The 144,179-nt window shown below is 42.7% G+C and overlaps 1 protein-coding gene, 1 long non-coding RNA gene and 1 pseudogene across 2 annotated transcripts; 1 reads left to right on the top strand and 2 right to left on the bottom strand.

Moving 5' to 3' along the window:
• LOC108633443 lies at positions 5,598 to 17,570 on the bottom strand. The gene is made up of 3 exons (XR_001917071.1): positions 17,434 to 17,570; positions 15,637 to 15,760; positions 5,598 to 5,702 (listed from the first exon to the last, which is right to left on the bottom strand). It is a non-coding gene; the product is annotated as an uncharacterized LOC108633443 (long non-coding RNA).
• Positions 34,100 to 37,390, top strand: LOC102186812 (annotated as a pseudogene).
• TNFRSF21 (TNF receptor superfamily member 21) lies at positions 63,493 to 127,842 on the bottom strand. The gene is made up of 6 exons (XM_018039101.1): positions 127,324 to 127,842; positions 109,476 to 110,127; positions 107,458 to 107,952; positions 90,329 to 90,594; positions 66,505 to 66,733; positions 63,493 to 64,893 (listed from the first exon to the last, which is right to left on the bottom strand). Exons 1-6 carry the CDS (start codon positions 127,408 to 127,410, stop codon positions 64,664 to 64,666), a joined length of 1,959 nt encoding a protein of 652 aa, XP_017894590.1. The 5' UTR covers positions 127,411 to 127,842; the 3' UTR covers positions 63,493 to 64,663.

The raw sequence follows: 144,179 nt of genomic DNA, 5'->3' as shown, positions 1-144,179 counted from the left end.
TAAAAATGCAAATGCAAGTTTACAAAGCTGTTGGTGGTGGGGAGGGGAACTGAGCCCAGAAGAGTGGGTCCTGAGGTTCAGACTGGTTTTCCCATTCTGTTGGAATCAACAAAAGTGGTTCCGCCTGGGTATCTCAGATTCTTTGCACAGAAAATTGGAGCCTATTCTCTTGAAGTCTATCATGTTAGATTGAAAAGCTTTGTCTTAAATAATTTAAACAAGAAGTTGGGCAATGATTCCTGTGAAGAAATCCAATTCCTGAAACCAAATGGACCAGAAAACGTTTAGAAACTGATAGATGGCTACGTGTCTTGTAAGAGGTACTTTGGAAAGAAATTTATTGGAAACCACGGGAACGAAATAAAGATGACTGGAGTGGATGGTCTCCATTACAGAGGCTGACCTGGATTTTATGGGGTTACCCTGAAGATTTCTACTGTGGGGAAATACCCTGAAAGTGGCTGGGCCAACCTCGTCATCACTGGAGGCACGCAGAAGAAAGGCAGGATTGACTGTATCTCTCTTTGGTGAACACTCTGGAAAGAGAGAGTCACAGAGCTAGGATCAGGCCAGCCTCACGTGCCCTCACTTTGCAGAAACAGGGGGAAAAAAGATGGTAGTTAGGAAGAACAGAGGTGTCCTGAGAACCCAATCGGAGGGGACAAAGGAAGGGGAAGCATAGTTAAGTTTAGCACATCAGTTACGACAGTCCTGCTCTGTGTAAGTCTGAGCTTCAGGGTCTCTCTCAGCCTCCCCAACAAGGGGAATAAACAATTACCCCTTCAGCTTGCCCTGAAATCCCCGTCTATCTCCCTAACAGCAAAAATGCAGATCCTGGTACAAAAGCAAATGAGTAGTTCTTGGGAATGTTGGAATAAATTAAACCTTAATTACTCATAAGTAGTCCTGGAAAAGAGTAGTCCTGGAAAATCTGTATTTACCAGAAGCTATCCTTTTTTGCATGAATTCTGATGAAATAGGTACAGTTATTTCCATAGCAACAGTGGAGAGAATGCGATGGGAAATGCTTGCAAAGGGTGTCATTCATTAATGTAATTAACAAGTGTTTATTGCAGCAACATGGATTGGATGGACCTAGAGAGTGAAGTAAGTCAGTCAAAGACAAATACCATATGAAATCACTTATATGTGGAATCTAAAAAAAAAAAAAAATTGGTACAAATGAACTTATTTACAAAACAGAAACAGATTCACAGACTTAGAAAACAAACTTACGGTTACCAAAAGGGAAGGGGGGGGTAGGAATTAACATATACACAGTGCTATATGTACAATAGCTAGTCAACAAGGACCTACTATATAGCACAAGGAACTCTACTCAACATTCTGTAATAACCTACACGAGAAAAGAATCTGAAAAAAACCAGATGTATGTGTATGTATAACTGAACCACTTTTCTGTGTACCTGAAAGTAGCACAACACTGTAAATCAACTATACTTCAATAAAATAATAAAAATTATTTGCTGCACAGCAGAAACTAACAGAACATTGTAAAGCAACTCTACGCCAATAAAAACTAATTAATAATTTTTAAAAGTTTTTACAAACAAATATTTACTGAGCACCCTCTCTGTGCAAAGTCCTAGACTTGAAGTGGAGACCTTCAAAGAAGCTTAAGACCACATCACTGCCCTCAGGGTCTGATAGCACAACTTGAGATCTAAGTAAGTCCTAACCTGTAGAAAAGAGAATACTTACCAGAAGGCAAGACATGATGCTCAGTGAAAAGTAAAATTGACTCTAAGTGATTCAAGAAGTCAGAGGAGAGAGTAGAGCTTTGAAGAGGCTCAAAGCTACCCCAAGAAGGGTCCTGAATAGGATACTTCAAGAAGCACAAACAATGCAAAAGAGGATGTTGGGACTGGGGCCAGGAAGGAACCCTGAAAGTGGGTAGCTAGAGGATAAAGACACACAACATGGGAAAATGAAACTTGGAGCAAGGAGAAGAGCTCCACAAGAGGGTTCACAGCTGGGAATCAGGCCAGCACAACCCAGCCACCATGCCTAGTGAGGCAGTCTGGTAAAGCAGAAACAGCGGGCTTGTTATCAGGACACCCACGAGTCAGACTAATAGCTGTCTTGTGTTGGGTTCAAGGCAGTGCCATGATGCCCTTGTTTGTAATTTTGGGATAAAACCTCTATCTCATGGGATAAGAGACGTAGCAGTGAGCCTGACTCATGGTAATATCATCACATAAGCTCAGTCCCTTTCCCTGACATTCAGATCCTTGCACATACACACACGCGTGCGCGCGCGCGCGCGCACACACACACACACACACACACACCCTTCCCCAAGAAGCTAGGAAGAGAAAGGACATTCATCATAGGTTCCTGTTTAACTTGATCTATAACTCAGTGCTGTAAACTGTCTTTGGAAGAGTGAAATGAGGAAATGTTGAATGAGTGAAATGTTCTAACCCTAATGTATAGGGTTAGAACATCTTTTAGGTTGTTTAAAGAGAAACCACTATTGGGAGTAACATAGAAAACAGACATTTTATGTGTACCTGGAACGGAGGACATTCTCTATGTCTGAGTTGCTGCTGCTGCTGCTGCTAAGTCGCTCCAGTCATGTCCGGCTCTGTTAGCACTCTACAAATGAGAGTATTGTTAGCAAATTAAGATCTGTGTAGCTGTGGTCTCTGTCTTCCCTCACCCTCAATATTCCATTTAGTCTAATAACTGCAACAGCATTGATTATTTCTTAGAGTTGAGTTCTAGTAATTCCTCCTCCAAGTCTAGCAGTTTCCCCTCATTCTTGATCATTATTACCCAAAAGCAGTGATGCTTTTAAGAGGCATTCTCCTCCATACAGTTAGGGTTCTCAAACAAATCTGCAGTCTTATTTGTTTCCATGGACAGATCCTAAAGCTCAGATGAAAGGGAGATGGTGATGTTGAAGAAGAAGAAAATTTCATGGCTATACACCCATATAAAAGTACTGATCACTATACTTAGGTTTTATGTCTCAGACACAAGATTTGTGGACTAAGAACTGGTTTCTGTCCCCCGAGCTTTTTGGCATCCTCCTTTTATACCATTGGCTTCCCTGGTGGCTCAGACGATAAAGCATCTGCCTGCAAAGTGGCAGACCTGGGTTCGATTCCTGGGTCGGGAAGGTCCCCTGGAGAAGGAAATGGCAGTCCACTCCAGCACTCTTGCCTGGAAAATCCCATGGATGGAGGAGCCTGCTAGTCTACAGTCCATGAGGTCTCAAAGAGTTACCATTTAACTATTCTGGAAAAGATCATTGTCAATAAGAACTAAAATGTTTGACCTCAGGGTTCTAGCACACAACATTTAGAATATGCAATAAGGATTAATTTCAACAGACTTCATGTCACAGGCTCAGGAATGCTAAAGTAGCTCAAAACTTTGCCCCTTTTAGAATTCTGCCTACAGTTTTGATAAACTGCTCTAAGAACTCAGATCGATTATCCAAAAAGCTACATATCCTTTTCATAGGACGATAGCACACATTTTCCTCCACTCTGCTTTTAAATAAAAATAGAACTTAAAAGTTAAATTTTAATAGCATGTCAGAAAAAATGTAGACATCTTGGAAAAGGGAAAAAGATACTAAATATTCTTCCAATGAAATATTTCATAGTGGACCTTTTCGAGTTATTCAATGCCATGGGATCTGTGACTTCCATTGTCTTTGAGCCACTTTACAACTTTATAAATTACAGAAAACTGACAGCAATGCAAGTGAATCTTGTTACTAAAGATGTAAGTGAAAACTGTCCAGTGGAAATTCATTCAGTTTCTCCCCAGTGGAAGACACCGGTTTTGGATTTATTAGAAAATCCACTTCAGTATTACTGATTGCCTATTTAAATGTCTGCTCTATGGAGTTTTCTTTGAACTGGTTGTGACATCTTACTGGTTTACTCATTAATCAATGACTTACATAAAATGTTTGACATGTGTTCACTTTACAGTTTTAGGAGAGTCATAATTTTACCATTTTGAAATGCTTTATCATTGGAAAGGGATAAAAATTATTGATAGCTAGTTCTGTACTTTAAAGAATGAGCAAAAAATTAGAGCGTGACTTCTTTAATACATGTCAGTGGATAGATTTACTGATGATAATTCTTATCAAGTCCTCCCAAAGAACTGTAAAATCCCTCTCTGTCGATTTCCATCTGGTTATTTCCCTCAAAAAAATCTATCAGTTCAATTTTTTCCCTAAAGAAAAAATTCACCTGGGCCATCCTTTCTCCACTTCTACTAACAGTGATTTATTCTACTGTGGTCCTGAGACTTTCCTTTCTATTCCCATATTTCTGGTCCCAAGTTTTCCTCTTACTTTGTTTAACCTCTTATTTTTGAGAGGCATATCCTACAGTATCATTTGAGAAAGAGTTTACAGGGAATAAATTTCTCGACACATTGCTAGCCTTAAAACACAGACGTATTCAACTGTTACCCCTGTTTTGCTAGTTTGACTGGGTATAGAATACAGCTCCCTTGCTATGTACAGAAATAAGTGTAATTATTTCTTTAAAATTGTGAATGTTTTTCCATTGTTGGTTTTTTTTTTTTGCCTCCTATTTGTATACTGAGAAGATAAATACCATTCTTATTCTTCTAGAAATGATCTAGAAGATCATTTTTCCTCCTGTAAACATTTCAGTTGTTTCTCTTTATTCCCATTTATGGATATTTCATAATGAAGCACATTGGTATGAATCACCTTTTTTTCTTTCATTGTACTGGGGCCTTGGTGTATTTTTTCTGTCAAAAAAGCTCAAATTCTACTCTTGTGAAATGTTTACTTGTGTTACTATTACTGATATTTTGATACTCTTCTCCCTGCCCTCAGATTTTTTTAATTTCTATTTCTGGAATTCTTTTTATCTACTAGGTTGATTGCCCAAGATTCTTAATTTTTCTCTGTTTTTCAGGGCTTCTTTTACTCTTTGTTCTACATCCAAGAATGTTTTTTCTAACTTTATTTTCAAACTTTCCTTTATTTTCCTTCTCTCATATTTTAAATTTCTAAAAATTCTTCTCATCTTGAACTGCTCCTTTCACCAGGATGTTGGTCTTTATTGTTGTTTGGTTAAGAGTATTCTACTGTTATAGTTTTCCTATGAGTTTGCATGTTTGTCTGTGTTTCTAAATCAGAACTAATTATTAAACTTTATTAACTGTCTTTAGGCCATGAAGATTTTTTCCTTAGATTGATATTAGTATAGTGCATTATGATAATATATATCAAATACTTAGCTTTCAAGACAAACTTCATTTGCTGTATTTTAATGTCTTGTTGAATTATGTGCTTTTAATATTTAATACAATATTTTTCAGCTTTATTCTTAAGTGAGATTGGATGTTAGGTTTCTTCTTTAGTGCTATCTTTGTAAGATTTTGATACAATGTTTTGGTTTTCTAAAAATAATTTGAAATCTTTGTTTATTTCTCTGTGCTCTGAAACAAGTTAAATAGCACTGGAATTATCTGTTACTTAAAAATTTGAAGCAACTCATCCATGTAGCAATCTAGGCTGTATTTTCAGCAGTGGCCAGTGGGAACAGAAGTCAAGGAGGTGGGTGGTAGATCTTTATTAATCTTTTCCATTTCTTTTGTGGTGGTTGTTCTCTTTCATATCTTTGTATCTTCTGGAATTAATTCTGTTACTTAGAAAATGATCTTCTCATTCAAGTCTGCAAATACATTTAAAGACATATTTAATAGTGCTTTAATATTAAATATTTCAAGAAAAATATCTACTTTTGCTTCAGTGACTACACTAAAGCTCTTGACTGTGTGGATCACAACAAATTGTAGAAAATTCTTGAAGAGATGGGAATTCCAGATCAAGGTCTTTTCCAACGAGTCAGCTCTTTGCATCAAGTAGCCAAAGGTAGGTCAAGAAGCAACAGTTACAACCAGACATGGAACAACAGACTGGTTCAAAATTGGGAAAGGAGTACATCAAGGCTGTATATTGTCACCCTGTTTATTTGACTTATATGCAGAGTGCATCATGTGAAATCGCCATGCTGGATGAAGCACAAGCTGGAATCAAGATTGCCAGGAGAAATATCAATAACCTCAGATACACAGATGACACCACCCTTATGGCAGAAAGCAAAGAGGAATTAAAGAGCCTCTTGATAAAAGTGAAAGAGAAGAGTGAAAAAAGATGACTTAAAACTCAACATTCAAAAGTAAAGGTCATTGCATCCAGTCCCATCACTTCTGGCAAATAGATGAGAAAACAACAGAAAAAGTGACAGACTTTATTTTCTTGGGCTTCAAAATCCCTGCAGATGGTGACTGCAGCCATGAAATTAAAAGACGCTTGCTCCTTTGAAGAAAAGCTATGACAAATCTAGATGGCATATTAAAAAGCAGAGACATCACTTTGCTGACAAAGATCCATATAGTCAAACTATGGTTTTTTCAGTATCATGTATGGAAGTGAGAGTTGGACCACAAGGAAACCTGAGTGCCAAAAAATTGATGTTTTTGAACTGTGGTTTTGAAGGAAACTCTTGAGAGCCCCATGGACTGCAAGGAGATCGAACCAGTCAGTCCTAAAGAAAATCAATCTTAAATGTTCACTGGAAGGACTGATGCTGAGGCTGAAGCTCCAAGACTTTGGCTACTTGATGCAAAGAGCTGACTCACTGCAAAACACCCTGATGCTGGGAAAGACTGAAGGCAAGGAGAAGGGGATGACAGAGGATGAGATGGTTGAATGGCATCACCAGCTCAATGGACATGAGTTTAAACAAGCTTGGGAGATGCTGAAGGGCAGGGAAGCCTGGTCTGCAGTCCATGGGGTCACATACAACTGAGTAACTGAACAAGAACAACAAATATCTTCAGAATGTGTGTTTTTTTCTAATTTCTCTTTTATAATTATATTCATGATTGGTGATGGTTTTTCCTTTTGTCTTCTTCATTAAGCTGGGTTGGGGTTAGCACATGGTTAAGATGAAATGGGCTCCCTTGTAAGAATACCTCGATTCAAATACTGTCTCAATTACTACTTGTCCTTAGCGTCTGCATCTATAAATGAGTGTATCCATTAGAGCAAATTAGGTTATGTCATGGAAACAACCTCACCAACATCTCCCTGACTCGCCCTCCACTGTTCCCCATGTTCACTGCAGGTCATGCTCATCCTTTCATTGTGTCGCATTCTCTGTAGGACCCCAGCTAGCAGAGCTGCCTCTTTTTGGAATCTTGCCTGACTCTTAGCAGAGAAGGGAAAGAAAAGAACACAGAGGCTCAGATGCCGGTTCTTAAAACTTCTGTTCAGAAGTGATATATTACACCACTTCTGCTTAGATTTCACTGGCAAAAGCAAGGCATGGCCAAGCCTGCATCAACGAGGCAGACCAGTTTAATCCTTTCCAAGGAGGGACATCAAATATCTTGAGGGATTCTACAGTCTCCTGGGGTAGATGATATTAATAAATTTGTTGGATCAGTCCACACAACTTCCTATGCAGATGCCTAAGCATAGTAAGGGCTTCTCAGGTGGCACTATCCACCTGCTAATGTGGGAGACCCAGGAGACTTGGGTTTAAACCCTGGGTTGGGAAGATCGCCTGAAGAAAAATAGTGGCAACCCACTCCAGTGTCCTGGCCTGGAAAATCCCACGGACAGAGGAACCTGGTGGCTACAGTCCCAACTGAGCATGCATGCGCATATGCAACCATAGTAAAGACTCACTAAATGTTTCAATTCATCAAATATCACAGAACACCTCTTATAGCCTATGCACGATGCCAGGGATAGACTGTAAGTACAGGGGTTCTCAGTTACAAATTTGTCCTAGCCAATTCAACCTGAAGAATTGAATGATTTATCTGTATTATCTGTTTCTCAGAATCTGCAGGACAGCCAGAGAATTTGACTTTCAGACTGTCAAGGCATGAACAATCCGCGGTCCAAATGCAGACCTACTTCAGGCAGAGCTCACAGCCCCATGATGACATGAGCACAGGCTGGTCCCACATGGCTGAATGTCAGATGCCAGAACCTTCACCACTCTTGTCTTTTAAACACTTGAGACTTTCACCACCATCCTGGCTAAGATGTGCGTTCCTCACGGATCCTGCTTCTTCATACTGGTGCTTCTCAATCAGCTTCAAGCAGGCTAGCGTGAGTGGCAGAGCCTGGACCACTTGCCTGAACTCAAGTTGAAAGGGAAGATATGTGACTTCTGCCTGCTTTCTTCAAGATGTAAGACTCACAATGAAGAAAACTGGCCAAATTTTAAAAGGCAGTTGGAACATACCCAATGACTACACCCATGATAAGCATCTACCTCCTACTGTAAGGGAAAAGGCCCTTACTCTTGTGGAGCTTTGTAGTTCAATAGAGATACTGATATTAATCAGAATTTTATCAGATATGAGTGTAAAGGGACTATACACAGTTCTGTGAGGGCTGAGAAAGTTCAGGCCTAGACCGATGGTCAAATGTTCCCTGAGGAAGTGTTAATTGAGTTGAGTTCTGAAGAACGTGTAGGATGGGGGCATTTATCCAACTCAAAGTGAGAAAATAGCATAAGAGGCAGAGGGGAGGATTTGAGCAAAGGCCCTTCTCAGGAAGGAGCCAGGAACCTCAGGAGGGACTAAAAGAGAAGTCCTCAGGTCAAGTGGGTGGAAATCTTGTGGTAAGAACACTAGAGAAGGGGCTTCCCCGGCAGTCCAGTGGTTAAGACTGCATTGCAGTACGGAGGGTATGGGTAAGAGCTAAGGTCCCACGGGCCACAAGGTAGAGCTTAAAAAAAAAAAAAACAATTTAACTATATCTATCTGTCTGTCTATATAAAGAAGACTGCAGAGGTGGGCAGGACTACCCCCTTCAGACTCCCATGCAGAGCTCTGAGATTCTCTCCTTGTTGGGGGTGGGAGAGGAAGTAGGGGAGACCATGAGGGGGGCGTTATCCCCACCACTTGTGAGTCACTTCGTGAACAGGAGACAGGAGCCTGTATAATTGTAAACTTTCCCCAGGGGCTCTCGTGCACAGTCAGGATTCAGACCCGTCAGTCTGGCCTCATACTTCAAGTGACTTTTCCAAGGGTATCAGTAAGGCCAGTGGGAGAGAAGGATTGTTCTTTAAATACGTATCATTTGCCAAGCGCTGTGCCTCGGCACTACAGAAATGACCTCACAGGTGGGTGTATTTGCATCTAGGAGGGAATTCATTCTCAACATCGTTAAGTAGCTTGCTCAAGGTGGTTCAGGTAATAAGGAACAGGAACAAACTTTGGGGTTTTTTTAGTATAAATTTATTGATTTTAATTGGAGGCTAATTACTTTACAATATTGTATTGGTTTAGGAACAAACTTTGTGCTCACAGCTCTCTGGTTCCAGACCCCACAGTCTTCCCAAGATAGTGTGTAGCCAATGCATGTTGGGGGAATGAGGCTCCAGGCCAGTGATTCCCCAAGTAAGGTCCTCAGACCAGCCATATCAGTGAAGTATATTCAATATCCTGTGATAAACCATAATGGAAAAGAATATGAAAAAGAATGTCTATATATGTATAACTGAATCACTTTGCTGTACAGCAGAAATTCACACATTGTAAATCAATTATACTTCAGCAAAATTTTTTAAAAAGAAACACTATAGCTTCTCAGGCTCCACTCCAGACCTACTGAATCAGATCCTCTGAGGGTGGGCCCAGGGAGTTTACCTGAGTCTTAGTCACTCATTCAGGTGAGTCTGAAATACACCAAAGTTTGAGAACAAGTGCATAAGGCCAGTCATTCTCAAGGATATTTGATGAAGGGCTTCTAAACCTACGTTTACTACTTTTCATGCCTCTCTTCTTCAAACAGGAAAAGCTGTTTTAATGGGGCTTTCTAGAAAGAACTTCCCATTGCTTCCAAGATCCTGCTGTCAGCAGCAGCCCAGTGAGGCCACACCGCTCCATACAGAACTGGTGTTTTCACAGATGCTATTGCTCTGCTCTAAAAATAGTCCAACGGGGCCTGCCTCAAGGGCCTGTGAGTAACAGCATATGCTTTCTCCCCTGCCCTGGAGAAAAAAGAGCAGATGAGGAAAAGAGAGACTTCCTGTCCTTTTGTATTTGTAAAGGGGGTGGGGAGTGGGGTGGGAAGAACTCTCACCTTCTTTCATAAAGGAAATCTGGCAAAAGGGGCTCTAACTAGGCACAGTTACCCCCAAGAAAGCAGGAATCCATCAATGCCTTGTGCAGTTCTTAGGAATATTAGCAGCTGAAACCTTGTTGGAAAGAACATGGTAAAAAGAACCAAATAATGCCATTTGCAAGAGACACAAGAGATGGGTTCAATTTCTGGGTCGGCAAGATCCCCTGGAGTAGGACAACTCCAGTATTCTTGCCTGGAAAATGTCCTGGACAGTGGAGTCTGGCAGGCTACAGTCAGACGCAATTGAGCAGCTGAGCAGATAGGCAATGCTGTTTGCAGCAAGATGGATGGACTGTCATAGAGATTGTCATATTGAGTGAAGTCAGACACAGAAAGACAAATATGGTGTCGCTTATATGTGGAATCTTTTTTAAAAGGGTACAAATGAACTTATTTACAAAACAAAAAAGAATTATTCTTTACTGAAGTACGGTTGATTGACAATGCTGTTAGTTTCTGCTATACAGCAAAGTGACTGTTATACACATATATACATTTTTTTTTATATTCTTGTCCATTATGGTTTATCCTAGGATATTGAATATAGTTCCCTGTGCTCTTAAGCAGGACCTTTTTGTTTATCCATCCTAAATATAACTGTTCACATCTACTAACCTTACACTCCCAGTCCATCCCTCCTCCTCTCCCTTCTCCCTTTGGCAACCACAAGTCTGCCCTCCATGTCTGGGAGTCCATTTCTGTTTTGTAAATGGGTTCATTTGTGCCATATTTTAGATGGGACATGCAATTGATATCATATTGTATTTCTTTTCCTTCTTCTGACTTACTTCACTTAGTATGACATCTCTAGTTGCATCCGCGTTCCTGCAAATGGTATTAGTTCTTTCTTTTTAAGACTGAGTATATCCATACCACTTCTTCTTTACCGAACTTAAAACTTTTGACCCCCAAATTTATACCACAGTAAAATGAAACTTTTGAGCAAGACTTGCCTTCTTGGAGCACACACAATCTAATAAAATGCAGGTGAATGAGAATTTTGTCTTTTAAAGTCCAGAGTGTTTGTTTTTATTTTGGAGCACTTTGAAAAATGTCGATACTAGTTGCTTCTTCCTTAAGGACGCAACCTTCCTTATTTCATGCAGTCACTCACAAAAATTATTTCCTTAGCTGACAAGCCTAGAGATTCAGGCACAGACATATCTCATTCATCTTAATATATCTCACAGTGACATTACTAGCAAAATGCAACAGGAAAATAGCATTCAGTTTTGGATGGCCTTAAAACGTGGAGCAAAATGAAGCTAGCACAATCCTCATACTGTCAGGCCTGTCTTTGAGGCAGATTTTTAGTGGCCTATAAATGAAAAGCCTGCAGCTAGAAAACACAGGGAATTCCAGAGTTCTGCCCCCAAAATTCCAAGTGTTATCCCTATTTGCATAAACCAGGGATTTTTTAAAGCTACCACAACAACCCAATATTATGCACTGAATCTATTTGAAAGGTCTGTGAAGCAAATAGAGAAGGAAGCCTTGCTTTTTCCTTTTTTTTAAAATTGAGTGATTCTAGGAATACGGAACATCATGGGAAATGCTGGGCTGGATGAAGCACAAGCTAGAATCAATATTCCTGGGAGAACCTCATATCAATAACCTCAGATACGTCCATGACACCACCCTTGTGGCAGAAAGTGAGGAAGAACTAAAGAGCCTCTTGATGAAAGTGAAAGAGGAGAGTGAAAAAGTTGGTTTAAAACTCAACATTCAGAAAACTAAGATCATGGCATCCGGTCCCATCACTTCATGGCAAATAGATGAGAAAACAATGGAAATAGCAAGAGACTTTATTTCCTTGGGCTCCAAAATCACTGCAGATGGTAACTGCAACCATGAAATTAAAAGACGCTTGCTTCTTGAAAGAAAAGCTACGACCAACCTAGACAGCATATTAAAAAGCAGAGACATTACTTTGCCAACAAAGGTCTGTCTAGTCAGAGCTATGGTTTTTCCAGTAGTCATGTATGGATGTGAGAGTTGGACTAGAAAGAAAGCTGAGCGCTGAAGAATTGATGCTTTTGAACTGTGGTGTTGGAGAAGACTCTTGAGAATCCCTTGGACTGAAAGGAGATCCAACCTGTCTATCCTAAAGGAAATCAGTCCTGAATATTCCTTGGAAGGACTGATGTTGAAGCTGAAACTCCAATACTTTGTCCACATGATGCAAACAGCTGACTCATTTGAAAAGACCCCGATGCTGGGAAAGATTGAAGGTGGGAGGAGAAGGGGACGACAGAGGATGAGATGGTTGGATGGCTTCAGTGACTCGATGGACATGAGTTTGAGTGAGCTCTGGGAGTTGGTGATGGACAGGGAAGTCTGGTGTGCTACCATCCGTGAGCTTTCAAAAAGTCAGACATGACTGAGTGACTGAACTGAGGAATATGGAAGATGTTTCTGTTAAACAAACAAAAATACTAATGCTGATTCACCGCAGACCTAGAAAAGCAAAAAAGCAATTTTATATTCCTGGTGATGAAATTCAGAGGGAGATAGAAAGAGACAGAGAAGTATGCCACCTTTGGGATTATTGTGTTGTTTTTTCCCCCTTCATCTTTCTCGCCTAGTCTTCAGTATGACAGATTCTTGGCAAACTATAGTGAAAACTGCTCTGCTACTGTATTTAGAAATTTGGGGCTATAAACTACCTGCTAGGTGGGTTTGAGGTCAACTGATGGGCAAAGGTGCTTCTTCTAAGTCCTTAGTAGCATGCCAAATGCTATAGAAAACTGAGATGTTTAAAAACTGGTCTGAGGACTTCCCTGGTGATCCAGTGGTTAAGAAACACCTTGCAATGCAGGGAGCAAAAGTTTGATCCCTGGTCAGGAAATGAAGATTCCTCAAGCCACAGAGCATTATTTGTACACCACAACTGATGAGCCCATGTACCACAACTAGAGTCTGTGCATCTCAAGGAGAGATCCTGCATGCTGCAACTAAGACCCAATGTAGCCAAATAAATATTTTTTTAATGGTCCCTATGCTGAAAGAGTTCCTATACTTTTACGGAAAAAGATGATCACAAATGAAGCAAGAGTGAGCCAATTAAGCATTAAATTCTTACACTTTCTGGCATGTAGTGCAAGTGCTTTAAGATTTCATAGAGAAGGAGAATTCATCAAATTCCTTAACCTGAATCTACCCCTTCCGCAAGGCCAACTCCAAGCCTTGAGGCTTTCATGCCAGGCCAGTTGGCACTTTGCTTTGGTATTAACCATAAAGACTTCAGACATTCATCACTTACTAGCTTCCAGTCCAAATAAACAGACATGTATTAATAAACGACCACGTGCAAAGTACTTCCTGTCTTTTGAGGACACCGCAGTCACTGAGAAACCATTAGCGAAGAAAGCATTGAAGAAATCATTCTTGAACGACACTTGCTTTCAGTCTTTGGATGCGGGCTGCTGCAGGAAGGAGCCGTGTGGCTTTGAGCAAAGCAATTCTCTTTAGCCAAGGTAAATATTCCAGAGCACTGACAGCTGAGGGCATCCGCGTGCAGCACTCCCAGCAGGTAGAAGAAGCAGACCTTCAGTGCTGACAGGGAAACGAGGCAGGGTGTCCCTGCATACACTAGTCTTTCCTTTATACCACTAAGTCCATGCCTTTCAGTTCTGGAAGCATCTCCTCTAGAATTCCAGGGAGGGTGGTGAGGGATGGAAAGATTCTTTCGAGGGAAACTTAGAAGAGGAATGTTAGCCCTGGGCACTGCAGCTGGTTTCAGGGTCAAAACTGAGGGTCGTGATCTCCTTTCTCTTCAGCCATTGTTCTACTTCCTGGTCAGCACTTCTGGGGTCATGGCATCACCCACGTCCTCACCCCTGAGGAATCTCAGCTCTAATCATCCCTCCTTTATCAGATTGTGGCTTCTGCACTCTTTCATCATCAAACAAGGGAAGTTTGAGAGGTGCCTAGGTGAATTACTTAGGTTTCTCCATTGTATAATAGAGGGGCTTCCCAGGTGGCTCAGTGGTAAAGAATCCACCTGCCAACCCAGGAGATGCAAGAGACACAGGCTCCATCTCTGGGTCAGGAAGATCCCCTGGAGTAGGAAATGGCAACCGACTCCAGTGTTCTTGCTTGGAAAATTCCTGGCAGGCTACCGTCCATGGCTTCCCTGGTGGCTCAGATGGTAAAGCGTCTGCCTGCAATGCAGGAGACCTGGGTTCAACTCCTGGGTCAGGAAGATCCCCTGGAGAAGGAAATGGCAATCCACTCCAGCACTCTTGCCTGGAAAATCCCATGGACGGAGGAGCCTGATAGGCTACAGTCCATGAGGTCGCAAAGAGTCAGACACGACTGAGCGACTTCACTCACAGTCCATGGGGTCACAGAGAGTTAGACATAACTGAGCACACACACGCATTGTATAGCAGAAGCCCTATTTGATCCTAATATGAGGGTTAATTACCCCTTTGGGACTGTAACATGACCTAGCATATACAGCCACTGACCCTTGAATCACGCTCAGGTTTCTCCCTCATTCATCAGACGGTTGTTAGGGATTCTCTGCATGGTCATCTGTGAGAGCTAAGAGAGAGGTCCTGTTGCAACAGTACGCCTCATCTCTTCTACCCGTGCTACTTGCTGAGAAATCTTGCTTGTCAAGAAATCTTGACTATTTTGATTACTCAGAAAAATTGTTATTTTTCTATAGCACTGGCCTTGCTCATGCTCCATCCTTCTCTTATCTTACAATCAATGGTTATTGGACCTATCCAGCTTTGTGACTCGGTGGGTCTAACGAAACTCTGACCATGATGGACAGTTCTGACTCCACGATCTTTGGTGTCTCCTGATCAGTCATTCCATCACTGCCGCACAGCACAGTCAAAAAAAAATTTTTTTTAATTAAAAAATTATTTTTAAAAAGGAGATAGAAAGGGAAGGAATTTCAAGGATAACACTCATTTCCTTTGTTCCCCCAGAACATAATATTCTTTTTCTCTTACTACCCCGCTAGGGGAGCTGCAGTCCACAGGGTCGCAAAAAGTCGGACACGACTGATTGACTGAGCTTAACTGAACTGAGGGGAACAAGGTGATATTTCAGAGGCTTCCTTCCATCCAGTCTTCCCCATTACACTAGGCCAAGAACCAATGTCGAGCAATGTCAACCTATTACCAAATGTATCTTCAATTATACACTAGAGACTGGAAGAAAGACTCCAGACTGAGTCCACACGGTGGACATTGAGTGAACATTGTGCTTACCAAGAACTACCCAATTTCACTATCTTCAGAGTTATAAGAAATTTCCCATATTTCCACATATGGCACCTGTGAGAATATTCTCTCCCACAAGAATACCTGCCAGCTCGCCTCTGGTCTAAATATTGATAAATGCACTGCTGTTTTGTGCCGGACACTGTCTAGTGGTCAGGGCAAATCCCCATTGCCAACTGAGTGGCAAGTGACCCAGATCCAAACTCTCACCTTAGATTTTGCTTCTCAAACCACTCTCAGCACCAACTGTCATGGGCGGAGTTCCCAGGAAGCAGATGGGAGACAGAGAGTAGAATGCAGGAAATCTATTCCAGATTGTTCCTGAGCATGACACCTGTGGAAGAAAAGAGTTCAGAAGCAAGACTGTGCAGAAGGAGAAGCTGGGCTAGAAGGCAGTTTGGACAAAGCATCTGTTGACCCACTGGGCAGCTCAGAATCTGAGATGACCTGGAAGGCTGTGCAGAGTCGGGGTGAGGGGTCAGGCATTGCATCCACATCAACTAGACATTGGATACAGGCTGACTCAGGAAGAAGGTCTTCAATTTGAGCAAGGTAACCCTTCTTAAAAAAACTGAGGGCTCTGTGGACATTGCTCCCTGAAGCTTGAGGAAGAGGGTCCTTTAGTGTTAACAAGGGACCTAGATGACACATTGCAGCATTCACACCAGCCACTTTCTTCATTGTGTAAGGAGATGGGGTAACTAATGAGGTCCAAAAAGCTTTAGAGGACCAACTTTGAACAGTGGCACTAGAAGGCCATGTGCCCAGAAAAGTACTGTTGGGTTAAAAAAAAAAATGTGCAGATTAAATTGAAGAAAGCTTGCTGAGTCAGCAAGGTAAGCTGTAGGAAATGCACCATATGAAGATTCAGGAGACAAAGATTTTGACCTTCTCTTCCTCAGCTACTAAGTGATGGGTAAAGTCACTCTCTTTCTCTGTCCCTCAATTTCCTTATCAGAAAATGAAAGATATACCTAGAAGATAACACAGGAAAAAACCTAAATGACCTTGGGTATGGCGATGACTTTTTAGATACAACACCAAAGGCATAATCCAATGAGATACAATGGCACAATTATTAAAATGATGTGAATTCAAACCGCTGACAACACCAAATGCTGCTTTGGAGAACATGGAGCAACGGGAACTCATTCGTGGTTGGTGGGAATGCAAAATGATACAGCCACTGTGTACGATAATTCGATGGTTTCCTACAAAAGTAAACACACTCCTACTATACAATCTAGTAATTGTGCTCCCTGGTAATTTACCAAGATGAGACCAAACAAGAACAAGAATTACTTAAAGCGAAATAGCCTGGAGTCTTGAGAGGGACAATGTAGAGCAGGTATAATGTGCAAGGGCCCAAATTTAGGTTGGAGGGGCATACAGAAGCTGGATCATATTAAGCTTCCAAGGCCCTGTTGAGAACTTTAGCTCAGAGCAATGGGAGGACATGGAGGAATTTTGAGCAGAGTACGGGGTGATTGCAGCTGCATGAGAAATTTTAGCTATTTTAAGTTTGCGATTACAGTAGTAATTCAGCACTGGAATAAATTATCAACAGAGCTTGGGGGAACATTCTCCCAGAATAAATTAAGTAGACAGTTAAGGAAGATAAATAACTTCACATGGGAAAGTTGCAGAAGAGAGCACCAGGGGGCTACAAATGAGGTCAGAGTTGGGGGTGGGGGCAGGGCAGTTTAAACAAAGCAAAGATTTCAGGCTCTTGCCCCTGAGATTGAAGTCTTCAAAGCGGGAAAGGAAGGATAGACACTTTGGTTCTTTTGTCACAAGCCTAAGGTCCATTTTGAAGGAATATAGGAGCATTTTCCTGTTGTATCTTAGGCTCACTAAGACGCAGGTTCAGTTCAGTTCAGTCACTTAGTCGTGTCCGACTCTGCGACCCCATGAATCACAGCACACCAGGCCTCCTTGTCCATCACCAGGGTAATAAGACAATATTTCAACAGGGTAGAAATGATTATGATAGTCAAAAGAACTCACCCTGACATCCACCAAGACTTTTTTCAGAGACTCCTCCATCCACATCAATGAATGATCATTCCCCTGGAGCACCTTCTGTGCCCAAGGTGGGCAACTCATGAGAAAGAGAAATAGGAAAGAAGATAGTTTTCAACATATTCTCAGGGAACTCTTTCTTTTTCTATCCAGTCTCCCTAATCTCAAACTAAACTCTGTGTGACTCCTTTTCTTTTATTTCACAATTTCGGCCACTTCAGGACAAATAGTTTCACAGCTGGAGTGGGGAAGCTTGTAAAATTCTTGGTAACAGTGGTCCATGATAATCATTTATAAGTACTTCCTAATTCCATTTGTGAAGTGAAGTCACTCAGTCATGTCCGACTCTTTGCAACCCCATGGACTACATATAGCCTACCAGGCTCCTTTGTCCATGGGATTTTCCAGGCAATAGTACTGGAGTGGATTGCCGTTTCCATTTGTATTTAGTAATAACATGAATGTCTACTGATGGCATATTAAGTGCCTTGCTACTATAAATTTTATGTTTTATACACACAGCTTTTAGGAAAGTATTGTCAGAAATAGTTACTGAATGAGAGACTGAGCAATAACTGGCAGTCATCATTAGGCAACCAGAAACTGACAAATCATGTGAATGGCTCAATTAGAGAATCAGTGAAAGAGAGTCCTACTAAGTTAAGGAAAAAAAAAAAAAAAAAAACCCTGATTGTACACTTTTATCAGAGAATAAATCTGGCTGAAAAAAAGGGCAATCCTCTAATAACCTGTATTGAGAGATCTCTAAATTGGTTTGACACCTTGAAAATGCAAGTATATTCTGACTTTTCCATAATCATGGATTTTTTTAATCCCTGGACCACCGTTTTCCTCTCTGCCTCATATCTTGAAATAGTGTAGGTTAACTTCAATTCCCAAGTGGATGACCCATCCAAAACAGTAATCTTCCCTTTACATGGCATCAGTTATGAGGACTGAATAAGCTTAAGTCCAAAGAGCTTAGAACAGTACCTAGAACAAGAGGAAGTGTTACATAAAATTCCTTATTGTTGTATTTCTTTCAGTGCTCTTATAGAAAAATATGACTCTGGTCTAGAACATAATTCAGGTGTTCTTGGTTCCTTCGGCAAATATACTTATACACCCACTTCCATTTCATTTTTATTTGGGGCCAAAATATTTGTTTTCCTATCATACTTTTCCAGATTTTCCAGTGGAAGTCCCCCATAGTGGAAGATTTAACTTCCATGAGTTCTGGGTCTACCGAAATCATCCATTATTGAAATAAGTCACACCTCCTTTCCCATTCCTTTGGAAGGATGGTTCTACTCAATTGTTACCTGCTCATGATCACTACAACATCTTGTGAAAATCTGGACTTCACGTCTTGGAGCCAGGCCTGTACCTCATTTAGTGAACTTCATTTTCCCTGGAGTTCTGACTTTATAAATTGTCCAGTTGTGTTAGTCATTTCTACCTCCTCCCCTTCGATCACACTGCCATCTTGAAATCTGCCAATACTCAGGAGAGCTTACTCTGATCTTATTTAAGAAAATTGCTGGAAACTGTCCTTCTTTGTCAGGGTCAAATACGTGTTAGGCATTACTACTTGGGAATTAAAAGCATGTGTGACGGGCCTTGGAGTTTACCAACTAGAATTCCCTCCAAGCCAGGAGGGACTTGGAAAGGATAGCAGAGATTTAGATGAAATGACTTCTGCACTGATTATGCGAGCCACCAAGCACCATCTTTCATTTTTAATCTCCACCAGGCAGAAGTCATCAAAACAAGTCAACTTACAGGGCCTATGAGAAGATTGTGTCTCAAGCAGCCTGGATATATGGTTTATAGGCTTATTTGGAATGGGATATGGAGGTCTTACAACAGTGCCAAGAGACTTCCCTGGTGGTCCAGTGGCTAAGATTCACACTCCCAAGGCAGGGGCCCAGGTTCCACCCCTGGTTAGGGAACTAGATCCCACATGCTGCAACTAAGACCCAATGCAGGTAAATAAATAAGGCCAGAAGACAGCTTGCTCAGTCAGGAACTATAGCAGGTACTGGCATGGGTCAAAAACAGAACAGAAAGAAAGGTGGATGAGTAAGAAGAGTGGGAAACAAGAATCAGATAACAAGGGTTGGAGAGGGGTCACACACTGGACCGTGCATGCCTTAGAATCATTGAATTTCAGAACTGAAAGTGACCTTAGAACCTGTCTAATTTAACCAGCTCACTTTACAGTTAGGAAAATTTAGCTCACAGGGGTGAATGGATTTGTCCAAGGTCTTAGAGCTGTCAGCTGATGGAAAATCCACTTAAGGGAAATCAAATTTTTTGTTTATATCAAGAAGTTTATGATAACATGAAAAAATGTTTGCTATATTGAAAGTTAAAATAGCATGATAATGTACTGTGATAAGATCATAATAAAATAAAATTAACTGAGAGTCAGTGTTGTTCCCCTGGTCAAGATACTTTTATTACTATATGTAGGCTTTTAATCAGTAATGGCAGTTTTCTCTGGTACAAGGAATTAAAGGTGTTTTTTTTTCTTCTGCTCTTCTGTGTTTTCATTATAATCACTTATTTCTTTCACAATGATAAAAAAAATGGTTTACCCATTTGATTTACAGTTATTGGTCCCTGCTGAGTTTTTCAGAGGGTAACAGTAAATTAGATAGTCTCAAATCTCATTTTGCAACGTGGAAAACTTGGCAAACTTCTTTTGGTTGCTATTCTTAGGGAAGGACCATTTTAACATTATGTTTCACAAAGATTCTCAGATACCTTTTCCGCTCTCCAGTTTCCAAAGCACTAATACACAGTGATCAATGAGACAGAACAAATTCCTATGAGAAACGTGTCCTTTCTATGTCAGTCATATTACAAACACAAACTTGGAGGGCAGGGATAAATTGAGGATTTGGGATTAACAGATACACACGGCTGCGGCTGCTGCTTGGTCACTTCAATCGTGTCTGACTCTGTATGACCCCATGGACTGCAGCCCACCAGGCTCCTCTGTCCATGGGATTCTCTAGGCAAGAATATTGGAGTGCATTGCCATTCCCTTCTCCAGAGGATCTTCCCAACCCAGGAATCAAACCCGGGTCTCCTGCATTGTAGGCAAATTCTTTACCACTGAGGCACCAGGGAAGCCCCACTGTATATAAAATAGATAAGCAATAAGGACCTTCTGCATAGTACAGGGAATTATTGGAGGAGGAAATGGCAACACACTCCAGGATTCTTGCCTGGGAAATCCCATGGACAGAAGAGCCTGGCTACAGTCCATGGGGTTGCGAAAGACTCAGACACAATTTAGCAGCTAAACAACACAGGGAACTATACGCAATATCTTGTAATAAGCTATAATTGAAAATAATATGAAAAAGAGTATATATATATATATATATCTTAATCACTTTGCTGTACACCTGAAACTAACACAACATTGAAATCAGCTATACTTCAAACTAAAGATATATTTTTTAAAACCACAAACCTCAGAGGATTCTGGGCTTCCCTGGTGGCTCAGATGGTAAAGAATCCACCTGCGATGTGGGAGACCTGGGTTCGATCCCTGGGTTGGGAAGAGCCCCTGGAGGAGTTCATGGCAACCCACTCCAGTATTCTTGCCTGGAGAATCCCCATAGACAGAGGAGTCTGGTGGGCTACAGTCCATGGGGTCACAAAGAGTCAAACATGACTGAGCGACTAAGCACAGCATAGTACAGGAAGATTCTAGAAAGACAGTGTGTTCGGTTCCAGACCACCATCATAGAATGAGTTACATGGATGTTTTTGGTCTCCCAGAGCATATACAAAAATTGCTTTTACACTACACTGTAGTCTTTTGAGTGTACAATAATATTATGTCTAAAAAAAGTACATAGCTTAATTTTAAAATGTTATTACTAAAAAAATACCAATCATCATGTGAGCATTCAAGTTGCAATCTTTTTGCAAATGTAACATCAGAGATGACTGATCACAGATTGCCATTACAAATATAATAATAAAGAAAAAGTCTGAAATGTTGAGACAATTACCAAAATGTGACACAGACAAGACATGAGCAAATGCTATAGGAAAAACACCATCAGTAAACTGACTTGATGGAGAGTTGCCACAAATGTTCGGTTTGTAAAAAAAAAAAAAAAAAAAAATCTGTGAAGCACAATAAAGCAAAGTGCAGAAAAATGAGGTATGCTTGTAACAAAATATATATACTCTCTATATATTATGTAGTATATAATGCATATTATAATATAGCATAGTATATATAGTATAGTATGGAGCTTCCCAGATGGGACAGTGGTAAAGAATCTGCCTATTAATGCAAGAGACACAAGAGACTTGGATTTGATCCCTAGGTCAGGGAGATCCCCTAGAGCAGGAAATGGCAACCCACTCCAGTATTCTTGCCTGGAAAATTCCATGGACAGAGGAGCCAGGTGGGCTACAGTCCATGGGTTGCAAAGAGTCAAACGTGACTGAGCGACTGAGTGCAACATACAGAATACAGTATAATATAAAACAATCTGTATTATATAGTATATAATACAAGAACTGTATATATTTTTTCTTGTTTTACTGAGATGTTGACCTGTAACTACTTTCAATTACGCAGCACAATATTGTCATCTGTAGTTACTCTGTTGTATATAACATCTCCAGGATTTACCTTGGAACTGGAACTTCGTAACTTCTGACCACCTTCATTCATTTCTCCCACCCCTCACCCCCCGAGGCTGGCAACCAACAACCAGTCCTCTGTTTCCATGAGTTTGGTTTTTTTCAGATTCCACATACAAGCAAGATCATACGATAGTGATCTTCCTCTGTCTGACTTATTTCACTTAGCATAGTGCCCTCAAAGGCAACAACCATCACAGTGCTCTTCCTCTCCCTTCCTTCTACCTGTTGCTAGAATTCTCATTGTCCTTTTGAGCCATCCAGTTGAAGGTGAGATCTAACTCCAGCTTTCGAGACAATCACGAAGCCTGTGAAAGGAGTCTGTCTACCCACACTGACCCCTCCTTTACCCAGGAGGTGTCATGGTGATCCACCCTCTCTTCTCCGACAGAACCTTCCTCCTGTGCTGCCCATCAACTTCTCCAGCATCAGGGTCTGACTCTCTTAACATCCCTAAAACCAAGGGTTTCATACATCACAGCAGACCATTCTGTATCTCTCCACTCCAACCCATGAACATTTCCATGGCAAGGTCCTGATAACAATTTTTGTTGTTGTCATTTCATCGTTTGTTACACTGAGGCTGCTATTAACATGTCAGACAAAAAGAGCCATCATATGTCATTGGGGACATTTAGGGGCAAATTACTTGGTTTTAGGTTTCCCGGGTGGCACCAATGGTAAAGAACCTGCCTACCATTGCCAGAGATGCAAGAGCTGTGGGTTCAGTCCCTGGGTTGGGAAGATCCCCTGGAGAAGGAAATGGCAGACCGCTCCAGTATTCTTGTCTGGAAAATCCTATAGACAGAGAAGCCTGCTGAGTTACAGTCCATGCGGTCACAAAGAGTCGGACATGACTGAACTGCACACACATATACTCTGTTTAGCAGAGTTACCCTGGATGTCAAAACAGGGAGTAGGTGTTAGGGCAGCAGGACTTAACTTTCTGTTTTTCTTCAGGTTCTTGCTGGTGACGTGTGATTATTCCTTTCATGTGGCTCTTGGCTATACCTGCTTGGTAGGGAAGAAAGAGTTGAGTTTGGAGACAGAACTGAATTCATTGCTAACTCACTTTGTGGCCCTTGTTCTTAATGTTTCTCAATGGGCCTCAGTTTTCTTATTTGAAAAATGGGAAAGGCAATATCTACTCTCTGAAATTGTAGCTTAAAGCACCTGGCATATAATAGAGGCTCAGAACATGATGACTCCTTGTTCTAAGACTCCATCCTTGCTGCCTCCTTCTGAAGCACAAGGGAGGCATGAGCACACAGGTTTGGGGGACCTTGGACCAACCAGGCATGGTGTCCACATTCAGAGGAACACCCTAGGGCGTGGTGACCCTCTTGTTTTCCTTTCCCCTAATCACTTCCCTCTCCAGCTTCCTGCCACTCACTCCACCCCGAGGTCACCACACAGCTTCCTGCCAGCATCCTCACCCCTCCCTGAGTCCTCTCAGGGCAAAAGTGTCAGCACTCCGTGTTGAGAAACAGAATTTTGAAGTCCATCGGGTGCAGCCAATAGCCATAAAAAGCACTTGGTCTGGATCCATGTGTGGCAAACAAGGGGCACCAGTGGGTATGCGGGCAAAGAAACCTCCATTCCCCCTTTCCTTTTTAATGTGTTCTATTTGCAGAATGCCATCCATAATTGCCTAATAGTTATATTCATGGACCAATCTCTTCCTGCCCCAGACTTCCTCACACTCAGGCTTTCAACTCTTGAGACTCCAGAACAATGAAGATTGATGTCCCCGGTTGCCGGGAGCCAGCGTGAGGAATTCCACCCGTGACAAGGTCATGCGGCAGAGCTCTGATGGCAAGGCTAATCAGACCTCAGGTTTTCCCCCTGGAATTTCCTGAGCATCCACCCCCTAAAAATAAGAATCTGCCTGCTTTTCCACTCTTCTAATATTCTCTGGAAAAAGTCAAATCAGGGCTTTAGTCTTCTGCATTTGAAAGGGATGTTTCAGTTAAAACCCCTCTGATAGCTCTCTAGCTTGCCTAACAGGTTCCCCCGGACCTCTTACAGCTTGTGAATTGCTTACAGCCCCCCAACCACAAGAGACACAAAGCTTAAAGCATCTTAAAGATACAGAGCCTTTTCTAAAGAGTTAAAAATCATATTGGTAGAGGGTTTTCACTGTTGACTCAATGATTGCTGCCAGGCCTCCATATTCTTTATCTTTTAGGCACCTGGGAGGATATTAATCAATGTAAATGGGATATGGAAAAAGATATATAGTAGTTTTGATGTTAGCAACACTAGACTTTTGAGTTAATTACTTTTCTTTTGTTATAAATCACTGTACTCCTTTCACTTGTTATAAACTGCAGTATCTTTGCTATGTAAGAATGTAACTTTATTTAGTACTTTCTGAGACTGGCACCAGACTTTGGGAAGATCAACACAAATAAGTCTTCTGGTTGACAAACCCTTATCAGAAAAAAGGCTGTAAAATGTTAATTGGCCCTTTTGGCCGGAAGATGATGTGAATTACCTAAGGCTTGTGTATAAAATTAGGTATGCAGAGAGAAAAACCTGGTTTTGATAAGAGTCTGGGCTGCTTACGCTGCATAACTTTGTGTTACCCATTGATCTCCATGTTTTATCAAAAGTATAAAAGGCCTTCTGAACAATAGAGGACGGGGCCCCGTGTCTCCTCTTTACTCTAATTTCAGGCTGAATTCCCATCTGGAGCGGGGCGGCTCACCATGTCTACTTACTTGTCCCGGCTTTTAAGATCCACGTAATGGGGAGCCCAAGGCAGGGCACCCCCTGATATTCAAGTGGGTGCTGGTGGCCCAACATAGATGGTGCAAGTTCCTTGTCTGGAACTTTATTGGCCTTCCCCGTAAGCCAAGTTATTCAGCCTTCTTTCTCCACTTAATTTTCCTGCCACACTATTTCTTTCTAATCTAATCTTACATTAATAAGATAATATAGTTCTGCCTGGGTGATACTTAGCTGACCCCTCAGGCTGACTGAGGGCCTCATGCAAATGCCTCTACTGTGGAGGTCAGCACCATTTTTTTGTAAAGGCCCAGTTAGTGAATACCTTAGGCTTTGTGGACCAAGAGACAAAAATCAAAGAAATCATGTAGGTACTTATGCAGCCCTTTCAAAGGCAACTATATTTTACTTTTATTAATTTCAGTTTTTGTTTCTGAAAGTCCTATTTGGGTGTCCAAGTGGCCTAGTCAGTTTCCATACTCTCTTATTCTTTTGTTTGTTGGAGTATATAGTCGCTTCACAACGTTGTGTTAGTTTCTGCTGTTCAATGAAATGAATCAGCTGTATGTATGCCTATACCCTCTCCTTTTTGAGCTTCCCTCCTACCCTCTTTGCCCACAACAATCTCTTTACTCATCTATTTGACTGCATCTTTTCTTTGGTAAGCATACTAAACATACTTCAATTTATTCCCTAATCAATAACCAAATAGTCAAAGTGGATGTCGGCCCCTGTCTGTTGTCTGTTTTTTCTGCTTGTCTCATGGGGACTTGTTTCCTCAAGTGCCCTGTGATTCTTCTTAATTGTGAATTCCAGTTCCATGGAATTTTAGATCTGGGCATCGGAAAGGTCTGTGATAAAGGTGATTCCTTCAATGAGGATTTGATTTATTTTTAGACTGAAAACCTTGGCTCACATTAACACTATAAACGGGGGTTTTTCAAACCACAGGGAAAGTGTGAATTTGGCTGCAAGCCTGCATAAAGGTTAACTGGTTATAAATTCTCAGCTTTTTCCTCCTGTTATCCAGCAGCTGTTGGAGCAAGCAAGTTTCTTTTCTATCCTCTTCAGTGGGGAAATGGAGTTGCAGAAATTCCAGGTTTCAGCTGTCACTGAGGAGATATCCTTTGAGGACAAGATACTTTATAAGAGGGTCTGTGATCTGACTTCTCAGAGTCCCTGGTCTTTGTCTCACGTAAGGCTGTGCAGATATTAAAACCAATTAAAACCAACTCTCTGGGTCACTTGAAGATAGAAAGATGCCCCAGGGGAGCTTTCAGCTTAACCACTCCTCTCTCTGCTTCCTCATTTATTTGTTCATTTTGCCTCTTACTTTCCAATCAGCATACGATGACTTTTGAAATATTTTTAAAAATATTTATTCAGAAATTATAGGTATTTTAAATAAGAAATATTTTTCGATATCCAGGGCCCCTATGACCTCTGGTACATATCTTGAAAACTCTGTGTTGTGCTGTGTTTAGTTGTTTAATCATGTCTGGCTCTTTGCAACCCTATGGACTGTAGCCCGCCAGGCTCCTCTATCCATGGGGATTCTCCAGGCAAGAATGCTGGAGCAGGTAGCCTATCCCTTCTCCAGAAGGTCTTCCCGACCCAGGAATCAAACTAGCATCTCCTGTATTGCAGGTGGATTCTATACCAGCTGAGCTACCAGGGAACCCCCTTTGAAAGCTCTAATCTCCCCAAAATATTATTTCAGTGGTACCAGCATTTCAGATGGTCCCTAGTGATGCCACCTGCTGGTATAATTCCCTTCCATGATGGTCTGCATTACCAGCAAAAAACTGCAGAGGTGATGCTTTCAGAAACTCAGTCATAAAAAGCACCAAGCTTCCTATTCACGCCTTCTTTCTTCCATCACTTATTACAAGGGAAATAAGCTGCCTTGTTGTGAAAACATGTGGAGAGATCCTCAAAGGAGGGCTCTTGGCAACAGCCACTTGAGTGAGCTTAGAATCAGACCATTCAGCCCCAGTCAAGGCTTCAGATGACAGTATCTGGCCAATATCTTGATTACAAACTCATTCCATTGGTTCATGGCAAATAGATGGGGAAACAATGGAAACAGTGACAGATTTTATTTTCTTGGGCCCCAAAATCACTGCAGGTGGTGACTGTAGCCATGAAATTAAAAGATGCTTGTTCCTTGGAAGGAAAGCTATGACCAACCAGACAGCATATTAAAAAGTAGAAACATCACTTTGCCAACAAAGGACTGTCTAGTCAAAGCTATGGTTTTTTCAGTAGTCATATATGGATGTGAGAGTTGGACTAGAAAGAAAGCTGAATGCCAAAGAATTGATGCTTTTGAATTGTCGTGATAGAGAAGACTCTTGAGAGTCCCTTGGACTGTAAGGAAACCAAATGAGTCAATCCTAAAGGAAATCAGTCTTGAATATTCATTGGAAGGACTGATGCTAAAATGGAAGCTCCAATACTTCAGCTACCTGATGTGAAGAGCCAACTCATTGGAAAAGACTGTGATGCTGGGAAAGGCTGAAGTCAAAAGGAAAAGAGAACGGCAGTGGATGAGATGGTTAGATGGCATCACTGACTCAATGGACATGAATTTGAGCAAACTCAGGGAGATACTGGAGGACAGAGGAGCCTGGCATGCTGTAGTCCAGGGGTTGCAAAGAGTTGGACACAACTTCGTGGCTGAACAACAACAACAGCAACAAAAAGTCTCCAGCCAAACCTACCCAGCAAAAGCAGCCCCTGAATTCCTGACCCTGAGGAACTATGTGAGATACAAGTTTGTTGCTTAAAGAGCAAAGTTTGAGGCGAATTTACTGCATAGTAATAAACACCATGAGTTCTGTCCTACTTGTAATTCCAAAAGTTTAGAAATATTTTATAGCAATATGTCCAGAAATTCTTCATTTCAATGTACCTCAGTTATGTGGGTGGGTTCATATAGTAATGGGCTTCCCTTGGGCCTCAGCTGGTAAAGAATCCACCTGCAATGCGGGAGACCTGGGTTCAATCTCTGGGTTGGGAAGATCCCCTGGAGAAAGGAAAGGCTACTCACTCCAGTATTCTAGCCTGGAGAATTCCATGGACTGTATAGTTCATGGGGTCACAAAGAGTCAGACATGCCTGAGAGACTTTCACTTTCACTGCATTTTCATATAGTAATACCTAACCCCAGATTCTCTTATGTGGCTAACTAGTGCCCACTGGACGCGACACACATGAGACGCAGGATGGGGAAGTTCTGCGGAAGGAAGCCTTGTGCTCTGGAATGAAGACTCTGCTTCAGAAGGGCTCATTGTCTTTGGGTGCCATGCAGGGGTGATGCTATGCAGTGACTGGGGTCGCTGAGGTGCAGCCTCTCCGCACACCGTCGCTCACATTATATTCTCTGCTTGCAATCCTGCCTGGTCTTCTCTGGTTTCCCCAGCCCTACCCAATCTTCACTCAACTCAAGTCTTATATGGTATAATCTTCTGTAGCTGTACCAGAAAAGGGTGATTGTCCACTCTCTCGGGAGCTCCTCTTGCTCTCACAGTCTACAGCACTCGGATAGAACAGAGCTTGCACTGCCTACCTTCAAAGCTATATTCAAAATGTGCAACCATTTACGTAGCCCATATCCTAGGACCCGGCAGAGTAATCTGCACATAGTAGGTGCTCTATACAATGAGGCTGATGAAGGCCCACTTGGGAATGGTGTACCTCCCCAAAAAGGTCTATGACTATTGAGTTGGTCAATGCATGTTTTATTCTCAGATTTCCCTTGTGGCCCAGTAGTTAGAGTCTGCCTGCCAGGCCAGGGGACCCAGGTTTGATCCCTGGTCCAGGAAGATTCCACTTGCCGCAGGGCAACAGAATCCATGAATCTCAGCTACTGAGCCTGTACGCTAGGGCCCATGCTCCAGAACAAGAGAAACCACTGCAGTGAGAAGGGCAAGCACTAGAGAGTAGCCCCCATCACCGAATCTAGAGAAAGCTTACAGGCAGCAATGAAGACCGAACATAACCAAAAACAAATAAATAAAGATTTTAGTCTCCTAGCTTCCTCGCTGGTGAAAGGGGGACACACTTATAGAAAAGTAAAGAACTTTTCAAAGCCACAGTGAACAGTTACAGAGTGTGCCATGCCCAGTTGCTAAGTCCTGTCTGACTCCTTGCAACCCCATGGACTATAGCCCACCAGGCTCCTCTGTCCATAGATTTTTCCAGCCAAGAATATTGGAGTGAGTTGCCATTTCCTATTCTGGGAGATCTTCCCAGTCCCGGGATGGAACCCTCATCCCCTGCATCTCCAGCATTGGCAGACAGATTCTTTACCACTGAGTCTGGTAAAGAGTGTGGTAATGTAAGCCTATTACAAGATGTAGGGTCCCTCTACAAAGGGACCCAGCTGAGGGGGACCTGGGGGCTTAAATCTAGCAAACAGTCCTCTCCCCAAACCTTGTGCAGCCCAGAGGAAGAGTCACATTTTTGTAATTCATCCACCTACAAGTTTCCTTTTGTAACTGTACACAGGGTGGTCACTGCATAGCAGGGCCCTGAGCACTCCACTGTATAGAGTGGCATGGTCTTGCCAATCGTATCCTGCCCTGAAGTATAAACCAGTGGGCTCTACTCTTAGAAATCCCAGGATCAGCAAAGTGAAAGGGAAATCACTCAGTTGTGTCCAACTCTGCGATCCCATGGACTGTAGCCTACCAGGCTCCTCTGTCCATGGGATTTTCCAGGTAAGAGTACTGGAGTGGGTTGCCATTTCCTTCTCCAGGATCGGCAAGGAGGCATCAAAGAACCAATCCAGGCAGGAAGCTGGTTCTGTTCCTTGCACAAATGGTAAAGAAGTGAGTGTTATTTGCTCTCTTCCCATTGTGACTAGCAACTAATATTTGGCTCAGATGGTAAAGAATCTGCCTGCAATGCCAGAGACCTGGGTTTGATCCCAGGGTCGGGAAGATTCCCTGGAGAAGGAAATGGCAACCTGCTCCAGTATTCTTGCCTGGGAAATCCCATGAACAGAGGAGCCTCGCAGGCAACAGTCCATAGGGTCGAAAAGAGCCGACATGACTTAGCGAGTAACATTGTGACTGACCGTGCCTGGCTATGACCTTGATTTGGGTGCTTTTCCCCTGGCCAGCACCCTTGAAAGATGTCACATTACTCTCTCATGACTCCTGTGTAGTCTCTCTTTTTTGTTTGTTTTTACTCCTCATTTGTTTCCCCGTTAAACCAGTTTTGAGTGTTGATATTTAATACATCTGCTCTTAATAAACCCTACGGGGTGTTTCTATTTGTACCAACAGAAGAAAGTCAAATAAATGGACCTTACAACTGCTACTTGAGTGAGCTGCTGATGATCCCAGGGGCCTCTGGTTCTATAGCACGGGTGCTCCTTTCCACCCTCTTTTAAAAATCTTCCTGAATCCTGGTACTTCCCTGATGGTCCAATGGCTAGGATTCACACTCCCAGTGCAGGGGGCTGGGGTTCAATCCTCAGTCAGGGAATTAGATTTCACAAGCTGCAATGAAGACCCAGCAAAACCAAATAAATAATTAAATATTTTTGAAAGTCTTCCTGCATCCCATCAGCAGCCTCCTATGGCCAAGAGAAGATACTTGTTGTTGTTCAGTCACTGTTGTACCCAACTGTTTTGTGATTCCATGGACAGTATCTCACCAGGCTTCTCTGTCCACGGGATTCTCCCGGCAAGAATACTGGAGTGGGTTGCCATTTCCTTCTCCAGGGGATCTTCCCAACCAGGAATCGAACCTGCATCTCCTGCATTGGCAGGTGGATTCTTTACCACTGAGCCACCTGGGAAGCCCTGAGAAGATACTCATATTCCCTTAAATTACCAGAGTATGCTCTTGATTATTGGCATGTAAATGAAGTGACTCAACTTGTTCTCAACTTGTTTGTTTTCTTCTTGAGCAAAAACTCATTACAGGATGAAAATATTATATATATGAAAAGGAAAGTGGACAAACTTCTGTTTCATTTATCTCATTGGAGCTAAATAGCTATTCTTTTTTGAAGGATAGCTCTTAAATTTTGGACTATATTTCCACTTCTCAGCAATATTATTGTGAAAATCAATATTTATCGACAACCCCAACATCCTCATTAGCAAATGCAAGGAAATTCTATGTACCAGGCACTGAAATGATTTCTGTATATGCATATATCTTCCAGTCTTTACAACCACCATATGAGGTTTATTGCTACTGTTACAATTACTACTAGTACTGTTCTGTGCTTAGTCCCTCAGTCATGTCTGACTCTCTGTGACCTCTTGGACTGCAGCCTGTCAGGCTCCTCTGTCCATGGGAATTCTCCAGGCAAGATTATTATTATTTTACAAATGTAGAAATGAAGGTTCAGAGAAGTTAACTTGCTCAAGGTCACAAACACACAGCTTGTAAGTGGTACAGCGGGCACTCAGAACCCTGCAAGCCAACTCAATAGCCAACATTCCAGCAACATTTACTGAACACCTACTAAACCCACCACAATTCTAGGCACCAGGTACACAGTGGTGATCAAAACAGGCTTGGTGCCTAGAAGAACTTACAGTTGAGTGGAGGAGATATATTAAACAAATAAACATGCCGATTATGCTTAGGAGAATGAATTTTCATGGAAATCATGAGTGCGAGATTGTGTTACACCTCATTTAGCAATCTAAAAAGCCCTGAAATTCTCCAAAATGAAACTGGCTAAAGATCACAGTCCAAATAAGTAGGCCAATGGTACTGAAAGAAAGATCAGCTTCCAACTGTGGATCGTTAATGGCACATGACAATTTTCTTGGCAGGGAAGACTTCCTAAGGTGACCTGAAGTCGAGAGAAAAGGGAGAAGTGAATATAACCAGAGAAATCCTTAGACTAAAATGGAAACAAAAAGAAGACAATTCTATTGGGCACAAGAAATGAATTGTACAGCCTCAGGCAGCTCCCATTCTGGCCTGGAGAAAGATGGAGTGAAAGAGTGAAGCTCACAGAGAAGAAACAAGTCTTTGAAAATGGGGTAACTTGCTGCGGAAGATTCAAAAAGAAAGCAGTGTAAAGTGAACTTAAGAAGTCGGGGGAAAATCACCAAAATACCTTTTCAAGAACTCTTCACACAGCAGGAGAGCAGGACATGCTGTTTCTTCCACCTCGGCACTTCTGAGCAGTTGTGTCCACATTTCCATAGTTCCACAGAACGTACTTATAGCTAGGATTGATCCCAGCAACGTGACAAATAATCCTTGACTACAAATCATAGAAAATGGGCTTCCCTGGTGCTTCAGTGGTAAAGAATCTACTTGCCAACGCAGGAGACACAGGTTCGATCCTTGGCCCAGGAAGATTCCACGTGCCAAGTGGCAAGTCAGCCTGTGTGCCACAAATACTGAGCCCATAAGCCCTAGAGTCTGTGTTCCACAAGAAGAGAAACCACTCCAGTGAGAATCCCAGGCACTGCAACTAGAGAGTAGCCCCCGTTTATCACAACTAGAGAAAGCCTGTGTAGTGACAAAGATCTTAGCACAGCCAAAAATAAAGAAATAAAGAAACACTTTTTAATGTGCAAAATTTCAAGGCACAAAATACAAAATATTTCTAAAAATCATTAAAAAGTTTAAGGGCCCAAGTTCCACCAGTGGGGACAACGGGAGGGGGAGGTCAAATTAGGCTATGTTTGATCCTTCTGTCTTATGACCTGATAAACAGGCCGAGAGGAGAGTAGTACAAGTGCAACGGCTGTCAAAAGCAATTAAATCAGAATCTCTGGGAATGGGGTCCAGCCGTCAGTCCATTGGACATATGGGTTGATTTAAAATGTGCAGCCAGGGTGAAGAACCACTGGCTTTGGAGAAAAGAGCCTGAGGGGTGGAGTCAGGAAAATGGGTTTGAATTGCAGCTAGGAGTTACCAGCCTTGAGGCCTTAGAGTGAGTTACTAACCTCTTTCATTCTGTTTCCTCATCCACAAATTTGAGATAAGCACATAAACCTATGAGCACTTGTGAATATTCAATGGGACACTCTAAGCCAAGCATCTCAGGGTGCCTGGTAGAGGGGCCATTAAAGACAGGGAGAGTGGGTTTGCACTTAGCCTGGTAGAGTTAAATACCTGTCAGACTTGAGTGATTTTGCTAATAGCCACTCATCCAACTGTGCCTGGGTAATCAGGAGAAGCCAGAATGACTTATTTCTTCTCGCATCATATACACATACACACACACAGCACATTACACACAGTTAACACTTCACACACACACAAAAGGCAATAGTATCTAAGCAAAGCGGCAAAAGATTTCTAGCTAGGGAACAAAGCACCCAGGATCTAGGGAAAGTGAGAAGAAGGATGTAAAATATGGTCATAAGGGCTGGATAAGAGCCTATACCATCTCGGGGAGCTATAGAGGAGTCTTAGAAATAGAGACAAAGAACTGACATCTTAAAAAGCCAGATAAGGACATTAGCCCAAGAGAAGGACATACCTTTGACTTGAGATATTGGAAAGAAAAGCCAAATAAGATGCTTCTTCAAAGGAAGACTGGGATCCCTTCTGCATTTTTCTGTTTGCAACCAACATGTGTGTGCTAAGTCGTTTCAGTCGTGTCCAACTCATGGTGACGTACATTCAGAGCATAGAAGGTAGGTAGTACCTAAATAAAAGGTATCCTGTCTTCTTCCCATTTCACAGTCATGAGTGGGTAGCTTGCTAAGGCATACGTAGTAAGTCTAGTGATAGGAACACAACACATTCTGGCCCTCTGATTCCAAAACTAAGGCTCTTAAGAACTGTGCTCATAACCGCTGGTGTGACAGTCCCTTTACTCACCAACAAGACTTCACCAAGCAACTCCTTGGAGGAAGAAATAAGAGGATGCAAAGATGAATCCTTGCAGACAAGCTTGCTACCGTCACATCTTGTGCCATTCAATGAAGGATCCAGAAAAGTCTACAACTGTTAAAAAGAGTCAGGTGTGAGGGGCTTCCAGATATACACACACAATACAGAGTGCTCAGTTAAATTTTAATTTCAGATAAATGACAGAAAAAAATTAATGTAAGCTTTCCCCCTTATAATATTTGGGCCATATTTATACTGAACGAATGTACTCTTTGTTTATCTGAAATTCAATCTTCGCTGAGCGTCCTGTATTTTATCTGGCAACCCTGCTGTGTAATAAGTTTAATGGCAGAGATTCAAAGCAGAAACGCAGGAAAGAAAGAGCTCTGGGAACAATTAAAGCCAAGATATGGAAATTGACAAAGAGATGGGACACAGAGATAACTCCGAAGATCACACCTCGTTGTGCGGGTAAGAAGAGCTCACAGTGGTATTTGCACTTGACCTTAGAGGCAACCTTAGAGCCTGTCTTCCCTGGCGGTTCAGTCCATAAAGAGTCTGCCTGCAATGCGGGAGACCTGGGTTCAATCCCTGGGTTGGGAAGATCCCCTGGAGAAGGAAATGGCAACCCACTCCAGTATTCTTGCCTGGAGAATCCCATGGACAGAGGAGCCTGGTGGACTCCAGTCCACGGGGTCAGAAGAAGTCAGACACTACTGAGTGACTAACACTTGTACTTTCACTCAGAGCTGAATAGGGTTTGCCTGTATGTGAAGAAGCAGAGATACGATTTCAGGCCAAGATAATGGTATGAGCAAGGGTGGGGAGGTGGGAAAGGTCAAGTTACAGCCCCATCTAGTTCAGAATGATGGATTGAGCTGGATCAGAAGCCAGGTTTTTCTGTTTCCAGAGCCCATGCCTAGAACATTCTACCAAGTAAGAAAAGGCACAGGTCTCACGGGGCAGAAGCCAGTGACAACAGTTGGCTGGGAACAGACTGTCCAGGGACTAGACTGCCAAGCTGAGTCCTATAGGCTTAATTAAGAATAACTCAGTATGAGGAAAGATGCAACCATCCAAGGACACTACGTGCCCAAGCCCTAGCAAACAGACAGACGCCAGGACCTTTGGGACTAGGGGCCAGGAGAGAGGCAGGGCCACAAAGCTGGTAGTTGGCCGGAAGCTGTCTGTCCCCATCACTCCAAACTCATATGCTGTGTGGACATCTGCAGGACCTGTAACGTAGTGTGACTGGGGACCCCAAGCAGGCCCATGCCATTTTATTGGCCAAAAATACTTTTGGCTCCAGATAAATATCAGTATTCCAGGTACTGCATTCATTTAGCACTTATTTTCCAAAAAAAAAAAAAAAGCTGCCACAGTGGCCTCTCTGTTGTAAATCAAACAAAAAGACAAGAGCAGTTTAACAAGCTCATCCATGATTGCGCAGCCTTTGCAAATGCTTTTCTGATGAGTAACAGGTCAAGAAGCAACAGTTAGAACTGGACATGGAACAACGGACTGGTTCCAAATAGGGAAAGGAGTCCGTCAAGGCTATATATTGTCACCCTGCTTATTTAACTTATATGCAGAGTACATCATGAGAAACGCTGGGCTGGAAGAAGCACAAGCTGGAATCAAGATTGCCGGGAGAAATCTCAATAACCTCAGATATGCAGATGACACCACCCTTATGGCAGAAAGTGAAGAAGAACTAAAGAGCCTCTTGATTGAAAGTGAAAGAGGAGAGTGCAAAAGTTGGTTTAAAACTCAACATTCAGAAAAACTAAGATCATGGCATCCAGTCCCATCACTTCATGGCAAATAGATGAGAAAACAATGGAAACAGTGAGAGACTTTTTATTTCTTTGGGCTCCAAAATCACTGCAGATAGTGACTGCAGCCATGAAATTAAAAGACACTTGGTCCTTGGAAGAAAAGTTATGACCAACCTAGACAGCATTTTAAAAAACAGAGACATTACTTTGCCAACAAAGATCTGTCTAGTCAGAGCTATGGTTTTTCCTGTGGTCATGTATGGATGTGAGAGTTGGACTAGAAAGAAAGCTGAGCGCTGAAGAATTGATGCTTTTGAACTTGGTGTTGGAGAAGACTCTTGAGAGTCCCTTGGACTGCAAAGAGATCCAACCTGTCCATCCTAAAGGAAATCAGTCCTGAATATTCACTGAAAGGACTGATGTTGAAGCTGAAACTGCAATACTTTGGCCACCTGATTCGAAGAACTGACTCACTAGAAAAGACACTGATACTGGGAAAGATTGAAGGTGGGAGGAGAAGGGGAAGACAGAGGATGAGATCATTGGATGGCATCACCGACTCAATGGACATGAGTTTGAGCAGCTCCGGGAGTTGGTGATGGACAGGGAGGCCTGGCGTGCTACAGTCCATGGGGTTGCAAAGAGTCGGACACCACTGAGCGACTGAACTGAACTGAAGCTGGGTCATGGTGACAGTCATTCTAACCTTATCTTGGCCACCAAAAAAAAATGCATCTTTTCAACCAGTTGTTCTACCTGCGGGGGGTGGGGAAGGCCAGCAAGGGCAGGGGAGATTTTGGAGAGGGGGTGGAAGGGGCCCGGGGAAGGAAACGTGGACAGCTGTGCCTTGTGTTTCGTCTACTCATTACCAATGACTCATTTGAGAGCACCTGATCTTTGGGGCCTGCATGCTTACCAGGTTTCTCATCCTAAAGAACAAACTCACTGACCACACAGACATTCATAGGCTACTCATGCCTCTGAAGCTCTGGAAAGTTAGGGAATTTGCCCGTAATAATCATACCCACGATCTCAATGTTGAGGAGCTTTGTGCACTTTTGCATAAAGTGCCTGGGGAATGGGGAGGTGAGGGGAGGGGCACGGTGAAAGGAAAAGGGAGGGAGGGATGAGGGACAGAGGGTCCTTAAAGAAATCAGATTTTGCAGACAGGGATGTTAAACTTTTCCTGGCCAGAGAAAGGACAGCTTTGACCACCAGTGCGACCTAGCCATTGCTGTTTGACGGTATTTGCTTGGTGTCAGGTACAGCCTGCTCTTTGAATAATGGACAAATTTCTTCTTTAATTCTGATGTTAAACTCACTTCAAATGTTTTCACCCTGACCACTGTGGAGCTCAAAGACACCTGTTTAGCAAAACTTACGGGTACAGCCTTGTAGACGGCGCCACCCCGGAGCCTTCAGCCACGGTCAAGCCCACCCTGTTCTTTGACATTGCCGACAATGGCAAGCCCTTGGGCCCCATCTCCTCTGAGCTTTTGTAGACAAACTTCCAAAGACAGCAGAAATTCTTCACGCTCTGAGCACTGGGAAGAAAAGATTTGGTATAAAGCTTCCTGCTTTCATAAAATAATTCCAGGATTTTTGTGTCAAGGGTGGTGACTTTGCCACCGTAATGGCACCAGTGGCAAGTCCATCTATGGCGAGAGATTTGATGAGAATTTCACTCTGAAGCATGCAGGCTCTGGCATCTTGTCCATGGCAAAGGCTGGCCCCAACACAAACGGTTGCCAGTTTTCCATCTGCATTGCCAAGACTGAACGGTTGGACGGCAAGCACATGGTCTTTGACAGGGTGAAGGGGGGCATGAATATCGTGGAAATCATGGATAGCTTTGGGTTCAGGAATGGCAAGACCAGCAAGAAGATCACCATTGGTGACCGTGGACAAATCTAATAAATTTGACTTATGTTTTACTTTAAAACAAACAAACTTATGGGCACAGAAACCAGAGAGTACAGCATATCTAAGGACGGAGCCTCTGGGGACTGAATTTAGAATTTTAAGAGCCCTCCTAGGCCCAATCTTCCCCAAACCAAACATTCTTAATTTTCCTTTCCAGCATCCCTGGGAGACTCGGGTGGTTGAGGTACAGTGACCTAAAGTCCCTGAGAGCTGGGTTTTCTAAGTGTGGGAAGAGATATTACAGAGGACTTGCCAAGACACATAGAGACATATCTTCCATCCACTCTTGAGCCATTCATCAGTCTGATTAACCCCTTTCCTTTCTGGGTCTTTAGCCTCCAGCCTCATGACTCATCCATCAACCCCTACTCTCTTCTCTACAGATACCAGCACCTCTTTAAGTTATGAAACAGTGGGTAAATAAGGAAAATGACTAAGATATTAGAGCACCATAAGGACATCTGTACTACTCAAACTGATTAGAAAGTGATGGCCTTGGGGATTCACTGAAAGACAGAGTAGAACCCTTGCCTGCTCCTCGTGCTCTATGGCAAGAGATGGCAGATGCTGAATTAGGAAGACAGTGTTCTCATTCACACTCCTCTTCCAATTCATCACGCGACCTTGGGCGAGTCACTTCTGGTGGGCTTCCATTTCTTCATCTAGGCTGATGTACAAGGCACCTCACTCTGTGAAGTTGTAATAGCACCCGAGAGAGCCAGATGTAGCATCACACAGCCTGAATGCATCACCCTGGTTCCACCACTTATTAGGTAGATGAGTCTGGGTAAAATACTTAGCTTCTCTGGGTCTCATTGTTCTTATAACTAAAATAAGGATGCTAATAATGTCACCATCCGTAGACTTAATGCAATGATTAAATGACCTAATATGAATTATACCTTTAGCACAGTGCCTGCCACATAATTAGCCCTTAATGAATATTAGTTATTGTTGTGGCAGGTTAGTGATTCTCAAAGTGTGGTCCCTGGACCAGCAACATCAGCCTCACGTGGGAACTTGTTAGAAATGCCAATGCTCAAGGCTTCCCTGGTGGTCTTCTGGCTAAGAATCCACCTGCCCATGCAGGGCACACTGGTGGATCCCTTATCCGGGAAGATCCCACATACCCAGGAGCAACTAAGCCCATGTGCCGCAGCGCCTGAAGCCCCGTTGCCTAGTGCGCATGCTCCACAGCAAGAGACGCCGCCGCAATGAGAAGCCCTCACGCCAGAACTGGAGAGTATCCCCCCACTCACCACAACCAGAGAGAGCCCGAGCGCAGCAAGGAAGAGCCAGCACAGCCAAAACACGAATGATAAATAAGTAAGTCTTTTTAAAAGAGAAATGACAAGACTCAAGCCCATCCCAGACTTTGTGTACCAAGAACTCTGGGGGTCTGGAACACAGCGACCTGTGCTTTAACAAACTCTCCAGAGGATTCTGATGCCATACGTTAATGTTTGAAGAACCGTGGGTATAGACGGTTCCAAGATCTCTTCCAGTTCTAGAATTCCATTATTTCCTTCAAGTGTATAAACATTTATCCAGGGCCTAAGGAAATTATTATTATTCACCCACGTTGTTCCGCATTTGTTGAATCTCTCTTTAAACTGGGGCCTGGGGGTGAAAGAAAAAATGAGACATAGCCTAAACCCTAAAGTCATTTATAGTTAATCTCGTGACGTTTAATTTATAACTTTATACTTTACAGATTTATTTGTGAATCTCCCTTCATTTCTTCGTGGATACCTGAGTTTCGCTATATGAAGATATATAGTGTCATTTTTTCATTAACAGTCTTTCATCATTATCCTCAATTTACAAATGAGGCAGAGAAGTTGTAATTATCTAAAAATTATAGGGTCAGAAATTTATAGAATAAACAAGGGACTGTGGTACAGAGCAAATAATGCATTCTTCAGGATTAAGAGCTTAACTTGAAACTATGCCAGTAACTAGCTCTGCAGGCTTATACAAACAATATATTTTAAAAAATGATTTTCTTGTGGTTATCATTTGAGGAAGATGTTAGCTAAGTGACCTTGAATCTCTTGAATTTCTTCATTCTAGAACAAGATTAACAATATGTTAATAATATTAATAATGACAGAATTAATAATTAACTTCTCATGAAGATTAATGTGATTACATGTGATGAAATGTTTGAAATGGCCTATAGATGTCCAGTAAATAGATCTCAATTTGCATCTAGTTCATAATTATCATTGATGAGCACAGATTTGCCTTTGTGGTGTTCAGTTCAGTTCAGTCACTCAGTTGTGTCCGACTCTTTGAGACCCCATGAACTGCAGCACGCCAGGCCTCCCTGTCCATCACCGACTCCAGGAGTTTACCCAAACTCATGTCCAGTGAGTCAGTGATGCCATCCAACCATCATCCTCTGTCATCCCCTTCTCCTCCTGCCCTCAATCTTTCCCAGCATCAGGGTCTTTTCAAATAAGTCAGCCCTTCGCATCAGGTGGACAAAGTACTGGAGTTTCAGCTTCAACATCAGTCCTTCCAATGAACACTCAGGACTGATCTTTAGGATGGACTGGTTGGATCTCCTTGCAGTCCAGGGGACTCTCAAGAGTTTTCTCCAACATCACAATTCAAAAGCATCAATTCTTCGGCACTCAGCTTTCTTTGTGGTCCAACTTTCACGTCCATAAGTGACCACTGGAAAAACCATAGCCTTGACTAGATGGACCTTTTTGACAAAGTAATGTCTCTGCTTTTTGATTTGCTGTCTAGGTTGGTCATAACTTTCTTCCAAGGAGCAAGCATCTTTTAATTTCATGGCTGCAATCTGATACACAAAATAAATGGCAAATCAGTAATTCCAGAAAGCTATAAAGAGTGTTGTCACTTCCGCTTTCTCTTTTCTAGAATTCAAGTGATCAAGATACTCAGAAGGCACTTCGTACTTCAGAGATAAGTCAGAAGTAACTGGTGTTTATCCAAAAGGTCTTCTGATTAACCAGACAGACTACAGATTCCAGAGAAGATTCACCCCTTTTGTTTAAAATCCAGAACCTTCCCTCAGCTTAAATTGAAAATGAGATTCCTTGCAGTTTCCCAAATTCAGTTCAGCAGATATCAAAGACCATGATGGACTGCCTTTGAAGTTCAGAGCTTCTTCAATGAAGAGGGCTCTCTTGGAGCCTAGAAACGTTCTACATCTGGGAAGAAAGATAGCAACAATCAGTTCGTTGATATGTACCATTGTGTCTGCTTTTTGTTTATCCACTGGAGCTACTAAAGAGTTTTTCTTGAATCTCTCCAGGTTGAGATTTCAAATGTGAACCAAAATTTCAGTGCTCCGGTAAGTCCCAAGCAGGGAGGAGAGGATTGCTAAAAGTCTAGTCTGTCATCCTACGTCTTATCGACAGATGGGGACATTCCTTTTGCTTACTGAATCATACTTCTCCAGGCACCAACTCTGTCCTGTTCCTTATCCTTTCCCAGCCCAAATCTAAGTGACTTCTCTGTTGTCCCTGAATCAGGTAAGCCTTGGAGTTCCAACAAAGCAGTATTGTCCCTGGTCTTATGAAATGAGATAGCAAATCAAAGTAAGAATGCTGTGAGCACTTTGGTGTTGAAAATGTCAGCTAAAGGAAAATGCACAACCTAAAAGTTGCAAGTGAAGTTTTATTTGGTGACCTTATTGAGGACTCAGCCCAGGACTCAGCCTCTCAGTAACTGGCATATGGTAAGTGCCCCATAATTTTCCTGGAATGAAGACTGAAGGTAGTACATGACAGGTGACAAGTAGGTTGTTCAGAAAATAAGACAAGAAGAGTTTAGAGTTTGAGAGAAGAAGGCAATCATAGTGGACCAGAGCTTCCGATAACATCCTCAGTTTATGTAAGAGAAAACCAAGGCCCAGAGAGGTTAAGTATGTTGCCCAAGGTCACACAGCTAGTAAGTGGTAGAGATAAGATGTGAATTAAATTGTCAGGTACCAGACCCCAGGCTCTACCTGTATATACATTTTGTATTTTAACTGTTACATATTTAATTTACAGAACATAAAAATACAAATATGAACCAGTGATTTCATTGATATTGTTGTTTGCTGCTACTGCTGCTAAGGCGCTTCAGTCGTGTCCGACTCTGTGCGACCCCATAGACGGCAGCCCACCAGGCTCCCCCGTCCCTGGGATTCTCCAGGCAAGAACACTGGAGTGGGTTGCCATTTCCTTCTCCAATGCATGAAAGTGAAAAGTGAAAATTGAAAGTGAAGTCGCTCAGTTGTGTCCAAATCTTAGCGACCCCATGGACTGTAGCCTGCCAGGCTCCTCCGTCCATGGGACTTTCTAGGCAAGAGTACTGGAGTGGGGTGCCATTGCCTTTTCCGGATATTGTTGTTTAGAATGAGGATAAGAAAGCAATTAGTCCATTTAAGGCAAAAGATTGAAATACATTTCTCTAAAGAAGACATAGGCTAATAAATCCATGAAAAAATGCTCACCATCACTTATTATTAGAGAAATGCATATCAAAACTACAATGAAGTATCATCTTTTACCGATCAGAATGGCCACCAACCAAAAAAATCTGCAAACAATGAGTGCTGGAGAGAGTGTGGAGAAAAGGGAACCCCCTTGCACAGTTGGCGGGAATGTAAATTGCTACACTCACTATCGAAAGCAGTATGGCGATTTCTTTAAAAACTAGGAATAAAACTACCATATGAACCAGCAATCCCACTACTGGACATATAGCCTGAGAAAATCACAATTCTAAAAGATACATGTACCCCAGTGTTCATTGCAGCACCATTTACAACAGCTAGGACGTGGAAGCCACCTAGATGTCCATCGACGATGAATGGATAAAGCTGTGAGGTGTATATATATATATATATATATATATATATATATATATATGTATATATACATGTATACATATATATACATATATACATACATGATGTAATATTCAGTTCAGTTCAGTTGCTCAGTCGTGTCCGACTCTTTGTGACCCCATGAATCGCAGCACGCCAGGCCTCCCGGTCCATCACCATCTCCCGGAGTTCACTCAGACTCTCGTCCATCGAGTCGGTGATGCCATCCAGCCATCTCATCCTCTGTCATCCCCTCTTCCTCCTGCCTCCAATCCCTCCCAGCATCAGAGTCTTTTCCAATGAGTCAACTCTTCGCATGAGGTGACCAAAGGACTGGAGTTTCAGCTTTAGCATCAGTCCTTCCAAAGAACACCCAGGGCTGATCTCCTTTAGAATGGACTGGTTGGATCTCCTTGATGTAATATTACTTATCATAAAAAAGAACAAATTTGAGTCAGTTCTATTGAGATGGATGAACCTAGAGTCTTTTATACAGAATGAATAAATCAGAAAAAAGAAAAATAAATATCATATATTACTACATATATATGGAATCTAGAAAAATGGTACTGATGAACTTATTTGCAGAATGGCAATAGAGACACAGCATAGAGAAGAGGCCTGTGGACACAGCAGGGGCAGGAGAGGGTGGGATGAATTGAGAGACTAGCATTGAAATATATACCATATGTAAAAATAGATAGCCAATGGGAATTTGCTGTATGACACAGGGAGCTCAAGTCGGTGCTCGGTGATGACCTAGAGTGGTGGGTGGGGTAGGGTGGGGATGGGATGGTGTGGGAGGGAAGGCCAAGAGGGAGGGGACATATGCATACCTATGGCTGATTCATGCTGATATATGGCAGAATTAATGTATGTATAGCAGATGCATGTATGTAACGTATGTATGGCAGAATTAATGATGTATGGCAGATAAAAAGCAATTATCTTCCAACTAAAAATAAATAAAATTGAAAAAAAGAAAGCATGAGTCCATTTAAAGAAAATAATAGGAGGAGGGTAGTTGTCTGAAAGATCAAAAATCAGCAAGGGGGAATGCTAATGATTAATTAATGATTATTTTTATGTACATATCTGGACAGATAGTTGATGAGATGCTCTATATATCTTCACGTTGACCTGACTCGGTGAAATGTATTGACTGGGTAAACCTTGTTCAATTCAGTTCAGTCGCTCAGTTGTGTCCAACTCTTTGTGACCCCATGAATTGCAGCATGCCAGGCCTCCCTGTCCATCACCAACTCCCGGAGTTCACTCAAACTCACGACCGGTGATGCCATCCAGCCATCTCATCCTCGGTTGTCCCCTTCTCCTCCTACCCCCAGTTCCTCCCAGCATTAGAGTCTTTTCCAATGAGTCAACTCTTTGCATGAGGTGGCCAAAGTACTGGACCTTGTTACTGTAATCTTAAAACCTCTCATTCCACTGTCAATGAATTCATTTACACTTTGGACCTTGGGCTTAAACACTCACCTTTTTCTTTCCTTTTCATTTCTTTGCACTGCTGAGCACTTAACTTTCTCTTTAACCTAGTTTTTTACCCTCTCAAGTGTAATTTGAGATTATACCTAATTTCTCCTACATCTCAATCAAGAAAGCTCACATTCTCATTACCTTCCACTCCACTGTTGCTTCTGGATCATCTTTGCAAAAAACTTTCTACCTTCTGAGCTCAACAAACTCTTCTCCCTTGAAATCCATGTCAGATTATCACTTTCTCTCCATCTTTGTCCTGCTATCTACCAACTTTCAGGTTGTTTTCCCACATTCTGAAGACTATAACCACAGCAATATTTGAGTGTGACTGCCTTTTCCTTCTGGAAAAATCTCTTCATCTGCTCTTTGCTGACTTTATGTTCCTGCACTGAAAAGGGGAGATTTCTTCAAGGTCCTTCTCTCTTTGCTTTCTCTTCTCTCCCTGGGGACTTTCACATCTTCAGCTATTACCTCTTTTCAAATGTCTCTCAACTCCATATTTCTTTTCAAACCTTCTCTGAGCTACAGGCTGGAATTTCCAACTGTCTCTTAGCAATGCCTCCAAAGTATCCTTCCTATCAACTCAAACCATATAGAAAATGATCTCACTCTTCTAATCTTTTTCTTCTTTGTCTAATCACATTTCTTCTAATCCTGGCTCTCTCTCTGCACTCCTTGTCCCCGTGAATGGTAGTGACAAGAGAATGAATCCTCTCTTTGATCGTCCCTTAGCATACTTTGATAACTATGCATCTTAAGTGGATGATCACTTGCTATCCTTAGAGTTGCTCAACCAGACTATCCTGTGTGTCATTTCTCCAGCCACACTACACCCATTGATAGGACAGACTAGTAGACTAATTGGAGAAGGCGATGGCACCCCACTCCAGTACTCTTGCCTGGAGAACCCCATGGACAGAGGAGCCTGGAAGGCTGCAGTCCATGGGGTCACTGCAGGTCAGACATGACTGAGCGACTTCACTTTCACTTTTCACTTTCATGCATTGGAGGAGAAGGAACTGGCAACCCACTCCAGTGTTCCTGCCTTGAGAATCCCAGGGACGGGGGAGCCTGGTGGGCTGCCATCTATGGGGTCGCACAGAATCGGACATGGCTGAAGCGACTTAGCAGCAGCAGCAGCAGTAGACTAATGCTAGAACATGGCATTCTCTAGCCCAGGTGTTTTTCAAGGGTCAGTTTTGTCTATAGAGTGGAGTTAAAACTTTTTTCTTTGAAAGCCAAGAATCTCCCCCAATCTATTTTTCCCCCATCTCTTTCTGTATGCACCCTATTTTAACTAATGCAGATTGTTTTATGTCACCTGAATAAACCATCCATTCATTCACTTAAGAAGCATTTATTCAGAGCTTGGTATTAGTCCACCACTCTCCTAAGTGTTAGGAATATGATGGTGAACATGACTTCTGTATTTAGATTTAGATGATACAAGTGTTGAAAATACAGCGTTGCCAATACTTATCTAGGAAGATATCTGAGTACTATGGGTGTTCATCTAGAGGCTGCTAACTATACAGGGACAAGATTTGGGGAGGAGTAGAGTAGGGAAGACTTCCTAAAGGAAGTAATAATTGAGCTGAGGGACTTCCCTGGTGGTCCAGTGGCTAAGACTCCAAGTTTCCAACACAGGGGACTTGAGTTCTATTCCTGGTTGAGGAACTAGATCCCACATATGGCGACTAAGAGTTCACAGGTCACAACTAAAGACCCCTGAGGTGTCAATGAATGTTGAAGATCCCAAGTGCACCAACTAAGACCCAGTGCAGCCAAATAAATAAAAAATATTTTTTAAAAATAATGAGCTGAGATCTGAAAAGTAAATAAGAACTACTTGGGGGACTTCTTTGGTGATCCAATGGCTAAGAATCTGCCTTCCAATGCAGGGAACTCAGGTTAGATCCTTGGCTGAGAGATTAAGACCCCTCATGCCACAGGGCAACTAAACCCACGTGCCACAAGTAGAGAGAAGCCTGAACACCGCAACTAAGACCCAACACAGCCAAAAATAAATAAGTGAATATTTTAAGAAAGAATGATTTGGATATAATATGAGAAGGGAGCATCTATTCCAAGAGAAGAAAATGTATGTATAAAGAATTGAGGCGAGAAGGAATGGCCAGAGAAAGGGAACTGAGAATAGAGCTTAGGGAAAAAGAAATGTTGTAGAAAACAAAGGAGGAGTGAAAAGGCAAGAGTGGATCATGGCAGCCATGTTACCAAGGGGTCAAATAAGATGAGGATTAAAGAACATCCACTGGATCTTTTTTTTTAAATTTGACCAAAATTTGTACTTTAGTTACTAATACTGTATCAGTTGTTAATTTCTCTTTTTTTAAACAATATTTCTTTATATTCTCAATATTAGATTAGAAGTTTCAAGCCTCATTCAAATTTTTTTCAAAAAAATCACTGACGTTAATAAGCTTTCTGGGTTTTTAGCAGTAATATGCTATACTAAGTCACTTTAGTCGTGTCTGACCCTTTGCGACCCTATACACTATAGCCCAACAGGCTCCTCTGTCCATGGGATTCTTCAGGAGAGAATACTGGAGTGGGTAACCATTTCCTGCTCCAAGGAATCTTCCTGACCCAGGGATCGAACCTGAGCCTCCTACAGCTCCTGCATTACAGGCAGATTCTTTACCGCTGAGCCCCCAGGGAAGCCAAGATGCAAGAATAAATGTACCATTTCAAAGTTTTGAGTGAATATAAATTAGAAATCCAACTTTCTATTCATGCTTAGTCAAACAAGTTGCATAAAAATGTCATAAATTTTTTAGCTAGGCAGAAATTCATAAGTTTTCTAAAATATATACATTATACACACTGTTTATATATATGTATACAAAAGCTTTTCTACTACACTTGATAAAGGCTTGAGAAAGAACCACAAAAAATGAGAAACAGAGAAATTAGAAAACATAAACTAAATGAAATGGAAGCACTGAATAGAAAATAGAAAAAGTGAAACAAGCTGGATAAAAGTGAAAGCTCATCATATAGTCCAGTTGTTTTTAAACATGGCTGCTCATTAGAATCATATCTGGGGCTTTGGAGAAAAAAACAATACCTGGGTATTATATTTTTCAAAAAAATTCCAAGATGATTCTAATGTGCATCAGGGTTCTAGAAAGTGATTACAGGTTTTTCTATTAAATGATAGTTTTAGTGATAAGGGCTTCCCTGGTGGCTCAGACAGTAAAGAATCTGCCTGCAATGCAGGAGTCTGGGGTTCGTTCCCTGAGTTGGGAAGATCCCCTGGAGAAGAAAATGGCAACCTATTCCAGTATTCTTGCCTGGAGAATTCCATGGACAGAGAAGACTGGTGGGCTAGAGTTCATGGGATCGCAAAGAGTCAGACACAACTGAGAGACAAACACTTTCACTTGTATTTAGTGATATAGAATTCTAATATTTTCTGTTGACCAATGATTATACAATTATTGAAATGAATAATAGTTGCATAATCACAATAGTAAAAGATATTTATCAGTTTTCACAATCAATCAGTTCAGTTCAGTTCAGTTCAGTTGCTCAGTCGTGTCTGACTCTTTGCGACCCCATGAACTGCAGCACGCCAGGCCTCCCTGTCCATCACCAACTCCCGGAGTTCACCCAAACTCATGTCCATTGAGTCGGTAATACCATCCAGCCATCTCATCCTCTGTTGTCCCCTTCTCCTCCTGCCCCCAATCCCTCCCAGCATCAGAGTCTTTTCCAATGAGTCAACTCTTCGCATGAGGTGGCCAAAGTACTGGAGCTTCAGCTTTAGCATCAGTCCTTCCAAAGAACACCCAGGACTGATCTCCTTTAGGATGGACTGGTTGGATCTCCTTGCAGTCCAAGAGACTCTCAAGAGTCTTCTCCAACACCACAGTTCAAAAGCATCAATTCTTCAGCACTCAGCTTTCTTCACAGTCCAGCTCTCACATCCATACATGACTACTGGAAAAACCCTAGCCTTGACTAGACGGACCTTAGTCAGCAAAGTAATGTCTCTGCTTTTGAATATGCTATCTAGGTTGGTCATAACTTTTCTTCCAAGGAGTAAGCATCTTTTAATTTCATGGCTGCAATCACCATCTGTAGTGATTTTGGAACCCAAAAATATAAAGTCTGACACTGTTTCCACTGTTTCCCCATCTATTTCCCATGAAGTGATGGGACCAGATGCCATGATCTTAGCTTTCTGAATGTTGAGCTTTAAGCCAACTCTTTCACTCTCCTCTTTCACTTTCATCAAGAGGCTCTTTAGTTCCTTTTCACTTTCTGCCATAAGGGTGGTGTCGTCTGCATATATGAGGTTATTGATATTTCTCCCGGCAATCTTGATTCCAGCTTGTGCTTCTTCCAGTCCAGCGTTTCTCATGATGTACTCTGCATAGAAGTTAAATAAGCAGGGTGACAATATACAGCCTTGACGTACTCCTTTTCCTATTTGGAACCAGTCTGATGTTCCATGTCCAGTTCTAACTGTTGCTTCCTGACCTGCATACAGGTTTCTCAAGAGGCAGGTCAGGTGGTCTGGTATTCCTATCTCTTTCAGAATTTTCCACAGTCTATTGTGATCCACACAGTCAAAGGCTTTGGTATAGTCAATAAAGCAGAAATAGATGTCAGACAAAAATGTAAGATAATCACAATTGCAAGCCATAATGGGAACATAATTAACCTAATGATATAAAATAATTATATACAATTTGGGGAATCAAGCAAAGTGATGTAGAGAGTGGATGTGCATATATACACATGTTTTCATCCACCCAGCCAGTCTATGTCTTTCGGTTGGTGCATTTAAACCATTTACATTTAAAGTAATTATCAATGTGTATGATCCTATTACCATTTTCTTAATTGTTTGGGATTTATTTTCTGTAGGTCTTTTCCTTCTCTTGTGTTTCATGCCTAGAGAAGTTCCTTTATTTGTCGTAAAGCTTGTTTGGTGGTACTGAGTTTTAACTTTTGCTTGTCTGTAAACCATTTGATTTCTCAATCCAATTTGAATAAGAGTCTTGCTGGGTAGAGTATTTTTGATTGTAATTTCTTCCCTTTTATCACTTTAAATATATCATACCATTCCGTTCTGGCTTGTAGTGTTTCTGTTGAGAAATCAGCTGATAACCTTATGTGAGTTCTCTTACATGTTGTTTGTTGTTTTTCCCTTGTTGCTTTTAATATTTTACCTTTAATATTTTCAGCTTGATTATTATGTGTCTCGGTGTGTTCCTCCTTGGATTCATTCTGCTTGAGACTAAAAGTGTCTGTTGGGTTTGAAATGGAGAAATCACTGATGACCTGGCCAGAAGCCCTCAGAACAGGTGATGTCAACAAAAGCTAGAAAGTGAAAGTGATAGTCGCTCAGTTGTGTCCAACTCTTTGCAAACCCATATGTCTGTGGAATTCTCTAGGCAAGAACACTGGAGTGGGTTGCCATTCTCTTCTCCAGGGCATCTTCCTGACCCAGGGATTTGTCCTGCATTGCCGGGAGATTCTTTACCATCTGAGCTACCAGAGAGAAATAAATTAAAGGTGAGGCATTGCAATTACAGACAAATCTGAGGAAATTCAAAACCCGCTACATCTTTATGTTGTATCCTCATTTATACCAGTTTTCCCCTCTCCTGATTCTTTCCCTGTTTAACCTATACTGTCACCCCCAGTTCTCTTCCTATTGAAAGCTTAGCTTTTTTTTTTTTTTTAAGATCAAACACCAACTTATCTTGAGCTGCTCTGCACTCCTGGCAGTTAGGACAGATTGCTCAGTACTTGCTTCATAAATCTTTGCTGAATTAGCCAACTGTCCCCACCTCATCACATGGAATTCCCCTTGTATGTCTGTTACAGCACTGGCTTTTTATTACCTCGTAATCTATTTAGTCATATGTGCTTGCCTATACAACTTGACTATACATTTTGATGACGAACTAGCTAGTCATCTTTAAGCCTCTCATAGTTTCCAAGTGTGTTGGGCAGTGTCATCATCCAAACTGAACTCTACTGACCGCTTTCTATATTGCATTGATATAAGCACATGCTATGTTTGGCATGGTCTTTGTTCTTGGAGACAATGATTTTTAATGGTACCTATAGCCCTAGGATTTGCTTGACTCATCCCTAATCTCTCAAAATCTTTCCACTATTATTCACATGCTTTACATATTCTAAATTCTATAAAGTTTTATCAAATTGGCTCTCTGTATGAATGAATACAAGCCAACTTTTCAATTCAAGGAAAACAGCCCATTCAACTCTTAAGCTCAGAAGACTCAAATAGCAGCTCATTAATGAAGTTAGTATTCACCTATATCTCTCTTTCCAAAGAACAACATAAGAAATGTTAAACCAAGACAAAATAGATAAATGACATTGAACTTTTGAATTTCTAAGCACTGAAACCAAAAGAATAAGTCATATTCTTAAATTCTACTTACCTCATGAGTATTTGGATTTGGCTTATTTGAAGAGTGTAAGGACCGTAGAGTGATAAATGGATTTATTATGTTGTAGACAGGAAGACTTTCAAAAACTTTCCAAAAAAAACTTAGTAATTGGGGAAACTAAGAGCTACTTAAACTGTTAAATTCATACACTTGATAAACTAATAGTTTTAAAATATTTTAAAATTTCTATTAGGCATATTTCATAATTCTTCTAAAATAAAATTTGGAACTTTTGTCCCTCTCAGAGCTACACCATTCACTTCATTTTAAAGACAAAACACAGAAATAGCCAACTTATCTCTAGGTCACTTAATAGAATTGGGATTAGAGTCCAAAGCTGTATTCCTTTTTTCTTCTTTTTAATGGAGTATAGTTGCTTTAATGCAATATTAGTTTCTGCTTTACAGCAAAGTGAATCAGCCATCCATATATCCCCTTGTTTTTGGATTTCCAAAGCTCCATTTATTTAGAAAATGAAATTCAGAAGGAGTGATGGCTAAATGCTAGTGTCTAAGATAACTAGGTGGTGAGAATCCAGGAGACTGCAGTACTGCTCTGTTCTTTTCTCTTGGTGTAAAATGGTTCATACCTTTAAAATGAGAAGGAAGAATTCCCTGGTAGTCCAATGGTTAGGACTTGGTGCTTTCATTACCATGAACCCGGCTTAGATCCTTACTCTGGGAACTACTTAAGTCCTACTACTACTTAAGATCCCGCAAGTCCTGTAGAGTGACTGGGAAAAAAAAAAAAAAATAAGAAGGAAAATATCCACATTGTCCAAAATTCCTGGAAAACTCAATAAGTGGAAGAATTTCTTGTACTAATTCTTAGTTACCTAATTTCTCTACTTGCCCCCAGAGTGCTTAGGTCAGAGCTATTTTTTCAGTTTCCAGAGACAGAAACAAAAATAGTTAAGAGAAGCCGTGTGATTCTGGAGTAAAGGTAGGGAAAAGTTCAAGTCAGAGTTAAAATTCCTGGAGTATCAAAGGAAGAGAGGCTGCCTCCAAATACTGAAGGTGTAATAGACATCCAATTAGTACTGATTTGATTAACTGATTGCTTGTTTAGCAGAAGCGAGACCTCAGTTCCTTGGGAAAGATGGCAGGGGTCACCTGCCATTTATCATTGACCATGGCAGTGCTGGCCCAAACTCAGGAAATCTTCATGTCACTTCAGGAATAGTGACAGTTTAATGCGGAATCAATTGCCGTCTCAAGGGGCTGTGCATTTATAAGGCGACTGACCCAGGGTTACAGGTACTATTAATAGCCTCAGCATGGAGCAAAGTTAATAAATCCAATGCTAGAAAGAACTACAGAGCCTAAGAAAGAGCAAAAACATCTGCAAGGATTGACATCCAATCTCCCTCATGGTGCAGCATTTCTGTTGCATCGAGATGACTAGATGGTGCTGATTTATTTGGTCCAGGAGTCCATCAAACAAATAAGGCAATGCATGGTGGCTCCAATCCAGCTCTTTAATTCTGCCTTGCCCTCCAGTTTAATACAACAGCATTTATTAAGCATGAACCCTTACTGAGCGCCAACAGTGAGACACTAGACTGCCTTCTTCTCCCTTGCCTCTTCATGGTGTCATCTCTCCATCCATCCTCTATCAATCTCCTTTCTCTCTCTCTGTCTCTCTGTATGTGTTACTGTCTCTCTCTCACATGCACACACACACACGGCATGGCTAGCAATTTTTTCTGCCCACAAGAAAACCATCCTCAGAGTCTATGAGGCATCGCTTGAAGCAGTTGTAGGGAGTAGAATGAACAAAAGAACCTCAGCTCTCAGGAAAGGTATTGGCTGAAAAAACAAACGGAGCTCTTGTCAGTGTTCATTTCCTCCTGGCTGTCTTAGGATTCCTGGGCAGTGCTAACTCATAACTAAGTCACGACAAGCAGCTCACTTTCCGCAGCAGCTACACACACAACCTGGTCCCACCATTCCGGGTGCCAGCTGTTGAGCTCATCCCCAGCATCCTTGACTGATGCCTCCTTCTCTCTCCAACATCATCTCCCACTGCCCATGAACTCTGCCTCAGGCAGGCAAGCCCAGGCTTATCTGAGACCCCATCTTTCTCACATGCATCTTGGCTCGTGTTCTCCTGGGAAATCTCCCGGAGTCCATTCCACATACCAAAGCCTCCAGTCATCACATCCGTGCATCCAGAATCGCCTCTACAAAGCTCCCCTGAGCCTATCAGCTCCTACAAAGGAGGACCCTTGTACCACTGCCAGTCTGGCCCCTCTCAGGGTAGTTATCACATAAACCTCTCTGAAGGCCCATCACCTGTCTCTCTTAGCCAGACTGATACCTTCCTTCAAGCTAAAACCCTGGCCTGCCCGGGTCTGGGACAGCATCGTGGGTCATGCCAGAGTCTTGAGGACCTGGGATACCCATCTCCTGTTGCGGGTCAAGAATAGCAGAGAAAAGGATCTGGCTATTCAAGGGAAAGGGGTAGATCCAAGGGTCTGGTAGACTCTCTGACTTAGGGACCACATGAGCCCATTAAACATATAAAATTCCCCTTGGCTTTGTCTCACCCTAGGGCCATTACACAATGCAGGAGGATTCCAGTGATAAGGGCACGGATGATACCTTCATGGAAGCTTCTTGGAAGAAGTGTGGTTCAAATGCATCCTCTTGGAGAGAAATGAGTCAGAATCACAAGAAGCAGAGATGTTGGTGTGTCTATGTGTGTGAGCACAGGTGTGACTCCTGTTTGCAGAGGTGGTTCCTACACAGAGGTGGCATTTGTGTGCCCTCCCCGGGCAGCCACAGCCCTGGTTGGAGCCAGGACTCTGCCTGGGCCAGGGCTGAGGTTGGGAAGGTCCTCAGGGGATCCAGAAGGATGGAGCTGGAAAGCATTTAGCAAGACTTTCCTACTCCACAACCATTGCCCTATGGAAAATTAGGACCTGGAGATGATGCTTCCCAGGTGGCACTAGTGGTAAAGAACACATCTGTCAATGGAGTAGACAAAAGAGACATCGGTTTGATCCCTGAGTCAGGAAGATTCCCTGGAGAATGAAATGGCAACCCACTCCAGTATTCTTGCCTAGAGAATCCCATGGACAGAGGGGCCTGCATGTTATAGACCATGGGTCGCAAAGACTTGGACGCGACTGAATGACTTAGCAGGCAGGCACTATGATACTGAGCCAGGACCAGACTCTGACAGTGAGAAAGTCAGCTCAGACGCTGTTCCTGACCTGCATGGGGTGGGGTAGAGATGCCCACCAGGGGCCTTCTTTGTCATCTATAAGACACCACCAGTGACTGAGAGGAGGAGGCATGCGGCTCACGCTCTCGTTAAGTCACCCTCCCAGGCTTGGCAGCACTCAGCGTCTTTCCAAACCTTGCCCCTGGAAGCTGGCAGTGGGATTTCTCCTCTGTGGCTCCATGTGAAGGAGCCAGAGAAAGTTAGAGATGGTTTCAAGGAGCTCAGTGAAAGAACAGGTGGGAGTAAGGGCTGCACAGAGAGAAGTGGTGTGAGATGAGCCACAAGGAAGCTGAGGTCAACCGTGGGCACGTGATGGCAGAGGCCAAGTTGAACAATGCCTGTCTCCTCTCTGCAGGGGCAGAGAGCCAGACAAGGCAAGTTCTGGGAATGGCCTCTGAACACTCCAGCCTGCTGGATCCTTTGGTTCCTAGGACCTGGAAGTGGCGGGTGAGGGGACGGGGTGGAGGCAAAGCTGACGGTAGGATGAGTCCCAGACACACCCAGTCAGAGTCCCCGGGGAAAATCATCCTTCCTAAGGAGGCTGCTGTTACTGCACCTGGGGGCCCAACGCTGGGCCAGACATTGGACTAGGACCCCTCCTTCGGGACTTCTCATCAACCTTTGGCCTGAACTTGCCTAAGACCAAGACATGCTGTGCCTCAGCCAGCCTAATCCTCCTGAAAAATGCTTTCATCTCACCCCTCCCTGGATCAGATCACTCTCCTGGCTCCTGACTGCCTCCTGTTTCAAGTCTCAACTGCTCTGTCCCCTGGCAGGTGCCCCCCAGTCCACCCCCTGCCTCCTTAGCATCCTCAGATCCCACCCCTCCCCGCACACCTACTCTGCTTGCTCACTCCCGCCTGCCTTTCCCCATCTTCTCTTACCCAGGACATCCTGTCTTCTTTTCTCCCTGCCTAGAAAAGAATCGGCTTATCCATCCCAGGGTGGTTTGGACTGACTTCTCTCATGAATCCTGCTCCTTTACCAATTCACATGGATCTCTCTCTTCTCAAAATGTCATAGTAACAATCCAACACACACCCAGGAATGTAGCCTCTGTGCTCTGGGAAAAGCCCACATTGACTCCTGGGAAGCGAGATGAAGAGTCAATGGTCTGACTCCCAAGTCTTTTGGGCAGGTTCACGTGGGGCATCCAATTGCCTGTATGACATCTTTGTGCCCATTAGAAAGGGATGCCCTTAGACATCCTGGTGGTCCAGTGGTTGAGATGCCTCCTGCCAACGCTGTTTCGGTCCCTGGTCCAGGAAGATCCCACATGCTGCAGGGCACAAAACCTGTGCGCCACAACCACAGGAGTCCTCCTGCCCTAGAGCCCATGCTCCCCAACAAGAGAAGTCCCCGCAATGAGAAGCCCTCACACCACAGCCCGGGAGTGGCCTCTGCTCACAACTAGAGAAAGCTTGAGCACCAGTGAAAACCCAGCACAGCCAAAAATAAAGGAAGAAAGTGGTGCCCCTATTTGTGCAGTGGTACACAGAAGGCCGGGTGCCAATCCCTGGCCTGCCGCCCTAGCAATGTACCCTGAGGCAAGTCCTCAATTTCTATCAGTCTCAGTTCCTCATCTGTAAGAAGGAGATAATAGTGCCTATCCCACTGGGCGGTTCTAAGAGTTAAGTAAGAAAACTGATACAAAGTGCTCGGCATTTGCAAGCATGGATCCGCCCTGTCATGCGTTACTGTCAGGAGCCTTCACTGCCTCTTTGATGAGCTGCCTCCTGAAAGAGGAGAGGGCAGCAGTCATCTCAAGACAGCCGCTGTTACATCTGCCTCCCTTTCTTCTTTTTCCTTTGCCAACATATCACCGCATCTCATAATGGGCAACTTGAAAGACCCTGGAGCCAAAAACAGTATATCTGAGGAGTTAGAGGATCAGATTTAGCCTAAGGGAATCCAGGCTTCAGGTACACAAGAGAGAGAAAAAGTTAACCTCTAAAATGGGAGAAAGGGAGTGAGAACGTTGTCCCTAAAGCCAGTAGCCGAGAACAGGAAGATGGGAGCACAAATGGAGTGGGTGTGGAAAGCAAGGCAGCATAGGGTTGACTCAGACACTCCTGAATGAGTAAATGAACTGACTTTGAGGTCTGACACCATGAGGTTCAGATCTTCAGTTTACCCCTAACTTGCTGTGTGATATTGAACAAGATACTTAACCTCTCTGTGCATTGAATTTCCTGTCTTGGGATAGTAGATGAATGGACTGATATAACAGAGATAGCGGGGTAAGTGTCCGCATCTTTGGTGGATAATTGGTATGTAAGAGGCCCTTTGTGGAATCCTCTCAGAGAAGATATCTACATCCACTTCTCAGTTGTGATATCATCTCCTCCAGAATAAATCATCCATGACCTGAGCCAGGGTTCAGGACAACCAGGATTCAGACTCAGGAGGAAGCAGGAAACACAGGGACAGTTACCCTGATCACAGTAAATATGTGATGCCTTGCCAAGTATCCGCCACATTAAGACATGTATACATATGCAGTTAGTGTATCATTCAGCTTGGTAAGCTACTTAGAACTCATATTCTCCATGAGGATTTATTTTGTATTTTTTATTATGAATAAACAAAAGCAAAAAAGTTTCATAAACTCCAGGGTATTCATTACCCAGATTCAACAATAGTCCATTCATGAGCAGACTTCTTTCATAGATAATCCACCATCTCCCTTCTCAAACCCACATTATTTTGAGGCAAATCCAGAAACACCGTATCATTTCTGATGAGATTTTTTTAAGAAAAGGGAGAAGAGACATATACCATTCAGAAACATTTCATTTTTCCTAAAGCAAGGCATCCATGGCACTGAAGAGACAGGATGAGCACAAAGTGACTAGTTGTAGTCCTTTTAAACGGATTTTCCACTCTATATTTACACCCTGTATTTATTTACCAATTTTTTATTTTTTGTCCATGCCTCTTGACTTGCTGGATCTTAGCTCCCCAACCAGGGATTGAACCTGGGCCACAGTAGTGAAAATGCCATGGCCTGGTCTGTGGCTGAGTGTGGCTGAGTTTTGAAGAGTAAGAATGAATTAGCCAATAAAGCAGATGGAAGGCAGTGGAGAAGGCAGGAGGATTATTTTAGGCAGAAGAAGCAGCCCTGACAAGGTCTATGAAGAAAATGTGGGGTCTATTTGGGAAACTGCAAAATGTACCATGTAGCTGGACCAATAAATTTCAGTGGCTGGAGGGGGAGAACAGTAAGGATTGTAAATGTTGAATTAAACACAGTACAGTCCTTGGAGGATAGTACAGATTGGTTGGGGTGGGGACGTGGGCTTAGAGCTGGTGGGAGAAAGGAGGCCTGCCATAATGGAGACACAGTTAGGATGCACTCTGCAAGCACCTGGAAGTCTTTCCAACTTCCGCAGCATCTCCTGGGAAAGCATGCTCCCAAGACTAGCATATCTCTTTGCTGGTTTACTAAAGACTTCCTCCCACAAAGATTTTTTCCTTGATAAAGAACCTGCTTGTCGAAGTAGGCATAAGACCCAAGCAGGCACATTTATTTTGTTTGCAAACATTTGTTTTCCCTGAAAACATTTTCAAAATAGAAGCTAGACGAGATCTTATTTTTATCTATTTCTTCCACTTGGAGCAATAAAACAGATGTTAATTGGGATGTGTGCTCAGTTGCTTCAGTCATGCCTGACTCTTTGCAACCCTATGAACTGCAGCCTGCCAGGCTCCTCTATCCATGGGATTCTCCAGGCAAGAATACTGGAGTGGGTTGCCATGCTCTTCTCCAGGGAATCTTCCCGACCCAGGGGTCAAACCTGCGCCTCTTATGCCTCCTGCATTGGCAGGTGGGTTTCCTACCATTAGTGGAAAGGCAGTAATATAGATAAATCACTTTTATGGTGGTTGTTTTGATTAGATTGACTGTATCTGCACTGCACCTGTGGAAATATATTTGGAAATAATCACTTCGTAGTCTAAGAATTGTTTAATCATGTAGCTGAGGCTTTCAGTTAGATTCGTAGAACTTGAAATCTAGAGTTGCCAGTTGACCACTGGATTGGAGTATGTAGATAATCATTTGCCATGGACTCATCTATTCTATCATTACTGCCCCAATTTGCTTGGCAGTTAAAAATTTCACACTTTGCACTTGAGTTGTTGCACTTGACTGCTTTTAGAGCTCAAGGGCTAGATGGATGTTTTTAAATTTCAAGGGTCATGAATCTGAATGCCGTGAAGTATGCAGTAGAGTGTTTTGGAGTGAGAAATGTGATTAAATGACCTCTAATGTTCCTTCCATTTACGTAATACTCTAGTCCTTGGACCACAGAGATCTGGAGCTAAGAAATTTCACTACATATGTTGTTTTTTAAAATTATCACTTTTGATGTTCCTTAAAAAGGAAAAGGCTAATTTCTACCTAACAATCCTAGTATGGTCAAAGAGAGGCTGTACACCATGGGACAGGCGGTGTTTTGATGGACACTCTCCCCTTGCGGGGCTGGCAAGGAGAGTCAGAAGTGGGTTGGAGTTAGAATTAAACTAAATTTCAGAAAGATGACTCAATGACCAGTTAGGTGGAAGTGTCCATATTGAGTTCTAGTTTCATATTTTATGAGCTGTGGATTCAGGGACCACCAAGAATCTCGTTGCAGGACAGTTCCACTTTCCTGCATCCAGCTGTGACTTCATCTGCACTCATTTGCTCCCCCTTTGAATCAGGGGCTCACTCACCCATCTTCCTCATTTCTGGTGATTTTTATGCTGATTGTATTGTCTTGCTTGGTTCTGGGAGTGTCTGTTCACTCACCTCTCACCTTCATCCATAAGGCAATTGTGCCCCCAACTTCATGGATAAATCTGATCTTGGAAGATGTAGGTCTATTTGGGGAGTACTTAAGGCTTCCCTGATGACTCAGCAAGTAAAGAGTCCATCTCCAATGCAGGAGACACGGGAGGTGCGGGTTTGATCCTTAGGTCAGGAAGATCCCCTGAAGGAGGAGGAAATGGCAACCCACCCCAGTATTCTTGGCTGAATAATTTCATGGACAGAGGAACCTGGCAGGCTACAGTCCAAAGGTTGCAAAGAGCTGGACATGACTGAGTGACTAAGCACACACGCAAAGCACGCACTGAGCTTAAAATCCCTATCTTTTAAATCTCCCCACTCTCAAATCATCATGAGGGGGGTTTCTCTTTCTATGTCCAATCTTTGAAGGGCTGCGTGCGCCATCCATGTTGCTGGCCTTCTAGGTACTAACATCCTGCCCTCTGGGCATTGACTCACCTCCCACCGTGCTCCGGCTGATGGCCACCACTTAATTGTAAACTGGGCAGCCTTGAAAATTGTCCTTGACCCACAAGTTCTATTTAGATCCCTGGGACACAAACCCTCTGGGACCTGCCTCCAACTATTTCTCCCAGCTGGGCTCCTACATGAACTTTCAGATTCTGTCTTGACTCAAGCTAGGCTCATAATCCATAGTCCATAATTCCCTAGTCTGTCCCACCCACTGCCAAGCCTATGGCCCCGGACTTGGTTTCGGGCCAAGCAGAAAGTGAAGGTGAAATCTCTGGCTCTGCTAAAGCCTTTCCTCAGTTATCAGCTCCACATTGTCATTTTCTAATTGCTTTTCTCTCATCTCAATTTTCTTTCTAGTATGTCTGAATCCTGGTCTCTGATCCAGAGCTTGACCTGACCATGGTAACAATGTCTGTCTTATGTCTCTTGCTTCCTTGAAACTCTCAGAGCCTCCTTAGCCCTTTACTCTGATAGCTCAGATGTGCTCAGACCTTCCTGATTTTTTCCCTCCTTTGCCAGGTCTTAGTTGCGGCAAGCAAGATCTTTGATCTTCATTGCAACACACAGAAATCTTTTAGTGGTGGGGCCTTCATTATGGCATGCGGGATCTTTAGTTGTGGCACGTGGGATCTACTTCCCGGATTGGAGATTGAACCCAGGTCCCCTGCATTGGGAGTGCGGAGTCTTAGCCGCTGCACTACCAGGGAAGTCCCAGACCTTTCTGGTCTTAACCAACAGCAGCTGTAAGTTAAGGACTTCTGACCCCAAACTCAGCATTCTTTCTGGGATGCCACAATGTTACGATTTATATCAGTGCCCTAACTTCCCACCTGAAAACCACAGGCTCCCTGGATGATATCCAAGGTTCTGTACAAAAGTAAGGACTACAATTTTGCTAAAAAAAAAGACTGGATTTACTTTTCTCAAGTTGAGGGTCAAGGTAGGTTAGCTGCTGCATCTACAGGACTGGACAATGAGAGTGACACCCTCGTGGCCCAGGTGTGGCAAAAGTCTGAGATTCTATTATATCAGTGCAGCTTTATGTCTTATGATATCTTATTTCATTTCTTTGAAAATTGGTAAACCTTCAATCAAATATATATAGAAATATAAATCAGAATAGCATCACTTCCCAAGTGTTCTTGTTTCATTATACATTCATAACATTCCTTCCCAAATATTCTTGATTAGTCATACCTTATATATTATGCTCAAAGCCACAAGAATTGATTAGTTGCAGGTGGGTTCGTCAGAGCAATTAAGCCATAAATTGTTGCCCCAACTGGACTTGAAAGTGTATACACATTCCTAACAGTTATATAACATGTTAAAGCACGGTTATGGGTCCTAAAGGCCTTCCCAGGTGGCTCAGTGGATAAAGGATCTGCCTGTCAATGCAGGAGATGTGGGTTCAATCCCTGAGTCAAGAAGACCTCCTAGATGAGGAAATGGCAACCCACTCCAGTATTCTTGCCTGGAAAATTCCATGGACAGAGGAGCCTGTCTACAGTGCATGGGGTCACAAAGAGTCAGACATGACTAAGCACACATGCTATGGGGCCTAAAGCAAGTCTGCAGAGTTGAGTGGAACTGGCAATAGCAAGATTCCCAGGTTACCTCCCTGTAAGACTTACCCATCAGATCTAGGGTAGAGCTTTAGAAGTACACTCTTCGTTCACTCTTAAATCAGTGGTTGTCCAAGCTGACAACATCAGCATCTTCTGGGGAGCTTTCAAAAACACTCAAGTCTGGGTCCTATCCCTGAGATTCTGACATAACTAGTCTGGAGTTTAGCCTGGGCATTACATTTCTCAAAGCTCCCCTGGCTGATTCCAGTTGTTGTAGGTTCTGTCCAGGATTGCCCAACTCTGGAAATCTCTTTGGATCATCTCTCCTGTGGAGTTGGTCTCATATCAGTGATATTCTTTGTAAGCCTCCTTGAAACCAAATCTTAATCTCAGACTGCTCAATGTGATCTGGTGGTCGGCAGCATCCAAGTCCAGGTACCTACCCCCACCCCCAACAGCTGAAATAGAATCTGCACTTTAACAAGATCTCCAAGTGTTTCATTGCTTATTAAAGTTTAAGGAGCACAGCAAAGTGGCCTCAAACTATGCATTTCTAAAAGCTCCGAGATGGTGTAGCTGGCTGGTCTCCGGTCCAGAGTCAAGAATCTAAACCACTTTTGTCAATGTGGCCCAATGAGGGTGTTCAGAAAAATTGTGGGGGAAGCTCGTTTTCCATGTCACCACAAAATCTCCTGGAATCCTACTCTCTGGAAATCTGCCTTGTTAACAACCTGCTCATTCCCAGACAATGCTTACTTAACACAAAGAGGAACACTGAGGCACAGCCAACATCTCCCCAGGGTGGGAATCATTCTCTCCTTTGAAAAACCAGCCCTCTCTGTTTCAAAGCTCCGCTGAATTTAGCCTAAATTGGCCTACAGGAAACAGTTTGACTCTCTAAAGAAAAATAAACTGTCCCTTCCTTAGCCTTTCAGATTACTCAAGATAGTGTTTCTCTCGCCTCCATGGATCTTCATCATCAAGTGTAGATTTCCCAACCATTGCTCCCCTTCCTGTTTCTTACTCTCCTGTTTATTCTCCTCATCCCTACACTGGAGACCTTACAGTTTCCCAGACCCCTCAAAGGAAGGCAGCTCCAACCAGAGAGAAAACCTCCAAGGTGAGCAACGTACTATACGAATCATATTATCATTAACTCTGACCAGAACAAGCTGTTTTTTAATAGTGCAACTAGCCTTCGCTTTTTTAAAAAAATAGCTATATATGTTGTATTAATTCAACATTAAGCTTCTGAAATCCCAAAAAGATTTTGCACAGTAGAAACTAACAACATTGTAAAGTAACTATACTCAAATAAAAATTAATTTTTTTAAATGTTAAACTTCTGTTTAACCACAACCCCTATGTTCCTTTCCCCTTGCGTCACCAAGAGCTGTCAGCCTATCGCTATATTTTCACAATTATTTATTCAGCTTAAGTATAACATTTTTCCCTACAGTGAAAAAGTGAAATTGTTACTCACTCAAGTCGTGTCTGACTCTTTGCAACCCTATGGAATGTAGCCTGCCAGGCTCCTCTGTTCATGGAATTCTCCAGGCAACAATACTGGAGCAGGTAGCCATTCCTTTCTCCAGGGGAGCTTCCCAATCCAGGGATCGAACTCGTGTATCCTGCACTGCCTATTCTTTACCATCTGAGCCACCTTATTTATTCAACTTAAGTAGAGCATTTTCCCTATAACCCAGATACATTTCATCACCGTGATCTCTGACAAACGCGTTCTGGTTCTGGTTCTAGTACTGAATAAACAGCCTCAGATTCAAGTTCCAGTCTGATCTCTACAGCTCTTCTGTTGGTCCTTAAGCAAGTTCCCTAGCCTTTAAAATAAAGCCTATTTTTCATCTATAAAATGGGTATAACAGTTCCTATCTTATAGGATAAATGTGAGAAGTCACTACGGCCTACCCGGCTCCTCCGTCCATGGGATTTCCCAGGCAAGAGTGCTGGAGTGGGATTCCATTTCCTTCTCCACAATAAAGTATAAAGCTGTGTAAACAATAAACAGAAGCATCCCCAAGCTATGAAGAATTTACGAATTTAATAACCACAATGCTGACTCATTCATTCACATTTTCCACCCCCACATAAAATAAACAGTGCTCCTGAAACCTTAAGAGAAACAAACAAAAATCTGTCTCTACCACCATCCAGGACCCATTCTGGTTTAGCTTTTCCTTTTGTGAAGAGTTTCTGTGCTCTGTCGACAAAAGAAGAAGGGAAACCTGGCCCAAGAGCCACGAAACCAAATCCCAGGATGGCTCTCTAGAAACCAGCCACATGGAAGCACACAAAAGCAGAAAAGCCCTTTCATGTCACTGACACGGGTGTCAAAGTGTTCAGACAGGCTATCCACTTCCAATTTCTTACTGAAAGAGGAACTCAAAGTTGCTGAGGGTTCTGACTGTGAGAATGCCGTAGAGCCAGGGTTCCCAAGCTAAGGGGGATATGCAGTGAAACAAACTATAACATAATAGATAAAATGTAAAGTAATATGTCCCACCCACATAAGATGCCATACTTCCCAGAAAGTTCCCCATAGTTATTCAGGGGCAATGGGGCTTCATATAGAAGTCTGTGAACTTGTATAGACCCGCCCATGAGTGTTAGTTTCCTAGATGGAAATGAGTAAGAAGCATACAGTCCAAGGCCTAGTCAGCAATTAAACCTCTGCACCTCCAAATCCTCACTTCTTAAAGTAGAGACAATTTCAAAAGCAGAAGCCTCAGATTTACCTCCATAAAACTAGGAAACGCTTGGAAGTCTTTCTCTATGAATTTCCAGGTACTTTTACAAACACAAATCTTTGCTAATATGCATGATTCACAAATTAGAAAGGCTGAAGTTTTTATTTTTTTAATTTTTGAAATGCTTCTTTCTTTGGTCGTGTTGGGTCTTAGCTGCCTCACATGGGATCTTTCGTCGAGGTATGCAGACTCTCCAGTTGTGGCGAGTGGGCTCTAGTTGTGGCCCACTGGCTCCAGAACACGTGGGCTCAGTAGTTGCAGCATGGGGGCTTAGTTCCCCAACCAGGGATGGAACCCAGGTTCCCTGCATTGCAAGGCAGATTTGTAACCACTGAACCACAGGTCCCTAGAAAGGCTAAAGTTTTTAGAATATACTTTTCCAAGAGACTGATCAAAGAGTTCTGCCTTGAACACATAGATAAGACAAGGATTAAATACACTCCAACTACTCAAGTAACAAACACCTAATATTTATTAATAAATTAGTACACTTGAAGGCATTTTTCTGATATCAGTCCCTCACCATTATACCCACAAACCCCACCCACACACAGAGAGTCCACACCACCTTTGCATTAGAATCCATCAACTGAGCATCAGACAGCACGTCTATAAATGGGAGCAGAGTTGCAAATATATCAGGTAAGAGTTCTTACAGCTGCAGCCATTTTTAATTAAAGTGATTGAATGAAGGAAACCCACCAAGACCAAGGCCTTGAGGGCAGACTGGACCTATTGACTATGTGTGTATAAAAAAACAAGACATCTTGTCAAGCAAAGCTGGGCAAATTCCCTTTGGAAAAGGTGCCAGTTGTCACCAGCACTTCAATTGTGACTTTCCAAAGTGCAGCAATAGGTTCCAGAAGAGCTCAATCCCTAAAAGATGAAGTTCAAGTTCTTTGGTGGCCTGGTTGTCAAGCCACTCGAATAGTAAAGTCGTGATGGCTTGTGAGGACTTCATGTCTCCAGCCCAGAGCAGATTAGCGTAAGGGGAGCACAAGTAATCAAGCATTCAACACGTATCCAAGTGAAAACCATACAATCAGCAACAGTGTGGTCAAGTTTCAGCCATGAATATGAACTATCCAAAAAGGCATATTAAAAAGATAACTCAAAATCTAATTGCATTACAGTAACTCAATGGGGTCTTACATTTCTCGAACCCTTAAGAAAACCCATAAATGACAAATAATAAAATAGTAATAATAAAAGCAGAAGTGGATTTTGAGACACGAAGACGGCTTATAGCATTCATAAGATGCCATGATGCTTAAGAAGTTCAGAGCCTCACAATCCAGTGTGTGAGAAGAGCCACACTGCATTTGTGGTTCATTAAGTGAATTTAAAGTGCACAGAACAAGTATGAGAATACATCCAAAGGCAAAACAGAGAAAATAGGGAACCTAAAAAAAAACTTCAGTGGTGGGTATTCTGAAACAGTCAAAAAGGCTTATATGCTAATTTCCCAGATGGGTTTTTAAAAAGAAAGAACTGGCCATATACTCCGTTAAACACACACGCGTGAGCACACACACCAAAAAAATAAAAATTAAAAAAGAAAAAAAAATGCCACCCTGCCACTAAATTGAGTAATTTCCAGAGTGCAGTATTCCTCGTGTTCTACAACAAGTCGGGAAGATGACTATAAACAGAGTCCAGGAGGGTCTGGCTGGCTTCCTGGCTCTTGACTCCAATGATCTCAAACAGCCGATCCAGCTTGTCCTCAGCCTGTGGAGTTTCTTCAATCGCCCGCAGCTCCTCGGGGTTCAGGATGTGGAGCATGTCATCAAAAATAGGCTGCAAGTCACAGGGGTCCAGACGCACCTGTCGCAAGACTGTGTCCTTCTTTTCTGCAGGGAAGAAAGAGGAGGGGACAGCTGTAAAGGGACTGCGTTAGGGAACAGGAGGGTTAAGGTGACAGTGATCCTCTCCCCAGGCTGTCCCCACCCCCGACAAGGTGAGGGAGTGAAGCTCTGGCACATTGCAAACAACACGGTGGGTTTTGCCAACATTGTGCTTAAGATAACAAGCCAGATTGGCCTAATAGAGATCAGACAAGGATCTACTTGATTGGGTTGTTGATGGAACATGACATTTTGCCTGGACTCAAGTGACTTCTAAGTTCCTCCAAAACTCAGGAGGATGCTGAAATACTTAAAGGAACTTAAAAGAAAGAAACGTCACTACTTTTCCCATCTGTAGTGTGTGTTAGTAAGCAAAGATCAGCCCAGTCTTTTCCCCACAAACATTCCAAGTTAATAATCAGCTTATCAGCTTTCTAATTACATTGTTGTATTTTGGGCTTCCCTGATAGCTCAGTTGGTAAAAGAACCTGCCTGCAGGAGACCCTGATTCGATTCCTGGGTTGGAAATATCTGCTGGAGAAGAGAGCGGCTACCCACTCCAGTATTCCTGGGCTTCCCTTGTGGCTCAGCTGGTAAAGAAACCACCTGCAACGTGGGAGACGTGGGTTCTGGGTTCGATCCCTGGGTTGGGAAGATCCCTTGGAAAAGGGAAAGGCTACCCACTCCAGCATTCTGGCCTGGAGAAATACATGGGGTCGCACAGAGTTGGACACGACTGAGCGACTTTCACTTTGTTATCTTTGAAAAGTAAACTTCTAGGAGCCAAGGCACATAAATAAGAAAATACTGCTTGTTGGGTCATATCTTAAAATGGGGTAAGAAACTAAACTATTATTACCATTATAAAATGCATTCTCTAAAAGATAATATGTACCAAATTACAAACTAAATATAAATCTTTATACGGATATATGACTATATAAAGTATAAAATATAAACATGTAAAATAGAATATATTTTATAAATATGTAAAATATAACAACATAAAATATAGCCCTTTCAGTAAAATATAACTGGTGTTACCCAAACTAGGAAATTTCTAACAAAAGTCAGTCATCAATATAGTATACCTGTTAATTCCCTACGCTGCTATTCAGAACTGCAAGTAGCAAATTATTTACCAAAAGCGTCAGTCCAGAATCTTTAAAACATTATTTGCAACCAAGCTTAACAGAGCGAATTTTAATTTGAGTCAATAAAACCTATACTCCAGACTCTCAAGATAAGTTATACTTTAAATCCCTGTGTTCTACAAGCTTGGTAAATAATTTGCAAAAAGGAAAAAAAAAAAACCCTGCCAGACTACACGTTATCGGACTTTCCCTGAAACACTTGATAACATCATGAGGACTAAGGGTGACTGATACTCCTGGACACAGGCTCCCGGCCAGACAGTCAGGACTGTAAAGATTTTCCAGGCAGGTCCTGGGTGAGTAATGACGTAGTTTCGCACAGGCTAGCCTCACCTCAAGAGGCCAGAGTAGGTCATTCAGTTGATCCTACTCCTACTGGAACGAGGAACTGATAGAGGGAGAGATCCCAGGGGCTGTTCTGGAGGAGACTTAAGAACGAAAGCGGGTTGCCAGCCATCTGTACCTTTGGTTATAAAGGAGCCGTTCCTGCTCAGCGCGGAGGACCCGCTGGAGGTGGAGTCACAGCGAAGGAGGGGCTCAGACTCATCCACGAAGAAGCCCTTGTTCTTGTCCAGAGGGGACGGTTCCACCGTCAGGAGTGTGGAATTCTCAAGTTTCGTGTTGGGGCTGGGGATCGGGCTGGGGCTGAGCGGGCTGGGGCTCATGGGGAGAGCCAGCTTGTCAGTGTCCAGCTGTGGGAAGAAGTAAACCATTGTGAACTACACAGTCCAAAGTTATACAAATTATAATGGACAAGAATCTGAAAAGGAATATATATATAACTGAATCGCTTTGCTGTACACCTGAAACTAACAGAATATGGTCAATCAACTCTACTTCAATTGAAAAAATAAACATAATTTTTTTAATTAAAAATTATAGAGAAAAATGAAATTAAAAGCCCTTTCCAGACACTTTTTGTTCCACTTAACATTTTATAGAGAAATTCTCCCATTTTGACTGTCCATAACTTACATTATTGCTACACACATGCTCATAAACCCTTCAAAATACACCTGAGGATTATGTATGAAGATTAAAAATGAGGAATTATGTGTATATGAAGCTGTTACCTCACAGGAGTGTAACTGGACAAGAAAGTGAAAAGGAAGATCCCCAACCTAAAATATAATTTTGTACCACTGGAGTTTAGATAATATACAGCATATTCTTGTCTGTTTCGAGATGAATTTGTGTGCCCCTAAAATTCATATGTTGAATTCATAACTCCTGATACCTCAGAACATGACTGACTATTTTTGGAGACAGGACCTTAAAGAGGTAATGAAGTGGCCCTCATCCACTGTGACCAACGTCCTTGTAAGAAGAGATGAGGATACAGACCACAGAGGGGAAGCCACGTGAAGACACGGAGAAGATGGTCATCTTCTGCACACCAAGAAGAATCAACCCTACCAACATTTTTACCTCAAACTCCTAGTCTTCAGAATTGTGAGAAAATACACTTCAGATGCTTAGGCTTCCCCGTCTGTGATACTTTAGCATGGCAGTCCTTGCAAATGAATATACCCTTCTCTTTACAGGTATGGAAAAAGGCCCAGAGAAGATAAGTGACTGTCTTCAGGGCACTCAGCCAAGAAGTGGCAGGACTCAGACTAGACCCTACCTCTCCTGATTCCCTTTTCAAACTAGCTCTGGGACTCAATAAAACTGTGTCAAAGAATAAGAACACCAGAGGCAAAAGCAGCTAGAAAGAGAAAGGGAGGACCACCCTTCTGAAACCAGTAGATGGCCTCTTAAGGATGTAGTGGAAACCGTGAAGCTCGCATTCCAGGGTGGGGGTCAGAGAGACAATCACAAGAAAGCCACCAAACAAGATGATTTCAGACAGAGACAGTGACCATCGTGACCACTTTGGCTGGACAACGAGACTGGATTTTAGGGAGGCAAAAATCAACGTGGGGGGACCAGGCAGGATGATGCCATGGTGGCCAGCTGAGGTATCATCGTGGCTTGTACTGGGATGCACAGGGAAGATGGGCAGGAGTGACAAGTAGTATCACCCCATTTTGCAGGTGAAATGACTGAGGCCCAAGAGGGCACACAGATCCTGGGAGAAAGCCAATGTTCAACTCAGCCCAGCTGGATATCTCTACTTGCCCTTGTCATTTGACACCATAGGTTAGAAATGTGGCAGGCACTGGTGGCATCTCCCAGTCGGTTGACTTATCTTTTTATTTGCTCTTCTGGCTGGGAGGGAAATCCGGCAGCCAGGTGGCCAGATGACACAGGGCAGGGTTCAAGGGATGATGTGTGCTCTTCCGAGAGCTGTTTATCACCCTCATTATAAACCTCATGACTAGACTCCACACATGTCAAGCGAAACATTTTCAAGTTCCTCAATCAGGAGGACACTGACCCTCATTTCAAAGCATCACGCTGACTAGTGTTAAAATGCATAAAGAAAAGCACAACTGCCTCTTTTACAACCTCTGAGCCCAGATCAATTCTTGCAACTGAGTGCAGATTCTGAAGACCTCTGATGATGGCACGTCTAATGTCCCAACAGCATCCGTCCCCTGTACAAACCACCAACATCCTGCTTCTGCTTCCAGGGCAAGCTGAAGATTTGGGTAACATGCATTCCCACCAGTTCCCTTCTGATCCACAGCCAAGCTTTACAGATAGGTTTTTTTTTTTCTTTTTCTTTTTTAATGTGGGCCATTTTTAATGCCTTTAGCGAATTTGTTACAATATTGTTTCTGTTTCAGGTTTTGGTTTTTTGGTGTGAGGCATGTGGGATCTTAGTTCCCTGGCCAGGCATCTAACCTGTACCCCCTACACTGGAAGGGCAAGTCTTAACCACTGGACCCACCAGGGCAGCCCTTATAGATATGCTTTGAAGATCTGAATTCATTAGGCCTTGGCATGCACCCCTCCTCCTTGAAAATGCACATGGCCATTCATGCCAATACGTGTTTTTTATTCGCTCAATTAGACAAAGAACACTTGTCTACACTCCAGCACATGGATAACCCAGTCAGCCAATATATAGTGCACTATTCTTGCTTTAAAAAGAAATTCCCACCCACAAATCACATGCCAACAGACTAAGAAGTCCACCCACCTATTTCCTGAACTCAGCTCATTATTTAATTTTCCCAAAGGATCTTATCAGTGGAAATTAAGGACTTGATTCCCAACACAATTTGGAAAGACAGAATGCTGAAGCGGAGCTGTCCAATCATTAGCAGCGAGTTGAGTGAATGGGAAAACGCCACTAGGAATGGTTTTAGCATCTCCACAATAGCGCTCACAATTGACTGTTTGACATGCATCTTTCTAGAAAATCAGTTTTGCTACCAAGTAGAGATATCTGTTACTAGATAGAAGATACACAGTAGTTGGTTGCATTCCAGATTTCTCTAGAGTTACCTGCATTTTTTTTTCCCTATCAGAAAAAAAAGAAAAAACTGCCCCTAGAAACTTCTTTCCTCCCTTTATTTGCCTGTTGACAATATCTATCAAAACTAGTTTGCAACACTGAAACTCAAACATTGTATTACCTGTGCTTTCTCTAACAAGAAGCTGAGGCTTGGACTTCCCTGGTGGTACACTGGATAGGAGTCCACTGCCAAAGCAGAGGACATGGGTTTGGTCTCTGGTCCGGGAAGATGCCACATGCTGTGGAGCAACTAAAGCCTATGCTCGACAAGCACTGAGCCTGTGCTCTGGAGCCTGCGAGCCTCAACTACTGAAGACCATATACCTAGAGCGTGTGCAACAAGAGCAGCTACTACAGTGAGAAGCCCGAGTACTGCAACAAACAGTACCCCACGCTCACTGCAGCTAGAAAGACCCCATACAACAAGGGAGACCCAGTGCAACCAAAAATAATAAGCAACAACAACAAAAGAAACTGAGGTTCAGGATGTGTGTAATAGGTAATTCTTTATCAGTTCAGAAAGTTCATGGTTCAGTATTGACTTTATAGCAGATAAAGAGCACTTATAAAAGATTCAGGTACTGAAAATGAAGGCAAATGCTCTAAACAAGAAAGCCGGATGTCTACAGAAACAGGCTATATCCTCCCGGAAAAGATGTGAACATAAACTTATCAAAATATTCACAAAAGATACCCTGACTAACTTAGTTTATTCCTTTTTTCTTCTTTAAGCTTTCCAAATGCTCCACAGGGACATTACTTTTTTTTTTTTAATTAATTCTTTTATTGAAGGATAATTGCTTTACAGAATTTTGTTGTTTTCTGTCAAACCTCAACATGAATCAGCCATAGGTATACATATATTCCCTCCCCTTTGAACTTCCCTCCCATCTCCCGCCCCATCCCACCCCTCTATATTGATACAGAGCCCCTCTACAGGGACATTAATTTTTATAATTAGAAAAACAATGCTATTTTTTAAAACACACTCACCACTATAAGTGTGTTTTCCCTCTGTTAACTTGAAAACGTGGCTGTAACAGTTCTTATTTTTGTTGATAGCCAAGGAACAGGACAGTTGGAAAATCATCTACTTGACTGAGCACCTCTCTATACTTTTCTTAAGCGTTCACGGGTACAAAAGGACAACAGTCCTCCCAACTTACTGCAGTGAGGCAAACACTGACTTAAAGGCCTCTGGGAAAACTTGGCCAGTAAAGGCAATGGATCCCCCAGATAGATACTTGAGTTTCCTTTGGAGAAACTCGAAAAGTAGAGCTGTTTTTGCTCTATAGCCATGAGGTAATCATGCTAACTTAGAAGACTCAGTTGAGAAATAAGGGTTAGACAGTCAGACAGACCAAAAAGAGGGAGGGCGCAGGGACTGTGAGGAGAGCTTCCCAAGTAGCCCAAATCTATATGGGTCTATTGTGTGAACTGCAAGACCACACGATTTGACATACACTCCCCTCTTAACATACATACACTATCATAGATAAAGCAGAGGACCAACAGGGACCTGCCACGTAGCACAGGGAACTCACTATTCTGTAACAACATCTACAGGAAAAGAATCTAAACAACGATATCACAGTATGTGTACGCATAACTGAATCACTTTGCTATACACCTGAAACTAACACCACATTGTAAATCAGCTATACCCTGAAGATTTTGGCCAAATGAACCCCAAATGTTCTCCTGATTAGTTTCAACGCAAATGCACTTTGTCCTTCCAGATACTGTATTTATTGGTCCAAACTGATAAGAAAAGAGAGATAAGTGGTTCACCGTACTTGACACCTGAGTCATACCTAAAGCTTCACTGCTGACTACTTGCCTTTCTGATTTACCAGAACCACTGAGTACAAGGAACCAACCAAAGAGATTAGGTACACAAGCTATTGACTGAGATTTGTGGCCTTGAATGTCTCTGGGTTACAGAGGCTTGGGCAGCGTTGGTGAGGACAATGATGTAACTTGTCCCAGGTCGCACCGGAAAGAGCAAAGTCCAGTTTATTCTTGCATAAATAATTTGTTTATTCTCCCCTCTCTCCCTCAACCAGCTCCCCAAATCCAGCTGCCTATTTTGGGTGTGCAGTCAAATCACAACCTGAAACTGAAGTTCAAAACTCACTCCCCTCTTAACATACATACACTACCAGAGATAAAGCAGATGATCGACAAGGACCTACCATGTAGCTCAGGGAACTCAGTATTCTGTAACAACATCTACAGGAAAAGAATCTAAACAACGATATCACAATATGTGTATGTATAACTGAATCACTTTGCTATACACCCGAAACTAGCACCACATTGTAAATCAGCTATACCCCAAGGAAACATTAACTCTCCTCTTTTAATATCAAACCAAAACTCACTTCCCCGTTGACTGGCCTTTCCTAGGATGACCCACTGTGGAAGTCTGAAGTGTCTCTCCAGCCCCAGGGATGGTGGGGCCATGGGTGCAGAAGATGTAGTTATGGCAAGGGTGGTAAATAAACAAAACAAGGGCTTGAGAAGACTTTGCTTCTTTCCTATGATGGAACAGCATCCCTGAGGATACTCTGCAAGCATGAAAGGGTGGAGGACTCCAGCCCCAGAAGCCTTTGTTTCAGCATGTTTCATGATCTTCATAGTCAACTCCTAAGACTCAAAGTCATGCCAATCCTGGAACATCATGGCAAGGAAAGAAAAGAAGCCTATCGATAACTAGCTGTGTGGTCTTAGAAAAACCCTGTCCCTTTTCAGACTTGTTTCCTCATTTCTAAAAGAATAAGGTTCCTCTACATTATCTCTTTTCACATTGTCTTGCTTACTGTTTGTCTCACTACGGCTCTTTCATTTTCTCCCCTCACCACCTGCAGACCCCCCCAGCTCCCTTTCTCCTTCCAAGTTACTCCCACTGGTTCCTCAACTAAGGTTTAGCACTGAGTTATTTTCAATTACTACCCAATTACAATCTCCCCGTGGTTGTACAATCTGTTTTCATAAAACTAATTAGCAACTTTGATGCATCAGTGATCTCCTGAAATGAAGCCTTCATTACCCAGCTTGAATGCCCCTTGCTAATCTGCCAAAATGGTTCAACTTAACCCCTTGGCTCCTGGCATCACCCAGTCAGATTCCATAAGATCCTTCTCTCTCCTCTCTGTAGCCAAATATGCCTGATAGGGTTAAGGAGAAAGCCCCTTATTATCAAAAGTCTCCCTTCCAACTGAACCTTTCCTCCAGATCTCATCCAATACTTAGAAAGTAGGTAGAATTCTTATGCCACATTTGTGAAAATGTCTATCACTTAAAGATGGTTTTCAAAAACACATTTGCTAAATTCAGTGGAAACTAATTGTTATTCCATCTGAGCTGACCAGCTTGTTACTCAGCTCCAGTAAACAAAGAAGGACTTTAAAGAATGTTATCATCAGTGCTCAGCTAAGTGGCGCAACACGAACATACGGAATCTATCTGATGCTAAGGTAGCTCTTAGCTCCATTTTACAGATGAGCAAACCATGGCTCAAAGAGGTTTAAGTAACCTGCCCAAGACAGAAGCCACTGTTATCTTCTCCAAAGCTCCAGATGTGATTCTAATGAGCAGCCACGTTTAAAAACAACTGGACTATATGCTGAGCTTTCACTTTCATTGTGTGTTTCACTTTTTCTGGTTCATGCTTAGTGCTCCCATTTCATTTACGCTCTCCAGTTTCTCTCTCTTTCGTTGTTCTTTTTCAAGCTTTGATCAAGTGTAATAGAAAAGCATTTGGTCACAAAATACATAAATAGCATTATAATGTAATATATATTTTAGAACACAACTCCATTTTTGTCTAGCTAAAAAATGTATGACATTTTGATTCCACTTGTTTAACTAAGTATGAATATAATGCTAAATTTCTAATTTACATTCACTCAAAATTTTGATACAGTTCCACTTATTCAGACATCTAGTGTTACTGCTAAAAGGCCAGAAAGCTTACTATCTAGTGATTTAAAAAAAATTTTGAATGAGGTTTGAAACTTCTAATCCAATTCTGAGAATATACAGAAATGCTATGTTGTTAAAAAAAAAAAAACAGGAAATTAGTGTGATACAGTATTATTAACTAAAATACAGATTTTGATCAAATTTCACTCACAAAATTACATTTAAATTATATTTAAAACCTGTGGGCTTCCTTAATACCGCAGTTGGTAAAGAACTCGCCTGCAATGCAGGAGACCCCAGTTTGATTCCTGGGTTGGGAAAGTCCAGTGGAGAAGGGAGAGGCTACCTACTCCAGTATCCATGGGCTTCCCTTGTGGCTCAGCTGGTAAAGAATCCACCTGCAATGCGGGAGACCTGGCTTCGATCCTTGGGTGGGGAAGATTCCCTGAAAAAGGGAAAGGATACCCACTCCAGTATTCTGGCCTGGAGAATTCCATGGACTGTATAGTCAAAAGAGTCAGACAAGACTAAGCGACTTTCAGTTCAGTTCAGTTCAGTCACTTAGTCATGTCCGACTCTTTGCAACCCCATGAATCGCAGCACACCAGGCCTCACTGTCCATCATCAACTCCCAGAGTCCACCCAAACCCACGTCCATCGATTCGGTGATACCATCCAACCATCTCATCCTCTGTCGTCCCCTTCTCCCCCTGCCCTCAATCCTTCCCAGCATCAGGGTCTTTTCAAATGAGTCGGCTCTTTGCATCAGGTGGCCAAAGCAACTTTCACTTAAAATCTGTAGTTGTTTCTTAGCAAGTTAAATGAAGAATTCTCATATAAATCAGCAATTCCACTTATGCATATGTATCCAAAATAATTGAAATCTGGGAATTAAACAGATACTTGTACACCAATGTTTAGAGCAGCCAATTTCCAATAGTCAAAAGCTGGAAACAGCCTAAATGCCCATGAACAGGCTAATAGTTAAACAAAATGCTGTTTATACATATAGGGAATATTATTCATATTTTAAAATGGAATGAAATTTTCATGCATGCTGCAACATGGATGACCCTTCAAACTGTTAATGCTGAGTGAAACAGAGCAGACACAGAAGATTAAAGATTGCATGATTCTACTGATAAGACACACATAGAACAGGCAAATTCACAGAGACAGAAAGTAGAGCAGTAGTTGCCAGAGACGGAGGAGCAGAGATCATTCGTCATCATCATTCAATGGGCAGAGAGCTTCAGTTTGGGATGATGAAAAAGTTCTGGAGATGGACGATAAACGTTCACAGCACTGGGAATAGACTTAATCCCTCTGAATTGTACACTTAAAAATGATTAAAATAGTAATTTCATGTTACGTGTATTTTACCACAATAAAAACTTAAAAAAAAAAAAAAAAAGATCAGGTTTGGTCTAGTTTCTACCCAAGTTAATCCTCTTTGCTGAGTCATGTCACTTGCCCGTCTAGACTCACTGTATTTACAGATACTGACAAACCCTGTAAACTCAATACAAAGACATCATATGACCACAGGGAGCTGCTCCGCCCTGTCCATCAGACTGCAGGGGCCAGAGGACCTATAACTCAACAGCAGATCTTGCACCCCGGCTGGATGGCTGCCCGGAGGTAAAGACGAGAGATTATGTAAATACCAGATACTTCAACTGTGGCCAATAACCTTGTTTTCTATTAGAAAATATTTCAGATCCCAACAGACCAGTGACTACTCAAAAAAAAAAACACAAATTCAATTTCCACTAAAGGTCTATCTCAAATGAATTACAGTCACAAATAAAGAGATAACTACAACTATTTAAGGATGATGATATTATCTCAAGCTTGTTTCCCCCACTCTCCCAGCTGCCAAGATCAAATTAAATTTCATGACTTTTAATAGGTCTATGTAGATATGTAAGACTGGGTTCTGATAAAAAAACAAGTACTTTCCTCCTTACCATACAAGTATCTCTTGATACTGGAATCTATGTGGTTCCTATGTTTAGAGAAAAGGAGTTCAGATAATAAGAAAGGTTTTGTTACCCAAAGTTATGTGGTTCCTGGACTTCAGATCTAAGTGAGAGTTCACATAATGATGGTTACCAGCCCCACCTCCTCAAAACATGTACCTGAATCTATTTAATTCCTAAGTTCAGATACTAAAGAATTTCTGTACAAGATGATTTCTCCCTTAAAAAAAATCCCACCTCCAATAAAAGGGGAAAGTTTCGTTAAAGTCCCTGCTGATAGGAAACAATGACTTTATTCTTCTGAGTGTGAATTCTTGTTTCAATACAATCCAGAGAAAGGGGTCACGAGAAGAAGCAGCCAAGTTTACTCAGTAAAAATTTTTGCAAATATAAAGAAAAAAGAGGAAATTGAGAAGACGATGATTCCTTAACCTTTAAAAGAAAGGTTGGCAGTTCTAACAAATTTGGAGGGAAGTCTTACAAAAAGAAACATGGAGTGGAAATATACATATACACATACACACACATATACATAGATAAAGCAAAGATGTCAAAACATAATTGTTCAATCTAGGTGGTAGGTTACACATGTGTGTTGTACTATGCTTTAATTTTTCTTTGTTTCCTGAGTCTTTTTTTTTTAAAGGGAGGACAATAAATACATAAAGAAGGGCTATGGGCCAAATAACCTGAAGGCAAAAATTCCCCAAACTTTTCCTAAGCTTCTGATTGTTAAGTGCTTTGTCAATCTTCCTTCTTACTTCTCCCGCCCAGCCCAGATTATAGGAAAGGGCAGTGAAGAGGGGCTTCTATTGCATAACTAGGGGACAGAGCTACCATTTAAATCTAAATCATCAACCGGCAAGCGATGACTGCCACTAAGACACTGGCAATGACTGCAGCTAAGACACTGCAGCCTTAATGCTTTCTAGATCTCCTTTCTAGAGGTCAGGAGATGGAAGCAGGAACAGAAGTACAATGTCAAGATGCCAAGATGTTCAAGTTCCCTGGGAACCCCTGTGCCAGACAACAGAGGTGGCAGAGTTGAGTGAACACTAAAATATGCATTTCCCAGGTGAGCTGTAAGCCAACAGCAGAACCTGCGGAACAAACTCACCCACCCTCAGGAGGCTCTCAGGATTAACTTGACCCAAACATGCCAAAACCACTAGAGTATTATTTAGAAAGACACCCTCAACCCACCCTAGATTGGTCCATGCATAGAATAATTCAAGAATTGTGTTTCAACTGCAGCCTTACTTAAGATTCTATATAAACATCAGCCCAGGTTATATAAGCATCACCAACTCAATGGACATGAATCTGAGCCAAACTCCCAGAGACAATGAAGGATAGGGGAGCCTGGCGGGCTACAGTTCATGGGGCCACAAAGAGGAAGACACGACTTAGCCACTGAACAACAACAGGGTAGCTGGCCATGGTGAGCTTCTCCTTTAAGCATCTCAAGTCCCAGTCAAGGCAGTCGCTATAGTCTTATATGCCGCGGTTTAGCCCTTAAGTCCAGACTCTTGCAACCCCATAGACTGAAGCCTGCCAGGCTCCTCTATCCAAAGGATTTTCCAGGCAAGAATACTGGAGTGGGGTGCCATTTCCTTCTCCAGGGGATCTTCCTGACCCAGGGATTGAACCCAGGTCTCCTGCACTGCAGGCAGATTCTTTACCAACTGAGCTACCAGGGAAGCCATCTACCTATAGTCGTACATATACAGTTCAGTTCAGTTCAGTTCAGTCGCTCAGTCATGTCTGACTCTTTGCGACCCCATGAATCGCAGCACGCCAGGCCTCCCTGTCCATCACCATCTCCCGGAGTTCACTCAGACTCACGTCGAGTCGGTGATGACATCCAGCCATCTCATCCTCTGTCGTCCTTTTTCCTCCTGCCCCTAATCATTTGCTAATCCTGATCTCAAGAGTTCATTTCAAAACTGAATCCCAAGGGCTAAAAAACCAGCCACATTTAAGCCAAGGTGTGGTTGCTAGCCAATCCTTGCCTTAAGCAAGATAACTTAAGAGAATTGGGTGCGCGGGGTAACAAGCACAAGAAGCCGCAAGCAACGCGGTATAAAGCTGCCAGAGCTGGTAAGAACCAGCTGGCTCCGGAGGGAGGCCAGGAGGGCGTGGCAACCCACTGTCTGCAAGCTGTTCAGGCTGCTGACATCAACCCTGAGCTGACTCACCAACCGGCTTTCTCAAAAAAAGGAAGTGAGGAGAGTAAGTCAGGGGGCTCCCTGAGTTCAGAGCTGGAGCCAGCTGACAATCAAACACTCCACCCAGCCTTATAAGGGCTCAGCCCCATCATTACAGGAGGAGTTGGCCCTGTTGAAAATGACAGGTTTCCCTAAACCTCACTCAGTGAGACCTATTGCTCATTAGGAAGCCTTTCCCACAAAAAGAGCCTTGGGACAATTCTAGTGATGAACAAAAGATTGCAAGAATCATAACCTTGCCTTAAGACACGATCGAAGTATCCAACTATATAAAAGGAGGTCCTGTGAATTTAAAATTTGCCAGGTACCTGTGTACTTAAGATATGTATAGAGACTTATTGTGCAGTAGCTTTGATCCTTTAATTGGGGTGCATTAATCCAATGGTAGGCTTTCCAGGTGGTGGGCTTAGTCGTGCTCGACTCTTTGCACCCCCATGGACTGTAGCTCACAGGCTCCTCTGTCCATGGGGATTCTCTAGGCAAGAATACTGGAGTGGGTTGCCACACCCTCCTTCAGGGGATCTTCCAACCCAGGAACTGAACCCTGGTCTCCCACATTGAAGGCAGATTCTTTGCCATTAAAGCCACCAGGCAAGCCTGCCCTCCCCCTCCCCCCTGGTGGTGCTAGTGGTAAAGAACCCACCAGCCAATGCAGGAGAGGTAAGAGATGTGGGTTTGATCCCTGGATCAGGAAGATCCCCTGGAGGAGGACATGGCAACCCACTCCAGTATCCCTGCTTGGAGCATCCCGTGGACAGAGGAGCCTGGTGGGTGACGGACGACTGAAGCGATTTAGCATGCATGCAAGCAATCAATCTTGTGGTACTGATCCACCCAATCAGAGACTGAGGTGTTGTTCCAAAGGGCCTTTGGTAGCTGCCAGTAAGTTATTTTAATATTTGTCTTGAAGTTAACAAGTATTATAATGAAATAGTCTACATGATGCTAAATAAAGGCTTTAGAATGGTTTTTTTTTAGAAGTGTGGACAGAAAATAATTTCATAAAAACACCTTGAAATAAGTAGGCTCAAGCTGATCTTTCTACTCAGATTTTCTGAACTTCCCAAATCTGATTAAATTAGTGTCATTTAATAAAAATCTTAGTTGAATTTATGCCATTAGAATTAGACTATACGTGGTACCCAATGCCACAGGTGCAAAAGGGAACTCTGAAAATACTTTCCCCTCACTAATCAATGATGTCAGCTTCTCATTTTCCTTCCAGTGTTAACTGTTCCCAGCCCCCCATGTATTCTTCCAGAATAATCTACACTTACACCAATCTGGTAGGTACATATATTCTTCACCCTATTCTAGACCTTCTCTTTCATTCTTTACAATTCTTTTTTACAACATGGTGGCACAGTTTACATCCATACTGTTCTGTACCTTGCACTTTTTTGTTTAAAAATGTTTCTTGAGGTTAAGCACATAAAGAGCTGACTCACTGGTTTTGATAAATGCGTACTGTTCCACTGTATGGATGCTCCATTGCTTACATAACCAGTTCTCTATTGAAGGGCATTTGTGTTGCTTCTATCTTTTTTGTTACTAGCAAGTGATGCTACAATGAATAATTTACCTGCACCATTCTGCACATATGTAGGATGTATGTAAGGATATACATAGGATGAGGTGGAGGAGGGGTGGATTGGGGGGTTGGGATTAGCAGATGCAAACTACTGCACAGAAAATGGACAAACAACAAGGTCCTATTGTTAGCACAGGGAACTATACTCAATATCCTGTAATAAACCATAATGGGAAAGGATAAGAAAAAGAATGTGTGTGTATACATATATATAACCGAAACACTTTGTTGTACAATAGAAATTAATACAACATTGATTTATAATATACCTCAATAAAGTAAATTTTTAAAAAGAACATATGTAAGATGTATTCCTAGGAGTGGACTCCATGGTCAAAACACATGTATTTTGGTACCTGCCAGATGGCCCTCCACTGGGCCAGGCTCGTGTGCATACCCATTCCCAATGGATACTGTTCCACCTTCTTTATCCCCTTCATAACACAAGAATGGAGTTATACCTTCCTCTCTGCCAGGCTAAGAGGTTAACATTGCATCTCAGTGCAGGTTTCAATTTGAATTTTTCTATTTTGAGCAAGGTTACAAAAAAAAAAATCCCTATACCTTTAAGAGCCTTCAGGATTTCTTTTCTGCGCACGCTCTTGTTCACAAACCATCCATTTTTCTTTTGGATGGTTGGTTTCTTAATTAACTTGCAAAAATCCTTCATTATTAAAGGAAATTAACCCTATATTGCAAACAACTTTCCCAGTTATTATTTTGTCTTTGGTTTTGTATATGGTGTTTTCTGACTTACATACATCTTAAGGAGTTGAACTTTTCTTGTATGGCTCCTGTGTTTTGTATCATTCTCAAAAGACACTTGCTTATTGTATAAGTAAGTGATTATAAAAACAAAACACTTCCTCCATCTCTTTCCCTAGTACTTTTTTCCCTAAGCCATTTTAATGGTTGGTCGTTTCAGCCTGCCCCTGACTCAGCCCAAACTGTGGATAAATCAAAGTTTCTTCTGTAAAAAAAAAAAAAAAAAATTAATAGGGAAATCAGAAATGACAGCTGTCTCTCCCCTAAGGAAATGGTGAGGAATAAGCAATTACTAGATGGTCTAGTGGTAAAGAACCCGCCTGCCAATGCAAGAGACAAAAGAAACTCGGGTTCAATGCCTGGGTTGGGAAGATCCTCTGGAGAAAGGCGTGGCAACCCACTCCAGTATTCTTGCCTGGAGAATCCCATTTCCAGAGGAGCCTGGTGAGCTACAGTCCATAGGATCACACAGAGTCGGATACAACTGAAGCAACTGAGCGCGCACGCACAAGTGATCAAAGTGATGAAATTAACTAGTGTGCAATAAAGCCTCCTGCTGCCTGAAATATAATTCCTTAACAGTAAGTGCATATGCTTTTGGCACTTGGGTTATAACAGATAAAGAGACAAGTCTCATGAACACAGGATGGAGAAGCGAGGCCAACACTGAAAGATATTACACTTTGTCTGAATATGAGTTTGGGCTTTAAAAAAGCAAACTATGACATCCAGCACTGGTAATTCATGGTGAAAACAAGCTGCTTTTCACAATATTGATTCTGTTTCTCTCGAATGCACTTTTTGAGGAAGCCAGTAAGGATGTGGATTAAAGGGGCAGAAAATAGTTTTGCCTCCCACTCCCCGTCTCTATCATCCACTGATAGACTCAGCCTTTTCTGAATGTAGAGACACCGTCCCAAGAAACAAAAGAAAAACCCATTTCAAGTCCTCTGTATGGCCATGTCACAGAGGATGTTCCAACATCAGGCTCACACATGCACCCTCCTATAAAATGCCGGCATCGTGAGCGATGATTCTGTTTCTGTGTGTTTTGGTGTGTGTCTGTTTCCTTTGTTTTTTTTTTTAATATAATTTTGAAAGGTTACTTTTCATTTACAGCTATTACAAAATATCGGCTATATTCCCCGTGTTGTACAGTATATCCTTTTAGCCTATCTTACACCAGATAGTTTTACCTCCTTCTCCCCATCTCTATTTTGCTCCTCCCTGCTTCCCTTCCAAACTGCTAGTTTGTTCTCTATTATCTGTGAGTCTGATTCCTTTTTGCTGTATTCACTTGTTTGGTGTATTTTTTTAGATTCCACGTATAGGTGATTTATATAGTGTTTGTCTTTCTCTGTCTGACTTATTTCACTAAGCGTAACACCCTCCAAGTCCACCACATTACTGCAAATGGCAAAATTTCATTGTTTTTTTTTGATAGCTGAGTGGTATTCCATTGTATATCTTGTGTGTTTTCATTTAGTATCTGCAGTGCCTAGTACAGACATTGAAACAAAATGGGTGTTCCTTTAATGTTCGCTAAACAAATTGCTTGTGTCAAACCATCCCATCTTTAAAGGCTACTAAAGAGACTTCCCTGGCAGTCCAGTGGATAGGACTCTGCGCTTCTACTTGTAGGGAGCACACGTTCAATCCCTCGTTGGGGAACTAAGATCCTGCATGCCACGTGGTGCAACCAAACAAAAAAACTCATTAATAAAAAAGTAAAGGCTACTAAAAAAAAAAAAAAGAAAGAAAGAAAGCATGTGTAAGTATGTGTGTGTTAGGGAGGGAGGGTATACCCAGTCCCAAGATCCCAAGAATCTGTTTCCCAGACTTTTCTATCACACTTCAAATGCTTTTACATGTCTGAAATTGGGCTGTATCTAACAACTATAATTCACAATGTTTTCATTGCTTTCTTAGTGGTAACTATAATAATGGTATATACACGGCTGACACATCTTTCAACAAAATACAGAAATATATGTTAATTCTAATACCTGTTTCTCACGGGGCCATGAAGCTTGCTAGATAAAAGCAGATGCAGAGCACCTAGACAGTGTTTGGGACACGGCAGATTTGAGGCAAACACTGGTTCACTTTCTCCATAACATGCATTTACAGAAAGGAGAGTGCTATTGCTTGAGTCAAAAAAGCAGTGTATGGAATTCAAATTCCAACACATAAAACAGTAGCAAAGATGTATTGAGCCCCACTAGTAGATGTCAAGTGCATGCCTGGGCATGTACAATCATTATCTCTACTATTTACATGCGATTTCACCAGATGTTTATAAGACAAAGGTCTAATTGTTGGTTATGTCAGCTCCTTTTACTAGTTTTTGGAGATTCAAAGTGCCAACTCCTGCACTTGATGTGAAGTGAGACACTGGAGCCTCATTCTTGTACCTTTCCTATTACAGAACAATGAACATTCTGATAAGCTCACTGCTGAACCAAATGAAACAAAATTCCAAGTAAAATACATGTTCTTCGTAGAGTCAAAAGTTTGAGACCTTGGTGTAAAAAAACAGATGGGCCTCCCTCAGCAGAAACCTCATGAGAAAGTCTTGGACAAGAAGACCAAAATATAATCTTGAAAGAAATTAGAGTCTGTCCTTAAAAAAAAAAAAAAAAAAAAAAAACTTTCAAATAGAAATGTATGCATTTGTTCTTATTTTCTAGGTATATTGTGGTGGGTTGAGTACCCTTATCTTCTGATGTTATAATTCCTCATGCACACTTCTGTTACAACACTTGCCTATGCCACTAAATTGTCATTATTTGCACACATGTCTCCATCTTGGTGAGTGAGCTGTTGAAAGGCACACACCTTTCTTGTTTACATAGTACTAGGCACACAGCTGCTGCTCAACAAAAGCTTGTTGACTAACTGAATGAAACCATGGAGTATGACAATAAGTAGAATGGCCTGAAATGTCGTTAAACATCTAAAGGCTCCTTCATAGGCCTGGCTCCTTTGTACACAACCACCACCTTAAACACAAGCACCGCTCAAACTTTCTGGCCTATTGTGTGTCAACATGCCTTTACAGTATCGCTTTCTCACCATACTGCAAGTTCCCCAGAACCTACAGTCACACTCTGCAAAATTAAGTAACTTGACCTGAAATGACCCCCATGTAGTGGCCGCACAGCAGAAGTCAGGGGCTCGATACATGCCAGATTAGCTAACATCTCAAGGCCTTAGGACAGCAATCCCTGTTTTCTAAGAGACGGTCAACTGGCAAGTTAAGCACAAATCTAAAAAGCCAAAAAGTCAACAGCTAAAGGTACAGCTGGTGTTTGCCTCCACTCGCCCTCACTATATTAAATTTCTGAAAAGAGCTGCTCTCAGACAACGCAGATGAAGACAGGTACATCCTGTAGCTGATAAAAAAAATCAGTAACTATAGTTCCCTTTTCAGCAGAAGCAGTGGTACTGTCCTCACAGACAGAATGCCAGTGCTCATCATCTCACGGTTAAGATTCTCCCAGTGGGTCATACCCAGCAAAACCACTCAGTCTCCAATACAGAGTCCACTATGGTTGAGAGAGAGAGAACTCAGTCCCTGGGACCGACGTCTCCAATGCGGTTTCTGAAAAGGATTAAGAATTTCTAACAAAGAATCATTCTACTACGTAGACATTAACCACAACAATACTGGTTTCAGATTCACCAATTGGTACGTTACAGTATGGTTTTAATCTAGCTAATCTCATGAAAGGAGGGAGAGAGGGCTGAGACACCCCAAACCCTCTGCCTGATCAACACCAACTCTTTATATTTGTGAATCTCTGGTCAAAGCAGGCGGCTAAAGTAATGCTTTATACTATTTTAAATGATTGTGGTTGTTGTTAACATGATCATCCCCTTTTATTGAAATGCAGCTGATTTACAACGTTGGGTTGGTTTCCGATGTACAGCAAAGTGATTCAGTTACAAAGATACATCCTTTTTCATATTCTTTTCCATTATGGTTTATTACAAGATATTGAATATATTAACAGTTCCCTGTGCTACATGATAGGACCTTGTTTATCATTTTTAAATGTACATAAAATTCCTTTTTCCTCCCTTTCTCAAAATGAAACTCTAAAGGAAGGCTGGGAAATTCAAATCACCACGACTTCTGAACCTAGCCAGTAAGCCTTTCATATCCTACGTTTTTACATTCCATAGTATAACAAGCCATTATCTGATTTAATGCTTACAAAAAAAAATATACCACTTGAATTCCCATTTTAAATAGAAAAACAGGAGACAGAGAAATAATTTGCCTAAGGTTTCCTATAGAGAAAGAAGCAAGTCTAAGATGAGGGGGAAAGAAAGGAAAACCAGTACACTGGGTAAGCCTATTTGAATATAAAAAGACCTGGGCGGGGTGGGGGACAGCAACAACATAAAAGGAAACCTAGAAATTCAGTTGCTCAATTCTGTATCCTTTTTCTGACAGCCCTTGAAAGAGCAGGCCGTTGTCTACATACACCATCCCCTTTGTTTCTTCACTAGAGAAAACATTCCTGCCAGCCTAGGAACACTCACTCAGGCAGTACAAGAATAAATATTTACAACTAGCTGGAATTTCCAGTTCTTGGGCACTGAATGCAGATGGCAACCCTCATGCTCAACCGTCTACCCATCAAGCAGTCTTGAACTTGGCAGTCTCTCCCTATCCGGCACTGAGTAACCCTTGATGTTCAGGATTTAAAGAATCTATTGATATGTGAGTTGGAGCTAGTCAAGAACATTCTTCCATCTCTCTTGCTTTTAGAACCTGGGAATGATTGCAGTGATTCACGGTAAACATTCACCAAGGGTTTTCTCTGGGTCACACTCACCTAATTTCACAACAGCTCAGAGGACAGGCACTAAGGGTGTTCCCATTTTCTCATGAAAAAACCGAGTCAGTGATGCCAAGTATGTGACCTGGACAGGAATTTAACCCGGTATACTCTTCACACTGACATCCTGACTTGGAGCCTTTATGTTGATAAACCGCACACCCACCAATTCCCTCCTCGCTCCCTCCTGGGTTTACTCCCTTAGAAAAAGATGTACACCTTTCTTCCCTTCAACAATAGGTTTCTCTGACAGCAACGACTCTGTCTCCTCTTGTCTTTGCATTGCCCAAGTGCCTAGCATAATGGTGCCCATGCAATTTGTTATGTAATACAGATTTAAAAATAAAATTGCATCCTCTCCCTTACTGTTTAGCAGGGGAAACTTAAACTCGGGCTAGAAAGTACTGAAAGAAAAAATAACTGTCAAGCTTAAGTTCCATTTTCCGGCTCTCCTTCAAAAACAAAGCCCAAATAATGCAATTTATTTTAGTCAGTGGGCATTTTCCTGATGAAGAAAAACAGAGTTTATTGCTGGAAACCAATGCTAAGTATTTTTCAGGCCAAAGTAAAAGGATCTCAGGCAGACATGGGGAATGAGCAACAGAAAAAAATCAGTAAGCAGGTAAATCTACATGGAGTGTGACTGTGTAAAATCATAACAATTATGCCTTTGGGAGGCTAAGAAATGTGTAGTGTTAAAATGTATGACAGTAAGTCAGAAATAGAAAAACAAATATATAACATCACTTATATATGATATCCAGAAAAATAATACAGATGAACATATTTGCAAAACAGAAACAGAGACACAGGCATAGAGGATGGACATACGGATACTGGGGGGATGGCCTGGGAGACTGGGAGGGGATATAACTGATTCATTTTGCTGTACAGCAGAAATGAACACAACATTATAAAGCAACCATACTCCAATAAAAATTATTAATAACTTAAAAAAATAAAATGTATGACAACACAAGAGAGGGATAAATATGTTTAAAGTCTTTTAAGGCTGTTGTGTTGTCCGGAAAATAATAAAAAGTACACACTTATAAAATAGTTCATAATTTAACTGTGTGTTGTAATCTCTGGGGTATCCATTAAAAGCAAAAAAAAAAAATGTGTGCCTAAGAAGTTAATGAGGAAAAGTAGAATAATAAAAACACCTTATTAACAAGAAAGGAAAAGGGGAAGAGAACAGATAAGACAAATATAAAAAATAATAAGATGGTATATTTAAACCCAAATATACGAGTAAAGAAACCATTCTTTAAGTACATTAAAAATGTTACCACACTGAAATTTTCTTAACAACAAAACTGTTAGAATAGATTTGTTAAAACCTTCAATATATTTACTTACAAAAGGCTTTCTTTGTAAGACACAGATTAAAAAAAGTTTAAGGATGGAAAAAATAGACAACATACAATTTGCAAAGTTGTATTAGGCTTTTGTTTTGTTTTTTAAAGAGTTCGGGCAAAGTCCAAGTAATTTCCAACTACTGTCCTTTGCTGATTCTCTCAAAAGTTCATGCCTGGGAAAGAAAGAATAGAGATGATTCTGGAAGGCTGGGGTCCATTTTGATATTGAACTTGAAAGAAAAGCGAACTGAGAAACTTGGGCCACACTTCTGATAAGAAAAGAGTCAGGCAAGCAAATGAATAAATAAACTGTGATACACCCAGACAATGAAGCAGCACTAAAAACAAATCAGTTATCAAGTCATAAACAGACATACACAGCCTTCTCTGAGGGTACAGTCTAGGGGGCCACAAAGAGTCAGACACGAGTTAGCAACTAAACAGCAACAGCAATAGCCTAGATATTTCAATCCCAGTCTCCCAGTCCATCCCCCCCCAGCCCCAGTATCTGGGAAGCTTAAATGCAGACGACTGAGTGGAAGAAGTCAGTCTGAAGGCAAAACACCCCATGATTCCAACTACACGACATTCTGAAAAGGCCAAACTGTAAGAGACACTGAGAAGGGTTAGCGGTTGATGGCGGGGAGGTGTGGGTAGTGGGGAAGAGAGAAATGGGTAAACCGTGGAGAATTTCTTGGCCAGTGAAAATATTCTGTATGATAATGATGGACATGCATCATTTACCCAGACCCACAGGACATGTCCAGCAAGAGTGAACGCTAAGGTAAACTGTGGACTTTGGGTGATTATGACATGTCATTATAGATTCCCTCTCAGTAAAAACTCTTTTGACGGATACCCCTGATACCCCTCTTTTGACCAATACTGATAATGGTGAATGAGGGGGAGATGGTGCATGTAACTTCCCTCTCAATTTTGTCTTAAACCTAAAACTGCTCTAAAAAATGGTCTTTAAAAAAATTCAAAGAACCGTACACCACAAAGTAAATTGTACTTATAATTTGTTAATGCATAATTTTGTTTTTAAGTCAGACTCTGGATATGTTTAATACATAAATGGCTAACAGGCCACCAAGGTTAATAATGGACTAGCTGTTCCTGACAGAGGTAACCAAAAGGAACACCAGGACCAATCCTCTGAGTGGAACATAACATAGGTGTTCTCAGGCTCATGAACAGGAAAAAAACATGAACCATTTTAAACACACACACAAAGTCATTTTTACACATTAAGAGCCCATTAACTCCTGGGGCAAAGTCTCAAATTGCCAGCAGTACCACCATACACACAGAATACAAATCCACCAGAAAATGGAAAAACTAAGTCTCAATTAGGCCCCCTGTGTTCTCTGATTCTCTTGTTTGACTCCACAAATCTCAGAGATAAACTAGGAACAAGCTGCGCCATTAATAAGAGCTGGCAACCAGAAATCCATGCTCATTGGCTATTAAAATTAGAATCAGAGCTGGGTCCACAACACTGCCAGACAATGATGGACATAATTAAAACATGGAACAAGAAGCTTCTGCCTTCTCAGCCTCCATCTCAAAATGCAGGCCACACTAGAACCAAGGAGAAAGCTACAGAATGTTTTGGTGTTACTGTCTCTTAAAAAATAAACCACAAAAAAATAGATACTAGAATATTTTATATATATGGAGGAGATATGAACAAGGAAAAAATTATTCTCCCTGGCATGCAGTCTCCTCCATGGAATTTGCATCTTTGGGCCCACCTTTCCCAGGACCTAGGACAGAGCCTGGCATAAAGCAAGTGCTCCATTGATGGAACTCAATGGAACCATCAGAGAAACATACCAAGGTCACTTGCCACGGTCACTTGGTGTAGATGATACTCTACTACCGTCATTACCACCCCCCAAAAAGAAAGTACCTTAAAGACTAGGAACAAATTCTGAATGACTGCTGAGTGTACACAGAGAAAGAGGAGACAGACGTGCAGAAACCAAAAATGAAATAAGTTTTAGGCAAATCTGACCCAACATAGCAAACCTCAGCCCGTCCTCCCAAGAAAGAATGGACTGGCACATAAACCACTGTTGGCTCTTCCTCAATTAAAACAAGGATGGTTCCCTCTTTCGAGTTAGCACAGTAAAACAAAGCCCTACTTATCTTTCTCGTGGATCTTTTCAGCTGTCATTTTTTTAAATGTTTTAAATCACAAAATAATATTTTCATCATAAAAATCATTTTAAAAATCACTTCTAATTCTACTGCCTAAATTTAATAGCATAATATTAGCATTTTTCATTTTCCTATGTTTATATTTGTTTTTCCTAATGAGAAACCTTCTTTTGAACCCTTAACAATACCTCGTGATCATCCTTCCACATTATTAAATATTCCATTTAACCAAATCTTATCACTGCATCAATTATATTTTCTCTTTTTTGGAGGCAATATCAAGGTGATCCAGTGACTTATTCCCAAGTATCTAAATCCTTCTTCAATCTGCTGCTTGCCCTAACAGTTCTTTCCTTAAACCTGAGACTCCAAGGAAGCACGATGTTTTGCCTCCTGAGCCTCTTTGTTTGAACTGCAGTCATTTTATTTAATTGGAGGCCAATCATCTCCCTTTTCTTTCCCCAAATCCAGCTACTCAAAGTCTTATTTTAGTTGTGAACCATATTTAATTGAGATGGTTTCTCAGGAAGTCACAAGACACCGTGTGTGCCTTTGAATGCTTACCCCTGCCTCTATTAGTAAATCTTTTTTTCTGAACTTCCACATTTCAAAGGAGTTAAAAATGCACCAAGATTGTAAAGCAATCATCCTTCAATTAAAAATAAATTTTAAAAAGTATACTAGGAGCTTTAAAGACTACCTTCAGAGTCAATTAGCACCAACGAACTTTTATCCAGTCAGTCACTTAGATCAAAGATTCACCTGATGAATGTTTATTTCAATAATGAAGAAACACTACACTGTTAGTATAGAAAGATGAAGGCATTTGGACTTCTTAAATATATAAAATTGAGTCCCTTGATACACAAATGTGGTGCAGAATGATAGCAGATTAGAGTGGACCAGGGGAAAAACACTCTCTCCCTCACTCTTTTAGGTGATGAGTTTGGACCACTGGAAAAGAACACAGGCAGAATGGTCTTTAAAATTTTAAGTGGTTTTTTATCAAGTCTCAGCAGCAGTGTTTTTCCTTGAGAATACATTGCAAAACTTCAATCGAAATCTGAGAACTATGATTCAATAGCCTAATTTGTAGTTAATTCACGGCCTTTCAGAGAATTACCTTATGATTAAGGAAGGGCTAAGTAAATACATCATGACTGTAACTATGCTATGTAGAACATCTTCAGTAGGTCAGGCATTTTATATCCTTTACTCCTAGAGTCTTAATGAGCTCGGGTGACGAGATAACAGAGGCAGAGAAAGTTAGAAGTGAAACATACTTGGTCACTCAGCTAGTGTCAGAGCCAGGGTTCCTATCCCGTGCTTTCTGAGGCCAAAACCAGGGCTCATGGACCAATGACTATAAATAAATCACCCTCCCGGGTCCCCTCAGTTTCATCTGAGACACTGATTGGACAAGCCCAGGGAGAAATATTAATCTTGTTACTAAACACTGCCAGCCTCACCTGCATCCTTGCGGATACTTGGTGGTAAGAGGGAGCCTTCTTAAACGACATCACAGAAAACATCGGCTGTTAGAGGAAGGGAATAGAAAAAAGTCCTCCTTCTTACTTTTGTTCAAAGTGTGTTATGCAAAATGAAACCATAAATTGGGAAAAAAAGGAATAAAACTAGATGTACAGTCTGATGCCAGACTCCATCCCGAAGGCAAAGATTCTCAGTTTTGTACGTTAGAAGTACTTACAGGGCCTTTAAATATACTGATTCCTAAAAGTACTCGTTCTGAGGCCTGTCCTCAGAAATTCTAATTTGGTCTACAGTGAGGTCCAAGCACCAGAATTTTTTAAAAGTTCTCCAGATGATTAATGGAAAACAGCTTAGAAGCACTGCCCTAGAAGAGATGTGCCTGTGTGTGTGTGTGTGTGTGTGTGTGTGTGAAGCTAAATAGCTAGGAGCAGTTCTTTTCTCTTCTGACATATACCTGGTAAAATCTGGAGCTCAGGGACCTAAAGGTTGGTAGGAAGGACAGACAGCTGGGCTGCGTTACCTGGGCCGTATCCTCCATGAGGCCACGGATCTTCTCCACCACATCGTTGCGCCGGTGCTGGCGCAGGGCGCTAATTAACTGGGCCAGGCTGGCCTCGGGGCCCCGGATGGTCCAGTGCTGCAGCGCTGCGTAGGCGCGCTCGTGGTCCGCCGTGTACCCGTTGGAGAAAGCGGCCACCTCCCTCTCGCTGGCATTGCACAGAAACTGATAGATATCCTTCCACTGGCTTCCCACTTGGGCTGCTACCAGCTTCAGGATGTCAATACCTATACCAGACACAAAACAAAATAAAGAAAAAATACAGAAACATGAGGGCTTTATAGAAGGCCGTTCTGTTTTAACAAACTTAAGAAGCATGCTTTCCCATGCTCTAATCAAGGGAATGCAGTCTTCTAGAAGCACTTGGCATATGCCGCCCATCCTTGGGGTGAGTTAGCCCCCCTCCTGCAAACGTCACCTCAGGGAAGTGGAACCAGGAGAAGGAGCAACCTGGAAGAATAATAAATCGCCCCTTAAAGATGTTTTGAAAGCCAAACTCAAAATACTCAAGGTGATTCCTTTATTTGCTGCTAAAAACTAGAATCAAATAAACAAGAGGCTCCCAGATGAAAAAAAAAAATGGTGACTTCATGAAATCTAGAAAAAGATAAGCCACAGGTTCAAATTGAAGTGGAGTTAATCCAGCACTGTCTGGGTAAAGGGTGTTGAGAGTCGAGGCTATAGTGTCCAATACAGAAACTGACAAACACCCATCTGATCCAGTCCAATTCCTTCTCACGCTTTAAAATACTATACTCAAAGCGCAGCTTTCTCATCTATTATTATTCAATCTCCTAAACGGACTTGCACAGCTATAAATGAAGACAACAGCAAAATGACAGTGTAAGAACAATAGCTATTATCTTCCAGATATTATGTGAAGGCATTAACTCCTGGAACATTTTTATAAAATTTAACATTTCAATTGTCTGGGTTAAAAAAAAAGAAAAAAAGTAAGATAATTTGCCCAATATCACAAAGGTAGGCAGGTTGGATTCTGAACCCAACTCACTGGATACCGAGTCTTTCTAGCTCATCGGTTACTTGTAAATCTATCAGCGTGGATCTGTAGTTCCCAGATCTGATGATCAGTGTGTGAAATGCCAAAATCAAATCTTGGGGTCTGATAACTAGGATAAGTACCTGGCATCCACCTGCTGTGAAGTAGGGGCTTCCCTACATGGCAAAATTTGGTGTCCTCCTCTATAAATCACCATCTCTTTGCAATCATGCATTGGCTTTGCCCAAATTTATCCACTATAACCCCACAGTAAGGGCTCTGGTAGTTACTACCACAGGTGAATGAATCCTCTGAGTCAATACCATATCGTTCAATACTCATACTCACATGCCCAGATATCAGAGTTACTACAGTTAACAATGTCTTGGCTAACTGTAGCTAGCGAAGATGATATGGTATATGTATACACCGTGAAATACTACTCAGCCATAAAAAAATGAAATAGTGCCATTTGAGCAACACAGATGGACCTAGAGATTATCATACTAAGTAAGTCAGAAACAGACAAATAACACATGGCACCACTTATATATGGTATCTAAAATATGGCACAAATGAACTTAGTTACAAAACAAACAGATTCACAGATGCAGAAACAAACTTATGGTTACCAAAGGGGAAAGGGAGTGAGGGAGGAATTAATTAGGAGTTCGGGATTAGCAGATACAAACTACTATATAAAAAACTGATAAGCAACAAGGTCCTACTGTATAGCATAGGGAACTATATTCAATACCTTGTAATAAACCGCAATGGAAAAGAATCTGAAAAAGAATATATATGTGTCAAACTGAATCACTTCAGTGTACTCCAGAAACTAACGCAACATTGTAAATCAACTATACTTCAATTTTTAAAATAAAAATCTTGAAGAAAAAGTCTTTAAAGCATTTACTACTCAAAAAAAAGAAAAAAGGAGTCAAGTTCCCAAGTGAAGCTTGGGGAAGAAAGCAAAGGAAGAAGAATTTACCAGGATGGTTAACTGAATTTTTCAATTAACTAGAGGTTAGTCTTGAAGAAGCCAATGGCACCCCACTCCAATACTCTTGCCTGGAGAATCCCATGGATGGAGGAGGCTGATGGGCTACAGTCCATGGGGTCGCTAAGAGTCAGACAGGACTGAGCGACTGAGCGGCTTCACTTTCACTTTTCACTTTCATGCATTGGAGAAGGAAATGGCAACCCACTCCAGTGTTCTTGCCTGGAGAATCCCAGGGATGGGGGAGCCTCGTGGGCTGCCATCTATGGGGTCGCACAGAGTCGGACACGACTGAGCGACTTAGCAGCAGCAGAGGTTAGTCAGGAGGGAAAAAAACAAACCGTTTTTTGTTCCAATTGTTGTTGAGGAAAACATTTATAAACTATCCATTTGTGCCTAAGGAGAGAGCACTAAGAATTCCAGAAGTATCCTTGTAAATGGAAGACTCTGTGGTTTGCATAGCCATGGAAACCTTTCCTCAGTCACAGCATGCTACTGAGGCAGATGATTTGGAAGGCTGCGAACATCCTGAACCAATCCCCTGAAAATGGTTTCGGAAAGTAAGCGCCTGATAGCAGGCTGCTTTCTTGAAAACGGTACAAGTAGGATACCACACTTTGAGAAATGACTGTACTTCTCACACTATTTTCCCTGGCAGTGTGAAATACACTTGAACCCATTGCTTTTTAGTTTTCATAGAAATCTTTAGCGATACATAGTTTTTGATTTCAAGCAAACAGACTTGAAAAAAAAAGTCCTATTTAAAACCCCACAGGTAACTTTCAGAAGCAAACCAGTTCTTTGTGGTTGATGCAGTCGATTCTTCCAAACATGCTCCGTCCCTGAATCTTAATGTAGGTCAATGTGAGGAAGGCCCACAGTGTCTTGCACGGAAACGTGACTGTGTTTTCTTGTATGTGGGACCTTTGCTTAAATCTTCGTGATGCCAGTGGCAGTGTGGCTTTGGGCAAACCACTAACTGTCATGTTCATTTCCTCATTTGCACAGTGGAGATACTCAGGACGGTCCCTGGGGATGAGCTGATTAACATTTTCTATAGAGTCGATTTATTTTTGGAAGTACCCCATCATTATAAATGCTCCATACACTGAGCACTACAACTTAAGACAAAATGCATTTCTGATGCAAACACACAGGCTTTATGGAGTAATTATAGAGTTTAAAAGGCTTACGCTTAACAATAGCTCCTTCTTCCGAAAGCCAGCATTTATACTTTTTTTCAGCCACAAAAATTACAAAAAAAAAAAAAAAGGAAAACACGAAGAATGGGTGCAACGAGATTTTCCTTCAACTAAGATTGACTGGAAGCTAAATTTAAGGACCATGAATCATGTTTCACCTTATTCTTTTACTATGTAAACATGGAGTCAGCTCATGTGAACCAGCCTGGCCCCTCCCACTGTAGAGCCAATAAAGACAAAGAAGGCAGAAGGCAACCACTGGCTCTGGAGACCCCAGCCTCTCAGCCTAGCACAGGATCACAGACCACCACAGATGAAGACCAGTCTGAACTAGCCCATGACTCTAGGTATACCTTGCCCAATCCTACCATCGCCACCAAAGGGAAAAGAAAAACCTGCAGAGTATTTCAAGAGTATTCACTGGGCAGCCACTGTGTGTTAACTGTGTTTGCTGGACTGAAAGCCCTTGTGAGATTTTCAGACAAAGAGTTTAGCACCAAGAAAATGAAGTCACGCCAATGGAGCACAAAATTTGATGGGATCTGAAAGTGTTCTTTGTTTAGAAAAAAAAGTTTCAGGCAAAATCAGTAATACAAGTATAGGAAATGCAGTAGAATGATTAACTGAGATCACTACCTCTGGGGAGGGAGGGGGGCATTACTGGACAGGTGCACAGAGGGGACTTCACAGGTATTCACAAGGTCCAACTTCCACAGCTGCATGGTGGGAGAACAGGTCTCTGTATTTTATTACTGTACTTGATATTTATTTTTATTTTATTACTACTTTTAAAGCTATATATGTAACATATATAACACTTCTACAGATATGTATTCATATACAACTCATATACATACATACTATTACGTGGATATATAAATTTTCTTCAACTGTTTAATTTTACTGGTGAGGAATCTCACGGAGAAAGATTAATGACCAGTTTTAAGGCTGCCTAGCTAGCTAGTGGTACCTCTGCTGTGGATCGTGTGGAATGGGGTGTCATAGAGGAACATTATAATTTGCTTGAATTCTGCTCCTCGGGCACAGTCCACATATGAATGCACTCAGGGGTGGCCATGACGTGTGTGCTTCTTCCTGGCCTGTTATTACTGACCAAGCAGATGCTGGGAAAGTTTTTCTCTGAGGATACCAACTGTAGTTCTTTAAACTAGTTCTTTTTAAAAAAAAGGAAGTTTCAGCAAGCTTTTTCTGTACAGGGCGAGAGTAAATACTGAGAACTATACAGTCTCTGATGCAGGTTCTCAATTCTGTTGTTAGCTGACAGCAGCCATAAGCAACATAAATGAGCCCATGTGCTGTAGTTCTGCCACCTTTGAGATGGTAGCAGTTTAAACTGCTTTAAACCAGGATGTACGGCATGAAAACAGCAAAGAGACGAATGTGTTTAGCATAAGCTTTTTGCTGGTACTACATTCCCATCAGTTACAACAGTGAAGTATCAAATGGCAAAAAGACTTAGAAAAGCGCTGTGTTAAAAGAAACACACACACAAAAATGAAAGGTCCTACTCCAATGATTAACCTCACTGTGAAATGCTAGTGAAATTGAGATTGAGACCAAGTCTTTGCTTGGCAGGGTGTCCTGGTCATCTGTCCATCAGAGTTCTGAGAATTTTCATTGAAGACAGTCACTAGGTGTTGAATTAATCTTAACTTATTTAGCTGAATTTCTTTTTCCTTAGGTTGAAAAGCAATATAATTGTCAACCCATGAAAGTGCTGACTGATGGGCAATGAGGTTAACTTCGCTTTTTTTGTGTTTGCAGGTCCTGGAGCTCTGGGCAATGGTAAAAGTTTCTAAAGAAGTCATTGAAGGAGACAAGTCCTATAAACCAGGGGCTGTACAAGCCAGGGGCTGCATCTGAGAAGGTGGGCCTGGCCCAAGGGAAATGGCTTGTGATTTTTAAGGTGCCAAGTAGTAGAAAGATCATGAACTTATAAATCCCAAGATATGGTTTCAAACTCTGTGACCTGTTAGTTGTGTGACTTTAGGGCAAATGACTTCTAAGATTTCAGTGTCTTCATTAGTAAAATGAAAATACCACTTCTTATTTCATAGGCCAGATAAGGAGATGGATGGGGTCAAGTGTTAAAACTATAAAGCACCCTGGTTTTCTCCTTCCTCTGTTTCTTCCACTTCTGGACCATAATCACTGGAGCAATGAATCTGAAAGGTAGGAGTTCTACAAAGACAAGCTGTTAGCACCAGGATCGCGGGCACCGAACGATGAAGCCAGGCTCCAGCATCCCAACCTCCTGGGTTTCTTGAAATCTTTCTAGTATGTGTCCGAAGGGGCATCATTGCACAAGACAATAGCCACTCACAGAAAGGGATGGGTGAAAGGTCAGTGCCGCCTCCCTTGCCACACGCAGAGCATCAAGATAGCACTTGGGGGCTCCCTCTTCTGAATGAGCAGACTGCCCAGCTCCCCGCTGAGGGAGCTCAAGAAAAAGGCATGAGGTTATCGTGAAAGACACAGTATCTTCCCAAACATTATAAAACCCTGAGTTAGATATAATCTGGGTGACAACCCTCACTGGAGGCTCATTTCTTCTCAAGCTCCATGTCAATGCCAGCATGCAAGAAAGGGTTCATCCTCTTTTAATAACAACCTGAACTGACTTTTATAAATAAAGTATTAAAGCTCCTTTCTTTTGGAGATAAACATCTGAAATGAGCGCCATCATTAAGAAGCCACTGTAAAGCCTTCTCTGGAAGAGACACAAACAACGGTGATGAAAGAACTGGGGGAAACAGAGGTCGCGCGGACCCCACGATACAGCCCTCTGAATTCCATGCAATACTACCACGAGGTACAGGAATGAGTACATCGAAGGGATGAATGTGTTTACTACATTCTCATCATTTAAAAAGATTTCCACTGCATCTCCCATCCTTGTGAAATGTATAGCAGTTCTCATTATCCTTCTAGAAAAAGAAGTGGGGGAAGAGGAGGGACAAATAATGAAAAAACTCTCATGGAGGCAATTAGTACACAAACTCTTCCCAGGATAGATGACTCCACAGTTATCCCTGTGCTGGTTTCTACACAAACACACACACACACGCATACACACACACAGTCTCCTGAGACGTACATGTAGAAAACAGGACACATGAACTCAAAACCACTTCACTTCTACCTCCAGCCTGACTCCTCACCCCAAACATGCTCTTCACCAACACATGTTGTAATCTCAAGTTTGCCAACAGCAGACACAGGGCAAAGATGGACACAGCACATAAAACGTCTGTATAGAGCAATGTAGGCCAAGTTCAGAAATCTGAATAAAAGCCTAGCTTTAGCATTCCATGATGCCCTGTACAATGGTCATGTTCTCAGAGATGTCTTTTCTGGACCTCTTTTGCCTGAGCCCCATGCCTGCTCTCATCACCATGATCCCCACCAACTCCTGGAACCTAGCAATAATAAAAAGTACAATGAGTATCTCTGAACAAATGAATGAATGAATGGGAGCCATTCTGTCATCCCGTCCCTCTTGCCTAAACTGCTCACCCTCACCATTTATCATCCCCTTAGTCTGTAACTTAAACCCCTGAGAATGTAAGGGACCAAAGGCTATCACATCCTTGCTGTGTGGTCTAGCCAGGTTGACAGTCTTTATCATGACCAGAAGTTAGGCCAACATGTGGCTGTCAGTGAGGGGAACCCAGGCTTCCCGGCACAGGAACCCAGCTGTTGTGCAAGAACGTCTCCCTCTGCCAGGGGTTCCACGGAGGGGGGTCCACTGTTTGCACATCCGAGCCCAGAGCACATGAGGCAAAGAGGTCCCACCAGGGTGGAAACCTCCTCCAGAGATAAGCTATCCAAGCCATGGTCTGACTGGCCTGATAATACAGTAAATGCTCCTAAAAGCAGACACCCCACACATGAATGTGCTTTGCAGTAACCAGCATGTCATAGGATGGTTAGAACATGCTCTATCAGGACTTCCCTGGCAACCCAGAGGTTAAGACTCTGTGCTTCCACTGCAGGGGGCACAGGCTGGATCTCTGGTGGAGGAGCTAAGATCCCTCATGGTCAAAAAATAACTATAAAAACACACTGTATCTATAACGATCACTCCCAAAAGCATCACACAGAAAACTGCTTCATCCACACCAGGAACTTGGTTTGCCCCAAGTTAAAAATAGTCCTTCCCTGTGGAGGTGAAAAGCTGGGGGAACTGTTTCGATTTCATCTGAAACCCTAACGTGGTTTCCAAGGCAGAATTCATCACTATCTTATTGAAGGTTCAATGGGCAATCATTACAAGCTCAGATGAATCCAGGGAGCTGCTAAAAACCACCGTGCAAAGGTCTCGCGGTTAACAGAGGAACTGTTTACCAAGGGCAAATTCTGTCAAGACAGTAGATGGTTTTCCAGATGAAAGATATCAATTTCACTGATGCTGTGAGGACAACTAATAACCTTTTTTTTTTCATTTCTCAGAGGAACACACACAAAAAAAACACAAAGCCAAAAATGCCCTCTTCCTTCATCTTAGCCTGTATCTGAAGATGCTGATTTATTCATTCAACAAAAATGCACTGAGCCCTTACTGAGCATCAGACACAATTCTAGGCACTGGGCAGTGGCACTGAATGAAGCAATCCTTCCCTGGTGAAGCCTACATTCAGTTGAGGGATATGGGAAGTAATGAAATATTCCATGTGCTGGACAGCCAGCCAGGAGAGCTAGGGATGAAAAGAGAGCAAAGGGAAAGTGATGGAGCAGGCTGGGCTGCAATTTTAGATACGGGCCTGCTCCCTGGTATCTCAGAGAAGGGTCCACTGAGCTAACGTTGGAATCAAGCCTTAGAGGTGAGGGAGCGAGCCCTGTGGAGAGAATACCAGGTGTGAAGGGAGGAAGGCCGGTGTGGCTGGAGCAGGTCAGCCATGGGGAACATGGTGGGCACCGGAGGCTGGAGCTGACTGGCTGGGAGGGGAGCACAGACCACACTGGGCCTCCAGGCCGCTGCTGTGCATGCAATGGAAAGTCACTGGGGTCTTTGACTTTTCAACGACACGAAAGTCACTATCTGACTTACATCAAACAGGATCACTCTAGCCATTGTGTCAAGAATAAACTAAAACAGCCACAGGCAAAAGCGGAGCGACCAGTTAAGATGTCAAGACAATGATTCAAGAGAGAGGTGACAGTGGCTTGGGCCAGGGTGGTGGTTGAGAAAAGGAGGGGAAATGGTCGGCTTCTGCATCTGTTTTGAAGATAGAGCAGGTGGGATTGGCTAACGGATCTAATATGGGGTGAGAAAGAAGGAAAGGAATTAAAGATGATTCTAACACGCGTGCATGCTCAGTCGTGTCCGACTCTTGGCAACCCCATGGACTGCAGCCCACCAGGCTTTTCTGTCCCTGAAATTCTCCAGGCAAGAATACAGGAGTGGGTTGCCATTTCTAACTCCAGGGGATCTTCCCAACCTAGCAGACTTTAAGGTCTGCTTAGGGTTTCCCTGCTGGCTCAGACAGTAAAGCGTCTGTCTACAATGCGGGAGACCTGGGTTCGATCCCTGGGTCGGGAAGATCCGCTGGAGAAGTAAATGGCAATCCACTCCAGCACTATTGCCTGGAAAATCCCATGGACAGAGGAGCCTGATAGTTTACGTCCATGGGGTCGCAAAGAGTCAGACACGACTGAGCGACTTCACTTTCACTTTCACTTTAATCAGGGGGAAAACTGGAGGCGCTATCTGCTGCATTGGGTAACTGATGTGGACTGGATGGTTCAGGATTCAGATTTTCCCATCTGAACTGGAAGGTGCCTACTGGACATCTGGGTCCTTCAGGCAGGTGGGAGGCATTCTGCCTGAGTTCAGGTGCAGGATCCAGGCTGGGAAGATGCACCTGGAAATGACCAGCGGATAAATGGTATGTAAAGCCATGGGTCACCCAGGGAGGGAATCTGTGCAGGAGGAGCCTGCTCTCCATTATTCAGAGGTGGGGTCCAAGAGGAGGACCTAGCCAAGGAGTTGAAGAAGGAACAGCCAGAAGGGTGGGAGGAGACCCAAAGGAAGGAAGAAAGGAGCACAGGGAGCCAGCAGGTCACAGTGGAAAACTCAGAACTGAACAACGCAGTTAGAATCAGGCCGTCAGACTTCACGGAAAAGAGGCAGGACTGGGGCTAAAACATTGCCACCATATTTTACACATTCTAAGATATCTGAAAGCACTTTTTAAAAACTGAAGTACAGCTGATTTATAATGTTTCAGGTATACAGCAAAGTAATTCAGATTTACAGACAGGCTGACAGATAGACAGATACTCTTATTCAGATTCTCTTCCGGTCTAGGCTATTACAAGATATTGAATATAGTTCCTTGTGCTATATGGTAGGGCCTTGTCATTTATCTATTTTATATATAGGGAAAGTGAAAGCCGCTCAGTCATGTCCCACTCTTTGTGACTACATGGACTTCTGTCCATGGAATTCTCCAGGACAGAAAACTGCAGTGGGTAGCCTTTCCCTTCTCTAGGGGATCTTCCCAACCCAGGGATCAAACCCAGGTCTCCCACATTGCAGGTGGATTCTTTCCCAGCTGAGCCACAGGGAAGCCCTATATATAGTAGTGTGTATCTGTTAATCCCAAACTCCTAATGTATCCCTCACTCACCCCTCCTCCCTTTGGTAACCACACATTTGTTCTCCATATCTGTGAGCCTGTTTTGTAAATAAGTTCATTTGTATCATTTTTTTAGATTCTACATATAAGTGATCTGTTTTTAATCAATGCCTTTCCATAGCTCGGTTGCAGTGTTGTTTTTTTTTTTTTTCCTCCTTGCTGCTGCTGCTGCTAAGTCACTTCAGTTATGTCTGACTCTGTGCAACCCCATAGATGGCAGCCCACCAGGCTCCTCCGTCCATGGGATTCTCCAGGCAAGAGTACTGGAGTGGGGTGCCATTGCCTTCTTCTTTTTTCTCCTTATTGGAGTATAAACAGTACATCCCACAATCAGTGGCATCTTTAATTTGACAAAATATAGTAAGAATTTCTTTTTAATTTATAAACTTGAACCCACCTACTTTTTACAATTTGACATATTAGCAACCCAACACATCAAATTCTGTACACACACTGCAAGGGTAACAACTAATTACTCGTGAAGAACGATCAACAGAATTCTAGCAACTCTTCCTCCTCTGCAAAATCTGCTTACATAAACCTGACCAGGTTGATTCAAGGACACTCACTGGTGAGGGACTTTTTTTCCCTGCTTGTATTTTCGCCCTACGTGGTGAAAATGCTGATGTGTTTTTCCAGTATCCCAAATAGCTTAAATTCAAAAACTGTTAGTTAGATAAATGAGAGACTAAAATATTCATCAAAAACAAATATGCTCAGTAGCTCAGTCGTGTCTGACTCTTCAGAACCCCAGGGACTGTAGCTAGCCAGGCTCCTCTTTATGGGATTTTCCCAGCAAGAGTAACAGGAGTGCGTTGCCGTTTCCTCCTGCATAAAACATAAATACTGTCCTCTAAAGTCTAGAGGAAGAAGTCACCATAGGGTGGGCCTGGGGAGGACAGCAGCCTTCCAAGGGCAGAGGCCACACCTCCCTCCACTCTGCAGGAGGTAATGCTTTTGAAGTTGTCGCGGTAAGAGGCTTTTCTCCTGCAATGGCTGTGTGTGCTTTATAATTCTCAAACATCCTAGAATCCACCGAAAGGTGCCGTCTGCTGGAAACAGCATTACTGGAAGCAGAGGTGGCAAAGACAGAGGGTGGGGAGTGGGGGACTGGAAAGCAGCCTGCCTGTTCCTGCCTGTTCCCCGTGAGATGACTGCAGCCCTAAGGACACAGCAAGGACCGGGCAGCCTCGTCAGTGGAAGAATCTGCTCCCTTCAGCCCGGCTCCCCGGTGTTTACACTTCAAGTCTACTTGCCATAGGAAATTTGGGCTGACAGACAGGATGACCGTCTGGAATCTGGAGTCCAGGAGGCTTCTGGCAAAGCAAGGGGGGTTTCTTGGTTGCAGCAGCTCCTGCTGCTGCCATCCAGGGCTGAGAAAAGCACTACCAAGTTCAACAGATTTGAGCTCCTATGAGCACAACTCCATCACCTCGGACTTCTTTGAAACAGCTTTTCTGTTTCCAAACGGCCCTCAGAGCCTGCAGCCCTTGGGTACCTGGCTTGAGAATGCTTCCACTGCAAGCAATCCAAGAAAAAGGGAAAAGGAGGTAATCGGAGTGGCTTCCATGGAGGCAAACTCATTACTGATGACAATTTTATGGTTGTTTTATTTCAGAACAAGTTGGGTTTTGCTAAGGGAAGTAAATTTTTCTTGATTGGGCATGGTAAAAAAAAAAAAAAAAGTCAACCACAGAAACCTAGAAATTTCTTACACTGGAAAAATTAAAATCAAGATTTTTTTATAAATCCAGACTCTGAGAATCAGAGAGCAGTGTCCAGAGTCAGATCGGTGCCTGAGATTAAAACCTGGCACTACTTCTTTATAGCTGTGTGACCCTGGGCAAGTGACTCTCTGCACCTCGGTTTTCCCACCAGTTAGAACTGGACATGGAACAACAGACTGGTTCCAAATAGGAAAAGGAGTACGTCAAGGTTGTATATTGTCACCCTGCTTATTTAACTTCTATGCAGAGTACATCATGAGAAACACTGGGCTGGAAGAAGCACAAGCTAGAATCAAGATTGCCAGGATAAATATCAATAACCTAAGATAGGCAGATGACACCACCCTTATGGCAGAAAGTGAAGAGGAACTAAAAAGCCTTGTGATGAAAGTGAAAGAGGAGAGTGAAAAGTTGGCTTAAAGCTCAACATTCAGAAAACGAAGATCATGGCATCTGGTCCCATCACTTCATGGCAAATAGATGGGGAAACAGTGGAAACAGTGTCAGACTTTATTTTGGGGGGCTCCAAAATCACTGCAGATGGTGATTGCAGCCATGAAATTAAAAGATGCTTACTCCTTGGAAGGAAAGTTATGACCAACCTAGATAGCATATTCAAAAGCAGAGACATTATTTTGCCAACAAAGAGCTATCTAGTCAAGGCTATGGTTTTTCCAGTGGTCATGTATAGAAGTGAGAGTTGGACAGTGAAGAAAGCTGAGTGCTGAAGAATTGATGCTTTTGAACTGTGGTGTTGGAGAAGACTCTTGCGAGTCCCTTAGACTGCAAGGAGATCCAACCAGTCCATCCTGAAGGAGATCAGTCCTGAGTGTTCTTTGGAAGGAATGATGCTAAAGCTGAAACTCCAGTACTTTGGCCACCTCATGTGAAGAGTTGACCCAGTGGAAAAGCCTCTGATGCTGGGAGGGATTGGGGGCAGGAGGAGAAGGGGACGACAGAGGATGAGATGGCTGGATGGCATCACCGACTGGATGGACATGAGTTTGGGTGAACTCCAGGGGTTGGTGATGAACAGGGAGGCCTGGCATGCTGCGATTCATGGGGTTGCAAATAGTCGGACACGACTGAGCGACTGAACTGAAAATGGCGATGGCAGTAGCTCATCTCATAGGGTTAAGAAAATTAAGTTAAACTTATAAAAATGTTTAGAACAGGATATGGCATTCAGTAAGGTTGATAGCTCGCCAGATTCCTCTGTCCAAGGGATTTCCTGGGCAAGAATACTAGAGTGGGTTGCCATTTCTTTCTCTAGGGGATTGTCCCGACCCAGGGATCAAACCAGAGTCTCTTGTGTCTCTGGCATTTGACAGGAGGATGCTTTACTGACTGAGCCTCCACGGAAGCCTAAGGACGGTCCCAGTCTTTGTTAAAGAAAAGTGGACGATGAAAACTTAATGGTGGCAGAAACCCTTCTTATAAGGTTAGAAAATTATATTAGAAAGTCACAGTTTATTTGGGTGATTTGCACCCCCAAATCACCTCAAGATCTTGCCTGTGTTGGTAGTAGCAAACACCCCCTAGTCCCACTTCAGAGAAACGTGGAAAAGTACTCATTATTGAATTCCTAATGCACTTCATTTGTTCTTCATTTCTGAACACTGCTTATGGTGGCTTTAATAATTCAGATGAAATGTTATGTCATTCCTGAAATCTGATTGAAGAGTATATTAATGTTGTTCAGATACACCCAGGGCACAGCTTCCAGTTACTCAGCATTTGTCCCCAACCAACCCCTGCAACTTCGGGGAAATATTTATAAGAGAAACACAATCACAATTCCCTTCCTACAATGTGTTTCTCACTGCTTCTCCTGGAAAGAGGGGGAAGTTCTCCAGAGTTGTGAAACCGGGAAATGGTCTTCCTTCATAAGCCCAATAAAGGCCAGTTCGATCTCGAGTCTGACGCCTGGTTTGGGAAGATCTCACATGCCACAGGGGAACTAAGCCCTGCACCACAACTGCTGAGCCTGTGCTCGAGAGTCAGAGCGGCAGCTACTGCAGCCCGAGTGCTGTCGAGCCTGTGCACAACAAGAGAAGCAACTGTAATAAGAAGCCTGTGCATCGCAGCTAGAGAGGACCCCTGCCCGCCGCAGCTAGAGAGAGCCCTTGTGCAGAGACGAAGGAAGATCCAGCACAAACAAAACTAAATAAATGAATAAAAATTTGAACAAAGACCAGTTCTCCCACAATAGACCGAGCTCAAAGGAGTACAGTGCCAACTGGCCAAACAGAAAATTGCTATGACTTTAGAAGTAAAACATACAAAACACACAAAATGCCACAGCATTCTCAGTCTCCCTTCCTCCTGGCCACATAAGACCTCATCTCGGGTTTCCAGCACTAGAATTCGATGGAAGTAGGGTAGCAGTTTTGTGAAATTCAACTTTAAAACCATAAATCTGTAAGGGGCGAGAGGACCCCACCACCACCAAAAAAAAAGATGCTCTTGTTGATGAGAAAGGTGGGAACCACTGGTCTGGCTTCAGAGTGCTGGGGTCTACCGGGCATTCAGGAACACAGCACCATCTGCTTAAGGTGAGCCAAGGGTAAGTGAAGTCTTACATGACCTCTTATGCAGAACACCCAGGACTAGGTGATTTTATCCTCACCCTTATCCTCCTGAACAATTCAGTGTGAAATGGATAAGGACCAGAAAATGATCTGACTATACAGGATTATCTGCTGCCCAGAACTCACTGCAATCAGATCAACAAGGTATTGTTTCCAGAGGCCTCTCTGAGCACCTGGAAAGGTTTTTCTGAAACAGAACCTCTCTTTGTTATGGGATTTTACCTGAGTGTACCTTTGAGGACAGCAATTTGGAAAGAAGAGATCTTCCTTTAAAAAAAAAAAAAAAATTAAATATAAACCTCCCAAGGCAAAATCCTAGGGAAAAAGGTTAAACTGCTGAAAGAGATAATAACATCTGAATGAGATGACTGTGATTTAGCTGGAAAAACAGAATGCTGAAGCTCTGCTTCCTCAGAAGGTAGGGTCAGGTATTGTTTGATTTGGCCCTTCCATTCTTTCTGCAAAATAGGATTGTTTCAAGGACACAGACACAGTCGTTTACAAGGTTACGGCGGCCATAAAAACACCTAAGACCGTTGTATTAAGTTGCTTTGTGTTGCTGGACTAGATTTACTTCTATTAATTTCCTGTATTCTCAAGAATTCTGAAAACTACACCCCAAGAGACTTTTAGAAATACAGCTGTCCATAACCGAATCCTTAAACACAGCTACTAAAAGAATGGAGTTGCTTCTTTAATTGAACAGGGTGGACACACTGTTTCTGCTAACTAGATATATGAGAACCAAGGTTCTGCCTGGCCACTTAAAGGACAGTTTAATGAAATATCAGATCTTAGGCAAGACCCTATATCACAGGAAAAAGCATACCGTCTATCACGGGCCTTTTACTGGGTCAGTTGACAACTGAGGAATACGCATGGTAAATTAAAATACTGTATCCATGTTAAACTTATGGAAGTTGAAAACTGTGCTATTCTTTAAGAATATATCCTTTTTGTTAGGAAATAAATACTGAAGCAGCTGCCATAAATGGTCATGAAATGGTTCAGAAAACTATTTTATGTCTAGCCCTCCAGGCTTCTCTGTCCATAGAATTCTCCAGGCAAGAATACTGGGGTAGCCTTTCGCTTTTCCAGGGGATCTTCCCAACCCAGGGATTGAACCCAGGTCTCCCACATTGCAGGTAGATTCTTTACCATCTGAGCCATCAGGGAAATTACCTGTATATTGTATATTATGGTACATGACATTTTATATATAACTAAATTACCTGGCACATTTTATAACATAAAACATATATATTTTTATAGAAAAAGACCAAAGGATAATGCAGAAGGGCAAAATGTTAGCAATAGGTCAACTGGGGACACAAATATAGATATTCTTTGTACTGATTTTGCAATTTGTTTGTGTTTTTGCAATTATATCCATAAAAAAATGATTTTTCTTAAAAAGGGAGAATTGGAGTCTTCCTTCTTCAGCTGCCAGCAAAAGGTTGTTTCATTCAAATCTGTGCAGGCTCATCCCAAGTAGGAAGTTCACCCCAGTCTTTCACTTGGTTTGTTATTCACACAAATTAGCAAAGGCAAATAAAATGAGTTGTTTTCTTAAACTTCCTCCACATTTTTGATTATAAGTGTAGCATGTGCTTATTAAAGAAAATTCGGATAAAAAACAAAACCAATAAGGGAAAAATCCACATAAACACCACTAAACTGAAAGAAACTTCATTGTCACTTTGGCATATTTTTTTTCAGAATTTATTCCCAAGTTTTAAGATAGCTAAGATTATATTATATAAAGTGTGTAGTATGGTGGTTTTCCTATTCTTTAATCTAGTATAAACGTTTTCCCATGTCATGGGTAAAAAAAAATGAAAATTTCATAATCTTCAACCTCAACGTAATATTCATAGTCATAATATGGATATGCCACAATTTACTCTGTCATTTCTCTAAAACCAACCCTTTGATTACTTTTGGTTTTTATTTATTATACATGATGTTGAATCAAAAGTTCAAGATCCTTGTGCTTAAATTTTTTTGTTTTAGTATTTCTGGTTTATATCTTTATGATAAATTCACAGAAATAGAACTGCTGGGCCAAAGAGTATAAGCAAGTTTAAGACTCAATACAAAAGGTCAAACCACTTTACAGGAATTAAGCTTTATGCCTTTATCTTTAAGGAGAAAGATCCTGAATGGGATTATCAAAACTTGGGCTAAAATCTTATTTAATATTAAAGAAACGGAAGTTTTACTGCCATAGTCTGAAAACTGCAGTCTTTAGATCACACTTAGCTACCAGGAAAAGTTTCATAAGCTATGTTTTGCCCTCCAAAGAGAAAAAATTGAAATATTCCAGCCCGTACTCATACACACTGATAACTAGGTAAGAGATATGGGGCCAGCCTCAGGTGACCAAGATACTAAGCTTTGGGTATCTAAAACCCCCAAAACCTTCCTATCTTCCCGATAGAGATGAGATCCTAAAAATATAAGGGGGGAAAAACACATGTGGGTAAAGTGATAGGAACCTAAAGGCAAAGTTCAAATTCAAAAAAGTGCACTTCAGACAAGTTGTCTTTTTCTTCCCTCTATTTTCTCAGCAGCCTCATCAGGAGATACGGATTCAGTCCCACCTTCGCTGAAACGAAAGACTGACTCCCCTGGGTCAAGGCAACCAAACTTCTCTGAGCTTGATCCCCTCACCTGTTACACAACAAAGTCAAAGACCCTGAAGGTCACTGTCACATCTCATTTGGAAATACCGTCCTTTAAATGCCCAGGGGAACCAGGAGAGATGAGTAATTCTCTCTGAACATCACCACAGTCACATGCTAACCACTTGATTTCTCCTATCACAACCAGATCAAACAGCACATGGTATAAAAAGAGATTCCAGAAACTACGGAATCTCTCTTCGGAGCGAGTTTGGCAGGCTCACCGTGGCCATTGCGGTAGCAGATCCACTTCTCCCGGTTCTGGGTGGGGGCCGTAGGTTTCTTGAGCCCCGCCTTTTCCACAATGGCGCTGGGATCCTGCCGGGGCCCCTTCTTGAGAGTCCTCGAGCTTTTCCGGATACTGCACACCACTATCACCACCAGCACCAGCAGCAGGAAAAGCACGATCATCCACGGAAGATGCTCGTTGATGTCAAAATGTTTGTGTGGGTTCTGCCTGGGGTGGCCCCTCTTGAGGCCTTTGATGGGCGTGCTTGACTTCTCACCCCCAGTGGCCTCCATGGACGGCAGCAGCTTCAGGATGTGTCTGTGGTGGGGCCCTTGCTGGTGGTTCACTACCTGGAGCTTGGGGAAGGTCTTGTTCATGCCCTCCTCCCCGCTCGCTGAGCTCGTGTTGTCAGGGACTGTCCCTTCCTGGGTGCCACTTGGCACCTTTGGTCTAACAGAGGCAGAAGAGTTGGATTCTGTTGAGTTGATGCCTAGAAAAAAAAGAGTAAGGAGGGGGGAAGAGCTTTTCTATATGTGGGGTATCTACACATTCATCCTCTTCCTAGTCATCTCCAAACCAGGTCAGATAATCCAAGAAGAGATGACCTATGGAGCTTTAGAATAAATGATATTGTACATTTTCACAAAGACCTTGACAATGCCTTTATGTGGGAGGTTAAAACTCAGCTTAACAGCTAAACTCTCTCTCTCCTGCCAAAAGCAAGGGCATCCTCAGGGACCAAGCGCCTGAGCTTCACAGTAGCTTCTCCTGTGCTGCACGGCCAACTCTTAATTGTATTGATTATTAGAAAACTAGCTCCAATTGAATTCCACTGTCTTTTGATTTCTTTATTCTTCCTCTCCCACCAACTGGCTATTTCATGAGGCAGTGGTAAAATGGAAAACATAACTAAGATAAAGGAAAGAGTTCAAACCCCAATCTATGTTGGACCAGAGAAAGGTCTGGTGGGATACTCAGTGAACAAAATAAAGCAAGACTTGCTTAGTATGTGCTAGTAACAGAGCAGCAAGATTTGGGCACGCAGCTTAGCGGAGTGTTTTCTGAGAAGCTTCCACAAGCGGTTTTCCATTAAGGAATGAAAGCCAGGGACTTCAAGTCCCGAGAGACAGGACCTGACCCCTGAGGAAACCTGGAGAGATCACGGGAGCTCTCTGAGGCTACTTCTTCATTTCTAGTGGCGGTTGTGAGAAGGCCTTCCTTATGGGGTCTCATCAGAAGGTCAAACATAACCACACGTGAGAGCTCACTGGATAGTTTTCGGCCATCATCTCATGAAAATTAAACTCAATCAAAAGGAATCTGGAAATAAAAGCTAAATGTTATTCTTGCCTGAGACTCAAAATGAATTCTGAGGAAAACTGGGATATACTTGATGAAGGACATAAAGTCCTATGGGAGAAAAATAAAAAACTCTTTTCCAGATGTGAACGCCAGTTACCCTCAACATGACACAAATGTGTTTGTTTCCTGACATTCCTGCCTGACCTTCCTTTTCTCGCACTCCCCTCGGATCCAGCGTTCATCTTTCCCTTCCAGATGTCGTGGTATTTTTCTCCCCTTCTCCTTCTGACCTTCCGGCTGTGTCTCCCCAGGACTGACTGGGTGTTAGAAAACTTTTAATCCAAAGGGACCTTAAAGGAGCCAAATCACTCATTTATGGTATCATATGATTGGCAAGTTTGTGACCAGGGCCTGCAGAAGTTCAGTGATTTCCCCAAGGCTACACGCTGACCTTGTTTCTCCTGGTTCTAATTTTCTAACTTGATGTCACCTAGTTCTCAGATATTTACTCCTCCCTAATAGCTAACACTTCTGAGTCTCAATGTTTCTAATAGGTCCATGGAAGCTAGACTTTAAACAGCCACAAAAGGCAAGCCCCATCTTCAAGGGGTGACTTTGGAATAGACAAGATGGAGAAGCATCCTGGCTCCCAGCCTCGCTCCACAGGGCTCGGAGCCCTCCGCACATACGCAATTCACGAGGTTAAGTTACCTTTGGGAATGAGAGTGGAGGAAGGGGCGTCGTGGGGTTCCGTGTGCTCAGGGCGTGGAAGGCTGGTTGTGCCAGGGGCGGGTGGGGCAGCGCTGGAGGAGGACGGCAGCGGGCCGCAGACGTTGTCTGCCTCCTTGGTCCCCAGCCTGATCACCACCATGTTCTGACTCAGACAGTCTGTGTACGCTTTGCATCTCATCACACTGGAAGGCACGTCGGAGAAGGTCCCCCGAGCACACTGCTTACACCGCACGTCCTCCATTTCTGTCCCCTTCTTCCGCACCCCCCAACCCACAGGGCACACTGTGTGGGGGGCGCAGGTACCATTCGACTGGAACATGCCAGGTGGGCAAGTGCATTCTCGGTCAGTCAAGGCAGTACAAGGTAATTTCTCGATCATCGGCCAGGGGCACGGCTGACTACACTCGTGGCATTTCTCGATGCCATTCTCGTGTCTGGTGAAGGTCCCCGTGGGGCAGCTGCTGCAGACACGCAGGCTTGTGTTGGTACAGTGCTCGGACACATAGGTTCCTGCTGGACACTTGTCACAGGTGAGCACCTGGCCAGTGATGCGGTCGACGTGGTGGTATTTGCCAATGAGACTTGGTGCCTTCTGCTCTGGTTGAGCCCCGGTGGTACTGAGGAATCCAAGCTGAAAGAAAAAAAAAGGGAAAGCAGGAACAAAAGCTAAGAAGATGTTACACAGGAAGAGGAGGAGAAAGGATGGAATAATCCCTACCCGACCATCATCATTCCCATCAAAAGCCTGACCAGTACTGCGCCATTTTCTTTTTTAATATTCATTCATTTATTTGGGGCTGCATCGGGTCTTAGTTGCAGCTCTTAGGTTTCTCTCTAGTGGTGGCACATAAGGGCTTAGTTGCTCGGTGGCATGCGGGATCTTAGTTCCCAACCAGGGATTGAACCCAAGTCTCCTGCACTAGAAGGTGGATTCTTAACCACTGAACCACCAGGGAAGTCCCCAGTACTGTGCCCTTTTAACAGCTACATCATAAGAGAGAGAGAGAGAGAGAAAAACAGACTACAATTCCATAGGGGGCCTGATCTCCTGGCTGCAAAGTTTTGGTTTTGTTGCCTGAACTTTGCCTCAGCTTTCTTTTTTCCCATCTGTAAAATGAAGCTGCAAACTGATTATAAAATCAATGGAGAATATGAATGTGAAAGCACTTTGGGACTCATATTAAAAATGCTACACAGCAGTTAAAATCTTAATGCAAGAGGAAAGTAACCTGCTGAATAGTGTCTTCTTGCTACAACCCAACTGATGGCTAGCCATTTGTTGATACCCGGACAAATCAGCTGAGATGGCAGGATAACAAATATTCAAGCTGCTACTACAGGTGATCCAGTTGGCGTTAACCAACAGACAAAGTGTGGTTTTTTTCCAAAGGTTTTGTCTTTACAAAGCTAAACGGACTTTTCTTTTTATTTTGTAAATCAGAGGCAGACCCTTGGTGTGCTGAATGAGCTTTAAACAACAGAGTTAATACTTTCAGATGCACCTCCTATTTGTTGAGGCCATGATCAACGCAGCATGGACCTGCAGCCACCCAAGAGCCTAAGAACAAAGCACGGGAAGGAGGGCAGTTAAAGTTCAAAAACAACATTTAAGAAAGTTCCCTGTAAAATGTAAAAACAAGCTGAGATGATGCCTAAAAGCTGATGCTAGGGAAAGCATCTAAATCAAGAGACACAGGCAATGAAAAAAGCTGAGGAGAACAGGAGCCAGAAAACCTGAGGCTGGTTCTCTATGATCGAGAGTCTTCCATCTCTCCTTGATACCAAGGCAGGGGAATTAAATCAGAGCTTCAAAGCAAGCATGGGGCCTCAACTGCAACATCAACATTACCTTGAGAAGCTTTTTGAAAATCCATATCCCCAGCCCATCATCTGAGATCAGGTCGATCTGCAATGGGGCCAGGAATCTGTTTTGGCCTGATTTGGTTTTTAAGCTTTCCCAATGATTCTGATCCCCAACTAAGTTTTGGACTTCTTGAAACAAGATGGGCCCCTTTGGGCTCTAATCACCTGGGATTCCCAGAACCATTTTGGAGACAACCCAGTTCAACTGTCAGATCCTTCCCTCCAACTCTCACCCAACCTGGCACTTTCTACTGTTTTTTTTTTTTTTGGCTGTGCCATGTGGCCTGTGGGATCTTAGTTCCCCAACCAGGAGAACCCTAACCTTGAACTGGGACCATGAAGCTTAATCACTGGACCACCAGGGAAGTTCCCTTATTGCTTTAATACTGTTCTTTTAAAATCATTATTTATAATAAAAATAAACATTCTTTTTTAACTTTTTATTTTATATTGGCGCATAGTTGATTAACAATGTTGAGTTAGTTCCAGGTGTACAGCAAAGTGATTCAGTTATATATGTTATCTATTCTTTTTCAAATTATTTTCCCATTTAGGTTGTTACATAACATTGAGCACAGTTCCCTGTACAGTAGGTCCTTAATGGTTATCGATTTTAAATATGGCAGTGTATACAAGTCAAACCCACATTCCCTAACTAGTCCTTGTAACCATTCTAATAATTATGAAATAGAGTGAAATGTTTAAGTCTCTGCTCAAAGCCTCCTACCCCCAGAGAAACACTCTCTTTATTATGGTATGCATCTTTCCAGACCATTTTCTGAGCATTTACACATAAAACACACATACATGCTTTCACTTGGCCAAGTTGGCTACCTCAGGTTTGGGTCTGGTTTACATATATGAAGGGGAAAGGCTATATATACCCACTATTCTATGACTTGCTTTTGGTCATCTTCTATTACTGCATCACTGAAATATTTCCACATCAGAGCACACAGACTACTTCCTTCTTTATAACAGTCAAGTACTCTAACAGCACGGATATGCCTTTGAACTTGCACACGTAAAGAAGTTAGAGACTCTTCTTACTGAGGACATGTAGATTGCTTCCTTGCCCACATGTCAGTGTACCCATGCATCTTTCTATAATCCATATTCACCTCCTTCCCTTCCCTCCACACTAGTTTCTCTTTTCTTTCTTTGTCATCCCAAATAATAGGTACAGTCATGCTATTCTCAGTCTTTTAAGAACCCCTTTCTGCAAGAACCAAATAACCCATAACTTGGAACCTCTCGGTCCTTCTCCTCTTTACTACTACGAATTTACTAGATAGGTATTTTCAGACTGTGGGAGGACCAGACCTGAAAGAGAAAGACTACCTGGGCCAAGATTTAGAGAATAGAAGACTTGTGTTCTTGTCCAGGCTCTGCCTTAAGATCAATACCACCTGGGTTTACATGCTTGTAAAAGTAGCAGGTTGGGTTAGGTTGTATTCAATTCAAGGTGTATTCAACTTCAAGGTGTCTGTGATTGTCAGAGTTCCACCTTCTCCACGAAGCCTTTACAACCATTCCTAGACGCTCATTCCAAGCCAATGAGCGAACTCATCACATTTCCTGTTTCTTTTGCTCATCATGTTGGTGCCTAATTACATATTGCCTTGTAATGTTAGTTGATGACTTCCAAAGTGTATATACTTATCTTCCCATAATGATTATAAGCAGCTCGAGGCCAGGGACAACCATGTAGATTGCATTTCCTCTCTTGCTCAACCACTTCAATGGTGACGACCATGGAAATGATAAACAGAGCATCCTCTGAGCCAAGGGTCAGCAAACTACATCCCACATGCCACCTGTTCCTGTAAATAAGTTTTATGGGAACCTAGGCATTTATTTGGGCTTCCCTGGTGGTATAGTGGTAAAGAATCCACCTGCCTTGCAGGAGATCCCTGCATGGGGTTCAGTCCCTGGGTCAGGAAGATCCTCTGGAGAAGGAAATGGCAACCCACTCCAGTATTCTTGTCTGGGAAATCTCATGGACAGAGGAGCCTGGTGGGCTACAGTCCATGGGATCGCAAAAGAGTTGGACACGACTTAGGAATTAAACAACAACAACAGGCATTCATTTAGGCACTGTCCATGGCAGTTTCCATGCTATAACGGCAGAGATGGATAACTGCAAGAGACCATATGGCTGCAAACTCATCTGCCTCTTCAAAGGAAAAAAACAAAAAGCCTGCCAACCCCTATGCTGAGCAATCAAAAGAAACGTCCAAAATGCAGGGACCAGGAGCTCCCTCACTGGAACACTCATACCTCCTTGGAGAGTCTAGCAGGTGATGGAGTTCGTGGCTTCCTTTCTTGGGCACTCACTCCAACTCACAGGCCAAATCTGATCCTCCCAACCCTTGTTTAAAACTCTCAGTGGCTCCTCACATGACTTAGGGTGGATGCAAAATCTTTACCAGAGTTAGGACTTCCTCCAAAATCCCAACCCTGCTCTCCCCTCCCCCACTTAAAACAGGTCTCCCATTCACCCCGTACGCCCTTTCCTTAGGTTGATAAATGTTTTGTTTTTAAAATTTATTTTACGGAAGTATAGTTGATTTATCAATACAACAGTGTGTTAATTTCTGCTGTCCAGCAAAGTGACTCCGTTACACATATATACACATTCTTTTCCGCATTCTTTTCCAGTATGGTTTATTGCAGGATATTGAATATAGCTCCCTATGCTGTATAGTAAGGCTTTGTTGTTTATCTATCCTCTCTTCCTTTCTTTCCTATATGACAACCATCATTCTGTAGTTACACATCTATCTGTTTAGTGTGTCTTCCCCTCTGGACCACAAGCTCCATGAGGATAAGAATAGAATCTATGTTATATGCTGATGCTCTCCAAGCCCTCGAGGACAGTACTCAATGCATGGTATACCTGACCAGGGTGTGTTGGCTAAATGAATGAGTAGATCTGTAGACCATAATTAATTAGAAGCAGCAAAATAAAGGGTGGGAGTGGAGGAGGTTGCTGGGGATAAACCAAGTGACAGAAGGCCAAGGTGCCTCCACCATGTCTCAAACAGGCTGGCACCCTTCGGTGTAAGGGTAAATATTACAGTTTCACCTCTAAAGCCCCTGAGGATATCATTCCGTTTTCACAGAACTGTAACTGGCTTATAAGAATTATGCTCTGTGTGGTGCTTAAGATGACAAGAAAATGTAATGAAGAATTTAAAATAGCTCTCCTTTCATAAAAAGATTAGAGTAACTTGGTGATTAGAATGATAAGCAGTATAACAAGATTATTCTCCAGAAGTCACCTATGTCCCATCCTGATTTCAACTTCAACTATTTGAAAATTTTCACTTAGAGGACACTTATTTCAACAACAACAATGATAGATGGACAAAAATCAGTGTACCATTCCAAACTGCACAGGGCACAGAAGCACGACAAATACTTACGAACAGATTAAAGGGAAAACCCAGGACACAAAGCACATTTCAAGGAGGGAAGGTCTCCACACTCACCTTGACGACTTGCATCACACCTATCCTGTTATATCACTCTTACTCTAGGACACAGAGATGGACCCAAGAAACACCAGGTGTGCTAATATACATCAGAATGTTGACGCTTATTTTCGCTTGTTTTCCTTTTTCTTTTAAGATTTTTTTTTTTTTTTTTTTTTTTTGGTGATGTGGGCCATTTTTAAAGTCTTCACTGAATTTGTGACAATACTACTTCTGTTCTCTGTTTTGGTTTTTTGGCTGCCAGGTCTGTGAGACCTTAGCTCCTTGACCAGGGATTGAACCCACACCCTCTGCACTGGAAGTCTTAACCACTAGACTGCCAGGAAGGTCCTGATGCTTATTTACCTTTAACAATTCTTATCCCATGACCTCATCCTTCTAATAAATGAGGGAAAGAGCCTGTGCAGTTTATAAGTAGATGTGTTTGTCATTCTTGTTCCCTATCAAATCTCAACCACTTTTCATAGAGAATGAGCAAACTCAAGGCAGGGATAAACTTTTGTCTGTTCATAATGGACCAGCAGAAAGATCGCTTGTGAGCTTACTATAGAAAAATTGTTAATACTGCCTAAAACTAATATGTCAAAAGGAATCTCAGCTTCCCTGGATACGATAACTAAGGGAAACAAGTTATTCCTGAGATGGTAACTATAAAAACATGGTGAGGATAAAATATACTAATAGGGACTTCCCTGGTGGTCCAGTGGTTAAGACATCACCTCCCAATGCAGGGGTTACAGGTTCGATCTCTGGTCAGGGGGCCAAGATCCCACATGCCTCTCAGTCAAAAAACCCAAATGTAAAACAGAAGCGATATTGTAACAAATTCAATAAAGACTTTAAAAATGGTCCACATCAAAAACATCTTTAGAAAAATAAAACATACAAACAGATGCTCATATGGCAAAAAGCCAGGCAGAGTAGAGATACTCCCAGAAGTTCTGACCGTTTTATTTTCCACATCACATTAAATTTGTAATCATAAGTCATTGACTGCCCGGAATTCTAGAGATTTGAAGGGAGAAAAAGAATGTACCAAGAGAAAGGTGCCAAGCAAAAAGCTTCTGCAAAGCACAGAGAGACCCGTTACCAGTTACATTATATAAATTTGGCCGACTCTGGCACTGTCTACTATCCTCTCTGATTTAAAAAAGCCTTCTGTTGCTAAGGCAAAAGCAGGGACTGCCGTTCAAGCTGGCGAATCCAGAGAATGCTGAGGCTAAAATGTGCTGACGACAAGACCGGAAGGAGGCAAGCTCAGAGGAGATGGAGGGCAAAGGAAAAAGAAAAAGACAGAACCAACCCAGATGCTGTCTTCCCTGGAACCTACAATGCAGGAGAGTGTGTGTACTTAGCCTTCAGGGGCCTGGACCATAGAAACACATCGCACACCACCCATCACAATGTTATTGTGTCACGCTAGTCACTCGGTCGTGTCTGACTCTTTGTGACCCCATGGACTGTGGCCCCCCAGGACCCTCTGTCCATGAAATTCTCCCAACAAGAATGCTGGAGTGGGTTGCCATTCCCTTCTCCAGGGCATCTTCCCGACCCAGGGATCAAACTCGGGTCTCCGGCATTGCAGGCAGATTCTTTGCCACCTGAGTCACCAGCAAAGCCCACTCGTCACCCATCACAACAGCTAGTTCTATAGGCTAAGACCCCACCTACATGGAGAACCCAAGTGATAAATAAGACAGTGGTGAAGGTGAAGAATTTACAGAGTCCTCATTAAACCTGGCAAAACTGCCACCACCAGCCAGGGCAGCGACTGTAGCCTGTATAAACAAAACCTAATTTAGCCTGAAGCATCTGAGCAAGCCCAGCTCTACCAGATCCTGATGGGGGTGTGGGGGAGCGGGGGAGCAGTATAACCTGTGTCTCCATTTCTTCATTAGTATAATGGAGATAATAATAATAATACAATTAAATAATAAACTAAAAATAATTTTTATAATGCAATAAAAATAATACATACGATCACAACCCTAGGATTGTTTTCACAATTGTTACTACAGATAAGAACAGGTGAAACAGTCGTGACACAAGGTAGTTCTTCATGAATGCTATTTTAATCATCAGCCCTTCTATTTATCATCGTACTCTAGTTTAGCTTCAGTCCCTTGGGCTTAGACAACTTTTCAAAACACTCCAATTAAAACACAAATACCCAATAGAGAAGAAACTAGTGGTTACTAGTGTAAAGAGGAAAAGGGGAGAAATGATATGGGGTAGGGGGAACAAAGGGTTATTATGGAATTATAAGAAATCATATATAAGAGGGACTTCCTGGGTTGGGTGGCCCAGTGGTTAAGAATCTGCCTTTCAACACAGGGGACTTGAGTTCAATCCCTGGTCAGGGAACTATAAGATCCCACATGCCTTGGAACAACTAGGCCTGCATGCCACAACTAGAGAAATCCAGGCAATGCAACTAGAGAAAATTCAAGTGCCGCAAGGAAGAGCAGAGCAGTCAAAAATAAAAAATAATTTCAAAACAGAAATCATATGTATGAAACTGCTAAAATTTACAAAGCACTATAGAATTTAAAGAATCTTTAATTCAATAAAAATAACAATAATCCCTGTGTTTTTACAACACTAGTTAAATAAAGGTGTAGCCTCCTTTTACTTAAAAAACAACAACAACAATATGCCAATAACCAATTCCTGATAAGTGTGTCAAAGACTCCAGATTTTTAAAAAACTGTAATCCTAAAACATACCCTACTAGGCTTGGAGCCCGCCACAAAACCAAAAATACAGACTGCATGGCAAGGAGGTAAAAGAGAAGCAAGAACCAACTGGCATTTCCAGACAGATTTAGAATATACAGTACCGAGCAGATGAGCAAACACAGGAGGAGAAAGGATTCGTTATTTATTGGTACACTGCAGATGGATGGAGGGAAAGTTAAGGAAACATTTTCCAGAGGGAATTTTCCTGATCTTGTCCCACAAGATGTTGATGATTCTAGGGTCTAAAACACAGGTAAATAAATCCCAGCCAGCTCCCTGCTTTTTCATAACCCACAAGCTTAAGGTTAGTTTTCCTATTTTCAATAGTTGGGTTAAAAAAAGAAAATCAGAACAATCATAAAATTTTATGATACATGAAAATGATTTGAAATTCAAATTTCGGTGTCCACAAATCAAGTTGACTTGGAACCCAGCCACACCCACTCTTCTGGGCATTGCCTAGATCTGCTTTCAAACCAGAGGCAGATCTGAGTGGTGTCCACAGAGATCATAGGGTCCACGTGGTCAGAAATCCTATTTAGCTCTTTTCAGATAAAGCTTAGCAACCCCTGGCCTAGAAGTTTAGGACATGCTCCTCACTGGAGTCGTCTCTTGGAGAGGCACAGTTCATGGCAGCCTCATGAATGCTGCAAGAGGCCCGCCCAACCCAGGAGGGCTGCAGAAAATGGTGATTTAGTTGAGCCCAAAACTTCCCAAACTTATGTGACCATGAAATCCTTTACTCACATCAGGAGCATGAACATCCTGCACAACACACGGATGTAGTTCTCACCACTAACATGCTGAAGTCCAGAAATGCAACAAATCCAACATTAATAAGATCAAATATAAATTCAAAGTGGAACTTCCTTGGCGGTCGAGTGGTTAAGGTTCTGGGCTCCCACTGCAGTGGGCACAGGTTTGATCTTTGGTCGGGGAACTAAAATCCCAAAAGCCTCGAGGTGTCACTAACCAAAAAAAAGAAACTAACCAAAATGTTTGCATTATAAAATATAAAAACATTAAAAGTAGCCTGGGAAAAAACTATGCCATATACAGCTAATAAAAGCTTACAACTGAAAACGTAAAAAATTAACACAAAGCAAGTTAACAAAAATTGCTCTCAGCAGTGGAGACAGAATAATTATACGGATAACTTGCTTAGTCACTAAGTCGTGTCCGACTCTTTTGTGACCCAATGGACTGTAGCCTGCCAGGCTCCTCTGTCCATGGGATTTCCCAGGCAAGAACACTGGAGTGGGTTGCCATTTCCTTCTCCAAAGGATCTTCCCAACCCAGGAATCGAACCCACGTCTCCTGCATTGCGGGTAGATTCTTTACTACTGAGTTTCCCATGGATAAATTGATAATATCCCTTGCAACTATTGAAATGTAAATTTGCACAACCAAGGACCTTTATATATCTCTATTAAAGCAGCATAAGTAAATTAAAATGATAAACGTTAATGTTGGCCAGCTTGTGGGGTAGTAGGCACATTTATAGGTTGCTGGTGACAATCTAAATCAATCAGTCTTTCTAAAGACAATCTGGCAACGTGCAGCAACAGCCGGAAAACAGTTCATTCATTTCCTGTGACCCAGCAATTCCACTTTGGCGAATACACATCAAAAGTACCTCACTTTTGGGAACAACCCAAAAGAAAAAAGAGCAACTGGTTTGTACAGAGACAACTCTGTCTGTGCTGCTTGCCTGCAGCAGGAAAACAATGAGAACAACAACCAAGGGTCCAGCGACAGTAGGATGACTCAACACACTGCCAACCAGAGGAGACGTTGGCATAGAAACCGGCAGGCAGGAAGGTTGCACTGACATGAATCACAGCACCTCAAATTCACATCCAAACTTTGGGTGACCCAACCTTATCCGCTCCTTCCTCACCCACCACTTCAAAGCAGTCAGACCATCAGAGACTAAACTCAAGAACCAGGAAATCATGGGACTTCACTGGTGGTCCAGCAGTTAGGACTCCATGTTTCCAATGCAGGGGGCATGGATTTGATCTCAGATGAGATTAAAAAAAAAAAAAAAAGTAAAAAGTAAAAAATAAAATGTTCTTTGTTAGTAAGTCAAAGACCCTTGAGAGGTAGCTCAAAGTACTGAGACTCAGATCAAGCTCCCACTACACTCTAACTTGTCCAGAATGAATGAACTGTTAGTTTAGAGCAAAATCCTTCTGGAATTCATTCAACAATCCTTTATTGCTTAAATATTGTGTGTCAGGGCATTGGGCTAGAAACACAAAGATGAATAGTGCGTTGTCTGTCGTCTGTAAGAACCTGAAAAGGAATAACAACAACAATGGCCTTGAGCATGCTGTATGCAGAAGCATACCCAATCCTCATCAAATCCGGTATTTCTGGACCAGGTACAGAAGGTTTCAACCAAAGAAGAGAGAGGAGCCATGGACTTGCAGAAGCAAAGAGCAAGGAGTGACTAACGACTAGTTAGATTATTCTGGGAACCTGTCACCATTTGCCTTGAGTTTTTTCCTCCTCCGCCTCTTGCCTCTTTTAATCCTGGATATGTTGACCAGGCCATACCTAAGATGATTATCTGATAATCATCATAAAATAATAATCCTTCTCCAAAGGGTTCTTTGGGAAATCAGAAGGCCAACCTCCTTCCAGGAGCAATGATAAAATTTCTTCTCACCTTCTGCCTTTCTTTAGTGTACTCAGCATCTACAATCTATGAAACGACATGTTGAAAAGTTCCCTTAGGAGAGAGCTCCACGTGTGATAAACCACATACAAACATCTCACGTGAGCCGAGACTGCAAATCACAGAGCTCAACCACTTTCTAAGAGACCTGAAATGAAAAGTTAACAAAGAAAATGCCAATAACAGATGATGCAAACCTGTGGACTGATCCTGTACGAATAATCAGGCCGGCAGCAAAGGAAACCCTGAGAGGTCCTTGAGTTCTCAGGATGAGTTGAAACTAGCTTGCTAAGCAGAATTCGTGTCATACTGTTACTCACTAGGCAAATATTTTTCAAAATGACCCCAGGAGCAGGAAAGCACAGCATCTCTTCCCTATTTATAACATTTCAATTTGCAAGAGAATCTTTCCATCTTAACTGTGGAACCATTGCCGGTCAGAGTCACACCATAGGAAAATGCTTGCCAGTGGCTCCACGCCCTTCCCTTTCAATCGGCACACACAGGTTGCTCTTATGCTCTAATCAGCCCTTTTGGCTAAACTTCCAAATGCCACCATGGGGCAGAACTGCTCACCCAGTGGAAAGAGAATGTTCGACTCTCAGGTAAAAGTATTCCTTTAACGGGAAACAAAATTCCAGTAAATTAAGGTTGCTTGTGCCCGACCCACACCTTGGCAGAAAGAGCAACGTGTATGACGGCTGACTTAGATCTGAGTCCTCGCTCTGCTGCTGCTGCTAAGTCAATTCAGTCGTGTCCGACTCTGTGTGACCCCATAGACAGCAGCCCACCAGGCTCCGCCATACCTGGGATTCTCCAGGCAAGAACACTGGAGTGGGTTGCCATTTCCTTCTCCAACGCGTGAAAGTGAAGTCGCTCAGTCGTGTCTGACCCTCAGCAACCCCATGGACTGCAGCCTACCAGGCTCCTCCGTCCATGGGATTTTACAGGCAAGAGTACTGGAGTGGGGTGCCACTGCCTTCTCCGAGCCCTCGCTCTGGCAGTTGCCAGTTTCTTGACCACGGCTTCTCCTAAGCCTCATTGCCTGTAAAATGGAGCTAATGCTAGTACCTCATGGACTTGAAGGGTCTACTGAGATCATTTGTAGAAGCTATTCAACTCAATGCCAATAGTATGTGCTCAATAAAAAGAAGCTTGATAATAATCCAAATCAATGATTCATCTTCAAAGCCGTTAATATTCCTCCCCTCTATCGGGACCAGAGCCCTCTTAGAGCCACTGCTGCTCATCTGATTCCAGAACCCGTCTCACTCCTCTCCTCCCTGCTAAATCCATTCAACTCAGGCTCCTTTTCCCAAAACAGACTTGCAAATGGCTCCAAGCGCCACACCCTGAGGACACATTGAGCACAGCTTTCCCACCACAGAAGCATCTGTCATCTTCAAGGCCAGGGTGCTGACGTGTGGGATTTTTTTGCAGAATCCAGGAGAAAGGACTCTTCCTGGTGGCCTTCAGCATCTCTCAAGGAGAGTGAGATCACAGGACCTCCCTGGTGGTCCAGTGGTTATGCCTCCACGCTGCTAATGCAGGGGGCACAGGTTCGATCCCTGGTTAGGGAACTAAGATGCCACGTATCTACCCTTCGGTGTGGCCATGAAGAAGAGAAAGAAGAGTGAGATCACCAGTGCTCTGAAGCAACAGCCTAAACATCCGTGAGCCCCGTGTTTCTACAGCCCCCGTGAGCGTTCAGCAGATACTCGCTGACATCAGCCAGTTCCCTTCCTACTTACAAGCTCTGCCCAGCTCCTCTCCTCTCTTGGACTCAGGCTGGACATGGAAGGTGGTATGGAAGCCAGGTGGCAGCACACAAGCCAATTCAGGATGCCTGGTATTTGACAAATACAAACACGGGGGTATGGCCAGGATTTATTCACCATCTCGCCGCTTTCCTAAAGAATCGCAGCTCAGCAGCTGCTACTCCAACTACAACGCCCAGTGTCCTGCTAATGCTAAAGGGGGATTCAACTTGGGGGCCAGGTAACTCCTCTTGCAGCTTCAGTTTTCATTCTGTCCAACAGACATCATCTGCGCCTAATGCTCCAGACCGAATCCATTCCAAATGGTCATCAGGCACAAGCCCAAAGGCAATGAGAGACTTCTGTCACTGCAGAGAAGCACCTGAATTTTCCAGGAAGTTGCCGAGTGACCTGGTATCACCAAGTCTTTGCCAGGCCTGCTTGGGAGAAGAAGGCCAGCAGAGTCAGTGCTTCCTGGAAAAAGAGGCACTGCAGTTGACAAAAAGCCACTCAATTCACTCTGGCCCTGGAATAATCTGATGATGCCTCTCACCATTTCCCATTACACACACACACACACAATTAATAAAGTTCCCTGAAGCCAATTATAGTTCACATGCTTTACAAAGGGCCGGATGAGGACAAAACTGATTTGCAACGTGTCCCCAGAGTCTCTAAAGAGACTACACCTCTCACCCTCACGGTCAAGCCTAAGGCTGAAAAATGTCTCCTCATTCTGATCTACAAATAGATGGGACACAGAGCACCTGCTGAAACCGACTTGAACCCACACCCACTCACTCCATCCACTTGGAGAAAGGGGCCTGCTGCAAATGGTGCTGGAAAATACAGTATTAACCATGCTGACCACCTCCAGCTGGAAAGACTATGTCCAAATTTAGCCACACTAAAATATGCAGCTTAGCGAGTTGGCGGATCTAGTGCTGGTATTTTCTCAACTTTGGGTAGTAGGGATTCCATGACAAGGAATTGTTTTCTTGCTGATTTGATGTGTCTGTGTGTCTTCTTTACCAGTGTTTGGTTCAGGTTTGTTTGTTTTATACTGGGCTTGTGGCAGATTCAGCCATATGCCTTTAGAAACAGCTGAGAATTCGGATAAAAAAGCTCAATCCCATCCTATACAGTTTGACAATAGGGATGGGAGATTCACATGGTATGTGAGAAATCCTGCCTTCCAGGACATACCTGACTTGTGCGATCATGAGTCATTTTCTCTACCAAGTCTAATAGATATTATTCTGAGACTACAAAATTTTTTCTTTTGACTTTCAAACTAAAAGCCACAATTTCTTCAAGTGGTTTTCTCTTTTAAGATTTTTTTTTTTTGATGTGGATCATTTTTTAAGTATTTAGTGAATTTGTTTACTATATTGCTTCTATTTTTGTGTTTTGGTTTTCTGGTGGTGAGGCACTAGAGGTCTTAGCTTCCCAACCAGGGATCAAACCCTCATTCCCTGCGTTGGAAGGCGAAGCCTCACCCTCTGGACCTCCACGGAAGTCCCGCAAGTAGTTTAAAGATGCTAACATCCATCACATTTTGTGTATTACTTTGAGCATAGTACATTCATCTGGGGGTTCTTTCTGAAAGTGTGAAACTCAACCAGCACTATTGATAGCTATGTCCGTTTATACACCATATACTTTGTACCTGTAGGGCAAGATCCAAGTTCTAATTCATTCCTGGGTTCCCACTACCAAGAAGAGTGCCTCTGAGAGTAAGCGCTCAATGTAGGTTTGTTAACATGAAAAAATAATCTGCTTCCCCCATCTAGGCTGTTTTTCCCCTCCAAGTTTTCCCTTCAGCTTTCACACTCTAGGACTGTGAAGTTCAGGTGTATATGAAGGAGAAAATCTTTTGGATATAACATTAGCTCTAATTTGAAGTTCTCCTTGAACCTGTCACTTAGTCTAGCATCTATTCAGGACTTCAGCCCCAACCAGCTACTCCACACCAATCTAGTCAAATAGCTGAAGTCAAACGCCAGGATGCTAGATGATTAACTTTAATAAGCAAAGGTCAGGAGATGGCACTAAGACATGTAGTCTCAACAACAGTAACAAACACCCATATGTGGGACTTTCTAGGTGAGCACTCATCTGAAAGCTCTTACAGTAACTGTTCTTCTATCAGGAATTCATAATATACGCAGATTAGTGGGTTCTAACATTTCGGACCTCATTTCCTTTATCAATTACATCTCCTTTTTCTTCTGACTGTCCCACTGCCAATATGCTATCTGCGCAGTCAAAGCAAGCTCCTTGAGGGCAAGAGACATCTCTGAGTGTGTTGTTAGCCCATTCTAGGGCATTTCTTAACACTGGCACAAACCTCAAGGTCTCATTCATCTGCTCTCCAGATTTTTGGCCTGAAACAGACAATATTTTGCCTTTCAGTGTGTGGTTTACTTTCCAATATCATGCAGACATCTCAACACATCAGAAACAGAAGTGCAAGCAGCCGGAATACTTTCCCCCAAAGGTATTCATACAATTCTCATCAGTGTCCTGCAACAAATCAAACCACCAGCCTCAACTCTCCCCCAGTGAGTCCTCTCTCTTGTTGCATTTCCTCATCGGGCAATTTGGAGTTGTGAAACCCGCAGAGTGGCACAGCAGGGAGGCAGTGGAGTCGGGAGAGGGAGCCTAGCGATCCTGCGTCCCAGTACCAGTGCCCTCAACACTTGGGAGCAGGGTGGCCCAGAACTGCCAGTGAAGTTTTTGCAGTCTCCATTTTTTCAACTGGAAAACTGAGCTCATCCCACTGGCTTCACAGAGATGTTGGGACTAAGATAGGTACTATCTATAAAGCACCTGATGTATATGATAATCATGTTATATGCTGTATATATATTATATAAAAAGGGTTTTTAAAGCTTACAGTAAGTTCTCCTTCAGTTAGCCTGTCATCACAAGAAAGAATCAAAAATGATGACAGTAACAAATATCTTCACCCTAAAAGAGGAAATATTTGAAAGAAGAGGAAAACCATGTGCCTTGAGCATGCTGCCGCGTGGACCTGAGCTACAGTACCTGAAGTCTGCCATTTTCATAGGGCCAAGAATCCCAGTGGGATAAAGAATCCTTATAACAATGTCATGAAATCATCTTTTATTTATTTATTTTTTCTGGCCACATTGTACAGCATTTAGGGTTTTAGTTCCGTGACCAGGGATGGAACCCGTGCCCAACCGTGGAGTCTTAACCATAAGATCATCGTTTCATATGCTATCAATGTCTGGGCTAAGGACTATAGCTGGTAGAGTGGGAAAAATAAAAGACATTGCTTCCCCACCCTGGTGACCCCTGTCCACTCTCTCAGTTTCCCTTCCGGACAAAGGGGTCAACTCAGGGCACTCAATGAACTGCAGTGGAACTTTTCCGTTATAATTAGCAAGAGAATAAGCATTCTCATTTTAGTTAGTATCTCAAGGTTGCATCTAAGCTCCACTATAAATTACTTTTTAAAAAAAGACAGGCAAACTTACTTTTTCAAGTCTTCAGTTGCAAATCCAGTGCACAATTTTTTAGGTCAACCAGACTTAATGATTTCAGAAAAGGAGCTGGGCTCTTTCTCTGGAGGTTAAAGCAACCTATGCTTTAATTACACCACGACCTTACTTTAAGCATCTCATGCAGAAACGTAGAAATACTGCACTGACTTAAGACTTAATCCAGGAGTGGACTCCAAGGGGAGCACAGGTGTAGGGCAGTAGATCTAAGACTGAGAAGGAGGCAGCTTGAGGATGGACCTACCTCCATTGATATTGGGCTCGATGTTCCCCAGGACTTAGATGAGTTTCTCTCCACACCAACAGTCCAATCCATGCCCACTGCTTTCAAGGACCCTCCCAGCCTACTGCCCACCACCCAGCACCCTTGTGTCAAGGACACAAATCTTGACTTTGCCACTGCTATAGAATGGGCAGAAAAGGGTCTTTGAAGGGAGTCTGGGACCTGCCTCATTATAAATCCGAACAGCACCAAACTTTTCTTTAGTGTCTCTCTTCCCCTTTAAAACACACCCTCGCACAGGGAACCACAGTGTCTGTAGGATGAATTCCCAAGCCATAGCAACTGCAGTGCCCTGGGATCTAAGAGATCTTGGTTGGCCGGGCATTAAGCCTTTTTCGGGAAGGAGACAGCAAGCCTGCCTCTCCTTGACACGGCCTTGCCATGAAAATAAGCTCTTGTTTTTTTGTTTTTGTTCGGTTTTTAGCTAAGAATCTCCATCCACCCGACAGACACAGAAAGATAAGCACGGAAGCTTATGGTGGCTCGTGGGTTTGATCTCAAATCAATTTTATTCTTCCACCTAATTCATCCCATCCCCCCGCCAATATTTGGAAAGGCGGGGAAGGGATGTGGGGAAGTTGGGGACAAGTTTTGGGTCGAAGGTGCTTTCAGGCTTTGGCCAGATAAGTGATGGAGAGAACTAGCTACAGGGCACGCCCTGGAGCTGAATGCAGACCGGGTGCAGAAGAAGGAAGCTGCTCCACCCTCCATGCTCACCTGCCCGGCCACAGGTAAGCGAGGGATGGGGAAAAACGGGGAGAAATTCAGCTTCCTTTATGGTGGGCTCTCCCCTTCCCCTACTCAAGTGTCAGCGCGCTGGCCGCCTGGCTGGGAGCCGGCGCTTTGGGGGCGCCTAAGAGTGGGTCTCAGGGTTCCTTTTTTGGGCGTGCCGAAACCGGGACCCACCCAGCCAAGGCGGAGAGAAGGGGGAAGGGGAGCAGGCGCCCGCTCCTAAGGCGAGGCGCCGAGGCACCCGGCGTTCCGGGGGGCCGGTGCGCCCGGGTCCCGCGCTCTCCCACTGCAGCAGCATCCCGGCATGACACTGCAGCTGCAACAAAGCGGCGGCCGCCGCCAGCCTCGGCTCCCCGGGCCCACACCCCGCGGAGGGGCTAGCGGCTGGGGGCCCTGCGGGTGCGCCGAGGGGGTGGGGGCCCCGGAGGGGCGGAGGAGGTGAAGAAACCCTGAAATGCGCAGGAAGCCGAGTGGCCATCTCCAGCGCCTCTCCCGGCGCAGCCAGACTGCAAGGAAAACAATTCGCCTTCATTCCGGAGTCGGGCTGAGCTCTGCGGCTCCCTCAAAATGACCCGATCCAAGCCCTCGGGTGTGTTGCCTGCCCTCGCTCGCAACCTGCCCCCTCTGCACCCAGCACCCCCGAAGCCCCGGCCCCGCGACCCGCCCCGCTCCCCGAGCTCGGAGTCCTCGGCTCCAGCGCCGCCGCCGCCCGCGACTCCCGTCTACCCCACCCGGAGCGCTCACCAGGAGAAGGGAGCCCGCGATCATCGTGGCTCCGGCGATGCGGCTGCAGGAGGCCGGGGCGGTGCTGCTGCTCGTGAAGGTCCCCATGGCTGAGCCCGGGGCTCGCAGGGCGCCCGGGGCGCGTGGCCCCCCGGCAGCTTGAATCGGCGGCTGCTTCTGCCCAGCGCCGCATCCACCGCCGCCTCCCGAGCCGGGAGCCCATCTACCTCCAACACCCCATGTGCACTGCGGCAGCCGGACGGCCGGACACAGGAGGGAGGCGGCGAGCGAGGCTCCGGGGGCGCTTAGCACCTGCCCAGCTGCGCGGCTGTCCGGACGGGGAGAAGCAGCCGCTGCTGCAACCCGCACCTCCCCGTGCTCTCCTCCGACAGCGGCTGCGGAGAACAAGGGAGGAGGGCTGGGCGAGAGAGAATGAAGGAACAACTTCCCATAGCGAAGCCTCCGGCCGCTGCCAACCACCGTCCTCCGCTGCCCTGACCGGCCGGCGAGGGACTGAGTATTGTGGCCGCGGAGCGCAGGGAAACACGTGGTGGCGCCGAAGGGGCGGGGAATCGGCCCTTTGTGATGTCATCGCGAAGGAGGCCGGGCTCTTTGTGCGAGCAGAACTGAGAAGGCGGTCCAGAACAAGCAAGGAGGTGCAGGATGCCCCCTGCCGTTCGCTGAAGAACTTGCAGCTGCTTTCTGATCCAAGGAAAACGTTGCGAACGTATGCACACGCTTGACCCAAATTTCCCTCTTTACTAAGATGATTCTCAGTAAGTTATTTTCTGTGACAGACGCCTTTCTATTGTTTCTGGCTCGATGAGTAAGATCAGAGAAAAAGCAAAAAGCATTTAGATCAACGGTGTGCCATAAAGAGACCAGTGAGTTGGTTCCCAAACTTAGCTGCACTTTAGAATCACCTGGAATGTTTAAAACAAACTTTGATGCCTGCTCCCACCCTAGAGATTCTGCTTGAATCGGAATAGAATGTGGTCTGGGCGTTGGGATTTTTTTTTTCACTTCTCCAGGTGATTTGGGGAGATTTTGGAACAAAATTTGAAATCCTCTGGGTTAATAAATGCAATTAAGGAAATCCAGACTAAAGAATTCCAAACCTGGAGTCCACGGAAATTGGATCCGTAGATGCTCTTCCAGAGGCCTTGGAAACCCCTGAAATATATGGGCAGGTGCATTTTCCTAAATAAAAGATCCAGAGCTCTGAATCAATTTATCACAGAGATAAGAAACACTCTCCCTCCAAAAACATATTAAACATTTTTGAGTTGAATTCCAAATGCCTCTGTGGGAGGTGGGTGGGTAGAAAGGGAGGTAACATAGTGCCTCGGAAGTAAGAGCACAGAGCATTCCTGGGCATAGTTGGCACCGCCTGCATTTCTGAATGTGAGTGAGGACCTGGCAACCCTTTTGTTGTCTCACCTGGGGGGAGGCAGAGTCTCCCGGCAGTACCACCATTTCTGGTACAGAGTCCATCGTCTAGGTTCTGACAGCATGTGTGTGCTCAGTTGCTCAATCATGTCTGACTCTTTTCAGCCCTGTGCACTACAGCTGGCCAGGCTCCCCTGTCCATGGAATTTTCCAGGCAAGGATACTGGAGTGAGTTGCCACGTCCTTCTCCAGGGGATCTTCCCCACCTAGGGATCGAACCCGCACCTCCTGCGTCTCCTGTGTTTACAAGCAGATTCTTTACCATTGAGTCTCTGCCAGCACAGGGCACACTATACTGAAACTGCCTCTTTGACCATCTGGTTCACACCACTCATTTGTGAACTCTATGGTGCTGGACCTCTCCTAGCTTCTATGATCCCTTCTACTTAAAGATAATATAGTTTCTCGATTATCTGCTTCAAGAATCAATACAGTACCTCTGAAGGTAACCTACAAAGGAAAGGTGCCAACTATTTGTTTTCTTATTAAATATTGTGCTTTGGCCTTTGTACTATGCACACTTGAAAGATGCTAAAAATTAATCTGAGGATTAATTCCAATCTGTTCTTTCAAACATCTGCCAGTAAAGAAAATGATTGTCCATAAATATTAGAGCTAATGTGTACCGTCTGGTGAAAATCAAAGTTCTAGGAAACATTACTACTAAATATGGAATCTGGGGGAGAGGATTATGGTTGCACTTGAATTTCTCAATCTAGTTCCAGAAAGAGGGAGATGCATTGTATCTCCATAGATAACAGCTTCATTTATTTCTTCAAAACTTCAAAATGACTAATCAGTACCATCATAAGTCTTGTTTATGGAATTCCCTGGTTGTCCAGTGGTTAGGACTCAGCACTATTATGCAGGGGCTTGGGTTCGATGCCTGGTAGGGGAAATAAGATCCCACAAGCTGCCTGACAAGGGAAAGAAAAGTCTTGTTTAAAAGAAGTTGGGGAACTTCCCTGGTGTATTGGTTAAGAATCCACCTGCCAGTGCAGAAGATGAAGATTTGATCCCTGGTCTGGGAAGCTTCCATGTGCCTCAGAGCAACTATCCAAAATATAAGACTACTTTTCCCAGTCTCCAGTGCACCTATGTATGACCGAATTTCTGGCCAAGCAGCATGGCCATTCATGTCTTCTGGGAAGTATTCTCCCTGGCTAGACCTTAATTGTCCATCATCCCTCTCATTCAAGGTCATGAAGACCTGCTATTTCTCTCCAAATTAATTGTAGTTTAATTTTGTCTCTGACAGTTTTTTCCTCCTTGCTCCCTCTCCAGTGTTCTTGCCTGGAGAATCCCGGGGACAGAGGAGCCTGGTGGGCTGCCGCCTATGGGGTTGCACAGAGTCGGACACGACTGAAGTGACTTAGCAGCAGCAGCGGCAGCACCTCCTCCTCTATAGTCTTTCTACTCCTGCCCAGACGATTACACAGACTTCATGATTTTTGTCTCATGTTTTGCCTGGACCTCTCAGTCCTGCAAAAGAAACTCTTCTTAACATCCTAAGGATAATGAACATTTTAGCACCCAAATCTGATTATGTCCTTCTCTCACCAAAAACCCAACAAATATTCCTCGTTACTCTCAATGTGAAGTGCAAAGGCCTAATAAAACCATTCATTCTCATCTCTGATTATGGTTCAATCCTCCCCATGGCTGCAAGTTGAGTAGACATATACAGATAAGGCACATGGAGCCTTTACTTCCTACATCCAATTTCATCCCTCTGCCTGCCAGTCCCTACAAACCCTAGATTCTTCATGCTAATTCTGCTACATCACTGTGTTTCTTACCTACCTTGTCTTTGTCATACTTCCGAGTCTTTGCTAGCTTTTGTTTTCTTTTCAATTCACCTCTGCTTGTTGATTTCCTATGAATCTCCCCTTTGAGACCAACCTCAAGTGGTACCTCAGCTAAGAATGCTTTCCTAACATCTTCTTTCACCTTCTATACCCTTATATGGAAAGACACTTGTTCCTTCCTCAAGATTTTTCCTACATGTCTCTGTGATAGCGCACACGACACGACGCTGTAGTTAGTTTTCCTGTCTGTGCTGCTGGCCACATTTTGAGCTCTATGGGGCCAAAGTCTATGTCTCAATCATCTTCTATCTCCGTAGTCAAGATTCAAGATATTGACCTGGCTCAATAAATATTTGCCGAGTGAAATATTGAAAAGTTTGACAGACCATGGAACAGTTAACACACCTGATGTACCTTTTTCCTTTTCCAAGCTTTAAATCAAACATCCTGAACTGCGTTATACAAATAATAAACGGTTTAATATGTGTTTTGCTAAAGTGCCATGTCCTGGACTTGGGTTTAAGTGTTTTGTCCTCAGCTTTGTTTCCTTAAACTAGTTCATTTAAGAATTTGTCATTCTTGGGGACTTCCCTGGAGGTCCCATGGTTAAGATTCTGCACTCCCAATGCAAGGAAAGGGGGTGATTCAATCCCTGGTCAGGGAACTAAGATCCCACGTGCTGTATGACACAGCCAAGAAATTTTTAAAAAACAAATTTAAAAAAGAACTTGCTGTTTATTAGCTTAAGAAGGAATATCAGCCATTCGGCAGCACATTGCGATATTAAGCACAGGGGCATGATTTGATCAAGTCTCCACAGAGACATTCTACAAAGAAGGCATTCTTGTGTAAGACCAAATGGGAATAGAATTTCAAAGCAGGCGTGGTTCTGAAAGCTTCCTTCTCTCTTGGATAGTAAGAGAGGGATGATTTGATAACATAAAATAGCCAATCCTTTGAAGGTATAATACCTTTGTTTCAATCTTGGGGACAGTGAGGTAATTAAATTAGTTTCTTTTTCATCTGGAGCACTGTGAGAGGCGGCATTGACCTTGAATTGTCCATCATTCATGTGCAATAGGAGTTCACCCCTGTAATGTTCCCATTTTGCTATATGATTTTCCACACAGGGCCCCAAATAATTTCTCACTTCTCGGGTGAGTTGATGAGAAAGTAGGCCTCACTCAATAGTTTAATCAAAAGACAATAGATTTGCTGCTGCTGAGACCAAATCTCCATTATACTACTTATACATTAAGTTTGGACAAGTATCTTCAACTTTTTGAGTTTATTCATTTTTAACATAGTAAGAAATATCTCCTAGTGCTGTTAGGAGGAATAAGTAAGATAAAATATGTAAAATTACCAGCACAAGGCTTGTCCCTTACTATGTACTCAATATTCCTTCTCCAAGTTCCTTTTTTTGAGAGGCTTGTCTGTTATAATCTACTGTAATTAGAGAAGAAACAGTAGGTTGGAAAATTTGAAATTTACTCCAAGACCCATTAGAATTGGAAGTTAAGATGGATAGAACTGCTTACTCTGTTTATTATATGAATAAAAAAAAAAAGAAAAATTGCTTACTCTGACATGATGCAATGTGGTGTCAAGAGAAGTTGAAGAGTCAGGTGATTTGATTTCTGGTCTCGGTCCAGCTTCATAGCTCACCTGCTGAGCCAGTGCACAGGAGATGGCCTCACAGTAACTGACTGTTGGCTGAAGAAGATCCTTTGGATAAACAGTTACTCCAACACCTCTCCTGAGCCATTCTCTCAGTTTTTATAAGTGATAAGAGCAGCATTAAAAGCCTCTGACACAATGTATGGCAAAACCATTACAGTATTGTAAATTAAAATAAAGGAAAAAAAAAAAAAACCTCAAAAAAAATAAATAAATAAATAAATAAAAGAGAAAAAAAAAAGGAAAAAAAAAAAGCCTCTGACAGTGTTTGTCTGCACCTAATGTATGTTGGAATGAATTTTAAGGTTAACTTAATATATGTCCTATGAACAGATTCTACCTTTTTTCTGCCCTATCTATATAGTAGTTGAGGTGATGGAATTCCAGTTGAGCTATTTAAAATCCTGAAAGATGATGCTGTGAAAGTGCTGCACTCAATATGCCAGCAAATTTGGAAAACTCAGCAGTGGCCACAGGACTGGAAAAGGTCCATTTTCATTCCAATCCCAAAGAAAGGCAATGCCAAAGAATGCTCCAACTACCACACAATTGCACTCATCTCACACGCTAGTAAAGTAATGCTCAAAATTCTCCAAGCCAGGCTTCAGCAATACATGAACCGTGAACTTTGAGATATTCAAGCTGGTTTTAGAAAAGGCAGAGGACCGAGAGATCAAATTACCAACATCTGCTGGATCATGGAAAAAGCAAGAGAGTTCCAGAGAAACATCTATTTCTGCTTTACTGACTATGCCAAAGCCTTTGACTGTGTGGATCACAGTAAACTGTGGAAAATTCTTCAAGAGGTGGGAATACCAGACCACCTGACCTGCCTCTTCAGAAACCTCTATGCAGGTCAGGAAACCACAGTTAGAACTGGACATAGAACAACAGACTGGTTCCAAGTAGGAAAAGGAGTACGTCAAGGCTGTATACTGTCACCCTGCTTATTTAACTTATATGCAGAGTACATCATGAGAAACACTGGACTGGAAGGAGCACAAGCTGAAATCAAGATTGCCGGGAGAAATCTCAATAACCTCAGATATGCAGATGACACCACCCTTATGGCAGAAAGTGAAGAGGAACTAAAAAGCCTCTTGATGAAAGTGAAAGAGGAGAGTGAAAGAGTTGGCTTAAAGCTCAACATTCAGAAAACTAAGATCATGGCATCTGGTCCCATCACTTCATGGCAAATAGATGGGGAAACAGTGGAAACAGTGTCAGACTTTATTTTGGGGGGCTCCAAAATCACTGCAGATGGTGATTGCAGCCATGAAATTAAAAGACACTTACTCCTTGGAAGGAAAGTTATGACCAACCTAGACAGCATATTCAAAAGCAGAGACATTACTTTGTCAACAAAGGTCCGTCTAGTCAAGGCTATGGTTTTTCCAGTGGTCATGTATGGATGTGTGAGCTGGACTGTGAAGAAAGCTGAGCACCAAAGAATTGATGCTTTCGAACTGTGGTGTTGGAGAAGACTCTTGAGAGTCCCTTAGATTGCAAGGAGATCCAACCAGTCCATCCTAAAGGAGATCAGTCCTGGGGTGTTCATTGGAAGGACTGATGCTGAGACTGAAACTCCAATACTTTGGCCACCTGATGCGAAGAGTTGACTCATTGGAAAAGACCCTGATGCTGGGAGGGGTTGGGGGCAGGAGGAGAAGGGGACGACAGAGGATGAGATGGCTGGATGGCATCACTGACTCCATGGACGTGAGTTTGAGTGAACTCTGGGAGTTGGTGATGGACAGGGAGGACTGGCGTGCTGTGATTCATGGGGTCGCAAAGAGTTAGATACGACTGAGCGACCGAACTGACTGACTGACGCCGGCCATCTTATACAAGGTACCTAGAATATTCAAATTCACAGAGTCAGAAAGTAGATTGGTAGATGCCAGGGGTTGGAGGGGGAGGCGGTGGGGAGAGGATGGGAAGGGGTTAATGTTTAATGGGGACAGAGTTTCAGTTTAGGGACGTAAAAAATTCGGGAAAAGGATGATGGTAAGTGTTGCACAATAAGGTGAACGCACTTGGCGTCACTGAACTCTATGGTTAAATATGGTTAAAATAGTATACTTTGTATTATGTGACTTTTACCACAATAAAACAAAAACATTTTTAAAAATATAAAAAATGAGACCTTGAAAAAAAAAGAAGCATCTGAAAAATGGACAGAGAAGCAAACTTTTTCAGAAAGAGAAAACTGGACCCAGAATCATTTAGCTGATGGAAGTTTAGTCAATATAACCACGGTACCACCCAATTCACCATCCCTGCACACCCTGCCCCACCCCTTCAAGAGCCCATAGGGGTTTTTTGCATGATTTGTCTTTGGTGCCCTACCTGCATCAATTGATCTGAGGAAAAAAGGATTTTTTTTTTTCCCTTAAGAGGAAATTTTCCCTTCTGATTTGATCTTTTTTCAATTTTATTCTTTACAGCACTTACTATATGTAGTATTTGACAGAGTATGTCCTAAAGTTCTTCTTGGAATTTTAAACGTTAATACTTTCAGAATATACATGTTACAAACTTTAAAAGCTATTTGAAAGCTTCATTTTTTTAACTTTTTCATACAGTTGCCACATTTTTTAATGTTTTGAAGAATTCACATTTAATTTTAATTTTTGTCCCTCTCATCGAAGTTAACACATATTTGACAAACAAAAATTAAAACATTAGTCATTCAAAATTCACCAAGATACATAAAGGTAAAAAGCTTGAACTGTTAACACTTTCAAATGATTTTTTTGTTGTTTATAACATATACATTGTTGAAATAATGAAAGGCTTAAAACCACTTTTAACATTTGAGGGACATTCTGCACATACCATGTCTTAGGCTCAGTTGGACTAACTTGCTTGTATCTGAAGTCAGTTTTAAAGCAGCATTAATTTTGCTTGGAAAATAATCGTTTTATGGAAATATCTTAAATATTCAAAAGCTTTAAGAGTAATCAACAAAGTGGTTGTCACTTTGTGAGATTTTCAGCCATCTCTCTTCACAGCACTGAAACTAATATTAAATTAAAAAAAGTCATAATGGTGAATACAATGGATAATTGCATCTTATTGTAGTCTGTTCTAGAATTGACTTATGAACAGGGTTGTTTTGAAAACCTATCCTTCTTTCGTGTCTATTCCCAAATCAGTTAGACTCTGTCTTTAATATAGAAACAGTCACTACTTTTAACAGTAAGGATTGTAAATTACTTCACTGGTAATTTATGCAATGTTTCTCTTAGAAGTAATTGTAAAACTGAGTTTCGTTTTAAGGCATTAAATTCTTGTTTTCCTAATAAGTATATCTGTTTACAAGCAATTTAAAAAAATTTTTTAATAACTTCACCTTCATTTCTGTCACCTTCTTTTTTTTTTCCTTTGGCCATGCAGCATGGCTTGTGGGATCTTAGTTCCCCAACCAAGGACTGAACCCAAGTCCCTGGCAATGAAAGCAGCACAGAGTCCTAACCACTGGACTGCATGGGAATTCCTTATTACTTCTTTTTGAAATTCTCCTGTCAGATGCACTGAACAGAGAGGAATTTGCAAGGTAGACAGAGCAGAGAATTTAGAGATGGGAAAGCCAGGGATGGAAGGTGGAGTGTTATTTCTATCGAACTCAGAAAAAGGTACAACTTGAAATTTCAGGTCATGCCAACTTTTACTTTGCATGATTACTCTATGCCAGACATTTTTACAAAATCATACTATAATAATCCTATGAGGCAAGAATCCTTAATCATATATTGCAGATGAAGAGACAGATTTTCCAAGAGGCAAGTGACTGGTCCAAGTTCATATGGCCAAGTGATTAAGCTAGAATCCTACCCAGTTGCTTAGCGATGACACCTGTTGGCATCAGAAACTCAGATCTAGTTTGAAAAATGCAGCTTTATTCAGTTAAAGAACCTGAGATACATCCTCCTCTTAATTTCAGCCCTCGCTGAAGACAGCTCTCTCAATTCACTGTGTACACTGCGCCCAGCCATTAGGTAGCCAAACAATTGAAAGTTGAAAAAAAAAAAGTTATTTTTAACCTTTTGATCCCCTTCACCCATTTCTCCCATCCCACCCTCCACCTCTGGCCACCACCAATCTGTTCTCTGTATCTATTAGCTTGCCCTTTAGGAATTTTGTTTTGTTTTGTTCTGTTTGGTTTGGGGGGCTTCCTTGGTTGCTTAGATTCTGCCTGCAATGCAGGAGACCTGGGTTCGATCCCTGGGTCAGGAAGATCCCCTGGAAAAGGGAATGGCTACCCACTCTAGTATTCTTGCCTGGAGAATCCCATGGACAGAGGAACCTGATGCTCTACAGTCCATGGGGTGACCAAGAGTCAGACATGACTGACCAAGTAACACTTTCACATGTAAGAGAGTCGTACGATATTTGTCTTTCTCTGTCTGACTTTTTTCACTTAGCATAACGCCCTCGAGTTCTGTCCATGTGCTGTAAATGACGAGTTTTCCTTTTTTTTTACACACATACTAGTTTCTTCACCCACCCTTCCATTGATGAACACTTAGATTGTTTCCATGCCTTTGCTATTGTAAATAGTGCTGCAATGAATATGGGGGTACAGATATGTTTTTTGAATTAGTGTTTTCATTTTTCCCTGGAGAAGAAAGCCAAATTTCTTTCCAAACATAAGAGGGAGAAGCAAATCCTCTGAAAGAACCTGTTACAGGGTGATGATGACTCAGATATCAGGGCTTTGGAAAGGATGGGTCCCTTTGTCTCACAGGAAGGCTGAGCTGGTCCCACGCAGAGGCTGGGATCTTGAGAAGTGAAGACTTGCCCAAAGTGAAGACTCTCAGGGCCTTGGAAGAGTGTAAGAGGTCACGATCAGTTACACCTTCAGGGGATACAGGCAGGCTTCTCAGTAGAGATGACACATAGGAGGGCTTTCCTGAAGGGCCGCATGGCTCTACCTTTGAGACAAGAGACAGGCATTCCACCAGAGGAGCAGGCGAGCAAAGGCATGAGGGTCCTCCAAGGCTCTCCACTCTGTGGCCCCTGGAGACCCATCCACCTTCACCTACCAGTCCCGTCCAAGCTTACTCCTCTCCAGCCACACCCACTTGCCTGCTGGTTCTCAAACTCGCCTTGCAAATCCTGCCCCAGGGCTTTTGCGCTTCCTTCATTTCTCCCCTGTCTCTTCCCTCCTTCCTCACCGCTCACTTGCCACCTCCTCAGAGATGTTCTCTCCAACTCCTTTCTTTTTTTTAATAACTTTTTTCTGAATATGGTTGATTCACAATGTTAATTTCACAATGTTAATGTGAATGTTAATGTTAATGGTTGATTCACAATGTTAATTTCACAATGTTAATCACAGTAAAGTGATTTAGTTATACTTATACACATATCCGGACTTCCCTGGTGGCTCAGATGGTAAAGTGTCTGCCTACAATGCGAGAGACCCAGGTTCAATCCCTGGGTTGGGAAGATCCTCTGGAGAAGGAAATAGCAACCCACTCCAGGATTCTTGCCTGGCAAAATCTCATGGACGGAGGAGCGTTGTGGGCTACAGTCCATGGGGTCCCAAAGAGTTGGACACGACTGAGCGACTTCACTTTCACTTTCTTTCATACGTATAAACAGTCTTTTTCTCCTTTTCTTTTTTTAGCTTCTTTCCCCATATAGGTCATTACTCCAACTCTTCTTTCTAAAATAGCAATCCATGTTATTTTCTGTAATCTTCTCTGTTTTATTTTGATCAGCATTTTTCTCTACCTGGCATTTATTTTATCTTCATGTGTTTACCTTATCATACTCTTTCTCCCTCATAAGAATTAAGCCCTGTGCTTACACAGCATTTTCCTCTAGCCTCTTAGCAGACTTGGAATGAGTCCCCTTTTCTGTATTGACCTTTTCCCTCTGCCTAAGAATTCCATCACCCACCCAGAGGGCTTTGCATGAAAACTCTTCCCAGTCAGAGTAAATGTTCCTCACAACTTATTTTTTAATCCAAGGGAGATTGTCTTATCCCCATTTAACCTTCGCTATCTTTTTTCTTGGACAGCTATCTCAAAATGAGCCATTCTGCCTTTCCCCTGCCTGCCTACGGCCTGGCCTGTGTCAGAATCTCTGCTGAAATACTTAGGACCTGTCTCAGATCTGGGACTAAAAGTGGAAAGTGGGACCCAGTGTCACAGTGATGCTTTTCTCCAGACTGATCAAGCTGTTTGGATGCAGACATATAGCTGGTGGAGGGTTGAGTATTCAAATTGAAACTTACAACTGTTGGATATTTAAGTTGAAGCTTACAGCGGAAGGGAGAGGGGAGGGTATGGAGGTTACCCATAAGGAGGGCCTCAGAGATGGGTCCCAAAATGTATGCTCATAAAGTGGGAACGAGGGGACAGATTGTCACCCGTGGCTGTGATAGGAATTTCTCCCCAGATATCCACATCCTAATTCCCAGAACCTGGGAAGCTTACCTGATAAGGCAAAAGAGGCTCTGCAGATGTGATGAAGTTAAAGATCTTGAGATGGGGAGATTGCTTGGGGTTGTCTGGTGGGTCATAAATGTGATCACAAGGCTGTTTATAAGAGGGAGGTTAGAAGGTCAAAGGATTGAGGAGTTGAGATGACAGAAGCAGAGGTAGGAGTGATATACTTTGAAGATGGATGAAAGCTGTGCACTCAGGGGAGGAGGTGACTTCTAAAGTGAAAGTCACTCAGTCATGTCCGACTTTTTGTGACCCGCCCTGGACTATACAGTCTTTGGAATTCTCCAGGCCAAAATACTGGAGTGGGTAACCTTTCCCTTCTCCAGGGGACCTTCCCAACCCAGGGATCGAACGCAGGTCTCACACGTTGCAGGCAGATTCTTTACCAGCTGAGCCACAATGGGAGGTGACTTCTAGATGCTGAAAAACACAGGGAAATGGGTTCTTCCCTAGAGCCTCCTGGAGGAACCAACCCTGCTGACAGCTTGACTTTAGCTCAGTGAGACTGATTTCAAAGTTCTGATTGCACAATGATGGGAATAAATTCATGTTTCTTTAAACCTCCTTTTCCCTCCAAAGAAAAGACTGCAAGGACTGTCAGCTCCCAGGGTGTCCCCTGAATTTAATCAGGAAGCCACATTCATGGCGTCATTGTCATCATCATCGTGGTCCTCACCATCCTCGCCGTTAGCACCCTCAGGGTCACCGTCACTGCTGACAGGACCTCAGCAACAGTACTGGCTGAGCTCTCGTCATCTACCAGGTGCCTTGATAAGTGTTTTATATGTATTATTTAATTTCCTATCTATAATAACTCTCCATGGAAGATACTATTATTACCCTTATTTGAGAGATGAAGAACATCGGATTGAAAGTTAACTTTTTGCACACAAGTTTCATAGGCTTTCTACTGGGTAGAGATGCACTTTTTTCTCATTTCATGGTTTTGCCAAAATGGTGCTAAACAGGGTTTGAGATTGGAAGTAGGGGAGCTGGTGGGGAAATGGATCTGATCCCTTAGTATATCCCTTTCTTAAATCTGCTCCCCTTTGAGGGATGTTTGGCAGGGGAACAGACATCCCATCCATGAGAACCAAGCTAAGATAGGGTCTTAGTCCCTGATCCATGACTCTGGCTGTGGGCCCCTGGAAGACACTCCAGTAATAATAATCACCATTTTCAAACTACTGTGTCCTGGGCATGCTATAAATGGAATTTCTCAGCTTCACAACTATCCTGCATGGTCTGTTATGACTGACATAGACAACAAAATAAAATCTTAGCTAGGTTAAAGGACTGTTCAGGCTTCCCTAACTAGTTAGGAAGTGGCCAAGTCCAGATTCAAAATAAAGTTCATATCACAGTCCACACTGTTTCAGTGACACTAGGCCGCTCTTTTATTTATTTATTTATTTTTACTGCATCGTATCTCCCTTGTTGCCTGTGGGGTTTCTCTAGAGGTGGCAAGCAAGAGCCCCTCTCCAGTGGCGATGCTAGGCCTTTTCATTGTGGTGGCTTCTCTTGTTGCAGAGCACAGGTTCAGTACTTGCGGCACACAGGCTCAGTTGCCCCGCGGCATGTGGGATCTTAGTTCCCAGGCCAGAGATCCAACCCATGTCCCCTGTACTGGCAGGCGATTCTTAACCCCTGGACCACTGGGAAATTCCCAAGGCCGTTTTCGAATACTCAACTCCCACAAACAAAACATGTCTTGAGGTCCTTTGGGGTTTACACACAGCTTTGGCTTCAGTATCTGGTTTTGGCTTAACTGGGGCCTCAGTGGGTGCTATGACTACAGTGGCTGAGATTTCTGCAGAGCTGGGCGTTTCATAAATGGTGTTCTAGCCTCTGAAACCAGATCACAGCTATCCCAACCTTGGGGGTGGTGGCTTGGCTAGCTGCTTGCTCAAGCAAGCCTCAGGATTTCACTCTGAGATGGTCAAGGGTTCCAGGGTTGAGGACGTGGCCATCTTTTACTAATTATTCAGCTAACTCAGCCTGTGATGCAGATGAACTCAACCTTGGACCTGGCACCCTGGTCTCTGCTGTGCAAATCTGGCTTTGGATCCCACATCTCATCTTACACTCTGTCCTCTTGTCACAACTGGCCAAACTCTACAGAAATTCAACAGTAAATAGTTATCCAGTGTCTGTTATGTGCCAGCCACTGTGTGAGGCTCTGGGTATTCCAGAGAACTGACTCTCCCATCACAAATGGGAAAAAAACAACAGAGAAAAAAGTAAAATAATTGAAAGTTTTGGTAAGTTCTACAAAGTAGCAACATCCTAAGTGATATGGGCAAGAACTCTCTGAAGAGATTCTTCAGAGAACCTGACTCCAAAGGAAGAAAAAGAGCAAGATCTTTTGAAGATCTTAAAAAAGAATATTTCAGAGAGTAAAGCCTTTAAAGAACTTAACCCTTTCCAGGCACTGAAGGAAGGGGACAATGCCAAAGACGGCCGATGGATGGTCAGGGCCACACCGTGTGGATGCTGTGGGCTTCGATAATCCTCTGGATGTTATTCTCAGTGAAGACCATTGAAAGGAGAGGACGGTTTAAGCTGAGAGTGAGACATCGTCAATGATATTAAAGGACCGACTTGCCCTCCAAACATTAACGCAAGTTCGCGTGCCCAACGCAAAGTGAGGCCAAAAAAAACTTGAGTTTGGAGCAGAGAAAGGTTTATTGCAGGGCTACAAGAGGAGAATGAGTGGCTCACGTGCTGAAAAAGCTCCACCTCCTCAAGGGGTTTCAGCCAAGCATTTTTAAAAGGCAGGTGAGGGAGGGGGGATTGTAGGGTGTGTGATCAGCTCGTGTACAGTTCTCTGATTGGATGACAGTGAAGTGGCAGGGTGGTGTCACAGGGCTTAACATTATCAGTCCTTAGGCTCCAAGAGGCCTGGGGCTGTGTGCCCCTGGTCAAGTAGTTACATCTGCCATTTGGTGGGGTGAGAGGGAGTTCACATCTGCAAGATAACTCAGGAAATGTGGTACTATCAATATGATCTAAGTACTTTAGAGAGGAGCTAAAGCAGAGGACGTGGAAGGCCTGTCCCAGGAAGGCCCATATTGAGTGTCCTGCTGGGTTACACCAACTCTGGTTGCGCATTTTTCCAACAGAAAAATGGAGGACAAAATGCAAGCCACACCTCAAAGCAGGTTCCATCTCCTTGCTGGAGGAAACTGAGTGTTCACTCAGATATGTTTCTCTGGACTTGGGAAGGGGGTCCTGGCCTTGTTCCCAAATCTGGCACTGCAGCTTCTTTATAGCTCAACCTCAAAGATAATTTTTTTTTTATTGCCTTGAACATCATCAGGCTCTTTCACTATTTCCCAGTCTGGAAATCTATCTTAAGGAAGAGTCATCAGTGCAAATAAGGATTTATTTAGAGACTTATTTGTTGTTGTTTAGTGGTTAAGTCAGGAGAAGGCAATGGCACCCCACTCCAATACTCTTGCCTGGAAAATCCCATGGATGGAGGAGCCTGGTAGGCTACAGTCCATGGGGTCGCTAAGAGTCAGACACGACTAAGCAACTTCACTTTCACTTTTCATTTTGGAGAAGGAAATGGCAAACCACTCCAGTGTTCTCGCCTGGAGAATTCCAGGGATGGGGGAGTCTGGTGGGCTGCTGTCTATGGTGTCGCACAGAGTTGGACACGACTGAAGCGACTTAGCAGCAGCAGCAGCAGCAGCAGCAGTGGCTAAGTCATGTCTGACTCTTTTGTGACCGCATGGACTGTAGCCTGCCAGGCTCCTCTGTCCATAGGATTTTCCAGGCAAGAATATTGGAGTAGGTTTCTATTTTCTTCTCCAGGGGATCTTCCCAACCAAGATCAAACTTGCATCTCCTGCACTGAAGGCAGATTCTTTGCCCCTGAGCTAGCAGAAAAGCCCTTATAGCATCATTGCAATAGTGAAAATTTGAACAGCCTAAATATCTACCAAGAGGGAAATACTGTAAATTAATTAAAGTTAATATAAATATTAAGAATATCAATACATGTATTGTATTGATAAAGTATATTGATACATCAATATATTGATACACACATTCTCATTTTTATTTGAAGCATTGAAATTGAGCAGGATCCTATGGAGTCCTCTGGGGTACAAAAGGCTTTCCATGTCTCCCATTTCTTTCTTTTTTTTAATTATTTATTTTAATTGGAGGCTGGTTAAAATATTGTAGTGGTTTTTACAATACATTGACATGAATCAGCCACGGGTGTACATGTGTCCCCTATCCTGAACCCCCCTCCCACCTCCCTCCTATCCCATCCCTGAGGGTGGTCCCAGTGCATCGGGTTTGAGTGCCCTGTTTCATGCATCGAACTTGGACTGGTGATCTATTTCACATATGGTAATATACATGTTTCAGTGCTGTTCTCTCAAATCATCCCACCCTAGCTGTCCATCAGCAGGTAAATGGATAAGAAAGCTGTGGTACATATACACAATGGAATATTACTCAGCTATTTAAAAGAATGCATTTGAATCAGTTCTAATGAGGTGGATGAAACTGGAGCCTATTATACAGAGTGAAGTAAATCAGAAAGAAAAACACCAGTACGGTATATTAACACATATAAATGGAATTTAGAAAGATGGTAATGATGACCCTATTGCAAGACAACAAAAGAGACACAGATATAAAGAAAAGACATTTGGAACTCTGTGGGAGAAGGCAAGGGTGGGATGATTTGAGAGAATAGCATTGAAACATGTTTGTAGGGAAAGGCTTTACTCTCCTAGGCCTTCCGTGAGTTCCAAAGAGCAGATTTAAGCAATTGCTAACTATAGAAGTGAGGGAATGCAGAAACAAAGGAAAAGCAGTTAAGAAACAATAGTGTAGCAATAAAAGGGAGTCCTCCTTCCTCCTCAAGGGAAATCCCTAACAATCTGATAGGAATCTTTTGAGTTGTTTTGCAGGAACTAAAGCCCCCACCCAGGTGGGGGAAGGTAACTACCTGCTAAAACCCTAGTTGGAACCAGAAGGTAGAAGATTGAGATTCTGGGCAACCACCAGAGAGAAGGAAGTCACCCCCTGCAGCTCTCCCCCACCAAATACTGCCTTTAAAAATTCATCCCTGAAAACCACTGGGAAGTTCAGGTCTTTTGAATACAATCCACTTGTTCTCCTGCTTGGCCCTGCAATAAACCTTTCTCTGCCCAAACTGTGATGCTCATGTTTGGCCTCACTGTGCATCAGGCACATGGACTTGGGTTCAAGAACAGTAAGTGTAAAATGAATGTAAAAATTAAAATATTTACAAAAGTAAATATTTTTGAAAATATCATCCAGTCCCTAATAGGCACTCTAACAATATTTGTTGGTTAAAAAAAAATGTTACTGAACAAAGTTCATGTGCCTGACATGCAGAGAATCCAAATAAAGCAAAAAGTCAAGAGTTTGGAGCAGAGAAAGGTTGAGTGCAGAACGAAGCAAGAAGACGGAGTGGCTCATGCTCAAAAAC

The sequence above is a fragment of the Capra hircus genome, chromosome 23, assembly GCF_001704415.2.
Source record: "Capra hircus breed San Clemente chromosome 23, ASM170441v1, whole genome shotgun sequence".
NCBI classification, from domain to species: domain Eukaryota; kingdom Metazoa; phylum Chordata; class Mammalia; order Artiodactyla; family Bovidae; genus Capra; species Capra hircus.
This window is presented reverse-complemented; position numbering and strand designations above follow the sequence as displayed.

Excerpts from the sequence above, each read along its gene's own strand:
- TNFRSF21 (XM_018039101.1), bottom strand. The coding sequence starts at position 127,410 with ATGGGGACCTTCACGAGCAGCAGCACCGCCCCGGCCTCCTGCAGCCGC. Across the intron at positions 110,128-127,323 it reads TCGCGGGCTCCCTTCTCCTG|CTTGGATTCCTCAGTACCAC; the intron begins GTGAGCGCTCCG and ends TTTTTCTTTCAG. Across the intron at positions 66,734-90,328 it reads TCATGGAGGATACGGCCCAG|CTGGACACTGACAAGCTGGC; the intron begins GTAACGCAGCCC and ends TTCTTCCCACAG.